The 133,653-nt window shown below is 41.1% G+C and overlaps 5 protein-coding genes across 5 annotated transcripts in view; 4 read left to right on the top strand and 1 right to left on the bottom strand.

Annotated features, from left to right (window-relative positions):
* nox4 (NADPH oxidase 4) overlaps window positions 1-3,674 on the top strand; it is a gene marked incomplete at its 5' end in the record, with an annotated part of 26,503 nt that extends 22,829 nt beyond the window's left edge. Inside the window, 6 exons of the mRNA XM_083985794.1 lie at window positions 465-552; window positions 1,777-1,896; window positions 2,009-2,117; window positions 2,682-2,750; window positions 3,198-3,298; window positions 3,386-3,674. Coding sequence (XP_083841920.1) covers window positions 465-552; window positions 1,777-1,896; window positions 2,009-2,117; window positions 2,682-2,750; window positions 3,198-3,298; window positions 3,386-3,506 — 608 coding nt within the window. The 3' untranslated portion in view covers window positions 3,507-3,674. The remainder of the gene's footprint in view (window positions 1-464; window positions 553-1,776; window positions 1,897-2,008; window positions 2,118-2,681; window positions 2,751-3,197; window positions 3,299-3,385) is intronic.
* A 1,672-nt stretch (window positions 3,675-5,346) lies between these two features.
* tyr (tyrosinase) lies at window positions 5,347-9,435 on the bottom strand (the record flags this gene model as incomplete). The annotated part of the gene is made up of 5 exons (XM_083984537.1): window positions 5,347-6,630; window positions 6,718-6,899; window positions 7,007-7,154; window positions 7,867-8,083; window positions 8,608-9,435. 5 exons carry the CDS (start codon window positions 9,433-9,435, stop codon window positions 6,383-6,385), a joined length of 1,623 nt encoding a protein of 540 aa, XP_083840663.1. The 3' UTR covers window positions 5,347-6,382.
* A 16,943-nt stretch (window positions 9,436-26,378) lies between these two features.
* Window positions 26,379-79,874, top strand: grm5b (glutamate receptor, metabotropic 5b; the record flags this gene model as incomplete). The annotated part of the gene is made up of 17 exons (XM_083984598.1): window positions 26,379-26,534; window positions 26,897-27,358; window positions 27,572-27,686; window positions 36,720-36,794; window positions 37,397-37,571; window positions 67,636-67,871; window positions 68,631-68,752; window positions 69,490-69,614; window positions 69,729-69,897; window positions 70,207-70,333; window positions 73,106-73,223; window positions 73,332-73,518; window positions 73,934-74,092; window positions 74,606-74,731; window positions 75,459-75,641; window positions 76,247-76,413; window positions 78,788-79,874. 17 exons carry the CDS (start codon window positions 26,379-26,381, stop codon window positions 79,872-79,874), a joined length of 3,789 nt encoding a protein of 1,262 aa, XP_083840724.1.
* A 17,640-nt stretch (window positions 79,875-97,514) lies between these two features.
* On the top strand, window positions 97,515-106,142 carry ctsc (cathepsin C). Its single transcript, XM_083984599.1, has 8 exons — window positions 97,515-97,843; window positions 98,313-98,458; window positions 99,683-99,837; window positions 102,122-102,277; window positions 102,752-102,870; window positions 104,012-104,143; window positions 104,569-104,801; window positions 104,886-106,142. Exons 1-8 carry the CDS (start codon window positions 97,684-97,686, stop codon window positions 105,150-105,152), a joined length of 1,368 nt encoding a protein of 455 aa, XP_083840725.1. The 5' UTR covers window positions 97,515-97,683; the 3' UTR covers window positions 105,153-106,142.
* Window positions 106,143-106,773: 631 nt separating this feature from the next.
* On the top strand, window positions 106,774-116,404 carry rab38a (RAB38a, member RAS oncogene family). The gene is made up of 3 exons (XM_083984600.1): window positions 106,774-106,995; window positions 111,363-111,643; window positions 115,438-116,404. The coding sequence occupies exons 1-3, from the start codon at window positions 106,794-106,796 to the stop codon at window positions 115,591-115,593; spliced, it is 639 nt and encodes a 212-aa protein (XP_083840726.1). The 5' UTR covers window positions 106,774-106,793; the 3' UTR covers window positions 115,594-116,404.
* The last annotated feature ends 17,249 nt before the right edge of the window (window positions 116,405-133,653 follow it).

Raw genomic sequence — 133,653 nt, forward strand, 5'->3', positions numbered from 1 at the left:
TGGTGTCAGTTTATCTGTGTGTTGTGTTTTGCCTGTGCAGCAGTCTTAATAGTGACTCACTTGTAGAGGAAGCTGTGGCCCTTTGGGGCATTGTGACAAAGGCAAGACCCTGTTCACTGATTTCCATTCACTACTGTACATATTCACACACACACACACATGTTTTCAGAGCACAGGAAGGGAAGTGGATTTGTTTATGTTGGCCCCTTAATCTGCCATGACGCATGTTGTAAAGACACACTAGAAAAAACTGAACTGGGATGTATAGAAAAGACCTGGAACTGTGTGTAGTGGTGATATTTGTGAAGACAAATTGTGAAGACAAATACTTTCATTATTTACAGTATGACACTCTCTGTTGTCCAAGGTTAGACCAGTAGATTTGTTCCTGTGTAATTACTCTCCTCCTCTCTCCTCCTCTCCTCTCCTCTCCTCTCCTCTCCTCTCCTCTCCTCTCCTCTCAGAGCGCTTCACGCAGCTGTTGCTCCCTCAACCAAAGATTGACGCGAAGATCGAGATCCTTCCCATGGTGCAACAGAGGAGATACCCCAAGTACATTTTCTGTCTGTGTCTGTGACTGTGTGAGTGATGTGGCTGAAGTGATTTCTCATGAAGGCTCAGAATCACAGAGGGGTCATAGGTCGTGACCTCCCGACCCCTGACCCTGTGCTCTTCCTGCTCTGTGATTGAGAGAGAGGGGGGAGAGAAAAGAGAGAGAGACAGGGAGAGATAGGGAGAGGGAGATGTGGCACCGGAGAAAACACAAGTTTGTTTTGTGACAGTAAACCAGAGCTAAACAAACCATCAAACCCCCAACCCCCTCTCGCTCTGTGAAGGGGGCTGAGGTTTACAAAAGTGTGCATTTACAGTCAGGCGAAGGTTGATTTCCCTTTACATGTATGCTGCAAATAGTCTACATGTATATTAATATGAGGATAAAACACCTCTAATTGAAATCATTGATTTCAGTTCTTTCAAAAAGAGGATTTTTACACAGGATAACTTGCAACACTATAAGTCCCTGCACTTCACATTTATAATCAGTATCACAGTATTTAAGTTTAATTAAAGGTTAATGTGGTTGTAACTGCAAATGAAGGTTCTTAGTAATCTATTTATCAATAATTATAATTCCTTATGTGGACATCCATAAGTAGAGGCTGCTGTATAAATGCATATTACATTAAAGATTGTATAACACATATGTCCTTATAGGAGAAATTAAAAATTCTGTAGAATACTGTATATTAACAAACATTTAAATGCCCCTGTGGCAGCTTGCAGTTACATTTTGATACGTCATAAAACATATATTACATTTTCTGTATCTTGTATAGGAGGACTTGACATGAGGTGTGGCTTTTTCTTTTTCTTTTTTAACACATTTTCAGCCATGAATAAAATGTTCTCAGAAGTGTTAGTGAGCACAGAGTTTGTGATTATGTGAGTGTGAGGCTGAGCCAAGCCTCACTTGGCCATGTGGTGGGTGTTGGGGTGTGAAAGGCTGCTGAAGCATTTCCAGCCATTTTCTGGGCCCAGTTTGGATTTTTCATGTTTAATATGGTCCGAACATATTTTGGTATATGTTGTTCATGCAGTAGTTTTGGTTTGACTGTGCTTGATGATCTTGTGTGTATTGCATACACACACACAGACACAGAGACTGTGGGATCCCAGATACAGGATGTATATCTGTTTTTTTGTTTTTCGACCTGGGTGCATATTTGTCCAGTTTCTTGGCTAATGTGTTTCTGTGTCTTTTGTCCATATTCTCAGGCTTTACGTGGACGGCCCATTTGGAAGTCCATCGCAGGACGTGTTTAACTACGATGTCAGTCTGTGTGTTGCCGGTGGAATCGGGGTCACGCCGTTTGCCTGCGTGCTGCATGCTCTGCTGTGAGTTGTGAAACTGTCACATACAGGAAAGTGATGAATGCTTTGAGAAAGTATTTGATGTTTACAATCTCTTCTCCCTCTCTCTCTCTCTGCTCTTTGCTCTCCACCCCAGTGATGGTTGGACAGGGTTCAGGTTGCAGAGGTTGTATTTTGTTTGGGTCTGCAGGGAGATTCAGTCCTTTTACTGGTTTGCTGAGCTGCTGTGTGCCCTTCATCACAAGGTCAGGACAAAGTCAGCACCCCGTAGCCTACTTGTTATATACATTTTATTAACATGGGAATCAAACAGTGGGTCATAAATGGAGTGTGAAATTGTTTAACCATTCAGCATTTTGTATTTTTTGTTTGCCTAAGACTTGGTAATTTTAAACTGAACCACTGCCCCACAAACAAGTTTACCAGCAAAGACAATTCACTCAGACAACTTTCCAACGCCGTGTGTGTTTTATGGGTTTGAAGTGACCGGAGGAGGTCAAAGGTTATGAACGTAAAAATTGGCTGATGAGCCGGGGGAGCGCTTACTGTGGCACCTGTGCATTTAAAGTCAAACTTTGCATAACACTTACTGTCCACATCATTGTAAGCATCGGGAAAAGTCAGCAGAGCAGGACCAAGCATGTACATATTTAAGTGTAAAGTGTTTTTATTTTGTTGAATTTGATGCCATCTTGTGGCTGTGACACATGAACTGATGTAGTGTTGCACTTTGTCTACTAAATAAGTCCAAACAAGTCTCTGCTGCACAACTTCATACTGAACTCTGCATGTTCATGTCTGTCATTCAGCTTTGGCAGGAAAACAGACCAGACTACCTGAACCTGAGACTGTACGTCAGCCGGGCAGACAGTCTTCAAGTAAGTGACACACACACACGCACACACGCACACACAATCATTTCAATTAATTCATGTATTCAACTCATTGTATCCACACATTTATCTCATCATAGAGCCACTGTTTGCCCATCTTTACATAAATGTTCCACTAGGGGACAGTATATAACAGAGAACACACTATTCTTTGAGTCTTCTAGTAAACTCTTATGGCCTGATCCTCATGTTGCCCCTGAGTCCTGAGCCCTGAACCCTCACAGACGTAACTGATCAGTGATAGACAGTGAGACTACACATAGCTCTGGCTCTCAATCAGCTCTGAGCTCTGTGTCATGACACGTGATGTCATTTGTCTTGTGATGTTAATGTTAGGCTTTGTCCATTTCATGCGTGTTTGTTAAGTATTATTCTTCAGTCTTTTTGTTTCTTTCTGTTTTATGGCTGTGTCATTTCCATTTTCATTTATAGAGCATGTCTGAGGAGAAGTACCTGCCACTCACCTCGAGGCTGCTGGTTGGTCGGCCCAGGTGGAAGTTACTGTTTGATGAGATTGGGAGGACCAATAAGGAGTGAGTGAAGTTAATATTTTTGTCCTGTGAAAGTTATAAAATGGGAATGTCTTACAATACTGTTACTGTGTTTCCCTGTGGTTTCAGTAAGAAAGTTGGGGTTTTCTGCTGTGGACCGAAGGGCATCTCCAGGACTCTCCACAGTCTGTGTAACTCAAGCCTATCCTCTGGGACGATCTTTGAATTCAACAAGGAATCCTTTAGCTAAGCGAACTTCAGCTCTTGTTCTGCACCAGAAACTTTGGGATCTACGAATTTTAATACATTTTGGGACAAATATTTTTTCAGAAAATTTCTGAATATTTTTGGCCAATCATGGTTACTTGAAAGTTTGTCCAAGAATTTGTAGAGTCAAAACATTGCATTATTTTTCATATGTCTCACTGCCCATAGTCACATATGGTCGAGCAGGACAAGACCTTAAACTTGCAGTCTCTACAGATCAACACGACCTCTTTACAAGCTTCAACTTCAGCATCTGATCTGATCAATGTCTGAGAGAAACCAAGAATAGCAGTTCTCTGCTTGATGCCCTGTTGTCCTGAAGTTGCTCCCTGATGCTGCCCACTGTTATGATATTACACTATAGGGAGTTTATCTGTCTGGGGACGAGGACTGAAATATGACACAAGACAGTGAAGCTGTTCTTTATATGCAAATGTTTTAAAAATGGTTGCCTTAGATAATGTGGAAGCACATGAACAAATCAAATGTGATCAACACCACGTGCCAGTTTTAGTATTAGCCAAGTGGCTTGTTTACGCTCAACTTCATTCAACATCCGCTTGACACCAAACTGCCAACCCACAAGCTCTGACCAAAAGGTTCTGATTATAGAAAGCCAAATCAGCACCAACCTGACCTCTAATACACTGACTGTTTTGTCTAAATCCAAAGTACCAGGCATTGTGAACTGAATGCCCTGTTTTGTTTTCTTGTCAGCATTCAAAAACTACATCTCCCATGAGTCTTAGCCTTTGGCATGCAATCACAACACCATGGGAGGTGTAGTTGAGATAGGTGATGTGTAAATGATTACATCTTACTAGCTCTTAACATTTTAGTGTCTGAGCTGGGAGACAGACCTAAGGATCTGATTGGAGAGTGTCGCTCATCAGGATCTCAGAGATATGCTCGAGCAATGGACGACTACACCTCATGCCAGTACTTTTAGTTAGTTGTTTTTGAATTTATTTATATATTTTTATAAAGTTATTTTATGTTATGTGAAAAACTTCTGCAGGGCTTTGGCAATTTCTCCACAAAATATTTTTTACATTTCTCTAAAGTGTAGTTATTGGTATTAAAACAAAAAATAGGAATGAAGTTTACAAATTCAAAATAATTATAGTAAACGGTAAGTTTGACACTTTTTTTTAGTAGTTAATTATATTTTAGTGTGAGATAGTATTTTGAAAATTGCCAAAACTGGAAACATCAGGTTTCTGCAAAAGATTTAACCTCTTTACACTTCTGATTTTTTGATGAAAAAACAAACAAACATATCCTCTCAAACTGTCATTAGCTACCATTTATTTAGCATTTTAAGTTTAAATATATTTGAATGAAAAATCTGAAAATAAAAGATTTTCTATTTATTGTATGTTGCTTATTTGCATATAACTTAAGGAATTATTAACTATTCATGTCTTTGCAATGTTGGTATGTTTTTTTTTTTTTTTTTTACAAACTAGTCAAAAAAAACATTACCTATTATCCTATAATGGCAGTAGCTTCAGCCCACCAGACAATGACCTTCGAACTGAGATGCTGCTAAACAATATGAAAGAAGTGCAGGTTGTTATACAAATTAAACACAAATTTGATGTATGACAAGTAACACCCAAGTCAAAATTCCTGTATTTTTCACAGATGGAAGAAAGGACAGCCAAAACTTGGATCAAGTGTGATTTTAATACAGCATGTACAAATGCATGAGTCATCCTTGTTATCATGATGCATCTTCTTGGCCTGAGAAACCTCACAGGCATCATAGCACGCTGTGGTCCTTTAGCACTAGTGCTGCTAACACACATGAGTACGTGAGAGTTTTGTGCTGAAAACACACAAACTCAATTGAGAAAGAGGTATTTTCTTGTTGTTGTGACAAGTTTAAGTACGAGGGAGCAAATAATGTGACTTCAACACCCTGAGCAGTCACTACAGCTACAGCAGACCTGGTCTGACTTTAAAGGATCAACATTACTCTATTCCTTCTCATTTTTCTTTTTGGCTATAGTCAGTGCTGTTGAGTTTTATTTTGAAAATGTACTGTATTCACATATGGCATATATCCTGTACATAGAGTAGCTCAAAGTGATGGTATTCAGGTCACTGAGTAAAATCAAAAACAAATTACTTATTAGGAAGGAATAAGACGCCATCATTAGTGATCCAAACAGAACTGCAGTCACTGTCTGCTGAGTATCTTTTGTAAAGAGACAGGAAATCTGCAAAGCCTGACACAACTCACAGTTTAAATACCCACAAGAGAAGAATCTGTGAAGTGTATAAATCTGTATATCATGTGGATACTGTTGCATTAGTATAATGAACATTTAATGGCCCTGAAAGTCTGCCAGTTTGTTAGTCAAACAGAAATATCACGTATCCTCCAAATGTGTAAAATATTAGGGACATCTTAATGATTTCCAGCTCATGCTCCGTTTTAAACCTCACATCCCCACATCCCCCCTCGCAGCCATTTAAATCAGATCTAATGCGGCCTCTTCTTTCACCTTTCCCCTAAACAGACAGGAAGGGAATGAAATTGTTGTTTTGTTTTTGTTGCATAAAAAAATGTGAGAACCTGTGAAAACTGCCAGTGCCTCTGTGAAGACATGTTCCTTTTTTCTATGTCCAAGTCGCCTGATAACAAGGTTTGACTTTTTAAAGATGCTTCATTAACTCATCTGTGCCTTCATATGTTATTTGAACATTTTCTATAGATTTATTACTCCAAATTAATTACAAAGTCTTGCACTCAGATTCATCTAATTCGTTTGCTTAATGAAATACTAAGTGTCCCCAGTTGTTTTGTTTTTTTACATTCATATAGATCTGTATGTGCAGTATCTGTGTGTGTTACATCGTAGTCTGATATGAAGATGAACCTTCCTCGGAGCTGCTCTGCAGGAGTGGCTGTGTCTCTCCGTAGCTTGATCTCCTCTTCCTCCTCTGGCTGCGCTTCCACTTCCTCCTTGCAACGATGATCACTGTGGCCAAGACTGCTGCGACCAGAGCCCCGAGGATCCCAGCTCCCAGGAGCCACTGCCAGATCTGCTGGGCCTGCTCGAGGTAGGGCGCCAGGAACTCCTGCACAAACCTCTGGCCTGTGATCACACAAGATAAGGCGGTGTTACATAGAGGAAAAGTTGTAGTAAGACTCTAGTCAGTGGACATTGTTTATCTGTACCCACCTGGGTCCAACAAGTAAGCATACTCATATCCTAGAGACTTGTCAGTCAGGAAATAGTCTCCGTTCCTATAGAGAGGCATGAAGGGCACCATGTAGTAACCATCATTGTGGCCAATGGGAGCATTGGCACGTGGGTAGTTGCTCCGGAGAGGCTGGTGAAGCCTGAGCCAGCGCTCAAAGATGCTGGAGAAGAAATATAAAGAACATAAAGCAGATATACCAGTATAACAGAAATAACCAAGAACAAGTGACTATCAGCATTTGATAAACAGTATATTTGCTCTTTTAACCTGTCAATAAAAGCGTGGTGCAGCAGGAATATGGGGTCGTTGGCTGAAGCCTGCACTGAGGACATGGAGCCGTTCATGAAGAGATGCAAGGCGTTGTGCATGGTGCTCTGGCCTGACACTGCCATACCTGTCTCTGGACTGGCAAAGCCTGCAGGAGAGAGGGAGAACAAAAACAGGAAGGCTCTATAAGAGAGTAACAATGAGAGTTATTGAGGGATAGAAAGAACGAGGGATAGTAAGGTAACAGACAGGAGAGGGAGAAAGTAGAAAAGGTTTGCAGTGTGGCGGTGTTGAGTGGAGTGTGTGGAGAGAAAGATAAGTGGGAAAATTGAGACAGTGGGAAATCACATTATCAATAGACTGAACATTTGAACTTTCAACAGAGCTGAATTGGTTTGGATGAACCCAGTTATAGTGTTTCAAGAGCTTTTTCACAAACTAGAGCTTTTCATATCCTGAGGACAAGGCGAGCTGAAGGCCGCTGACGATGGAAGCAGTGATATGTTGTAGAAATGTCTGCAAGTAATAGTCATGGAAATACTGTATGTAAACTGACATGTTTCAATTGAAATAAGTGTTTTGTGGGTTTATATATTTCTTCCTGCTGTTTTTTTTTATTTATGTGTGCATGTAGTGGGGCTTGAATAGTCTGTGTGCACACAGACAAACATGCATCTCTGCCAGTGTGTGAACCAAGACTCATTTACTAGATTAGATTAGACCAAGGATTATGTTAGAGTAATTTGATGGTTACAGATGAAAGAAGTAATACCAGTGTGTGTGTGTGTGTGTGTGTGTGTGTGTGTGTGTGTGTGTGTGTGTGTGTGTGTGTGTGTGTGTGTGTGTGAGAGAACTCCTACCCTCTATGACATTTCTAAAGCTCATGTTGGAGAGTCGGTCCATGTCTCCCGTCTCATACTCGGTGAGGCTCACGGTGAAGTCCACATCAGCTGTTGTGGGGATTCGAGGCACGCGGTTCGGATCATGGTTTCCAGGGTTACGCAACAGTGAGCCCTCCCCGGTAGCGTTGCACAATACTTCTCGCAAGTTGTACTCCTCTGGCTGGGTGCAGATCACCTACACACACACAAGAGCACACGCGCACACACATTAAATTGAGCCTGAAGACCAGCATAGATGAGTTCAGTTAAATGACTGTAACACATAATATCCCTTTGTTTGTGCGCTGTATTGCAGCAAATACTCTAAACAAACTGTTATTCATTCCTCGTCTATTGTGAATTGAGTGTGTCTGTGCATGGATGGATATTAGTGAAGATAAATGATTCCATTGTTGAATAACATAGCAGGTTGAAGTGAAAGGCACAAAATACAATCAATGACTAAATAACAGAATAAAATGCGTCTCCTGGATAGATTTTCTGGGACGTGGAGACAAAGCCTCTGAAATAGGATTTCTGCTCTGATCTTTCAAGTTGGCTGGATCACTTGATGAATTCTACTTTCCAACCAAATCCCTCTTTTTTTTGATCAATTAGATAAATGGGATTAAAGACAACAGAAGTGTGGCATGAGATGGAAACAAAACAGGGCTTCTGCACAAAAAAGATTTTTTTTCAGTCTCTAAATAATGGACTCACCTTCCATGAGGAGAAGACAGAGCCAGGGCTGATGAGGTTGGGATTGAGGGAGCTGCGTCCGCCCATAAGAGCATCGGTGCACACCTCACAGGACTGGGCATCCCTCCAGTCCCAGTATGGGATGGTGAAGTTGAAATCTCCTGTTATCTTCCTTATCTCATTCTCCCAGTGAAGCAGGAAGACTCTGTGCCATGGCAGAAAGGCTGCAGATTCATGAGCAAAATCAATGTCTTGCCATACATTCCCTGGCCCTCCCAGTAAGGCGTCCCGGGACACGTAGTAGTGCATCCAGACAAACAGGTCATAGGCGTTGATGTCGGAAAACATGGGGTTCTCCCCATTTTCACCCATCTCTGCTCTGGTCCCTGTGGCGATGACGTAGTCACGGCTGATGGTGTTTTTAGCCAGGTTCAGATAAGAGATGAACTTCTGTTGCTCAGCGCTGGACAGGGTCAGGATGTTCCTACGCACTGACTCCCTGTATTCAGCACAGTTTGAACCCCAGTAGCCGAACCTGCACTCCCCACAGTTAACACCCCCATAGTTTCCAGCACAACGACACGTCCGGTTAAAGAAAGCCAAAGGCCAGCGCTCTCTGTCATCGATCCCACTGTGTGGGTACTGGGGCCCATGGGGCTCATCTGAGACCAACACCTCAGTGCAGAAACCACGACCTGAAAGGGCACCACAGGCTGAACCATCGCCCTCCCACACCGGGCAGCACTCTTTGGTTCGTAGTCCCTCTGAGTTGGCACAGGGGCGAGGGAACTGACATAGTGAAGTCCCAAGAAGCTGCAGCAGAAGTGCAGATACACACAGGCTCCTCATGGTAAAAATATCAAAAAATAAGAGCAACTCCAGTCTTAACCACAGTGGGAATGTAAACTCCTGTTGAAAAGGTGGACACAGGAGACCCTGACGCCCTCACAGAGTTTTATGCAGCTGGCAAGGTTAGACTCAGTAAAAGAAGCACAGAGGAAAACATCCACTGCTGAAAAGTTTCCTCTAGTTTTTCTTAAGCCGAATTCAACAAAATATGATCCAGAGATGGTTTGTAATGAAAATCTTCAGGCAATTGTATTTATCCAATATCAACCAATTACTGTTTTTTCTTTTGAGTTGCTACCCCTCTGTGCTACCATCTTACTCTACCCCTCTAGCAGACCTTCCTTCCACCCTCTCTCTCTCACACCCAGCAGTCAACTCTCTCTTGTTCTCTCTCACTCATTGAGCTGTTTTGGGGGAAGTCCTCCGACAAAGTGTGTGATCTCATTGTGATCACACACACACACACACACACACACACACACACACACACACACACACACACACACACACACACACACACACACACACACACACACACACACACACACACACACACACACACACACACACACACACACACACACGCACAAGCATGTGCACTCATAGGGCATCACATGCTCAGGATAATATTCCTGATACTCTTTCTTTTGGTCTTGAGACCAGCTGACCTTTGCTTCACTATACCTCAGGCAGAAATGTGTGTGTGTGTGTGTGTGTGTGTGTGTGTGTGTGTGTGTGTGTGTGTGTGTGTGTGTGTGTGTGTGTGTGTGTGTGTGTGTGTGTGTGTGTGTGTGTGTGTGTGTGTGTGTGTGTGTGTGTGTGTGTGCGCGTGCGTGCTACACCCCCGCCCCTTGCCAAAGGCTGAACAGGAATTTATGCATGATCAAGTGTGTACGTGCTGTCTACATACAAAAAGTTAGAGTTGGAAGAGAAACAGAAGATATAGAGGTGAAAAACTTACATGGTATGTTAATCTGAGTTGTGGCCCTGTGACCTTCAGGTTCTCTGTACATCCAGACTCTGGATGGACTCTGGTTCGGCTGATGAAGAAACAGTGGTAGATGAGAGTGTATCTGAATCTTTGTTACGTGGTTCTATTGAGGATGAGTTACATTGAGCTGCAACAGAAAATAGCAAAATGTTAGTCTGGGCAACATGTCAGAAACATTAAATCACCCTTTAAAAAAAAAAATAAAATAGAAAACTTCAATTTTTTGCTCACTTCTGATTCCCATAACACTATGGAGAATGAGTTTCAGAGATGCAGTATGTTGGGATTACGTAAACAAATTCTTCCACAGATGTGGCAGGCAAAGCTACAGTGTGAATAATAATATCTTTTGTATTTCAATGATTTCACATTATAAACCCTTATACGGTGCTCTCTATGAAAAATAAAGCCATAAAAGACACAAAAGACACAAAATCTTTATGGCTCACAGGCAAGTATTGAGATTTGATAAAACTGGGTTGTCGCTTGTGTTTACAGCTGAGATTTACAGAATAGAGACACTTTGACAATAAACAGCCAAATTATTGTTTATTTTAGTGTCTAGCATTGTTTTTTCATCTCTTCAAAGAAAGAATTGGAAAAATTGCAGCAGCACTTACAGTGTCTGGATTTAAAGATCGAAAGTAACAATGTTCTGAAAAACATAAGGAAACATGTATCAAGTGTCAAAGTTTGAGGCAGTTTTTAGGGTTAACTCTCTAAAAAAGGATATGTGCAGGAACTTTTCTGGGACAGAAAGAACAGAGGGAATCATAGATCTGTTGTAAATTAGGCTTGATGTGTGACGTCATGTGTTGAGCATGCTGAGGTGAGTACAATCTGAATTCATGCCCCATAAAATAAAACTGTGACAGTTTCTATCATTACAGAAAAGTGAATGTGTGTTATTGAGATTAAAAACAATTTGTGCAGACGACTGCATGTTAAAAACGTTTCTTGTCTAATAGAAGGGAAAAAGAAAACCATTACATTGTAAAATTGTAACGGCAAATTTCATTTTCCAAGATGAAAGGTTTTTACTTGTGTTGCTGCCCCTCAGATTTGACCCTCAAGTAGTTTGCTGAAGTGAGAAAAGATTTCTCTGTGGAAATTAGGGGAGAGTGGGGCAATGTGAGACACCGGGTAATGTGAGACACCCCCTATATCTAGAAAACGGAACACATTTATGGTCATCTGACCATTATGTTTTCAAGCCCCTTCCATTTCCCCATGGCCATGAAGGAGAGGACCTCATGATGCTGTGGAAAGCATGTTTTTTTCACAAAAATATGATTTTTGCATGTAAAAGTAAATTTTCTTGCGGTCAACTTAATCAACTGTTGTGCCAAAGCAAATTGATTCAGGTAGAAAAACTTCTATGATACATGATGATGAACTACCAACACATAAAACCATGTGATGATGCTGGCTGATAATTAGCCTGAATTTCTAAGAGAGGTAGTTTTTTCTAAAATGGGGGTGTTGGGGTAAAGTGAGACAAATGCTGCGGGGTAAAGTGAGACCATGGATGTATTATAATAAATCCATGAGTGAGACACTGTGAGCACACCACACAAAGATTTACACTAGAATCTCATCCCCCAAGCCAGAAATCTTGCGTGATCAATGATCTGTAGCCACACTGCTTTGTTATGCTAGGTGCTCTCAGTCAGCTCACTTTTTTATTGGTTAATTAACTAAATTTGAGTCATATTCCACTTTGTCGGCTCCCCACACACACAAGAGGACTTTTGATCAAAATGGTCACCATTGTCGGGGCCTACAATCTGACCCCTAGACTGTTTTCTATTCCAGCTGGTTCTATCTGTCATTTGAATGTTAATTAAAACATTTTGTGTTGTATTTGATTTTGGTTTTGAGTCACTTTGCGTTGAGAAAACAAAAGTGCTTAATTGGCCAATCCCCATGATTCTGCTACTAGTCCGACATTAGTTCTGGAAAGCGTGGTTGTCAAGCTAGCTGTCAGAACTCTAACTGTTACAACATGTGTTGTTATGGTAGTTTCAGAGTGGAAAAAGTAAGTGTATCAGTTTACCCCATTGATTTTTCTAGTTTGTCTCAGTTTACCCCTGACCTGGGGTAAAGTGAGACACGAGACAACTTTTTTTAAAACAATCATATTTTCACTGTCCTTCGTCCTAAATACATTCTGATAATTTCCATTGCTAGGCAACATCCTGAATTAATGGGAAATGTGTAAATTTTACTGATAAATCATTTTAGCTCGCTTAGAGGGGAGCAAATGTAAAAAGTGTCTCACTTTACCCCACTCTCCCCTACATTGTCCTGCTTTTCATAGGACCTCAGTCAGACTTTATTGCATCGTGTTGGTGTTTCTTCTATCTATTTCTGTAAACACATGCAAACACAAAAGAGACAATCATAGACGCCATATCCAAAGTAATAAAAACACCTGTGTTTATTGTATTACTGTAATCAGTACATTAAATATTATGATCATCAAAGGTGTAAGAAGCATTAAAATTAAATACTTTTGGTAAAAGTGGAAAGACAATGTAAAAAATACTTAAATGTAAAAGTCATAGTCACATAGCCTACTTATTTATAGGCTAAAACATGTAGAAACATGCTGACAGCAAATACAAAAGAAAACTATACTAACATAACTGTGGAGCAGATGCCAGCCATAGCAGTGGAACAAAAATTGAAATACTAAAACTCAGTTCAAGTAAAATTGTTTTTAGTCTACATGATGTGTCTGATAATGCTTGTTTCAATTCACGATTAATTTCCATTTCAATTTCAATTTATGATTCTGTTACTATTTGTATTTTCCCACCACAATATTTCATAGTGTTGTCATCATCTGTACTACAGCGTGACCATCATCCACAGTGCAAGAATGTACTTGGAGACTACAAAGGGGCTAATTTTCCCTGCACTCTGCCTCCTCAGGTTCAGTATCTGCGCACTAGCCGACATCACAAGCCGGTCACATGCTGCCGTAGCCAGGCACGGGATGCAGCTTATCCCGGTGCAGGAACGCGGTGGAGCGCACAGGAATGACCATCACAGGATAAAGGCTGTCCGCAGGGCTTCTCTGACAGAGAGAGCCAGACAGACTGCCTGTGTGTGTAAATGTGTATGTTGTATTGTGTTGCGTGTCTCAGTGTGTGCGCGAGAAAGAATTTAGAGCTGTCTAAGAATTCCAACCTCTGTAAATTACTGAACTCACAGAAGTTCACGCGCCCAGAAACCACGTGACATGAAGTGCAGATCTGAATGGTCTCTGATCGAAACTTTTTTCATACAATCTCCTCTATCCGTCTGCCCCGACCTGACACAAGGGGGCAGCACCACACGGTTATTGCCCGAGACAAAAGGAGCACCACAGTGTTTCACAGCGAGTTTATTGAAGGCAGCTCCATCTTCTGCCTCATCAGCTGCATTGAGACAATATGTGAGGGAGGACACTGCTGATGTGACCAGCTGCTGGTGTTTCTTACTGTTATATTTGGCTTTCTTTTGATTCCATATAGCTATAGTTTATTCATATCAACATCCACCCTGCTGCTCGGCAAGATCTGAAGAAACATCCTCTGCTACAGGGGAGAGAGACATCGTGTACATCTTGTTGTCCAAGGAGATCATTTGTCTCTTAGCTACAAAATCTGAGATTCTGCTTGAAAATCAGTGTGTTGCTTTTCAAACTTATTTCGTACCTGTGAACAGGTGTCTAACAGGACCAGAGACAGTGTGTATGTATTTGTGTGTGTTTTCTGAGCTGACCTGTGACCTTGTGCCCCCTCATCTGCATCTAGGCATATCGATATATTAGAGCCATAGAGTTACTCAATTAATCGAGTGGTTAATCAGTTAACTATCTGTTAATAGTGAGTGGACAAATTGTGGTGTTTTTTTGTTTTTTTTGCTGTTAGTATTTGCTTATCGATTCATTCTGAAAATTATTGGTGGACTTAGTGATAATGAGAACAGCTGCACCCTTGAGATAGTCAGATATTATTTTCTATTTTTAATGTTGCTCCCTTTTCACAGGGACTTTGAAATGTTTGTTATTTCATATCTTCTGGGTATAAAATTCATACACTGCTGCAGATCCCTCCAGTTTGAGTGTCGTCCCTGTTATCAGGGCGTCCTGGCAGTCAGAGACACCATGACAGCTTGTCAACCTGTGCTGACAGTTAACATCGAGACTGGGGCTGCTTTTAGTTTGTCTCCGCACAGACTCTGGAGCAGCCTGTGCCTGTGGATCTGAGGACTAACTTTCTTTTTTTATGCACATTGAATTTGAGTTTTGCCTGAATAAAATAGAAACAAACACAGTAGTAGGCTATGTTATGTTACATACTAAACCCATTTTTGTTCCAGTTGGTTTGCGTTGTGCCTTTTGTGTCAAAATATCACGTAAAAACCATTGTTTCTATGGCAGCTAGCGACTTTATTTCAAACAGCATCTCAATATCATATCGAGGCGACGGGCTTATTAGCCTATAGAAAACCAGGCTGTGAATATTAACCAGACATCGTTACCTTGTTGTTTATTTCTTGGAACAAATGTGTGACATTAAAAGCCAATCTCCACTTGGTCAGTGAAGCAGAAACCACATTACATGAGAGTGAACGTTTCATAACTGACGTCCTTGTTTCTCTGTTACCGTTATGTGGTTGTAGTTTCTTTTTTTTTCTCTCTCTCTCTCTCTATTTGTCCTACTTAGAGGGAGGGAATATCACAGACAAGTGACAACCCTGTAAATCAGCTATGTGTCTATGGCAACCATGGGTATCCACTGTTATTTTGAAATGCCATTGAATAATTGATTCGCCGACTGTGACACTGACTCTGTTGTGCTTGTGATTTGCAGGGGTGTGTGGTTAAAAAGAGATTTTTTACCTTATAGATGTTACGTAATATGCATGTGATGCACACCTGCATATAGCGACGCACAAACGCCCACACATGGACTGCAGGTATATTTCATAAGGTTTCCTTGTTGTGTCACTGTAATCGTATTATCTTCCAACCAGGGGACCTGTAGCTATGTGATACACTCCGCTGTAGCCCACACACTCTGCTTAACAGTATCAGTGTCAGATTATGCATATACAGTGTGGTAACTGGATGATTTTCATTTATGATACCTTTAAATCCAATTCCTTGTGATCCGACACACGCAGTTTCATCAATATTAATTCATTTATTGATCCAAACTTGCATCAGTAATGTTTCAAGTGTCCCCCTTAGAGGATAATCAGGGATGTATTTGTGTGCATGAGTGAGCGACAAAGAGAGAGAGTCTGACCAGCATCGAACCTGACAAATTGAGCTGATCCATTGGCTGCTTGTTGATTTTCCTGTTTTATTAGAGAAGGGTTGCCATGGAAATGTGACCCTGGTTCATTCTGGCATTTCATCCATCCGAAACACCTCTATTGGAAAATCAAGGATAAGATGTAATATGACAGCAGAGGGGGAAAAAAAAAACTTTGCTGTGCTGTAGTTTCGAAGCATTAGATCACACACCCATGTAACTAGACAGAGCAATGTCTAGTGTTTCTAAGGATGCATTTATATGTAAAATGATGCATATTAAACATTTCTAATAAAGATAAGGTCAATCCAACCTCTAATATTATAACACCTGTTAATGGAGCATAAGAGCAGATGACGGATTATCCTACTGTACATCTGGATTTAGGGGCCGGATCCTCCAAAGTCTGCATTTTAATACCTAATCCGTCACAATTTGTGTTGCTCCTTCTGTTTGAATCTGCAGCATAGAGGCAGTCAATCATTTCAGCTATTAGTATCCCATAGTCCATTGCAGCCCAGGAAACTCTTTAATGGTATCTTTAGGTGATCTCCGACCATGTACCCTATTTATTCATTAAATGTGAATATTAGGGTGCTATGGTGGTGTGCAACCCTGCAAGGATAAGCGTCATAGACAAGGGAGGGATGGATGTATGGATGTTATTATTACTGTCATTTCACACAGATGGTACATTGCTTTTTGTGAGAAACTGAAACATGACAACTTGTATTGCAGGCTGTCTTGTACCTGTCATGATCTTGCATGTAACTGATATGTAGCTCTTTTATTGCTTGTTTAACACGTGCTGCACAGCACTCTCCTGGTTTCACTCCTACCTCACCAACCGACAACAGTTCATCAGCATCAACAACTGCACCTCCACCACCGCTCCTCTGTCACAAGGTGTCCCCCAGGGGTCGGTGCTTGGTCCCCTCCTCTTCATCCTCTACATCCTCCCCCTTGGCCAGATCATCCGTCAACATGGACTCCACTTTCACTGTTACGCCGACGATATCCAACTGTACATCTCCACCAAAGCCATCACCAACAACACCCACTCCACCCTCAGCAACTGTCTCACAGAAATTAAATCTTGGATGCAAACAAACTATCTTCAACTGAACAGTGACAAATCGGACATAATCATCATTGACCCCACATCCCGCACTAAAGCCAGCCACAACTTCTCCCTCACCTTTGATAACTGCACTTTGTCTCCCTCATCCCACACCCGCAACCTAGGAATCATCTTCGACAGTAAGCTAAGGTTTGACCTCCACATCAATCACATCACCAGGACCGCCTTCTTCCACCTCAAGAACATCGCCCGTCTCCGCCCCTCACTCACCTTCTCTGCTGCAGAAACCCTCATCCATGCATTCATCACATCCAGACTGGACTATTGCAACAGCATCCTCTATGGTTCACCATCCAAACTCCTCAATAAACTACAATACATCCAGAACTCAGCCGCACGCCTGCTCACCCACACCCGCTCCAGAGATCACATCACCCCCGTCCTCCGTGACCTGCACTGGCTGCCCATCACTCACCGCATACAGTTCAAAATCATCCTCCTCACACACAAAGCACTTAATAACCTGGCCCCCCCCTACCTCACAGACCTGCTCCATCACCACACCCCCTCCCGCGACCTCCGCTCATCCGAAGGAAACATCCTGTCACTACCCACACGGACCAAGCACCGAACCTGGGGGGACAGAGCCTTCTCCATCACTGCCCCCTCCCTCTGGAACTCACTCCCCAAACCCATCCGCACCTGCACTCACCTCCCAACTTTCAAGACAATGTTAAAAACACACCTTTTTAAATCTGCTTTTAATACATAATTTCTGTGTGTGTTTTATATTGTTCTCTATGTTTTATACTGTCTCTGCTGCTTTTAATTGAATGTCTTGTGTTCTTAACTGCATTTATTGTATGTAAAGTGTCTTTGAGCTTTTGGAAAAGCGCTTATAAATAAAATTTATTATTATTATTATTATTATTACATTATTAGGAGATTGCAGCCTAAAGAGCAGGTGCAGATAGAGTCTGGCTAAGAGGTTCCCCGAAGGCCCTACCATTGTAGACCTTGTCCCTCGGAGCATTCAGCTCTTGATGTGGATCAGCTTTTAATGTCCTTCATTCATTGAACAAAGAGTGATTTAACTTCAACTGATCTCTCTTGGTTGACCATTCCCTGTGCACTCTTCTACAAGCAAACCAGTTTGATTATCATCATGACAAAATCATGCCAGTATACAATGTATGGTACCTTTTGGCTTTTTCAGGACCCACTTATGGACCCTGTGCTAAAAAGTGACCATGAGTCCTGAGGATCGTTCATGTATTTATAATATACCCTTGGTCAAGCCTGGGTTCTCTTGGGTCCCCGGGGGTCAGGGGTCTTGGAGCAGTTGCAACTTCACTGGGTTGTTTATTCAGCTTTAAGGACATGTACTCTTTTAGTTTTGTCATGGCCCTTGAAAACCTACGGAGTGGGGCATGTAAACCTACAGCCCCAACGAGCAGCACTCTCTGTCAGAGAAACATACACAACACAATAGTGCGAGAACAAGAGTCTGTATACTGTATGTGCACTTGCACTTTCGTGCTTGGTAGTTAGCTCATTTGTTCCTGTCAAAACAAGCTCAGAAAGTGAGACAGAGAGTGAGAGACATTAGTCAGGGTCAGTAAGGCTATCACTGCATCATCTAAAGCCGCCGCCTCAAGCCTGCATGTGTGTGAATTTGTACTTTGTGTGTGTGTGTGTGTGTCAATGCTCTTTTAATGGTCTACTAATCCCAAATGCATTTGGCTGGCAAATTAATCCAAGCCTGGTCTAAGCCAAGCTTCTAAAACCCCCTCCATCCCACACCCCCTCTGCCTCTCTCTCTCTCTGCCTCTGCTGTTGCTCTAGGGTTACTCTCTATCAGCATCTATCTCCAGATGGTATCTTGGAGGTAGGTGTGATATCGAGAGAGAGAGAGAGAGAGGGAGGGAGAGAGGGAGAGATGGAGGGAGAGAGAGGATGACCTGTGACGCGAATGGAGCCTCCTCATTGGAGCGCGTGGCGTGGCTGAGAGAGAGAGAGAGAGAGAGAGAGAGAGAGAGAGAGAGAGAGAGAGAGAGAGAGAGAGAGAGAGAGAGAGAGAGAGAGAGAGAGGGGCGGTTCATTTGTTGCCATAGTGAAAAAGTAGATTAACCACCCTGAGCATGATGCCGTGATGGACGCGTGAGGGATGCTGTGTTTCTCCAGGAACCTTCACCTGTCCTGCAAGCAAAGGTATGCAACTGCTGCTTCTCCTCTTTTCCTATATGTAGTAGATGCAGTGGCATTAATGGTCCGGCAACAACGACGACCGATGCATTTAAGGTTAATGTATGAGAATGCATCTCAGGGGACGCTTTCTCAGGTATCCTCGGGTCACCTCTCCTGTGCGTATCTAGGAGGAAACTCAACACAAACCAACCACAATATGGGGGAAGAGAGGGAGAGAGTGTTTGTGGGCACATATGGTATTTTTTAATCCCTAACAATTCCAACTGCTTTAAGATTTAACGTAATATGAATGGCACGGTAGCCTATATTACTGATCTCGATGTGTCTATATATTTTTGCAAGGAAATGTTTGACCCAGTTGTGATCATACAGGAAGTCACATTTCCAAACAAATTCCCCAGGGTTGAGAAAAGCATGTTTAGATTTAATCATACAGCCATAATAACACACAATGCCTGTGCTGTGTAGCACTATATATCTTTTACAGTGATAAAATATTAGGCTATGTAAAAATGTTGACATACTATCTTATTGGGGTTTGCTCATTTATTTTGACTCAAAATAAAACAAAATTAATTATTTTAAAATACTGACTGAACACATATTCCTGGAAAACCTTAAATAACCAGTCGTTACTGGCTGTGACAGTCAGTGTCGGTGCTATAGTTGGAGACGTTTGCAAGGAGGCAGGATGTTTCCATTAGATTTGTATTGATTTTTTTTTTTTTTTTTTTTTTTTTATCTTTAATGATTTGATCTCTGTGGGTCTTTAAGGTAGACGCCAGGCGAAGCTGTATAGGTTAATGGCTCTTTACTCCTGTGACCGCTATGAAACTTAAATGAAATCGATCCTCATCCACTGCATCGTTATCCCAGCCCATGGTGTCACCTCTGATGTCTGTTTGATCAGAGAGGAGAGCAGCGATACACTCAGCGGTCCACCTCCAGCCTAACACATTATGGGCTCTAACTCGTCGCGAGGGACTACAGATGCGGTAGCCTATGTTTTGCCATTTATGGTCTCTGGGTCCATTGTTCTGATCAGTCTGTTTGAATGGTAAAATAGAGGCATCTGTAAGTGGAGGGATTTTATTAGGCTGAGGAGAGAGGGACCTAGAAAGAGAGAGAGAGGGGAGGGACAGAGGGAGAGAGAGGGGTTGGTGGAGGGCGTGTGTGCGCGCGCGTGAGTGTGAGGCACTGGTCGCTCGCAAACCCATAGCCTACTGTATTTTTCGCTTTACAACTCATATGTCTGTCTTTGTAATTTCCCAAATCAACCTAAACGCACCACCGTTCCTCAGCTCTGATTGGCTGGAGCACAGTCGAACCCCGAGCAGGTGTTACATCACAGCCTAATTGGTCTAACGGCTCCTGCCAGTGTATTTGAGTGCAATGCTGCCAGCACAAGCCACTGTCAACCAACCCCGTCAGTCATTGTATGAGTTTTGCTACGAAATATTGTATTGGCTTGAACATGAAAAGACTTGTTGAGGTTTAAGGTGGAAAAAAAGTTCGTTTGCGGGGTAAGAGGAAACACCTTGAGTGAGTCACCTGTCAACCTACTGCGTTGCTAAGATAATGGCTGAACTTCAATCAAGGGAATTGGCGTTGTTTGTTGTTGTTCTACTACAGATAGCGTTTGTAGTCCACGGAGAGCAGCACCAGGCAGGTACAGGTGGATGGACAAGAGGATAAGATAAGGCGAAGAAAGCTTACTGTAGGTGAGGCGAAAGAGCTGTTCCGAGAATAAACTGAATGACCCGCAGGAACACACTCTCCGAAGGATAACACAACAACAGCCAAGTAGGCTACTGTAGCTACAAGGGAAGGAAGCCAGAAGAGGTAAAATGAAAAGGTGGGTGTTTTGGGTAAAGGGGGGGAATCGGAGAAGAGAGGTGGGAGGCAGGAGGGTACACTGTGAGAGATTAAAAATGTGGAAGAAGGGCTGTAAAAAAGGGGGAGCGGGGTGATAGAGGCAGAGAGTAGGTGTGTGTGTGTGTGTGTGTGGAGGGAAAGCGGGGAGAGGAGGAGCAGAGAAGAGAAAAGGGGGAGGGATGAGGGCGCGAGGTGTTTGGAGAGAGGCTCAGGTGTGCGTGACTGGAAAACGGAGGAAGCTCGGGAGCTGCACAGCACTCAGTGGCAGCTCCGGCGTGTTTGACATTGGACTACACGTTATCAGCCGTATCGTTGCTCTGTGATAGTAGTAACTCTCAATCCCATTGTGCAGCGGGACCGTGCGGGTTGCGCCGGGGAGACGTGTAGGTTGCGTTAAGGTAAGGCTTGCTCGTAAGGTTACAGAAAGATCACCGAGATCCAGTCGGTATATAGGCTATCTCCAGGGACTTACCCTGTCTACCCTCCTCTGTAGCCTATAGTCCTCTGAGTGATTTTGTCGCACTTTGTCATTAGGCTACCTACTGTCCTTGCATATTCCTAAATGAACTTAGTTGCAGTTGCATCCGGACTAGTTATCCTTGAATTAAATGAGAAGGTTATGTCCTGTGACGGCGTAACGTGAAACAGCCAGTTGCACAGCTGTGTTGGAGATAACAGTCATAACAGCAAGACAGAGACGCGTCAGAAATCCGGCTTTCATCCGTGCATGCTGTAGCCGTGTTCATTTCAGACGGTGTCTCTGTCATGTTTTGCACCATTCTCTCATTATAATTTTTTTTTTGGTGTGTGTGTGTGTGTGCGCGTGTCGGTGCAAATGATGGACTCTGATCTCCCATTGCGGCTGATGGATGCAGCGCTGCGCCAGCCAGTCATTGTTGTTGTCTCTGGATTTTATTTCTCCTTGGAGATATGCAGTAACCAGACGCTGTGCGTGCATGCCAGCGACTAAGTAATTAAGCATACAAAATACCACAGCTACCAGCAAGTGAATTCCTCTGGAGGGACGCTACACTAAACACCAGATATAAGAAAATATTAAGTCTAAAATGAGGTCGCTGAAAAATCGACGATTGAGAGACTTATACCAGCAGACTGCCGGTGCCCGCTGGAACATTGCGGGATGAAGTGATTTGAGGTCAGAGCTTGTTTGGGGGGAGTTAATGCAGGCGCCGCTGTCACACCTTGTCAGATGTCGCTGCAGCAGGTAAAGTCGTGTTGGTGCTCCTTGACAACAGTGACCCTACATGTATCATCGAGAATTGTCAAATATCAACAGAGAGAGGCAGCTCATAGGAAACGGTAGTCTGCTCAACAGCACGTTTAGACATGGGCTACTTGTTGGCTATTTGCTGTTGGTATTGTCTTTGTCACTGCACATTGGACTCAGAGAGATTCATATGGTGTTTGGCATATCTGTGCCCTTTATTGTTTGATAAGGTCATTTACTATTATAGCCTGTTTGTTTAGAGAGTCTTCTTCAGAGAGAGAGAGACTGAGGAAAATCTAATCTGCTGTAGCAGACAGACAGTATGTAACACAAGAGGTGTTGCTTCCAGGAAAATTAAATAAATAACAAAACTGGAGTAGTACAATTGTGAATGGTGTGAGTGTTGGTGTCTCCTTTACCATGGTGTTTTTCTGAGGATCAGGACCAGCCCATAGTGGTACTGACATGTGCCTAATTTTTGAAACATGGCAGCACTTAGTGGTGTTTATCTTGTGATCATTCTCAAACTTGGTTCCTGGGGCTCAGGTGCAAAAAAACAACAACAAAAAAACAGTCCCAGTCCTCTGACCATTTGGGAACGAGACACACATGGAGACACTGTCACACGCCTACTCAGCAAAAATCTTCCCTGAATAACTGAGGCTTCCCAAAATATTGCTGCTCCCTTAAGTTATGTACACAACAGAAAAAAAGCAGCCTGACCTATTTTTGTATAATATTAGCTCTGACATCCATATCCCTGATTGACTGTAATGGAAAGGTGGAAGGTCTGTGTCTTCACATTTACAGAAAGACACCAACATCTAATTCTAATTCTAATTTTTATTCTATTCTATTCTATTCTATTCTATTCTATTCTATTCTATTCTATCCTTTGTCTGTTGATGGTACATGACTGAGAGAAGAGGACATGTCAAGAGGCTGATGCAAGATCCTCTTTACAATTATGTTGGTGAATGTACATCTATTTGTGTACGGCCTGTAAGGTGTTGTCTTTTTCCACTGGTATGTCTGTGTCTCTGTGTGTGAATGTGAGTGTGGTGTATAAAAATGTGGTCGATGTTGCGATGTATATTTGTCTTAAGATTATTTATTTTCTCTTAAATAAAACAGTCAAAAAAATGACGCTAGCGATATTAAGCTGCTCAGAGGATGAACAGAGCAACTAATATCTATTTTGAAAACTCCAGACGCTGCCCTCTGCCCCGTCATTAATTACACGCACAAATGTCTGTGCGTCATACTGAACAAGATAGAGAAAATAAATGTATTTGTGATCGGGGGATGCTATTGAATAAACTGCCATTGTTTTTTGCCCCTGTTTAACTTACAGTAAATTGAATGCTCTCTCAACGCATAAAACAGAGTGTCTGCACTAATGAAACACATTGAATTAAAGTGAAGCACAGGGAGGGAGAATGTTTCTCTATCTGGGTTGTGTGTTTATGTCGGTGTAAAAGTTGAATTGGAGGGCTGTACAATGCCCTTGTGCGTCATTTGTTTAGAACGAGCGATATAAGTGCCTAATGTCATGTGGAAGATGTTTGTTTAGGGATTAAGGGTTTGATTTTTTAAAAATATTTTCCAGCCACTGTTAGGCCCACACAAATGTCAGGGAGATGCAGAAATGTGTTGTGTTGAATTTTTTTTTTTTTGTGAGTGGGAATGTGTCTATGGATATAGTTAGAAGTGAAGTTCTAAGTGAGCTAATCAATAGATAAAGAGCGTGGGAGACAGAGACAGAATTACGTCAGTGATGGAGACAGAGTGTGCGATCGAGAGCTAAGTTGCGTTTGATTTGTTCATTACCGGAGCAGCAGGTGGCCCTGTCGCCATCCTGACACTGTCATGTTAATTACGTTTAGTGAGACACTATCCCTTGATGCCTCTTTTTTTGTTCTGTTCTCATTTTGCTTTCTTTTTTCTTATCTCCTTCTATGTCTCCATCTTTCTTCCTCTGTCTGTCTCCACACATTTACCTTTTCTCTGTCACTGTCCTCCTGTCCCCCTTTTCCATCTTCCTTCCCTGTGTTTTTTCATCTAATGTCTTCTGTTTATCCTTCTTTCTGCATTTCGACATTTCACTACATCCCACCACAATTTTTTTTCTCCTGCCTTCTCTGTGTCTCCTCTTCCTCCCCTACCAGCATCCCTGTCACGACCTTGATCCTGTTTTGCATATGCAGTGAATGCTATCCTCTGCTCTCTAAACTGTCCCAGCGCTCCTGCTGTTTACGGCCAATTAAATTGCTACATTGCAGAGAAGTAAATCATTTTTGTAGCTCTGAGGTTAAGCAAATTATAAGATTCACCCATTCTCAGAGAACGATGGCTACTTCAAAGTTTACTTGGGGGGCTATAGGAAACAATTTGGCTGACTATTAAACACAGTATGCTTTCTTGTAGCAGATGTGTCCTGTATGTCTGTTTTAGTCATCCACTTAGTGGCTGACTTGCCCACATTTTTGTTACCTTATCACTGTTAGACTTCATTAAAGGGATACTTCACCCAAAATCGATAATTCACCAATTTTCTACTCACTGCCATGTCACATGCAATTGTATATCCTCCTTCTTTAAACAAAGGGAATACAAAATCCCTGAATGCACACGTTTTGCCAAGGATGTGCAGTGTTCAGTCTTGAAAACAATGAAAACAATGAAAAGTACAATGACAGTGATGCGAGGCGTCTCCATTTGAAGAGAGTATTAAAGCTAATATTATAGTACTACTAATACTATCAAAGCAGTAAGAAAATAGCCAGTGACATAGCAAGTTTTATTTGGTTAGAGTTGAGGGGCAGACACTTGAGGAATGAACATGGCTTTTCAATGGTGGAATTAATCTTCAAGGACTGAAACAAAATGAAATTGAAGAGAAAAATGGGACCTGCCAGTGGTTTTATGTGACCTTGTTGGAGCGGTTTACGAATGAGTGTGGTATAAAACTTGTCGGACAACCAAATATTCTTCACTGCATCTCCAAGGTGTGATATGCTGTTGTGTTTATTGATATCATATTATGTTGACACAGTATGATATGTGATGACTCTGCTCAGTCACAGTGATTTAGAGCCCCAGGAAGAACAGGGCAAAGCTGGAAAGATAGGCCAGTATTTGTAAAACCTTCATATATAAATTAAGGGTACTAACTGAACCAGAGTCTATACTCTAGTCATCACATCAAGCTCCATTAATATTATAGGGCTTATATAGGGTTAAGAGTAATGAGTAGCTGCACATTATGTTTTAAACATCAAGTATGATGAGATTGAAATTTGCAGGGAAACTGTGCATGTTAACGTTGCTTTAAATGAGAGTGAATGATATGAGCTCAGGCTTTAATCACACAGTTTGCCCCACTTTCTATTGATAAGTGAAGAGACAGGGTTTGAGTGGCAGCTGGTTATAGATGACATTATGTCTTTAGACCTCATTTAAATGCATTTGTATTTAATCTTAAACTTGATTGAGGGTTTGATTTTTTTTCCAAACTACTTGTTTTTGCTGGTGGGTTTGCCTATTCATCGTAGACACACATCATGGTTTTTATTATACTCCATCATTTTCACATGCACTGGACAATGTCTTAAACTAATCTTAGACAGGTTTTACACCTCTGACAAACAAGTAGGAGGGTCCCTATCAAAGTGATCCTGACATACAGTAGAAGCATGATAAGATGTGTGTACAAATGCAAATTTGTGATAAGTGTTATGTTGAAGGTCTGTCAAGCTCAAGATAGGAGCTTGTGTCTGCAGATAGTAATTATATTAAACAGATTTATAGTCTGTTTAGAAGTATGTTTGCGAAAGCCGCCTACAACAAAGATGTTCAAATTCTAACAAAGTTTTTTCTGCTCACAGGTTTATGTGAACATGTCTGTCTTTCACCTGTTACTGTGGAGACCAACTCTGCCTTATAATATGGGGAGCCTGTGGTTATGTCAGCCAATGAGACTTAGCCCAGATTTTCTTTTGAATTTCCCAGGTTGCACTGCTGCACCTGCCCCAGCTGCTGCAGTGATGGTTCCACATTGAATTCCGAAGGACAGAAGGACAAGTCGGAAGAAAGGAATATATTAAAATCAACCATTGTCAAAAACTCCCGTGTGCCAGAAGGCCCTGCCATGGAGAGGAAAAGTATTTCTCGGACAAGTAGTTCCCTGTGATGGCTCTACACAACAAATTTGACACGTGTTCTCCTTTGATGCCTGAACGGACCAAGATGATGCTTTGGTTGCTGCTAGTTTTGTCCATTTGGGTTGGACTGGATCAAGCTGGCTCTGCCCAGTCCAACGAACGGCGGGTTGTAGCACACATACCTGGTGACATCATCATTGGAGCATTGTTCTCGGTCCACCATCAGCCCCCTGCTGACAAGGTACTTCTAGGTTTGAATGTCTGCACATGTCTATGAGATAATGTATGTGTTCAGTTTTGGCCCAGTTTCAAATTGCTCTGCTTGTAGTGGGTACCCCTGTGATTCCATGAGCATTAAACCTCTATTAGCTGACCCACTGGCTTTGGGTAAGCTTGGGTAATTGCAAATGTGAAAAAACAAACCTCTATGAACATAGGAGCCATGTGGTCATAAAACCAATATTAATCCAACAATGAAGCAGTTGAAAGTTTACGTATCTGAAAAGTCAGTGTCATCATCACTACTATGACCATTTAGATAACAGTGTTTTCTGAATGTGAGTGCAATTTGACTTGATTTTACCTTCCACCATGTCTGCACAGGTACATGAGCGCAAGTGTGGCGCGGTGCGAGAGCAGTATGGCATCCAGAGGGTGGAGGCCATGATGTACACACTGGACCGCATTAACAATGACCAAAACATCCTTCCTAACATCAGCCTGGGCTGCGAGATCAGGGACTCCTGTTGGCATTCAGCCGTGGCTCTGGAGCAGAGCATCGAGTTCATACGGGATTCCCTGGTCTCCTCTGACGAGGCAGAGGAGTGGGGTGGAGGAGGTTCTTGGGGAGGGGGAGGAGGAGGAGGGGGAGGAGGAGGGGGAGGGGGAGGAGCGACGATGAAATGTGCAGACCCCTCTGCCACCCCAATGCGAGGGAAGAAACCAATTGTTGGTTTAATTGGACCAGGGTCAAGCTCAGTGGCCATTCAGGTCCAGAACCTTCTGCAGTTGTTCAACATACCACAGATTGCCTACTCTGCCACCAGTATGGACCTCAGCGATAAGGTAAGCCCATGCACCTGTAGACAAATTTCTGCGTAACTGAAATTGTACAGATGCAGGTGTAATTATTGACGGAATCAATTATAAAGAGACTGCATTGCTGCTAATTTGATACATCTTTAATTAAATAATCTCAAATTACCCATTTCTTTGGCGAATGTTCTAGATGCTCCTGGATAACTCTGCTATTCATTGGCTTCATTCCCACTGTTTCAGAGCCTTTATAAGTACTTTATGCGGGTGGTGCCTTCAGATGCCCAGCAGGCAAGAGCTATGGTGGACATTGTCAAGAGATACAACTGGAGTTACGTGTCTGCTATACACACTGAAGGTACAACTACCCACACATTCTGTCTCTGCACTGTTTGTACCTGGCATTAACATGCATGTTTTCCCTTCTTTTTTGACTTAACATGCATCTCCACATGTGTCTCGAGTGAGCACTGGCGATAGGGTCTCATTTCCCGGGACTATATGCAAATAGACACATACACCATTTCTGTTTGAAAACCAAATGTATTGTACAGTAGTTGCTAGTTGTGTGTGTGATAGGGGAGAGTAAACAAGACAACAATCAATGCAATGTCCACAGCTCTACAATGAAATAAGCTTTTAGCCATTTGAAATAGTACAAAAATAGAAAATTAATATGTGGCAGTCAATGTTGATTTTGTGGTGAGTCAGTGTGTGGGATACACAATGAGAAGTGTAAAACTCTCTTTGGTGGCAAATTAAACTGCTGTAGCTAAATGATGTCATTTGAGTAGGGGGATCCTTCACTGTGACACAGGACACATACTCATCCTCAGTGAAGGATGTGACCACATCTGAGTGTGGGTCAAGAGACTGGACCTCAAATATGTCAGTGCATCTTGCGTGCATTCATACCTGTCCTTAGAGCTGTTTGCTTGTGATGAGATTAACAGAGACACATGTTAATGCCAGGCCTTTTAAACTTCTCTTCTAAGCTTGACATTCATGCACAATGCACGTTCATGAACTCTCTTCCATTCTCTGTCTCTGCCCAAATGCACTGTGTATCTGTATTTAACCTAATATCTTATCCATGAGACTTATTTTAATTGCAACTGTACTGTTATATGTCCACTTGTAAAAGAAAATTGTAATTCTTCATAAGAAGGAAATAGCTTAGAAATTAGAGTTTAAAAGTTTCCTTTAACAAGACAGGAGAATTATCAATGCAAGGACAAGAAGAAAGAGGGAGATAAGAGAGAGGGGAATGTAACTGACAAGATCAGGTCGTACTGTAGCAATACTGCAGCGGAGTGAGAAGCAGAAGTGGTTTTTAAAGAGATGAGTTTTTAGGTTTTGAAGGAGAAAGGGATAGATATTAAATCACTGTAGTTGGGTTGAAACTAGCCAGATGCCAAGTAGTTAACACACAGAGTCTAAAAACAGTAGAGATGGCTGGAGGATAGAGGACAATGTGCGAAAACAGGATTTGGGCAGTTACCCCTGTGATTCTCCTATTAGTAACTTCACAAAACTGTGAATGAAAATAAAATGAAAGAAGCAGGGAGTGTATATGCATGAAGGTTTACTGCACTCACTCACTCACTCACTCACTCACTCACTCACTCACTCACTCACTCACTCACTCACTCACTCACTCACTCACTCACTCACTCACTCACTCACTCACTCACTCACTCACTCAGAAATATTATTTGTATTCTCCCCTTTGACATTTTTTCCGCTTTCTCATGAGGCCCACCTCCATAGGACTATGTGTTTGAGACCATGCCTGTGGCTGTGTGTGCAAATATGTGCATTTGGGCAGGAAAGTATTCGTCTTTGTATTTCAGGCGTGTTTGACCTTGCAACTGGTATTCAAGGTCGTCATCTGCTTTCTCAAACATCATCTGCTCCAGACACCAAAAGCCAGAGAGAGGGAGGATGTCAGAGAGGAGACAGAAAGAATTAGGAAGGAATAGGATAGCGACAGGAGCCGAGAGAGAGTGATAAGGAGGAGAGGCGATGGATGCCAAAGGCATCAGAGGAAAGAAGGAGAGGAGACGTAGAGAGAGAGAGAGAGAGGAAAGCAGGGAGGAAAACAAAGGAGAAAGGAAAGAAATGAATGGTTTACTGGGGAAAATGGAGGAAGAAAATGGAGTATGAGGGAGAAGAGAGAATGGGCAAAGCAATGATGATAGTGCCAGGAAACCACAGAACACAGAAGTGTGTGCGCTTGTGTGGACTGTGGAGTGCTTGGGATAGATAAGAGCGTACAGGAGCTGCTGATTCAGAGAAAGATGGTAGGGGGCTTAAGTTTATGGAGACTCATTAATTCTCTACATTAACATTTTGCATCTGGAGGCAAGAGACGATGGAAGCTGTTGTGCAAGAAACTGAATAATACATGTAATATCACACACTAATTACAATGAAGTAATGAAATAATGTTATTGAAGGGGAGAATACTCTTGAGTATTACTTGCTCGTTGAGATTTCAGGCTCTGTGGGACAGACAGCATTTCAATCCATTTGTGGCTGCAATGCTACAATCAATACGAAGCCCAGTGATCTTTGCTGGGATTGTGGGATTGACGTGTATTTAGCCGTTACTACAAAGCAATAGTAACAGTTTTAATGGGAGCATCTAGTTTTGTGACTACATCAATATCCATGTTTTCTAACCTTACCTAATATAACCCAACCTAACCTGCAGTGGCTCTAAGTTTGAATTGTAGGACCTCAGTGGTAAGATAATTCTATGAAACTATCATCGGTTCATTTTACCATTTTGTATTATTATTATTATTATTATTATTATTATTATTATTATTATTATTATTATTATTATTATTATTATTATTATTATTATTATTATTATTATTATTATTATCTCAGGGTCATTCACCACTGAACGTGGCCAAATCAGACACACCAGACAGATGGGTGGACGAACAGATATTTTGCAGTGCATACCAAATGAGCAGTGTTACGTAAAATGTGATTAAAAACAGGATCAACGGAACTGAAAGGTCAGTTGCATAAAAAAATATGCTTATTTGCAAATGACATAATACTACATACTTAATACTAATGCTGTCATTGAGCTGATGTCTGTGGGACCTCTCACTCATAGGGCAAATAGCAAAGGAAACACTGTTTTTTCAACACAGTCATGTCTGTCCCTCAACACACAGAGAAGAAGTTGTGAAGTCTATCAGACAGTGGAAAGAAGGCTTTGTATAACACCTCAGGGAGACCATCCTGAATCTTATAGTGCTCCTTTGTTTCACAAGGCACAGGGAAGGGGAAGTCAGGTGTTGCTCCATTGTGGTAGCATTTCCCTTTGATTCACGGGTCATCCACTTGAAATATTGCCTAACCTGTATGTGTTGTCAGTCTGAACATGAAACAAACTGATATATAAATGGCTTCATTTTGAATTGTTCAGTATGTATTGTGCGGAAGATGATCATTGCGTTTAGAGTTCCTTTGTTTCCCTCTTTCTCTGTCTTATTTCTCTCTGTGTCGCTCTGTTCAGTTTAATTCAATACAGTTTAATTCAATACAGCAGGTTTATTGACATGAAATTTGACATGTCACCCAATCACACTCCAACAGAAATGGATCAATCTCTCAATAAATCAAGATGCCAGCCTTCTCTCCACCCAATCCCCTTTACTCTCACTCCCCTTTGGTCTTTCTCACTTTCTCTCATTTCTGTCTCCTATTTGTCTTTATTGGCTGTTGTGATCCTGACATCATTGATTCTCTCTTCCCTTCCATCATCTCTGTTTTCTCTCCCTTTCCTTTCCCATCATCCCTCTTTCTATTATCATCCTCTTCTCTCTGTTGCCTGACATGCCCTTTGCCAATTTAACTCTGATGGCCTTTGCAGGATTGAGGAAGATGAAAGCGGGGTCGGTTGGGGAGGGCAGTGTAGAGAAAGGCGTATTGAATGGGCAAGAGAAGAATGACAGAATTTGCTCACATTTTTGCCGTCGTTTCAGGCAGTGTTGCCTTAGGGTGAAGATTTAAAGTGGGTCACGGGCCAGTTTCTGGTGGGTCTATATAATAAGAGCTCTTCTGTGTTTTAATGACTTTAGGTCACAGGACTACATCCACTCCAGTTGGCTTGGGTTCAGGTTTCAGAACTCATGTCCGGAGATCTAACTTTTTTCTACTGACCACAGACTGTCCCCTCTCTGACTACTAGAAATTGATCTGTTTTGCTACATCCAATCCAATCAATTTTATTAATAGAGCACATTTAAAAACAACCAAGTTGACCAAAGTGCTTTACACAGATATAAAAATAAATAAAATCAACAATAATTAAAATAAAGGAGCCCACAAAATAAAAGCAGTTTGGGTTTCAAACTGTGTTAAAAGCCAGAGAATAAAAGTATGTTTTAAGACATGTTTTAAAAACAATGAGGCTGGGGGCTTGTTTCACATGAGTAGGCAGGGGGTTCCAGAGTTTGGGGCCAGCAACAGAAAACTCATGGTGCATGCATAGTGAGTTTAGCCAACTAGATGTTAGCAGTTATTTTTTTCCAATTAAATTTTTCTCAGGATGTGCCTCCCCTGAAGGTACACCTATAAATGCTATGATGGCAAATGGTTGCCTTACAGTTTATCATGTTGTCAGTAAATGTGGCAGAAGCTCACTCTTTCTCTTTCAGTTATGTATTTGGTGAATTTGTCAGATGACCTTGCTGTCAGGATTTGATCATGGGTGGTCCAGACACATACTAAGATTTGACCTAGTCTTGTTTTATACTTTTGGATTAATATTATCTGAAGTCGAGCATTGGTTTATGTAGACATGTAGAATTTCTATTTGCCTTTTTTAAGTCCATAAAGTAATATTTTGGGGGAACAGGCTTAGCTATATTTTTAGATTTGTCATTCAGACATTAGGTAGAAATAGAGCATGGTGCAAGTGCAGCACATGAAAAAACTATGGTTATGTCATGTATAAAACTGCTTATATGTATCCTGTCTATACCCTGGAATAAGAATCTGGTAACATAGACATGCACATATTATTTTAAATTCATGAAAATAAAACCCACAGCCGATTTTTAATAGGAGTCCAAAAGTCCTAATGGTTAGTGATCCCTTGAGGTCTTTGAGTTTTTCCCTAACATTCAATTAGTGGGTTGAACTGTGCTGCTAATGGACATTATCGCCCTGCAGTATGACTTGAGGTGCTAAAATTAAAAAATAATTATACAGGAATATGTATGTTAGAATAAACTAAATTAGTGATTGTGAATACAATATTATCAGGCTTGTATAAGATCCAGGGGGACAGCACCAGCCTTACCAGGCCAGAAAGAGGCTGGCTAAATGTTTGCTGTCTGATTTGTAAGTTATGAAATAGATTTGCGTCAGTCACTGGGTGAGTCACTGTCTTAACAGATATCATTGAACATAACATTAAGCCGTTATGTCCAAATTGCAGTTTGTATTCACATTGCAAATTAGTTTTAAATGACCAAATCGTAAAAAAGAAATATAATGTAGACCGATAAAGATATAAACACAGATGCGTTACGTAGATTTTACTACTCTATTCATATCTCTGTGATAATGCATGTTAGTATGCATTTGTTTTTAAGTCTGTGTTCTATTCAGAGAAGTCAAGCCATGTCTAATCCAATTTATGTAACCCAGTATCACAACATAATAGATTTACTCTTACAGCATAGACAATTAGGATGACAAAATTATAGACTGTAAACAAAATGAAATTATAATTTGTATGCGGAATACGATCTTTGGGGATACTGAGCGACTTCCAAATGCATATCCTTCAAACTATTGGGGGATGGAAACAGCATCTGGAATGAGCCATGGGAGAGGTCTCAGGATGAGGGCTAGTACAGCATGGAGAGCCTAGTCGCACAGTGTGGACACTCGTGTGCTCGAGTGAATGAATAAACCCTTCAAGTACATGAGTGAACTATCAAATAGGACCTCATGGATGTCACTGTACTTATTAGACTAAGACTGACCCACTGGTGGGAGAATGGCAACAAACACGATTCATGAAGTTATCAAAGAATAAACTGCTAACTGAGTTCAGGTGTTGAGAGTTGTAATTTTAGCTTTAAACGCTTCAGCAGCGAGGGTGTGTGATAAAACACCCTGCAGCCAGCAGACAGGAGCCCTGCATCCTGATAGTAAAGTACATGTGATGGCAGTTCAAGGCCATCAGACAGGTACTGTATGAAGGAGCATGCCCACTAAGATTTCTTTATACCATTACAAGTCTGATCTGGCATGGACAGGGAGCTAGTGAAGGGGAGATTTTCTTGTTGCAACATTTTGAATGATTCATCTGAAGACTTTTAGTGGCAGCACAAGGGGAACTGATATAATAACCTTATAAGGCGCAGAAGTATCACTGTTAGATATGTTGGCTGGAAGCTTTTGTATCAGCCATGTAATTTGTGTTTGGCAACTGTTGTGTCAGGGAGCCAACCTTACCTGAGGTTTTATTGTGGTTGACATTTAGCTGCAGATGTTTGTTACCCACCGGATTTGATTTGGGGCAGTGGTGGTGTCGATGAGGATTGAGAAAAACTGGAGAGAGGAGCAGGAAGAAGGGGTCACGATGAAGGATGCCTTATCATTTAATAATATTTGAATCTTTACTGAATTTTGCATTTTGCTTTTCCCTCGAGTAAAGCTATGACATAGGGGGCTGAGGCTTGAAAAAGGAAACACACAAGGATGAGGGAAAGGGGAATGGCAGGGAACATGTAATTGCATGTAATAGCGCTGATAAGAGTGACAAGAGGATGAGGATGGTAATTGAGAAGAAGTAATGGATGAGGGGTAAAAGGGAGAGGGGAGGAAAGGGAAGGGAATGAGGAGAGAAATAACACAACCACCTGTGTCTGTAGCTTACATTTTTACTGGTTGTCTTCCTGTTGCGGAGAAAGTGGGGGTAGAAGACGCAAGTAGCTAGGTGAAAGCGTGGGACCCTTCAGCTTAGCATTTGATAGCATGTTGTAATGTATTGTAATATATTAGATGAATAACAAGATGATGAAGAGAGATCAAAGAGGAAGGGGGCAGAGGAGCATAAGCAGCAGTGAGAGTGTTTTTTTTGTCCTTTTTTATATCTTTCATGTTTTCTTCAGTTTTTACTTGAAGCTGTTTTTGTTTTTTGTTTTTATTTATCATTAAATGGATTTAAATATAGAGAGGAAATGGAGATACAGACAGCAGAAAGAGGTGAAAGGGACAAAAGCACATGGGGGGAACAGGAGCAACTGTGAATGTGTGATCTTTACGCTGGAGCTCCCAGATGGTTTTTACAGTGGGAGGTGACGAAGCAAAGGACGGCTACCACATGCATGTGAAGAGAGTTTGAGGTAGATGTTAGCAGCTTTGGTCCAAACTGTGATATCACCATGGAGCAGCTAATGGCTGCTCGTTGTGTCTGTGTAAGTGTGTCTGGGCCTGTGTTTGTACATGGGAGAAACCAAGCCAAAAAAAAAATCATAGAGGCATGACCCCAAGTGAGAGGATGAAAGGCATGATTGAGGCAGTAGAAAGTAGGTGGGTGAGGTAGACTGATGCAAGCAGGGGGGAGAACTATCAAGTGGAGAATTGTAGAATTGTACTAACAGAAGGTTTTTAAGTTTTGAGCCTTTGAATATTTTTAACATTTGCTATTAATCCTGAGTCTAAGAAATTTCAGTTCATCTTCTGAGTGCTTGTCTTCTCAACACGCTGTATTTGATCACAACAATCCATGTCAAAGCTGATGGGGCCGGGGTCCTCAGTGGTCGAGCGGTTAAGAGCACGTCCCGTGTTGGCAGTGCCCAATGCAGTGATCGCTGGATTGATTTCCGACTGTGCCGGTCTGTACTGCGTGTCAGTCCCTCAGTCTCTCTTCCCACTTTCCTGTCTCTCTCCACTATCCTGTCAAAAGGCAAAAATGCCCACAAGAATTTCAAGAAAAAAAAGAAGTTGATGGGGCCATTCAGTGGTGTTTTGCATTTTTACTCCTTCTAATATGAAAACATTATGTTTCCAAATATTTCTCAAATTTGCCTAGGATGTCAGTTTTGCTTACAGCTTGTAAAATCAAGTCAATCTGACGTGTAGTTGAAAAGGAGAGAAAACAGACTGAATCCTACTGTTTTATTCTCTTTGTAGCCCCTCCATCTGAAACCAATGAATGTGTCTATGCCTGGGTTTTAACTTGGGAGGGATGGGAGAATAAGTGTATATGTGTGAAAATGTGCTGGTAATTTTAAGTAGCATGGAGAGACTGAAAAGGAGTGATAAAAGAGACGCATGACAAGCTTACTGAGTGAGTGAGGGAGGAGGCAGGGAGGGAGAGAGAGAGGAAGACGTCTCACACATAAATCCCTGTTGAGACCAGAGTGAAGTAGGTTACAAGCTTTATCGATTTTGATGATGGTAACAGTATGAATGTGTGTGTGTGCGTCTTTGAGTGTGTGTGTGTGTGTGTGTGTGTGTGTGTGTGTGTGTGTGTGTGTGTGTGTGCATGCGCGTGCGTGTGTGCATGGGAAGGACGGTCTGTACCATCTGTCTCCCACTGCTCTCACTGAGACACTAATTACAGGACTTTACACTTCGCTCCACCACACTCATCATTGGCCTGATGCAACGTGTGTGTACGCACGCACGCACGCACGCACACACGCACACACACTCCCTTAGATTCACCAGTGGTCAGGGATTGTGGGACCTCTTCTGCTTTCTACGCACTGTATATTCCTCATACTCTACTTTCCCCTTCTCTCCTCCTAGACTCTCTTTTCCCTTCTTCATTTTCCATCTCTTTCTTCAACTATATCTCTCCCTCACTCATTTTTTTGCCACTTGACCTCTTTTTCTTTCTCTTTATCAGCTTAAGTAGAGAACAGATCACTGATGTCTAATTAGGCTCCATTCTGTTGTTGAAAACACTCGCAGCAAAAAGGAGGAAACATTAGCGATAACAATATCAATGACTGAAGAAAGAATCCTGGAAAAAGGTGTGAGAAAGTGATGTTTTTTTAAATTGTTTCTTCAATTAACATGAAGAGAAACATATAAAAGGGAGAGGAAGAGAAATTAAAGAGGGAAATCCTATCATATTCGTTGCCAGTGTGTACAACCCCTCATTAGCATAAATTCCAGGTCACCCACTTTCTCTGGCAAAGAAATGGGTGCCACAGTGGGGAGACGCTTTCTCTGACATAAATGTGTGCTTTTATGATTAGTGCAGTAGGAGAGGGGTTACTGTAATGGGCATGGTTTTGATAACTAGATCTATCTGTCTGTCTTTCTCTATCATAAAATCATAATTGAACTGATTAAAAACCCTCACATCTTTACCCTTTCTTTGGATTTCCAGGCAACTATGGTGAAAGTGGGATGGAAGCTTTCAAGGACATGGCAGCCAAGGAGGGCATCTGTATTGCACACTCTGGTAAGAGAGTTGGGTCAAGACAACCTCAATAATTTAATTCAGTATCATAGAAACTTTTAGCTCGGTAAAAACTTGATTGAGTTGTGGGGTGCTTTCACACAGGCAGTGTTTAGGTCGGCCCAGTTGAACTTTAGGCCCCAGTGGGTTGGGGGTGGGTCAGTGTAAACACAACCGTTGCACTAAGATGTGCACCAAAACAGCTGCGCCACACGTTTTAGCTGAAATGGCTCCCGTAAGTGCCACTTAATGTTAGAAAGAGCACTGCTGTCAGGGATAGTTTTGGCCAATTTAGTACCTTTTACATCTAATTTTCTCAACACACACCATGGCGTTGAAGGTAATTTGCATTTAACTGCAGTCTCAGCTTTGCAGACCTGGGAGGACATGGTTCATGATAAATGTCAGGTTGTAAGACGGCATGTGTTTAGGATTTTATTTTAGTGGAAAACATTTTTCATTGTGATTGTCAGCTGGTTGATACTTGAGAAAAATGAGACTAAACACAAACACAAATAAAAGTTAACACCTCAAAAGATGAAGCAATAGAGATCCAAACCTATCAGATAGTCACAGACCCTGTTTGCATTCAACGTTTTCTCCAGGCAAAATCTGGAGCAATGCTGGAGAGCAGAGCTTCGACCGGCTGCTGGAGAGACTGAGGGCCCACCTGCCCAAAGCCAGAGTGGTGGCGTGTTTCTGTGAAGGCATGACTGTCCGTAACATCCTCATGGCCATGAGACGCCAGGGACTGGTCGGGGAGTTCCTCCTCATCGGCAGGTCAGTGGAGCTACACAGTTAATTTCTTTTGTTTTGTGGATGTGGCAATGCAGGGTTTCTCCAAATCTCTGCCCGTGTGTCCTGCACATTACACTGTAGTTATTAGATAGTAATTACATATGTTAGGAAAGATTTTCAAACGTTACGGTTCATCATTTTGACAAGGTGAGGGAAGACCTGTTTACCCCTATAAACTCTGCAGTCAGTTTGCCTCTCATTCATTGACATTGAACATGGCCTGTCACTTGACACATGTTTAATGTGAGACAGACTAGATAAACGTGCATTGAAAGGTTTATCGAAGTGTTTGTATGGATTGTGGGGAACCTAAATGAGCTAATTTGCTGTAAGTTTGTTCATTTGTGCCCAGTGTGCGTTTCTCTTTATATTGTGCTGGCGTGGCAAGTTCATAAATTGTGTGATGGTTTGAAATGCATCAACAAAATGTGCAGTCTCTTTGCTGATTGTTCCTGCACATTCAGAATGATTACTGCTTTTTGTGGTGTTTACAAGGAGGTGGCCCACCTTGTGTGTGTTTTCATAATTTAATTATATACTATTGGCTCATTATCACTTTGCATTTCTTTTTGATGCGGCACAGTGTTAATAGTGTTACTTTCAACATTGTTTCTCCACTAGTTGTCTAAATCTTTGGCTGGGGAATGCACAGCAACATTGTAGCTAATGTTAAGTGTTCCCTGATAGCTAGTCAAGCAGCAATATTCAACCTAGGTGATCCATGGGGATTTCACTGGATGTTTTAAAAGGGAAGATGGAGCATTTTGTGCTGTGGCTCTGTGCTCTTCTCCAAAATAACCCTTTTATGAGAGCCACAGATGAAACAGACAGCTATTAATATTAAAAGTAAGAGCCTAGCTGGCAAATATCTACTTCAAACTAATTGTATTTACATAAAATGTGTATCCAGCTGGTGATTATCAGGTTACTTCAACCTGGTGTTGACTAACTATGCTGCCTGGGTTCACCATTGTTATTTTGTGTACATATATCTGAGATAATTGTTACTGATTAAACTGAAAAAACTAACAAACTTGAAATGAATTATTTGTTCATTCATAATTTTGTGACACATTGTTTTTGTTTTTTTTGCTGAATTACAATTAAGGGAAAATTAATGATAGTACTAACAGGCCAGTCACTGTAATCTGCCTGTTTGATCTTTTGTCATCAATTTAATTACCGTCTATCTCGAATTGAGCATTTTTTCTATTGATGCTAGTGGGGAAATTAATACACCAATTAAGTCAAGGTGTGCTTCTTCTTCTATTTCTGCTATAAAGAACTACAGAAAACCTTTTCTGAACTGTTAAAAACTCCAGCATCAACTTCACAAATTAATTCTGAACCTTGAAGACCTGGTCTGTGCATTGTCAGTGGAAAAGTTGCAGATTGCTTGATTAAAATGGTTGAGCAGGAACCCGGGGATCACAACCATAGAGAGGCATACTGGTATTACTTTCAAAACTGAATATATATCTATTTTCCAGGCAGCAGGAGACTCTCTCGCCCTTTATGCATGCGTTCACAGAAACAAACATTTGAATTTTGGAAGTGGTTTTCACATTAAGCTCTTTTCTCACTTGAGAATGTGAATTCCTCCTACAATTCACTTGCAAAAATAACCTACCAAATGGATTTTTATTTACCTGTTTGTGTGTATGTGTATGTGTGTACATTTATGCATAGTGTGTATATGAAAGTTGCTTCTTGGTCCCTTGAGTTTAGTTGCCAGGCCAACTGAGTAATTAACATAAGATGAATAATGATTTTAGCACCTATGCCAGCCAATATTCAGAGAACAAAATAGACTGGAAGCATTATCATGTGATTACCATTAAAATGCCACAAATATAATTCTATTCAATTCTGTTCTGCTCTGCTCTACCCCCAGTGATCTGCACTGTGCAACCAAATCATTGCCAGCATCATTTTTGTTGTCATCACCACCATGATGCTCATTGTCATCATGCTCATCTTAATTCATCATCAGCATCATCCTCATCGTTGTCGTCTCCATCATCATCATTGTCGTCGTCCTGCAGAGACTGAGGTAACATTTTCAACCATAATAGAATAAAAAATGCCACAGTATGTGTCCCATCAACCTGACATTAGAGATAAAAGTAGAATCAGAAAGAGAAAGATAAAGAGTCAAAGGGATGGACCAGGTACATTCGTGACTTTGATGTCCTGTCAGTAATTCATGGATTAAGTTGTTTTTATTTGCTATTTGTAAGTTTTACTATAGTGTCACTACAAATAACTCTACATCGCGAGTCGCGACACATCTGTTTTGAGTGTTGAGTCTGCTGACCTAAAACTACAGAACCGATGAAAAGCAGCAGCTCAACAGCGCTCTGCCCTCTTCTAACAACTCTTGCTTCTAAGGACCTTTGAGCAATGCACTCAACCTCCAACTGGTCCATTGGAGCTGCTCAATGGTGAGCAGTAAGAGACCAGGGAAGCCTCCAAATTGAGTGGGTTGAAGTGGATGAAAGTTGGGCAGGAAATACAATTCTCAATTCAGAAGAGAGAGTTATAAGACCGCAAAAATCTTTTTCACTGCTTCAGAAACCTGTCGTTTGTTTCTTAGCACGGGTAACTCTAAGAGATAGTCCTTGCATGCATTCCAGTAAACCCAGGTTGTGGTTTTGGTTGAAATCTAGTGTGGGTTCTCCTTGCACCACTGGTTTGTCATGGTTTCTCTTAGTGGTTATACGGAGTGCCTGCATTTAAGTGAGTGGGATCGGGAGGATGATGGGAACCTCTCTCACAGTACACTCTTCTGGTGGAGCTCATTGCTGTCCGTGTAACAGGTTGTGTGCAGAGTTGTGTGCATTGCGTTTTGACGAAGAGGCCTAGTCAAACATGTCTTTGGAGACCATCTCCATTTATTCCGACAAAAGAGGTGAATACAAAATCCTTAGGCCAGTTGTGATTATGTAACATGAGCTCCTACACTGATTAAGTGACACAGGAATATGTTACTACAACACAATAAATATAAGCTAGCAAAGCAATTATGGACATAATTTAACAGAAAGGCTAAAGCATGCAAATCTACCTGACTGCAATGTTGCATACCTGTACATGTTGAGTCAAATATTAAAAGTGAACAGCTCAGTGGAGGAGACGATGGCATCCCACAGCGGATTTAGGTACTGCGTCTCAAATCTTCCACATATTGACTATCTTTTCCACATATTAATTAACAATTTACCCATATTCCATGTAATTCTCATAACATACTGTATATGACAGTATATTTGACAGCTGATGAATCTTCTCCCAAGGCAAGTAAAATTAGTGGGGTAGCAGGGAATTGTCATTTCCAAATTAAGATGGAAAATTAGAGAAAATACTTAAAGATTAAGAGAATTAAATCAATAAAAAAGACGACAAAAAAGACCAGTTATGGGACACATGCATGGTTCTGAAATGTAGCAACAGCCAGTTTGTTCCACTTCTTACAGCTGAAGTAGTTTCATTTTATCAATTTCAACAAACTAAAATGTTACATGGTGTTCAATTGAATCTGTGAAGCTGATAAAACTGCCAAATCAAATGAACTTGTTCCAACCGTTTCTGAAATGATCTCACCGTCAGCCTCTCTCATGTCTGCATGGTCACTTTTCAATCAACCATAGCTTTCACACATTTATATTTCCATTTCTTTCAGAGAAAACTGTTTTCTAAGGCTGGATCTAGAACTTAATAGCTTGTTAAAATGTGTTTTTGCTGCACATCCCGCAGTCCTCCAGTCTCTGGCCAGTCTGTTTCGATTAGGTTTGGTTAATTGAATATCAACCCTCGTGAGTGTCGGTATCATAAATGGACCGTAGTTTTAAATTGGAGATGGTCACGGGTGGGTGCCCTGCTCACTGGTGGTCTGTGAAAGAAACTTCTTATCAGTCCAATTGGGCCTCCAATCGTTTAACACCAGGTTAATTACATTACCACAAGAGCTCACAAATGATGATGAAGCACATTATTCAGTTACCTGGGGCAGATAACCATGGGCTTTGATAGATTTCAGATGGGCACATTTACTCTCTCTTGCAAGGAAGTTTCTAGCTTCTTTGAGTTGGTCAAACCTCCTTCTGCTATAAGTCTGAACTGGTGCTCTCTGATACAGTAGGCCTTTACCTCCCTGGCCCTGATAAACACACTGCTGTTAAAGCAGAAGTGAGTGATATATTTGTGTTAATATAAGTCTTAAATAGTTATATCTTCCGACAGCAATCACTTACATAGAGTGTTTGGACTGAAACACGGGTCTCTCAGTCCCTCTGCTCTGCTCTGAGCCGAAGAGAAAACATTTATCGTATCCTACAGTTTTTATCCAATGAGGAGAGAGAACGGCATGCAGGGCTGTGTGTGCAGCCAAGGAACGCCGTGAATGTGGTGACGTAGCGACGAGGACTGTTATGGTGCGTTCAAGGAAACTCGTATTTTTCCGACCGTGAAGTGGTACCAGTTCGATCTGGTACGAGTTCACCGGTCGGAAGTTACGAGTGGCCGTTATAGTGACTTTCACCGGTAAAACAGGCTGGAAAAACACGAGTGGGTTGCCTGGAACGCTACAAAGTCGTAAGTTGTGACTTGAAGCTGTAATTTACGATTTCAAAAGCCTGCCTGGAACGCAGCATTAGCGAAAACGACCGGATCACTCACTTCTGCTTTAACTGTTAATGCTTATGATGTAAAGAGTGAAGCAATTTTCAAATTCTAATGAACTGATTGACTCATCAAACTTTAATCTGTAGACATATTTGTCTAAGATTTACAATTGATGCATATTGACCCATGGTTGATAAGGCTGATAATAACATTCACATAATAGTCCGTCAACATTAATGTAACGCATAAAATATTAAGTAGTGAAGGCTTTAGAGGAGACTATTTTAAAACCATTTTAAAAGCAGCAGCAGTCACTTTGCTTCAGTGCTTTTCTGGTTTTAGATTTTTTTATGGTGTTCTTCTAGAAATAATCCTAAAAACCCACATTAGTTCCTCAGGCGAACTACCCCATCACAAGAAAACTATGTCACTCTCACACACACACACACACACACACACACACACACACACACACACACACACACACACACACACACACACACACACACACACACACACACACACACACACACACACACACACACACACACACACACACACACACACAGTCTGGATTTGGAGCCTGAATGTATCGATTGCTTCTGTTCTATAATTCCTCATGGTGCCAGCAGGCTACAGACCCATTAATGAATAGATGGGCCGAGATAAATATCTATAGCCTCATGGGACACACAAACACTCCCAGCACTTACACACACGCACCGACTCTCATGTCATTAGTTTTTCTCTTAATCTACCTCATTTGTCTCTCCATAAGCGAAACATCTCCTTACTCAGATCCAAACGAGACCGTGTTGAGGCACATATAAATATGTTTCAGCCACCACTTGTAAAATGTTACATTACCTTCTCCCATAAGAAGCCATACATAAGAACTACTGTTAGTTGTCTGAAAAAGCCTCACAAATCCTAACTCATCTAAATGACATATCATTGAATGACTCCAGATTCTGTGTTTGTGTTTATACACTGTACATAACAAATCTTCAATCTAATTTGCATAGATATGTTTCTGTATAAATTGGCTAGCTAGAATGAAATACACATACACACATGCTCACAAAATACACAGATGCATTGCACTGTACCTCCGTGCAATAAATTTTCGCCCAGACCATGCAGAGCCGCCAGTGATAATAGATATGACTTATCATCAGGTTGACTTCATGGAAACAGCATCGCTGTATTTTATGGTCAGTCATTACAGCTTGAGATATTTTACCCTCTCAACCACTCTACCTGTTACTGCACATTCGCTCCATTAGTGCTTTTATAAATGGCCACGTTTTGTCATTCTTAGCTGTTTCACAACAGATTATAGGAAAACACTCTCAGTACCTTAAATATCCAATATCCCTGTGAAATTAGTTAAAAGAACAAAACCAGCTAAACGATTGGCTAGAAATTACAAATACAAAATCTGTAACTAGATAAAAGTGGTGTTGTTGCATTGCCATGGCAGCCAATATGTAACCAAGGTTGAATTATCTGTGGGAGCTTTTATAGGAAGTAGATTTTTTTTTGTCTGCGTTGTCAGTATACTGTTGAATGAATTGAAAGAGAATAGTTTGAATCAAAAGTCAAAAATCAGCCTCTCTCTGGAGATCATCCCGCACAAGTCTGCACCCCTTCTTCCTGCTGTTGCCATGGAAATATCCCCTACCATATTTGGATGACTCCAGCATAGCAGCTGGGGTGATAAGTAGCGCATGCGCATGTGTGCATGCGTGGGTGCTTCTATATATGAGCGTGTGACTATCAGTGAATAAAACTGCATGTCGGGTTTTTCTGTAGCTAAACGGTTCCATTGAGAGTTCCATTAACTACATTCAGCACTGTTAGAAGAAAGGCTTGTTGTTGACACTAATGGCCATTTCAGTGAAATTTAGTATGAGAACCTGTAAATATCTGTGCTGCTTTTGTTTGACCCCTATGTCCTTTCATCTCTTGTAACTCCCCTTCCCTATCAGTCTATTCCTTTACCCTCTTTTCCACTTTCACTTGTGACCAAATCTCATTGTCTCTCACTCTCTGTGAATCCAGCTGCTTGCTTCCTGTCAGAGTGTAAGAGTGTGATGTATGAGAACAGAGACCCTGAACTGATCGTTTAACAGAGGTCAAACCCCTGCAGTGTCCCACTTTACACCACAGCTGTCTCTTAAGACTCCACTTCCTTGTGGTTTTACATCGAGACAAATTTGAAAGAGAGAGATTAAATGCTGTTGTCATGCTAAAATGTCTGAGTGGCCCAGGATTTCTCAGATCAGCCCATCTTTAAATTGATTTTAGTGGATTGTACACCTGCAGTGAGTGAGAGGAGATAAAAACCTGGTGGGAGTAGAAGAGGGAAACTGTGCGAAGGGAAGGACTTTGCAGAAAAGAAGGGAGAAGATGAGTGAATAGAGGAGAGATTAGGGGCAGAGAAGACATGTTTATTGTAAATGTGTGTGTGGCATTCATATACCATAGTAATAAAATATTTTTTTTTATCAGATATGAAAAGCAAATAGCTCACAGTTGGAGCATAATTTTCTCATGACTGCTGCATTTGTGATGTATCTGCACTTGCAAAAACAGTTATACAGACACACATTGACATACACAGAGGTGTTGAGACTCGTCTGTTCCAGTCATCGTGTGGATATGAAGCATCATGTTAATTTATTCTTCGATTAAGAGCCGTTTCATGTCATTTAATTGTTGAAATGATGGAAATTAATTTGTCTCTTTCTTTTCATAGCTTTGTAATAAAAGGCTGCCTGGTAATTAAGCACAGAAGTAATGACTGATGGATTGAAAACGAGGAAGGGTGGGAGAAAATTGTGTGTGTATTAGTACGTGTTTGTAAGCATGCGCATACCGTACATGCATGCACCCACATATTGCACATTTCTAGCACTGTTGCTAAAATATGAGTGGAAATGTGTTCAACCTGGGTTTAAAATGCAACATTGGATAGCTGTGCTATTGTCCAAATATCTCTCACTTGAACCTCTCTGTCCTGCTGTTGTAACAGACATTTCTATTCGATAGGGAAACCTACACAAAGAGTCTTAGGTGCTGCTAGAACAGCTTGACTTCTTATTGGTCACATGTGAAAGAGTTGCTTTTGTGTTTTTTCCTACGTATCACACTAATGCACGAACGTCACAGTCATCAACTGTCTGATCCTGTTTACTGATGTCTGTCCCATAGATCTTAATGCAGGTGTCACTTCAGTTACTCTTCCTACTGAAATGCCAGCCAGCACTCTCTGTGACTGAAGCTCCTGCCATTCACGCCCCAACAATGAACCATCTTCCAAAGTCACTCAGATCTTTTCCTCTTGTTTCAAAATCAGAATCACGCCGGCTTGCTCAGTATTTTTTATAGATGATGCCACAGAGCACGACTGAATGTTAACTGCTAAAATATAACATGCACGACACCTGGTGTGGAAGCATCGACATATTTACAGTATATGATATATTATATTTTGTTTATCCACTCTCTTACTCGGTTTTTTTCCTGATTTATCACCAATCTTCTAGTTGTGACACCTCGATGTTAATCTGACAGTGGTCTAGGACTGATGTCTATTTGGGTTTATAAAGGCAGTCAAAGTGAAATATTTGGCAAATATACAAATGTGAAGTAAAAAAGAACGAACACATGTCATTAGATTTTTTTTTTTAAAGAAAATATGATTTTTGTCATTGTTGACATTCTTTTGTTTGTACAACATCAAGCCCTTGTGTGCTTTTAACAAAGGAAGGAACACATGAAGCAAAGTGCCTTGGATCCTTGGTGTCAAAAGTATCACGCACATATCAAAGAACTGATAGCAGGTTTATGTCTTCACATTTCATTCCCCCAATGAAACTCTAGCTTGACTTTCATTTTGTCTTGTCAGTTTGGGTGAAGTCCTCCAAGACAGCCGATCAAAAGCCTGCTGAACTGAAACTACCCAATATCAAAGAATTCTTTATTCAATTCGTAGGTTTTTCACTCTCTTTCTGTCTCTCTGTCTTGGCCTCTCTCTTTCTTTTGCCCTGTATCCCTCTTTTTTGTCATGTAACTCCTTCTTTGTGCCTCTACTTTTTCATTGTTTTCTTTCTGGAGTCTGTGAAGATCTGCTCATGGGTCTTTTGTTTTGAAGAGTTCAGTAGAAAGACATCCAGAGATGAACAATTTTCCTGTTGTTGTGAGTCCTGTTAAAGAAATGTTTACAATCATATACAGTACGGATCGTCTAATACAGTGGGTACGGTCCGGGAAGTATTCAGACCCCCTTCAATTTTTCACCATTTATTATTTTGCAGCTTTATTTTAATATCAAAAAGACTCATTTTTGATCAATATACACTCACCACCCATAATGACAGCAAAAAAACTGAATTTTAGAAATGTTTGCAAATTAATCAAAAAGAAAAATTGAAATACCACCTGAACATAAGTATTCAGACCCTTTGCTGTGACACACAGTTTGGGTCAACCAGGGCTCTTCCTAGACACAGTTGTGGGAGAAGAGCCTTGGTTAGAGAGGTAGCTTTGGGTTCCAAAGCTCACTCTGGCTGAGCTCCAGAGATCCTGTGTGGAGATGGGGGAAAGTTTCAGAAAGACAACCATTGCTGCAGCCCTCCACCAATCTGGGCAAATATGGCAGAGTGGCCCGACAAAAGCTTGATAAAGCCTCTCCTCAGTGCTAGACACATGAAAGGCTACAAAGAGTTACTCGCAGCCTTTAGGTGGTATAGTTTGCAAAATCTTTGCAGCTTTTCATGTGTCTAGCATCTAGGAAGAGTCCTGGTTGACCCAAACGTCTGCTGAAAAATCGAAGGGGGTCCTAATACGTTCCGTACTCACTATACGTTACTATAAAACTACAAGAAAAACCTAATTCATTAATTCATAATGCTTTTTCTTAAAGAGAAACGGACTCAAGTAGACAACAGAACATCTAAATAGAGATCAAAAACTGCAATGAACACAGAGAGTTTGGATCCTCCTCACAGTAAAAAAAGGATAAGATGAGTTAATCACAGGATTTTTTTTTTAACTCAGAGGATTTATTTGTTTGTGTCTGAAGGTACAACAGCATCAGATCATTTCATTCTAAAGTTAGTTTGTGTTTGTGTGCTGTATCGGGGATTAAAACAATAACATGAGCACCTTTTGTAATACACAGCATTTTCCATCTCATAAGTAGCCTATGTAAAAACGATTTTTTGATTTCTGAGCTTAAAGGGACAGTATGTGAGATTTACCCCCATCTAGCGGTGCGGTTGCATGTCGGCACGTATTCTTGCTGTTGCGTTTACTTAAACTCGGGCAGAAGTCAGAAAAACAACATACGCTGCATGTATCAGGATAAACAAGCCTCTATGTAAACAAACGGTCCGCCAGCACGAGGCAAAACAATACAGGCGTGACAATATGTTGTCATGGTGATGTCGTATTGTTTACCTGACCCACGTTTTACCGGCTTTCTCTCGTCGAGTAAAATAACATCCAGTTGGTTTGCCGACGGCGTCACTCACGGCGTCATTCAGGTGTCTGACTGCACCTGAAGGCAACACCAGTGCCTCCGTCCTTCCTCACACTAGCTACACGGTGGTGACAGTTTTAACAGGCGCTGTCTGGAAAACTTTCTCCCCGAGCCGAGAAGCTCCGGCGGCCCGAGTTTGAGGTTACTTACAGCCACGGTGACACTGAACGTAAAACATGGCGATTCAACATGGCAGAGAAGGTTCGGTGAACCCCCCCCTGTATGTTTGTAACGACTTGTAACATCTCATTCTAAGGTACGAGAAAGCGCTCGTTTGTATGCGGGCGCGATTCCACTTCAGTGAAATACGTATTTATGAAAGCGATATTTGATTTTTGTCAATAAAAAGCCAATAAAGTCCCATACTGTCCCTTTAATAAGTGCCTGCAGTTGAATTTTAGCTGTGAATTATTTTAATGAGATCTTGAAATAGGAGTGTATCATCCAAACCATGAGGTAAATTTAAAGCTGCGTTGACCTTGTACCAATAGTACATGGCATAGTGGGAGTAGGTTATTTATAGCAACAGAATTACTTCACTAACACTGGGATACAGAGGACAAAATGACAAACGATGGACCACTGCACCCTCATATGTTCATCTGCTTATTTGTTTTGGAGCTATATTTGAAACAGATATTCATTAAGCAGGAGCTTTTTGGGCAACAGCTCAGTCCTAAATGATGTGTGTCTGAATGATCTAATCACACCACTGGACCAGATGTTAAGGTTACATCATTGATAGCTGGCCAAGAATTGGAGTTTCCTGTGGTGTGATGCTCTTTCAAAATGATTTGATGTTCAGATTTTATTTATTTATTTAAATAAGGACTGTGCACACATCACAAATCTGTGTATTAATCACTTGAGAACACAAGTGGTTGAGATGGTTTGGTGAAGCCATGGCTTTAACTGTTTGAAGTCTCAAGAAGGTGACATTTATGTGGTGTTGCTTACACACTTAAGTTATACAGTATTTCTTGTTTAAATTCAATATTTAAAGCAAATTCAAACTATTTTATTTGTTTTATCATATGACCTTCACAAGCCTAGTGAGAGCAATTCCTACTGGTCCCATAGTGGCCATCCCTTTTTATTACATCAGCATGAGTGGCTGCTTGAAAAAATAACGTCCAAAAATCAAATCATTAGGCAGTTCTGCTGCAGCATACCCCCTTCATCTTTCTTGTCTTTGTTCCCACTGAGAGAGAGGCTGATTAATGACTACTAGTGATCGCTGTGCAGTAAGAGGGGAGGAACACATAGAGATTCAAGAACAAAAGAAGAGCACATAGGAATTTTTAATGGTTTTCCAACTCTCAGAGTCTCTTGACAGGGAATTAAGAGGTTTTCCATATGTAGGGCGGACCTGTGGGCATGTACACACACACACGCACATGCACACGCACACGCACAGAAAATGTAAACATACCTGTGTTCAGTTGCTCATTTTCTGACCAACATGTGCAACATAAAAATGCATATATACTGTACACACACACTTGCATACACATGAACACACCTACACACATACACATTCATCCTCTTATTGCTCTCTCAGGGAATGACCTTATCCTCTTACAGCACTCCAATGGGAAAAGTGCTGGGAATTAGAGAGGATAGGAGGTGGAAACAGACAGACAGACAAGCAGAGGAAGAGACAGACGGACACCAACAGTAGGAAGCGCAGGAAGAAAGACTGTGTATTGGTCCTTCTGTGGTTTTGCACGTGCGTTTATGGATCTTTGAGTTGGAACAACAAACTCTGTTGTTTATGCGGTTAGTCGGCTGTGAGCTCTCAGTTCGGCATTTTGCTGCTCGTTTTCTGAGATTTACGCGGAGGGATTAAACCGACTGTTACGTCAGCCCAGGGGCTCAGCATGCTGAAATACATACTCGCGCACACGCCGAAGCACAAAAATAAATAAAAAAAGAAATCATTTTTTCCTATGTTATAATGTTATAGTAATCCACACAGGAATCTAAAGGGTTTCCCCAAGATATGCTAATGAACATTAATTTAACTTTTCTGACTCTGGTTTCAAGGTCCCACAGGACACATACTCTTTATTCTTTCTGACTGCATTTCTACACTTAACTTTCTGCACCTCTCTGCTTTATTTCCACAACTGTGAGCACCTCTTCAGCTTCTTTCTTTCTCCAAGTGAAACACTTGTATTTCATCCATCACACATTTGAAAGGGTATCTGTAAAGAATTGCCCTGCTGTCTCCCGAAGTGCCCGGACAGGAAATGAATTGGCCCTTAATTTAGCTCAGACTCTGAACCAGGCAAAGGTAATTAAGAGAAATATGAAGTGTGATGCCTCTGAGAAATAGCAGACCTCTAGTGAAACAAAGATGGGAAAAAGGAGCAAGTGAAGCTATGTAGTGTTTTGTCAGATAACAATATTTTTAAATTGTTTTTCTGCTCTTGTGTGAACAGCACAGAAAAATGGGAGCAGTTGAAGAAACAGGATTACATGACACAAGCTGAGAGACACAATGTGACTAATCCTCAGTATTTCAATAACTGTTCTCCTTTGTCGCATTTCTCAGTTTTTAGGAACTCAGCTCTTTCCGACATGTTAAATAAAACAGATGCTTGCATCGATATATCACCATAGGCAATTTGTTCAATTGCCTGATGTGTTAATAGGTATAAGCAAAAAATGGGCCATCAAATAAAGTTAAATATTAACTGAAATGGGTTACCTCGGCTCACGTTCTCGGAAATGAATTGAGGAAATGGGACGGCTTTTTCTGAAATGACATTCATTTAGTACAAAATGAATAATGATAAAATAAGTCTTTCATGAACCACATCATTCGTGCAGACAAAACCTGAAGAGGCGGATGTTTTAGGCAGAACAATATTTAGACATTCAGCAAACCCATAATAGCCTGCAAATTTTATACATAACATGCAAAACATAGAGGTTTGTGTACTACTAGCCTGTACCAAGTATGAAGATGAGTGTAAAATTGGCCATAATCATGTAAACCGAAACACACATTGTGGAATCACACACAAGGCAAATAAGCATGTAATGGCAGCAGATATGATTAAAGATATGATTGTTGTTTGTTTTTTGTTTGGGCTTGTAGATTGTCATGACATGTGGTTAGCTGGCTTCTCAAGCAGCTGCCTTTTCAATCGTACTTTGAGCTTGATGACAGGCTGTCCAGCCAAAAGCCTGTTGGCCTTTTGGGTCGTATCCTTTTTTTTTTTTTTTTTTGAGGAACAAGCAAGCAGCGCTACCATGTAATTTTTCTCATTATCTTTTCTCTAGTCTGCCAGTGTAGAGTGGTTTATCTGCGATTTACAGATGAGATGAATATGAGCAAAAGGAACGAAGAGGGGAAAGTGAGACGGAGAATCTTTTAGACAAAGTTGTTGGACACTGATGGATGAGCTGTAGGAGACTGTATCTGACATCGGATTGGTAGTTAGATTTTTCTCTCATCACTGCATGATGTTAAATTAAGGTCTACAGTACTTTGCTGTCCCTGTGTGACTCTGGTGTCTGCTGGGAGGCTGTTAACGGAGGAGACTGGGAGCTGTTTTGCTAAATGATATGCCACTTTTGCATTGTATTCCAATGAGCCACAGATTTTCCTCTAGTGGTCTTTACTGTCATTTGTAACCGGACTCCTTAGGGCCTGAATAAGATTTGTATTTAGAATTTCACAAGCACTCAGGGAAATCTACCTGCTGTTAGATTACATAATTGGCTTTAATATGTAATTATTTGTACTACAAGCACGCTTTTGTTCATCAGGTTCAACCTCTACCCAAGCAATAACAAAATTATGTTGCAACAAGGTGTTTAAACTATGTTTGGAGTCATTTCAAACTGATGATAAAGATACTGATGTTACAGCTTCAGGGGTACAGCACTCTTAATTCTCAATTATATGCAAGTTACTAAATCTAAATATATATTTTTAACGGCTATACAAATTACACACACACACACACAGACACACACACACACACACACGGGTGTGATGTGTGCCGCATCACAGCCCCCGCACACAGCTTGTTACCATAGCAACACAGGAGACAGAGCGGGAAAATTATAGAAAGACAGACAGAGTGAGAGAGCGTGTAAGAGAGAGAGAGAAAGTTTGATGAGGATTGTTCACTTGGGAATTTCATACATGCCTCCATCTGCATCCCTTTTACTATAATGAAGGCGGTTTAATTGCACTGAGTAGGTTCATTTTCGTATATTGGAAAATTTGGGATGGAACAGGGAGTGAAGAGATTACTCCAGGTGGTGCCATTCACATACAAGGCAGCATATCTACGTATGTATCTACCCATCACAACCCAACATCATGCCATGCCACCACAATGTCACTCAATGATATTGAACTGTGTGTATTTCAGAGTATGAATCTGCTCTGTAAACTCTGAACATGAATGATCTTCAGCTTCCTGACTGCCCCAGATTCAAGTAGCACACAGATGGTGTGAAGCTACTTCCACAATAAAATACTGTCAGGAGAAAGCCATATCAAAAGGTCATCAAAGAGAGAAAATAACAAGGAATACCGAGCTGACAGAAAGGTGTTTAGACCAGAAGTGTTTAAATAAAAGATGGCACCTGAGGGTACTGTTAACACTAAACTGAAAGTACAAAATCCTGGGCAACACTAGAGATAACAACAAGCTCCTCTTTTAATATGAAAAATATCAAGGCATCAAAAATATGTCTTTATCAAAAGCATAACTACATACACCCAAAACCGCTGACAAATGAAGAAACGGAAACTGAATATAAGGAGAGAAACCAGCATCAAGCGACTACAATTAGCCCGTCAGAGCGTATATAAAGCTTTTAAATCTCTGAAAAGAAGAAAACCCAGTGGACTAGATGTCATTAGAACAGAGATGCTAAAACACAGGAGCCCTAGACTGAGAGAAGACGTCCTCCAGCTGTTCAGTATGGTCCTCAGAGGCAGCTGCTCTCCTGAGATATGGAATAAAGGGACTAGAGAAAAACCTACAGTGAATGCTTAAATGGATCAGTGTAATAATGAATGGACATAAAACACATACATTCACCTCAGCCCCTTTTATAAAGACATGTACAGGTTACAGCCAAGACAAACTGGAATCCATTTGTTGCCATTAGAAATGCAAAAGAGTGCCATTAAATTCTTTAGCCACTCGCCCTGAATTGATCCTCTTATACGTAAAGCCTACGTAAACTTACAAAGGAAGAGCGTGACTCAAAAGCTAGCTCATGTAAACCAGCTACATCTATCTTGCTAGCCTCAGCCACAACGCCCAAATGGTGATACAGGTACATACTGGCAAAATAAAATGTAGGCTACAATACATTCGACAAATCCGACTTGCCTATCAATTTAGATTAGTTATCACTCTGTGGTTGGTAAAAGTTCCCTCCATTTACTAGCCAAATATTCACTTATTTCTCATATGTAGTCTCTCTTTTATTACATAAACTAATTTGGCAGTAAACAAGTGAGCGACAACACTTAAAGCTTCAGTATAGAAGATGTTGGTCTGAGTGCTAATTCATTAATTTTTTAATCTGTCCAAAAAGATGAAGCAATCAAGGTGAGGTTGGACAGGAAAAACAATGCTAGACAACATCTCTTGGTCTGGTGGTGATGGAATCACACCAGTCCTCTCCGGCACAATCTGACCACCACAGTAGGAGTAGGTTGAGCAGGCGCCCCATGTGTAGAGGATACAGTCCTCGCTGCAGTTGGCCCCGGTTCAAATCCCACATCGGACGGCCCTTTGCTGCATGTCTCTGCCTCCCCGTTTCCTGTCTCTCACAACTACACTGTCCAATAAAGGCATAAAAAAATCAATCTGACCACCACATCGCGCTCAGCTTCTTTCTCAGTCTGACCATCAATATCATTGTTTTTGCTGATGCCGAATATACTCACTATACTCATATTGTGTCACTTGTGCCTTGTGTAGAGAGTGTGAGCAACACGATGCTGATGACTGAATTACATTGAACAGCCGCTGTTTAAAAACAAAAACAAAGAAACAACCAGGTTCTTCTGATTGCGGAACATTTCAGCATGCACAGAAACCATGAACACAGTTTTGCCGTAGACTTTTGCTATCACAGCAAAAACATGCACAGAGAACAAAGTAAGCTAACGGCATTAATTGGGATACACAGAGGACATGCAGCATTTTGCTCTCCTGCTCAGAATAAAAAACAGATCAGAGAAATAGACTTCCTATGGTTGGCTGGAAAAATACCAAAATAATATGAGCTAAGCTGTGAGGAGCAGATCAGAGCTCTGTGGTTGGTAATGCAGACAAAACCACAAATATCTGCAGATTACGTCATCCCCCTATCAGTTCAGACAGAAACATCTGTCTAATGATATCCTTCTAAATCCATATTTCTAGTGAGTACACCGTGTACATGGATGCATTCATAGCATCTTCATGAGTTTGAATCAAAACATTTTGATTTAGATTTGATACATAAGTACTGTTTATGTACATTTTCCATTTGACTTTTTGCTGTTTGATTTATAACTACAGTAGGAACATCAGTACATCCTGTCCGCATTTGTTCATATATTGTGTCTTCTGCAACAATTACTACTAACAATTTGTGCAAATAAAGCACTTTTTAATTTGAGTTGGGGAAACACGCTGGGAGAATTAAAAGGCGAGAATAACAGGAGAGAACTGGTTGAGATATGTGGCACCAATGAGATGTGGGAGACTCATTAAAGTCCAGAATAACATGCAGTTAATTTACCGTAGATCCGTCTGGTACTCTCTCTCTTTCTCTGATGCGTACACGGACGCACACACACAGACACACACACACACGATTCTGTGGGCGATAAGCTGGATGTCTCGTTACTGGGCATTAGTTGCACCTCTCCTTGCTAATCCCTGCTGTCAAACAGACAGGGTGGTTGGTTGTGTGCGTGCGTGTGTGTGTGTGTGTGTAGGCCGAACCAGTATAATTATTACCATCGTGTAAAGCAGGGAATAGCTCCAACTGCTGCTTCTAAGCCACTGGCCCATCATTAGGTTACACAATATCGTCCATTAATGGCTGTGTGTGTTTGCATGTGTGCAGACAAGAGTGGCGAGTTGGATTTAGAGATTATACTGTGTCAAATGCTGCTGGTGTGTGACTTGGTTTAAATTGAACTTGATATTAAAAGCCAGATAGTTTTTCAATTAGTTTTTTTTTTTTTTTTTTACCATACAGAAGTAAGACAATCATTTTTAAAATGAAATAGTAGTACAGAATATATACCATACTCTATGTTATTATGTTCACTTTTTTCTATAGTCAGTGTTCTTTAGGTGCCATGGTGTGTGTAAAATAGTTTCATGTGTACATTTGTAGTCCCTGTAAATTCTTCTTGTGTCCTGTCCAATCACCAATAAGTCAGTGCACATATGGAATGAGGAGTAGGTATTGCCTTAAGATAGAGACTGAAAGTCTTACCAGCCCCGTTAGCTGTTGATTAATTTGGGTGGATGGAAATTGAAAGGCTTTGCCAGATATAACACAACTTAATTTCAAACTCACCTTACAGTCTGGTCCCAGACTGGGACGTTGCCTTTGAAAGTCTGTTAAATGACTTGGCACAGAGACCTTTGAATGTAGAAACTGAGAAAGTGAGGGAGCACTGAGAGAGAAAAAAAATGAGAGAGAGAAGGTTGGAAAAGCAAAGGCAGAGGCAGAGAGGATAAGGGAGGGAGAGACCAGAAAGCCACCATAGTGATGAAGATAAAGCAAAAATAAGAGAGACACGAGAGAAGAGTAATGTTACATTGGTGGTGTATTACCTCAGCAGGTGTCCGTTTATTACAATGTCCGCTGTGCTGAATATGGGAGATGACACTTTTATGTGTGAAGCAATAAAAAGTGATGAGGCCAGACCAGGAGGAATAGGCAGAATATACAACGTCTGTATCGCTCCCTAACTCTTTCTGCCTGACATTATTCCTCTGCTTCTCCCTCTCTCTGTTCTGTTTCTGTCTGTACTGCTCAACTCTCTGCTTCACCTCAAACGTTATTGCTCTTCTTTCTCAAAGACTCCAAGAACACACCCTTATCCAACCTTGAAGTCTGCTTTTTCAGCCTCCTTTCTCCCCTTATTTCATTCATTTCTATCTCTCCCCCAGGGATCACATCTTTGTCACTTTATCTCTCCTTTTCTCTCAGTCCTGCCTTATCTCTGTGGTCTTTGATGTCTTTAACCTCACACTCCTGCTCTTTCTCTCTTTGTCTGATGCTTGCACGGTCTTTTCTCAGGGTCTGTGATGAAGGCCACAAGCTGTTGGTCTGACAATAAAGTTGCTAATGCTTCAAGTCTTGCTTGAGTTTTTACCTCTACAGTTTCTAAACTTTCACTATCCACCTTGCAATACAGGTGTGCCCAAATTCCCACTGCTCAACATCCCTGTCTATGTTGACCTCTGTTTGATATCTATACTGTTGCCACTGAAGTCTTTCCAGTCAGAATCTCACAAGAGAGTAGTTAAGATCCCACACACCACAACAGAAAATTCTTGAAGCAAACGATGTATATGTATGTGTCTTCTGTTCTCTGTGTGTATTATCACAGCTGAGTGCCTCCAGACAAAGACCCCAGGTGGAGAGAAATAATGTCTGTTATCTGCACTCACCAATCTTTCTTCCCTTGTGCCCCCCTTCTGTTTTATTCTCTGCTCATGCCATCCCTCCATCTGAAGTCCTTTTCACTTCCATCTCCCTTTTCATCTCTTTAACTTATCTGCTTTCTTTCTTTTATTTATATTTTATTTTTATATTTATAAGATGGGTTCAAGTGCGAGTACAAATGGAAGTGTGTGCTATTGGTTTATTCATCTAACATGCACAAGAAGACATATATAATAAAATAATTAAATCACAAATTTAGATAGCAAGCTGTATTTTAAGCTCTTCGTAGAAATGTATAGAAAATTTGTCATATCCCCTGCAACACAACCATGTAATACTGTGACAAACAGTGAAAGAAAGTGCAAAGCAAAATGGAAATCGCTATTCAGCTTTTTACTGAAATACATTCTGTTTTGAGGTCAGAGCAGTGTTAGCGGTGGCATTGTGTCCTTGGGATTTGTGCTCATTCATTTAGAAGTAAAAAGTCAGAAAGAAACTAACTTTGAGTAGAAGTTTAATGCCACACTTTCTGTGCACGACATGACATGTGAAATGTTTCCACTTATGCCTTAGTAGGTAGGGCACAGGGAGTTTGTTTTTTATTTTCCACTGAAGACATGCTAATGAAAAACCTCAGTTCACAATATTGTGAGGTGTCTTCAGAAGAAAATGGTCATTTACTGGAACATTGTCATTTTCTTTCCATTAGTGAAATCATGGTGTTTATTTTCCCCTCTATCTTTTATGTTTTTCTTGCTCCGCTTCGTCTTTGTCTAAGCCTTGGCTGATTAGTACTACTTGTCTTCTGCCTCCCTAAAATCCATTTCTCTACTCCGATTTCCATAAATTAAAAGTGAATTTGTTAAATGATAAAAACAATTCAAATGGGACATTTTCCAGTGTGTTGGCTACATCTCTGCATTTGATCATAATGCGTTTGTTGTAGACTTAACTCTAAATGTATAAAATGTGTCACAGAAGTATTCAGTATATCTTAATTTAGTCCTTGTCTGCATTGTCAGGTCTTTCCACAGATGTTCTATCTGTAGGGCCTAAGTGTTTTGGTGGTTTTGGCTGAGCCACTAAAGGACAGTCAGAGACTTCTCCTAAAGCCCCCACCCGTCATGATGCTGCCGCCAGCAGGCATTACTAGAGTGACTGTGGCAGGAACAGTGCCTGGTGTCCGCCAGACACGTTTTGGACTTCTGCCCAAAGGGTTCAACATTTGTCTCATCAGACCAGAGAATCTTTTCCCCTCAAGCTCTCAGGGTCCTTTAAATGGCATTTAGCAAACATTGAGCTGGCTGTAATATGGCTTTCACTCAAAGAAGCTTCTGTCTCACCTCTACAACATGAAGGCCTTGTTGATGAAGTGCCATCGATTCAGTCCTTTTTTTTCCCGACAGATTCTTCTATCTCGGCAGACAACTTCTGAAACTCACCTGGAGTGTCTGTTAAGTTCTTGGACACCTCCCTGACCCAGGCACTTTTTGCATGGTTAGTCAGATTAGCCAGTCGACCAACTCTAGGAAGAAGTTCCAAATTTCTTACATTTTACAGTTATTTAGGCCACTGTGCTCCTGGGAACATGGTGCTTTAAAAAGTTTTATATTCTTGCCCTGATCTTGCCCTGGGTAAAAATGACAATTTTATCCACTTGAAATACAGTAAAGTGTACATACTCGGTAAAGAGTGCAAAAAGTCAAGGGGTCTGACTACTTTCTGGACCAACTATAAGTCCCTGATGGACTTGACTTAACATAAAAATCTTAAACCACAGCTGTTTCTCCTTGATGTTTTTTCAACAAGTCCACGTGGTGCATATTTTTCTTTGCTATAAAACAACAACAATTCTCGTTGACAAACTGTGATGGAGTGAGTTTGAATAAGCCCTGAAGGTCAATACGCATTGCTGAAGTTAGCATACTAAAAATGAAACTGTCATATGAAAAATAAATATTACAGTATTCATTATAACAGATTTGAACTGTCATTTTTCTCCATAAGGCCAGAGCTTTTTGTTCGTTTCGATGGTTTCCTCTGCTTTCTGCTCTGCTCTCTTTCTCACTGTGACCTTCCATGAGCTATGGTTTTCTTTAGTGAATCAGTCCTGAATGAATGAGAATGAATAGAATGGGATGTCTAAACATGACTTTTAGCTATATCTGTATAATAAAAAGTAATCTCTTCTCTTCCTACCTCCCCTCTTTTCCTTTTCTTTCCTCTCCTGCCTACTTGTCTCTTTAAAAGTTTTCCTCTTTGTATTGATGACTTTTTGGTCCGCATCACTCTCTCTCTTGTGCCTTGACAGATTTGTTTCTGTCCCCCCACACATATTAAATTGGGCATATGTTCTTTGAAGCCCAGGGGAAATCAACAACGTTGCTAAAATCTGAAACACACTTTGTATGTCTAAACCAGCCGAAACCAGCCTGACAAAGTGTGTGTGACCGAGTGTGACAAAGTGGGGGAATGTATACCGTGGGATTTAGCTTCACAGGCGTTCGAGGTAGTGAGGATATTTTTAAATGTTAGAGCACTTCTCCTGAACCTCAGTTGGGGCGCCAAGTGGCACAGTCCTTGCAGCAGGCGGCCCCGGTTTGAATCCCGCATTGGGTGGCCCTTTCCTGCATGTCATTCCCCTTCTCTCTGCCTCCCCATTTCCTGTCTCTCTCAACTGTACTATCTAATAAAGGCATAGAAAGTCTAAAATATACTAGAAGTATATTTTTTGGCTTTTTTGCCGAACCGAATCTACATGGGGGCTGCCGCTTTAACCACTGCGCCACGCACCGCCCCGTCTAAAATATACTAAACAAAAAATATGGTTCATATCAGAGTTTGAGTTTATGGAAAGTGTTGAAACTGGGATCAATAATAACATTCTGTCACTGGACGAAAATGTAATGTAATTGAAGATGAAGCATAAAGTGATCATTTTGTTGAAACCTTCCACATCCCTTTATTAATGTTGCTATTTTGTTTGAGTGTGAGTGTTTGCTTTTGTCAGAAATTACCAGTGGTATTTTCCCTTTTCCCATCACTGAATTTAAATGATGTATGGTTCTGTGAAATGATGAATAATAACATTGAGAATAAATTGCAAAAAGCAGAGAGAAAGAATCAAATGGAGGACAGAAAGGCAGGAAAGTTGATCTGTGATTAATTAAGAAAAAGATAGATACATGCAAAGATGAATGGATGGATGTGGTGAGAAAAGAGTAAACAGGAAAAAATCTGAGTGTCAGGAAAAATAGAGAAAGAATAACAAAGTGTGGCATCAATAGATGAGTAAAGGTGAACCTGCTGCCATGGTAAGCCGCCATGGGTTGTTTTGCTGTGTGTGTGTGTGTGTGTGCGTGTTATCGAATGATGGGCGTGTAATGTGCTCCGATCACTCACAAAATGACACAGTTGGCTACACACATGGCCTTACATCTCTCTCGCTTTATCTCTTGCTTTCTCTTTCTCAATGTCACACACATACAGGTGTATACACACACACACACTGAGAGTTAGCGCCACAAGGTCTGTCTGAGAGACAGTTCCGACATTTGGCTTAATGAATTTTGCTGTTGTCATGGTGAGCTCTGACCTCTTGTTTGGCTGAGGCTGGTGACAGATGAGGTGTGATGGCTCAAAAGTGGTCGATACTTTCCATTAAAATGACAAGTTTCTCTACATAACTAATATGACTTTTCTAAGCTTTGTCCAGGTTTGACCAGCTAACCCCAATGCAAACCTCTGCACCAAGCTCCTCGCAGTACCTCTATCAAACTCTCATTAAAGCAGTGAACAAGCGGACTCCAAAATGACAGACTACCACAGCACCACTGAGACAAGAAGCTGCAAGAAACATGAATGCCCAACATTGTGTTTTTTTCCCCAGCATAAGCAGACAAATCCAGACCAAATTTCAAATGCGTCAGATAATAAGTTCAAACATAAAATATGACACAGCTGTATTGTGTACTTATAACCTAAGTGATAAGTACATAATCAACAGGATTTATTCTATTTTCACAATCATATTTCTCTTGGAGGGGCAGAACAACAAATGTGCTGCCACTTAACAATGCTTTATGCACACTGGTGAATCACTTTCTGCCATACTGTATATCAATTTGTGATTTTTCTCTCATAAATCCTAACAATGCTGCACTTTCCATCCAAAACCATAAGTCTGCCACCACTGTCAAACTTTGAATTATAACTATCTGGCAGCTGCCTCACTCACTGTTCAAAAAATTGTGCACAAAGTGAGACATGGCTGCTGCAGTACTTTGTACTTATCCTATTTGGCTGAAAGAGTCTGCTGCACAGTCCTGACACAAATTGACACGTGTTGCTGTGTTGTGGTGCTTGGGGATCCCTATAGCTTAACTTTCTTAACCGTGGGCTCAGAAAAAACAGCTGTGTTTTAAATTGACAAAACCAAATTCTGTGGGTTTGAACTTTTGAAAGCAATAAAACAAACAGCTTTGGCTGCCAGCGCACAAGATTTGTATGTTCACAGACATGCAGTGCAGTTTATGTTATTTTTTGTTCAATTTTCTTTATTTTTCCACTGTAACTGTCTGTGTCTACATGTGCTACATGTTTACTCTCCATGCTTGTGGTGTCTGTCCAGCTAATTAATGCTGTCAGGTTTGGTTGGTGGACTGCTACTGTGTGTGTCTATGTATGCGTGTGTGTGTGTGCTGTATATAGTTGTAAGCAGCAGATGCTCATCGAGAATCTCTGCCAGGTTGCCATGGCAGCTAGGGAGTGGGTGGGTTGGGGTCGGATGGCATGTTATTGTTGAACCCCGACATCAATTACTAAAATGGCCTATTGCCTGTGCGACTTTTGATCAAAATCAAATATTTTTCCAGTACCAAATTTGTGACCTTATTTTCCCTGAGTTAAACCAATCTTTCCACAGTTATCACAGAACAATTTACACCCTCGTGTTACAGCGCTGACACAGAAATGCCTCCACTCTCTAGCTACCCTACACTCATCAAACACTGATTAGCATTTGTTTGCCAAAGGATCTACTACTGTATCGTGACCAAACACATCACGACTGAGACCAAAGGGAAACAATAACACAGATGAACATTCACTCTGTGGATCCCCAAACGCTGTGATTCATTCACTAATCAATATTTACCAGCTCACCTTCTCCCCTCTGGTACAGTAGCTACAGAAGACTGTACGCCAAAACAAGCAGACACAGGAACAGTTTTTTCCCACAGGCCGTCACCGTGATGAACACATCACACATCGTTATTCCACATCATTAATGCACTTTACTTACACATCTGTGGAACTGTATATTGTAATTATTGTAAATTCTCATTTGTAAATTCTTCCCAGCCCGTAATTTAACTTTATTTATTTTTTGTACTGTAGTAGTCAGAGACTAGCTAAGAACTGGAGAAAAATTCCTTGTACTGTATGTATGCTCACACATACCTGGCAATAAAACCTGATTCTGATTCACTATAATTCAGATATCAGGGGTGGCCTTGTTTACCTGTAGTGGTGTACTGACACAGCTCCAAAGTAGGTTTTAAAATACAGATCTCATGGTTTCATCTGGGAAATCATCATCATTTGGAAATAAGTCTGAGCTTCAGTACACCGAGTGGCTGCTTGTCATCACAGCAACAGTCAGTGGAGGGAACTCGTCCATTGACTGCTTGCGGAAAAAACCCACTTTAACAGTCAAACTGACTCACAACAAACTCTGCTTTTTTTCTAATCCAACTGTTTTGTGGGAAAGGGATTGAGAAGGAGAGAGTTTGGAAATCACACGGTCACAATAATAAAGCAGCCGCACAATCAGTTGCAGCTGTTCATGTCATGTATCATGCTGTATCAATCTGTTCAGTGTCTTTAGTATCCCTGTAACCAAGTCTACCTGGTGTAGCCTACTGTTGCTGGAATTCAAAGAGTCAAAAACTCATGGCTTGACATGGATTTCACAACCAAGAAAGACCAAGCAAAGATTAAAAATTAAATTAAATTCGCAAATGAGTCCCAGTTTCTATTTCTACTCTGAACGAACAGAAGGGGAAGGCAATTGCCCCAGGCCTCAGCGTGTAGAATTGGTTTGTAAAAGTTCTGCTTAAGGTAAAGCAGTGCCCTACAACACTGTACTATTATGCAAATAGTATTTCCAATTGGTAGACACAGGCAGTCTAATGTTAATTGAATAGTGAATAGAAAAGTAAGTATTTGTGTGTGAGTGAGTGAAGGTGTGTGTGTGGGGGTGTCTATGTGTGCATACACTTAACATCCAGTGTGCTTTAATGAGACACAAAGTACAGACAGCAGGTTGAGCGTGGGCAGGAAACCATGGCAACGGCCTTGGGCTCCTAGACATGTGGAGAGAGACACAGAGAGAGACCAAACCAGGATGTCATTAAGAACAGTTATTGTAATCAACAAAAGAGTGACTGATCGATCAGCCAAATTTATGACGACACAAACACAACAGTGTCCATATATTATATTTATACACACATAAATAGATTCACACACAAACACACACACATTCCTCTCTCATACAGGGCATGTATACATACACCCTGGAGGCTTCCTCTTGTGACAGCATTGCGCCTACACAGTTGCATGTATTTTTACATGTGCTTTTATTTTTTCAAAATCCATTTTGCGCACAAGACCCCGCAGGCTGTAGCCCTTTGGATTGTGGGGAAAAAAGTGTGCAAACATTAAATATATTAACAGGGGTCACCAGTGAATCTTTGCTATGTTTTTTTTGTTTTGTTTTGTTTTTTTCAGTCAGTGCGTTCGTCTGCTGTGCCCTCAAAAATGGGGTGGAACTGGGAGGAATCAATTATCATATTACCAGTGGGTTTGTAAGGGACTAGTGTCAATCATTGCCAATCACATCAGCCCCTGTCATCCCTGTTAATGCAGTGCCCTCCCCACAACAAATTTCCATCACTTAGTAATCAAACAGAATCCAGCATCGTGAAGACAAGCAAAGAGTTTGACATACACAAATGAATGTATTGAGTACTGTACATGGCCAGTTTATGATGCAGTTATTTCAAAAACATGCCTTTTTAAGAGTAATCTGCTGTCTTGACACACGATGAGTCACCAAAATACATCCAACAGGTGTAGGCGAGAACAAACTGTATCAGAAAAATAGCACTGCATATCTATACATGTCACATGGAAGACGTCTTTTACTTCTGTCTTTTGCAGTCTGATAGACAGTAGGTGTAAATCCTGTGTCAGTGATCCTTTCTTTTGTCCAGCTATTTGAGAAAATTTTCAGTGACAAGAATTCAACACAAGCAGACAACAACACATTACATATTGTTGGAATATGTAATTTTATGATTCATTGTCGAGTTGAGCAAAGGGAACAAAGGAGACCACAAGACTAATCATTGATTTCCATGTAAACAAATGTTTCAGTAATAAAATAGATAAGTGGGATTCAGATGAAAATATGTGGGAGTCATCTTGCTAACTAGGAAATTATTATTATATTATTCTGTTTGTGCAAGACAGAGAACAGAGTCAATTTAATGTGATTGTACTGGAGAGCTAGATAAACATATTACTTCCTGAAGGTGCAATTAGAAATTCGTTGATAAAACACTGCAATTTGTTTGTTTGTTTTTAAACCCTGCAGCCATGTGTGTCTATTTATTTTATTTCTGTGATATTTGACCAATCGTTTAATGCAGTTGGGGTAAAGTCATTTGGCCAGATAGTGAAAGTGGTGAAGGTCACAGACATCCTCAGCAGCAAAACCAGAGCTGCTTATTCCAATAAAGCAGAACTTTTTAGAAATATTTTTGCTTTGAAGTGATGATTCATGCAAGTGTGGCTGTGAGTGTGTTACTGTGTGTGTTTCCAGTGCGGTGTGTCATTTATGCCTCTGAGGAGCTGCAGGTGTGACCTGCTGGGATGCTTGCCAAAGAGGTGGAAAGCCATAGAAAGAAAATTATGAGGGGGAGAGAGAAAGCCGGAAATCAAGCACAAAGTGAAACAAAAAAGTACATCACAGAAGCAAAATAAACTGTGCATGTGTATATATGTGACAGTCGTGCAGATATAAGATATAATGTACAGAAATACAGCACGTTGTGTGCATGAAAAAGACAATGAGAAAAAACAGAAAAAAGGAAAAAGACAGAGAAGGACATAATGACAGATGGGAGCAGTGGAATGTGACAGAGTTGCAAGGTTGGGAGGAAGAGGAGTATGGAAAAACAGAGTGAAGGGGGCTCAAGGGGAAAGCTCAAGGTGTAAATGAGAGAGAGTGAGTGAGACAGATGGAGAGAGAGGGGAGGAAAAAGAAGAAATCTATTGACAGGCTCAGACAATGCTGAGTAATGATCAGGGATTGCACCGCTGTTTTCATCGACTCTGCCTGTCAATCTCGCAGATACTTTCTCTTTCTTTCCTTGAAATACATCTGGAGCCACTCTGGTACTTTGTTTTTAAGCCACAGTACATTTCAGGAAGAATTTTGAAGTGACATTGTTACACACAATTCAAGTTGTGGGCCATTTGTCATTTAAAAGAACAAAAAAAAATGTTATCTGTCCTTTTAACTGAAAGAAATCAGTAAAAAAGAAAAAAAATATTATTTTTCCGTCAAACATTATTTTATCAGCTGATGTCAACTGAAGTAGCATTTCTTGACTCATCTATGACAACAAGCCAAACAAGCATTGGTCACGGAGCCACTGCCAGCTCTACACACAACCCGCAGCTGTTTTCCTTCATTTAAACATATTACGTATTTATACACATTTAAACGTTTACATATCTGTAGGTATGGTCTGTCGTGAAATGGGTAGCGGTGATTTATGACCATAGCTCGGAGTGCAGAGGGTGACCAGGGGAACAACAGAAAAAAAGAGAAGAGGGACAATTAGAGTGACACAAATGGTGGCAGAAGGAAGAAGTTTATACACGCACACACACACGCACATGCACACAACACTTTAGCTCTCCAATCAGACTGAGCCTAGAAGGACTGTTGTAGGAGAAAATGAGTTTTGTTCTCTGGAGGCTCTGAGAGAGAAAAAGGAAGAAACAAAGGAACAAAGAGAGGGAAGGAAAATTTCCACTGGAAGAACTTTGGATTGTTGTCTTGCTGGAGGCCATGTTGGCAGTAGTTGTGAAAGGAGGAGAGAAGATTTGTCATTCACATCCACTTCTCTCTCTTTCCCTTCCTCCCTTTATCTGCACTCACTCACACACACACACACACACACACACACACACACACACACACACACACACACACACACACACACACACACACACACACACTGTGCCATCTGTGCTTCCTTGAGGAGCAGTAAACCCAAATCTCCCTCCAAAAAAATGCAAACTACAGTGATATGTCTCCACAGTTATATTCGTCTTGCTGGTGTCTGACGGGGGCATGGCTGCTGAGCTGCAGCCAAAATACTCCATTTGACCTAAATCATCTCAGCACACGGCCGGTGTATGTGCGTGTGCGTCCGTGCATAGTGTTTATGCCTGTTTGTCAGCAATATGATGAATTTTGGACATTGCACATAATGATGTAAGAGCTTCCTCCCACATGTCCTCTGTGTCTCTGCTTATCATTCTGTTTGTGCCTCCTTTCACTCTGCTTCTCCCCGATTTGCTATTTCTGCTCCTCTGTCTCTCGCTCTCCTTCCTTTTGATTCTCATTCTTTCTGTTTGTCCTTTCCTGCAGAGAAAGTAGAGCAATCTCCATGTAATTGTCTTCATCAGTGTGTCCGTGTGTGTGTGTATGTGCAGGCATTTGAGTGTCTGTCTGTTTGATACAGGTATGTGTGTGAAATGGGGTTTATTTGTTATAGTGACATTTTAGTGCCCCGGCGCTTCACCTCTCAACCCAAACATTTAATTTCACCCAATAACTACCATGTCAGCGGTTCACTGCACACATGCACACACATGCACACAAGGCACAGTTGTGTAATTGTAATTTCAGCTCTACGAAGAAAGCTCTAATGAGCTCTAAAGGCTGACTCTGTCGTGTTTGCATATGCTGCACATTATAATTTGCATGTTCTCCACATGCTCAGCTAATCAAGTTGATTATTTCAACTATCAGTATTAAATCCTATAGGGGCTGGCCCCATAAAAAGATCCATGGCCCCAGATGGCTAATTAAACTCTTTCCATAACCAGTCAGCACACCCTTGAGATGCTCCCTTTTTGTGAGATATTACACATTTTCTCACAGAGTCGCCTTAATGGAGACCTGATGAGATATAAGACTTGGCTGTTGGTGCAATGCCTGCAGTTCACATTCTCTTAGTGTCAGTACACAGATAGTACAGGGGAAGTGATTCATTGTTATGTATATGGGAATTTGTCAAACTCCTCACCTGTGGTGTCCTTCACTTGATGTGCCAGTGCCTTGTGTCTCAGTTTGTTAAGATCAATGCAGAACAAAATACCATTTTTATCGTCCATTGTCCGTCACAGTTCTGTCTGAGCAATTACACAACACCCCCAACTCACAACGTTGTTGTGTTTTGCTCCTGCTACCATCTTTTTCTTTGTGTGGTGTTCTGCAGGACAAACTGACCACCGTGTCCAACACTCAGTCCAACTGTCCTCATGGAAACAACATCCCATTTGAGCTCCACTTATAATAGTTCGACCAAAAATACACTGAACAAAAATATAAACGCAACTTGTTTTTGCTCCCATTTTTCATGAGCTGAACTCAAAGATCTAATATGTTTTCTGTGTACACAAATTAAATATTTCTCTCAAATATCGTTCACAAATCAATCTGTCTAAATCTGTGTTAGTGAGCACTTCTCCTTTGCCGAGATAATCCATCCACCTCACAGGTGTGGCATATCAAGATGCTGATTAGACAGCATGATTACTGCACAGGTGTGCCTTAGGCTAAATCTTTGAGTGCAATGAACAAAAAATGGGGGCAAAAGCGTTTATATTTTTGTTCAGTGTACATATAAAATTGTCCATCATACTGCTATCTCAGTCTTCCATCTTTGCTCTCAAATTATTAAAGTTTGATAAGAAAAAACTTCAAGTTATGTTTGTTTTCTGAACAGCATTTGCTGCAGATTGTCACAACTTTATCAGAAATTGACACAAATTTTGTTTTTGTATTGTGGTTGTGAAATTAATGCGTTGCTTGTCTTTCCTTGTGTTTTTCATTTGTTTTTGCAGTGATGGATGGGCAGACAGGTATGACGTGACAGATGGTTTTGTTAGAGAAGCATCCGGCGGTATCACCATCAAGCTCCAGTCGGCCGATGTGAAATGGTTTGATGAATACTACCTTAAACTTCGCCCTGAAAACAACCAGAGGAACCCGTGGTTCCCAGAGTTCTGGCAGCATCGCTTTCACTGTCGGCTTAAAGGCCATCCACAGGAGAGCAGCAAGTACAACCGTACCTGCAGCAGTGAGTACAGAGACATATAAACATACATGGGCAAACAAATGAAAATACTGTATTGTGTGCAATGACAGCGCTTAAATATATTTTTGTTGTTGTGTTTTCTATAGGCCTAGTTCTATAGCTTTTACATAGCTGTACTATATTTTCCACCCAGTCACAACCATCTGGAGAACACAGACACAGGGAGACTGAATTGTTTTGCACCAGGCTACAGTATCAATCTGCTTTTATTGACAGGCGTTCATATTGTCATTGAAAATAACATTCAACCATGACATAGAAGAAGACTAGCTGAACACACACCCACACACCTACACACATAGGATATGCACAGTTTTCCTGTTCATCTGAAGATATCCCTTGTGGCTGTGAGTGCACCCTCCCTTTCTTTCTTTGTATTCATCTCCCACAATTCTTTGCCCTCTGTTTCATTCCCTCCATTCATAGGCAAAACTGTATGTGAGAGCTGCATCAAAGGGAATCATGTCTCATGTATTCTAATGAAATGGGATGTGAAATACAAATGAACAGCACAGAGAAAAAGACGCAAAGAAATGAGATGTGGAGGTGGGAAGTGGCCGATGAGAAGAAATGAGAGGAAAGACGCTGGTCTTTGATGTTTGAAGGGAAAAAAAATGGAGCCACACATTGTTACATAAAATTAGAGGAGAAACGTGAAATTAAGAGTTGCTTTGATACACCTGACTTTGTCTTGTCTGTCCTTTCTCTCTTCCCTCCGACTGTACCCATCCTCCTCTGTAGAGCGGGAGTCGCTTCGGCAGCAGTATGCACAGGACACCAAGATGGGGTTTGTCATTAATGCCATCTACTCAATGGCATATGGACTGCATAATATGCAGCGGGCACTCTGCCCAGGCTATCAGGTAGGTTTTTCTCTGATGGGTGAATGGAGGGACACTACAGCGCAGATAAAGGGGTGGGATTGATGGGGAAAATACAAGGTCCCAGATGGGTGTTTTGTTGCTATTTTACAATAGACCTAGTTTCCATGGGTCCCATTTTTAAATGAATGCAAAATGTGGGGACAGCACGTACCAAAAAGTAATAAGCATGACACATGGTGTATTTATTGAGAAAATCAGATAAGGCAGTACAAAACTGTAGCATAAGTGTAAAACTGTATTTTATTCTATAAGTTCATACTCAGAAAACACAGAAATAAGTCAGCGCTGTTTCATTTTTACAGATTTTGGTTCAGTTTTACTGTGACTTGCTGCGAGAGTGACTTAGACCTTCATTGCTTCAGGCGTGTAAACTGAGATGCAATATTTCAGACTCAGTGGTTCAGTTCTGACTTAACAGTTCACTGTGGATGAAAATGCCACAGTGGTTGAATGGTACAGTCATAGGGTAGCAGAATAATACCTGCTACACTGCACTTTACAATTCCCATGTCATTTGGAGGGATGATACACAACGTTGGTATAGTATGTTAGTTCCATAGTACAGTAATGGTGTTTTGGGTGAACTTCTCTATCCTCACGCTGAGGTTTAACCCATTAATGAGCATTTCTTATGCACACACAAAAATATTGTGTTTTTTGAGCTTTCCGTCAGAACATCTTTGTTTTATATGACATGGATGTTGATGTACTTTAAGGGCCTGTGTGATGCCATGCGACCTATAGATGGTGCTACACTGCTGGACTTCCTGATGAAAACGAACTTCACAGGGGTGTCAGGGGAGGGAATTTTATTTGATGTGAATGGAGACTCACCTGGCAGGTAAGTTGTGTAACCGAACACAGATGTCAGTGATGTCTTTTGCAAATGTAATAGACAGAGGTGGTGTCCACATGTTTATTCATACACTTTCATGTATCTGTTCTTTATGCATAGATATGAAATAATGAACTTCAAAAAGATGGGGAAGGACTACTATGACTACATTAACGTTGGCAGTTGGGACAATAGCGGCTTGAAGATAGATGATGATGAAATCTGGCCCAACAAAGATGCAATGATCAAGTCTGTCTGCAGTGAACCCTGCGACAAAGGACAGATCAAGGTAAGTCAGACGAAGACAGATAAAATGTCTTGTTACATCAGTTATGTTATGTAGACTCTGTATGAAATATATCAAGGCTCTAACATGCCTTTCAGTAAGTAATGCAGTGTTGTGCATCCAGCATCCTAACATGGACAGAATAGCTGTAAATGTCTAATGTATGTGAGACATTTTCATCTTGGAAAAGACAGGATTTTTTCCTGCTTTTGAATTCAATAAACAGTCTTACAGGCCAGTTAAAGTCTGAAAGAATGAGGGCATTTTCAAGCATGTGCACAAAGGTGTGTTTTGTTCTTCTGCCCCTTCAAGGTGATCCGGAAAGGTGAGGTGAGCTGCTGCTGGACGTGCACTCCCTGCAAAGAAAATGAGATTGTGTTCGACGAGTACACCTGCAGAGCCTGTGAACTGGGCTCTTGGCCTACCGATGACCTCACAGGTCAGTCTCTGTTTGTTTGTGTTGGTGCATGTTTATTTTGAACCTTTATCAGTGATGTCAAGGACATTTCCACTTGAACAGAAACACTCCGCATTGAGCAGATACAGTGTTTGACCATGCTACAAAAAAATCCTGTTATATCGGTGTGGTAGTGCTGTTTGGGGAAAAGTGCACTGCGTGTGTGCACAACCTGTGTTCCCCCTCTCCCTTGCTTTTCCTCTCTCCCCATCCCTTTCTTCACCTCACTCTCTCGTCCCTTTAATTTGTTACCAATAGTGTAACCAGTGTTTTAATTATTCTGCATCAAGAGCAGCTTTCAATGCAAATACATTTCAGTTGCAATGATATTTCTCCTCCATTGCGTCCGAAGCGGTTGGATATTGCCTTATGCTTTCAGCTGCTCATTATAATGCTCGCTAGCTCCTCACCAAGCTCAATGATTAAAACATGAATCGGGCCCTGCTGAAAATTCAGAGGAAGCTTCTCTGCCAGAGACAGAAGCATCCATAACCCAAAACAGGGAGACTATGACAAAGAGAAAGTTTAGGGAGATAAAGGAAAGCATTGGGCTTACCCATGTGTGTGTGTGTGTGTAGGTGTTCATCTTTGCATGTTCACGTGTGTGAGTACGTGTGACTCATTTCATCACCAATAAGTGCTGTGTGTGTGTCTCCCAGTGGGGCTATATGGAAACACTATTAATGAGGTGTAAACAAACTGCTTGCCCTGTTCCTCCAGCAGACATTTTGATCTCTCTCCCTCAGGCCACACGAAAGGAGAGAAAGTGTGCGCGAGAGAGGGAGAGATATAGAGGCAGAGGGAGTAGAGGAGATAGGACAAGGTCTCAGCTGGCAGGGACGCAGAGGTAAAGTGGGTGTGAAAGTCATAGAAGGCAATGGGAGAGCTTAGGAGACAGCAACAGAGCTAAAACAAGAAAGAAAAAGACAGTGATGGAAAAGTGACATAAAAAGAGAGTTTGGAAGATAGAGGGAGAGAGATTGAGATGAACAGAGGCTCTGACAGAAGCAGCATCCAGGGAGAGTGAAAGGAGCAGAAAAAGGGAGAAGGGAGGATTAGCTTTGGGATTTGAGCCTCTCCACTGATGGGTAAAGTTCCACAGTTTGAGTCTAACAATGTTTAAAGAAGTTTGCCTCAAAACTTTACAGTGACTGAACCGATCGAACTGTCCCCATAATGCACCAGTTTGGCTCAGGGTCCAACATGGTACCATTTCCTGCAGGTTACTGTGAACTAATTACGTATTAATTTGCCAACATTGCAGATGCTTTTAGGCCGATCTGAGATCCCACCCATGAGAAAAACACTGATCTGGGATTTTCAGCCCCAACATCTTGATTTATGTAGGCAGGATTAATTGGAGCTAAACTCTCAGCAAGTTCCTCACTTTCCTATACCATCATGCATTTTCCTGGGTGGGAGATCCTCACCTTTAATGGCTAACAGATCATTTAATGTAGTCCTTATTAGTCCTATTATTCTGTTGCATGGTTTTCAATAACTCACCCTATTTTAGTTATGATTGAAATAGCTTTTTAACTGAAATGGGGATTGGAGTTTTCCAGTGATGTAAGCCTGGAAGTGAGCCACATGTGCTGCAGAATGACTCCAGCTTATTTTCTGTCTGTTTGTTACAGTCCCCTTGGCTCTCATTCTGCAGTTAGGTTGTTGCTGATGGCCCTAGACCTAACCACATCACTGATTTAATAAGCTTTATTGATTGTGTTAAAGACAAAGCCATTAAATTACTTAAGTCTTTTTTAATGAGTGTTCTCTCTCTCTCTCTCTCTCTCTCTCTCTCTCTCTCTCTCTCTCTCTCTCTCTCTCTCTCTCTCTCTCTCTCTCTCTCTCTCTCTCTCGATTTGTGGTACTGTAAACAGGTGTGTGTGTGTGTCTGAGCATGTGTGAGAGAGGGAGAGAGATAAGCATTAAGAGCGAAAGGAAGGAAAAGAAAGCAAAATGGAGAGAGGAGTGAGGGAGGGAGACAAACAAAGCAAGAAAGTGATAACATGCAGTGACAGAAATTTTTCAAGAGACCTGTGCACCTGCTGCTCTGGTATGTCTAGACCACCCAGCCGCATAATTTCAGCAAGCGTCACGATGGATCATAATTAGAACTGTCCCTTTAATTTATGGCACATGATTTCCTTGCCCAGAAGGAAGGCAGAGATGGAGGAAGAAGGGGAAGGAGAGAATTAGGTAGAAAGATGGGAGTGGTAAGGATGACAAGAGAAAGGGGAGATGTTAGGGGGAAGAGGGGGACAGAGTGATGGATGAGTAGAACAAAGAAAAAGAGAGTGACAGGAAACAGATCAAACAGAATATAGAGAGGAAGGGAGGGAACAGAGACGAGGCAAAATAGCAGAGAGAGAGGTGTATTAGAGAACAAGTCAAATCTTCACTAACAGCGGCAGAACACCGGATAACCAAGGAGCCATGTTGTGCAATTCACACATTATACATGTTTTATGAATGGATTGGAAACAGATTGATAGCAACTAAATACACACATTCAGTTGTCACATTTTCACACACGACTATTCCCCCTCACTCATGTTCCCTAAGCTTTTTTACATTTATCCTAAATCTATATCAAGATATAAACAGGATGCAGAGTTTGTCTGCAAGCAGTGCAGATTTAGACCCAAACAAGCCTGACCTGTCTACTCAGTTGTGGGTCAAATGAGTCAATTAAAGGTTGAAATAAGTATGGAAGTCTTGCCTACAGTTCACTGTGTTCAAATATATCCCCAGGCTGTGACCCAATCCCAGTTGAGTACCTGCGCTGGGGAGACCCTGAACCCATCGCTGCAGTGGTCTTTGCCTGCCTCGGTCTAATGGCCACTTTTTTTGTCACTGCTGTCTTCATCAGGTAACGAATCTGTATCCTCAGTGTGAGTTTACTGGTTTTCCTGCTTGAGTGTCATGTTTGTGTTGATGCAGACAACTGCTCATACGTATACTGTATATCTGTCTTCAGGTTCCGGGACACCCCAGTGGTGAAATCTTCCAGCAGGGAGCTGTGCTACATAATACTGGCAGGGATCTGCTTGGGTTACCTGTGCACCTTCAGCCTCATAGCCAAGCCCCATGTCATCCACTGCTACCTCCAGCGATTGGGAATAGGTCTGTCACCTGCCATGAGCTACTCTGCACTTGTCACCAAGGTAAAGATCGAATTAAGGATACATGAATAAAGTATGAGATATAGGCTGCAGCAAGTGTGTGCGAGGTGTAGGGCTAATGGATGGATGTGGGTGGGTGGAAACCAAGCCATGGACCACTGTGGAAGAGTGTCTCTCCCCTGTATATAATCCCTTTTAGCTCTTTTTTGACCTCAGCAGTGTCAGAGAGCTGCAGTAGCTTTCCCATAAGAAATTATTGAGTTTATAGCACTAGAGTTTAACTCCTGTGTGCAATTATTATGCCTGTATTTTTTTTCTCTATATACTCACTAATGTGCCTCAGTCAGTGACCGAGTGGAAATACAGAGAGCAGCTGGCCAGAATATACATTATATATGGTTGTGTTCGGTATATAGTCTATTAAAATGCCCTCATGGTGTTTGCAATCTCATCCCAGACGAACCGGATTGCTCGGATTCTGGCAGGAAGCAAGAAGAAAATCTGTACTAAGAAACCTCGCTTCATGTCTGCCTGCGCTCAGCTCATCATTGCCTTCCTCCTCATTTTGCTGCAGCTGGGCATCATCGTGGCTCTCTTCCTCATGGAGCCACCTGACGTAAGCTGTGTCTGTTTTGTGTTGTGAGTGGGAGGGTAGCTCATTGAGAGAGCCTTAGGAGCAGACAAAATAGAAGACATTAAGAAAAATGACTTGACTGAGGGAAAAAAAAGGGAAGTTTTTGTTACATCAGATATTTTTTGAAAGCATTTAACAGATTGAGTGGATTGACAGGGACTACTTTACACAGTGCTTCTCTCAGCCACAGGCGCAGGAGTATTTACCACATGTGATCATTTAAGGTAATCATGACTAGAAGCAATAATTCTGATCAACCAGTTACTTGTTTTTAATTAAAATTTACGATAATGATCAGGGTATTTTCATTGGACATTTGAATTTTTCAGCCTAATGAATTCAGTGTCAGTTTGTTGATTTGGTCTCATCTTAAATGCCTCTGTTGCCAGCATGCCTACCTCTATTGAGAAAAAAATAATGCAGTGATTCTTGTAGAAAGAGCCTTGTCAGATTTTTTATTGTTGTTATGTCCCATTCTCTCCTCCGTGTCTACAGGTGATCCATGACTACCCTAGCATTCGCCAGGTCAACCTCATTTGCAGCACCACCAATCTGGGTGTGGTTGCCCCACTGGGGTACAATGGCCTTCTCATCCTCAGCTGCACCTTTTATGCCTTCAAGGTATTTGCTGAAGTGTTTGTAATTATTATAGTATTGAATATGCTGAAAATAATTAGGTCACAATTAATATTTCTTATCCAGACTTGATAAGTAGTGGGTGCTTTAAAGCTCTGAGGATGCATTTATTTAGAATTGTGTTTTCATACTAAACATCCTAAATATCCAATTTGTAATATGTGCAAAACACATCTTACGACAGTGTCATAATGTGAAATGCCATGATGAAACCATTGTTTTTGTGTTGCTGCTCTGCAACCTTTCAACAGCAGTAAATTAATTTTTATAACAACAAACACATTAGAAAGTCAATGTTTGATGATTGGTGGCCTGTAGCTATCCATTTTCTGTAGTGTGAAAGCAGAATGGTATAAAGAGGAAAAAACCTGAAATGCACTGCACTTCAAGCTAATAAACTGTGTTTATGAAGTACTGCACCAGAGCAAAGCACTAGAGCTCTGTTAGTGTAAGGTTATGGCCAAATGTTTCACCTAATCTTCTTGCACATAATGTTGAGTATAATATCATCATCATCATGTAAATATAGGTTCACTACTAGCATTTATTCTATTTCTGCAAAGACTATTTATCAAAAATGGTGCCTCGCTATGCTTTTGTTTAATAATCTAGGGCAAATTACAAAGAACAATTCAACAACAGTCCAAAACTGCTTGAATATTTGCTTACACTGTTTTCTTTCTTTTTCTCTCACTTTCTCTCCCTCTCTAAGACCCGCAACGTTCCTGCTAATTTCAATGAGGCGAAGTACATTGCCTTTACCATGTACACCACCTGTATTATCTGGCTGGCCTTTGTGCCCATCTACTTTGGTTCCAACTACAAAATTATCACCATGTGCTTCAGTGTCAGCCTCAGTGCCACTGTGGCTCTGTGTTGCATGTTTGTACCAAAGGTAAGGCTCAACCTGAAACTAAAAAAATTACCCATTTGATCATATATACGTCCTTACATCTTCTTCCTTCATAAACATTGAGTGTCTGCTTTGAGCCCCCACAATTTTATTTTGGTTAAGCAAGGTACAGTGATTTTTAAAATATGACGATAAAGCACATCAACATATTTTTTGAATCAGTTATTACAAACTTGAAAATAAATCTTCACTACATGCCTCCATTGAAGTGAAAAATTATTTTGAAAATTATCACGTATCATAGTTTCTCTATTCATACACTAAAAGCTAGAGATTCACATGGCTTCAAGGAGCAGGTTTGTGTTTAAACAAGAGCAGGAAATCAATAAAAAACCATTAGCAGCTGCCTCTTTTGAGAATTGTCTTTTTATTAGGGTTCTACATTTATGCCATGAAAGCCTTTAGCACACCTCAGAAAAGGAGTGTATCAAAGCTCTTGTTGCTGGCAGCATCAATTTGTCTGTAGTTATTGGCAAAGTGCTGTTGATCTTTTCTCTTTGCAAACATGTTGCAATCAAGCTTTTTTTTTTTTTGAAAGTTGTTTGGCCGTGGTTAAATAAGATATTCTGTGTTTTGTTTCATACCAGGTGTACATCATTTTAGCCAAACCAGAGCGTAACGTGCGCAGTGCCTTTACCACTAGCACAGTGGTCCGCATGCACGTGGGTGACGGCAAATCGTCCTCAGCTGCCAGCCGTTCTTCTAGTCTGGTTAACCTGTGGAAACGCAGAGGCTCTACTGGAGAGACACTCAGGTATATCTGTGCGTGTGTGTGTGTGTGTACCCGGTAGAGAATTCTTGGCCAGGTTAATGCCAGGTTACTCTTCAGTTACAGTCCAAGGCATCATTTCTATAATGGCCCCACTCTGAGACTATTTATGGTCCGTGTGTTTGCGTGTCTGTGTGTGTGTGTTTGAGCGCTCTGAGAGATTGATTCTCTGAACTCCCCCGAGTCTGCCTAACTGTTCTTATGACCCTAACATGAACTGCAGACAATTGCCTAATGGAGACATGGCAAAGGAGAGAGACGGGAATGAACTGAGGAAGGCAGGGTAAGGAGAAAACTGAGAGAGGGAAAAAAACTGATGGAGGGAATGGACAGAGAGAAAGATGATGAGCAGAGAAATGATGGAAAAGAAAGAGAGGAAAATACTAAAGGAATAGTGTGAAAATGAGAGACATAATAGCTTTTGTGACCAGCTTAAGGCCATCCCCAAGTCATCTACTGTGACAAGAAACCGATCAAAGGACACAAAGGGAGTGACGCACAGCCACTTGCCCAGACAAAAAAAGGGGGAAAAAAGACTAGTACACGTTTTCGTTTGTCAGCAGGTTACTTCAGCTCACCCTTTTCGGCAAGCAAGATTTCAATCTCTTATGAGAAATGTCAGGAGTGTTTCCATCTTCGTTCCTTTTATTCCTCTCTTCCCCTCTCCATCTCTTTTTGGTCCTGTCTCCCTCTGTGGGTGGTGGTAATTGGCAGGGCTGTCTATCTCCTGAGTGCAGCGCTGGGAGCTGTTGCCTTTGAGATGCTGTCATTGTGTAGTCTGAGCAGATGCAGACAGACATGAAACCAGCAGACCACAGGGAAAAAGAAGAAATATTGAAAAGAAAGTAATATTTGACTGATGTCTGAACTACTGAAAAGTGCTTGATTTACCCTCACCAGTCATTAAACTCATCCTCAGAGCTGGATGCATAGAAGATGCAGGTCTGGCTTGGTCCCTCCTCACTACAAAGCCTTCTGTAAGAGACTCCTCCCATGGGATCAGACAACATCATATTGCATGTGTAGGTCCAGGTCGTCATATGCAGTGTATTTATATGTGTGTATGTGTGGACATGTGTGTGTGAGTGTGAGTTTCACGGAGTCAATGTGTATGTGTGTGTGTGTGTGTGTGTGTGTGTGTGTGTGTGTGTGTGTGTGTGTGTGTGTGTGTGTGTGTCTCCAGGGTGAATTGAGTTCCTTTCACCTCTGGCCATGGTGGTGTGAGGTTTAATCAGAAGTTCTACTATAGATTAATCACACTAATTAACCTGACAAAGGGATGAGAGGAAGAAAAGCAGGGAGGAGGCAGGGGACGGAGCACTGTGACAAATGTGAGGTAGAGAAAAGTGGAAGAAATGGTACAAATGGAGGGAGGAATAGAATAGAGAGGAAGAGAGAGAGAACCTGACAAAGAAAAATGAAGAACATACTGGTGTGAAAAAATAGAACAGAAAATGAATTTAATGAAATCACTTTGCATATGAAGTCCAACTGTTTTTATCCATTTTCTCCATTTGAATATGTTTGTATGTATAAACCAAATAAATCATCTAAGATAAGAAATTAGGATTAACTAACTAAATGGTTTTGCCATATGTGGTTTCTCGTAGTGCAGTTATCCCTCATATTGATAAGTGACCAACGAATGCTTTTGGATTTGTTTTACAAAAGATGATTAATTGATTTGTGACATTATTTTTTTATTAGTAAAATAAATCTTATTCAGTAAGTAAATGAGGAATTAGATTCTGCTATCAAGATAGACTTGTAATTAACAGGGTAATAAATTTACATCAGTAATTGAAACAAGGAAGTTCAAATGACGAGTCCTTAACATCATTGGTGTAACAAGGAATGTCTAATCTAAATTTTGCAATATAAAATTAAAAACTACAAACAAATCAGTTAAGTGTTAACAAATGTAGTGTATTTGTTACCTAAACGGAGGAGTAAATAATGTTCTGCATGTACAAAACGCCTATATTCAGTTGCCAGCCATATAGAGTACTACAGAGAGTACCAGAGTATTTTGTGTATAATGTTCATGGTAGACCCCTTAATGTCAAAGTAAAGTTTGAAAGTGAAGACAATTTGAAACACAAATGGACAAATCCAAAATTGATGCGTCTAAATTAAAGATAAAGAATTAAACATGCTTGTACCATCTTATCATTGCAATCACTCATGGGAAATGTAGTTTAATTTGTAGATTAATCAACAGTTAAATTTGTTTTCCACATCAAGGCAAGAAAACAATGGATAAACTGTAAATCAAATGAAGGTGATGAATCAACCTTCAAACATTAAAAAACAACCCTTCTGTCTCTCTTTTACCTGCCACGTCTTCTCTGTCCTCTAGCTCCAACGGGAAATCAGTGTCATGGGCACAGACGGAGCGCAGCAGTTCACGTGGCAACCATCTGTGGCAGCGGCTCTCCTTCCACATCAAGAAAAAGGAGAACAATCAGACCGCCGTCATCAAGCCCTTCTCCAAAACCTCTGAGGAGCGTTACTGTGGAGGGAGTGACCTGCCCCCACATGTCCCACTGCCCTCCCTCCCGTCCATGTCCTCCCTGCCCAGTCACCAGGACACTGGCACAGACAAGACCCTCTACGAGCTCTCGGAGGCAGAGGAGCGCTACTCCATCACATACAGGCCGCAGACACCTTCGCCAATCAGCACGGTCAGCCAGAGACTCGGTGCGGGTCTGGGGGAGGAGCCTCTGATGGTCGGTATACCAAAGTACCCGAGCAGCATCTGCAGCGGCGGCAGCGGCAGCGGCAGCAGCTGCGGCCCCCCCAGCAGTGGCTCCGTCGTGACCGGGAGCGACGGCCGCTTGTTCATCGTGGACGACCAGCCGGGACGGCCCCAGAGTTCACTGATGGATCAGATCAGCTGCGTGGTGAACCGCTTCACCGCCAACATCTCCGAGCTCAACAGCATGATGCTCTCGACCTCCCCGACTCACTCGCACACAAACAAACACACGCCTCCCTCCCCGCACCCCGCCGACCCCTACCTGTTGCCCCGCGACCTGCAGATGCCCCCGACCCTCACCACCTACGCCGACGTCCAGCCCCTCCCGCCCGTCGAGTCCAACTTGGGGGGTCGTGGCGGCTGCCTCGTTCACCCCATCCCTCATTCACCTTACCCGCTGCCGCCTCCTCACCCCCAGGCCTCCCCGTCTCTCTCCCCGATGAGAGGAGGCCTGATGACCTGCCTCGCCGACTCCCCCATGAGGAGGGCGGAGTTGGAGGAGGAGCTTATTGCTTTGACTCCTCCGTCACCCTTCCGCGACTCTCTGGCGTCCAGCAGCGGCTCACCTGTGTCAGAGACAGAACTGTGTCTCCCCCCGGTCCCCTCCCACCCTCCCCCCTCTCCCCCTTCGCCCAGGTATAGCAGACTCACGCTCAGAAACTACAGCCAGAGTTCATCCTCACTGTGAGGCAGAGATGACAGGTTAAGAAAACACAGATTTGAAGAGGAGCACTCAAAAACAACAGGTCATAACGAGAAAAGAGAACGGATGGACTGAAATCCATTTGTCCCTGTGTGGAGTGAAAACATGAAGCGAAGGAGCAATGGAGGGCTGGTTGGTGAATGCACCGAGCTGTGTTTGTGTTTACATGTTCGCAGTGAGATGCAAGCGTAAGAAGCTTGCCCACGTCGTATTTTCTTAGTGCTGTCTCTCACAAGTCAAGATGTGAAGAACTGCAACAGTGGCCACTATAACTTTGCAGTGTTTTGGGGTCTGTAAAGCCAGAAATCAATCTGGAAGGTTGAGAGCGACACGTTTAGGTTTGGGTAGTGGCCTTATGGTAACATGGCTATCAACTAATTACAGATTATGAGTGTGTGTGTGCGTGTGTACGTGCGTGCATAGTTGTGAGCGTTAATGACAACATGAGAGTATTGATGAGATAAGACTCCTAAATTCTGTGCGGTTGAACAGAGGCTTTCAAGGGCACATATTTACAGTATCTGCTCATACATACACTCACTCACACACAAATACATAAGTGGGAGCACACACAAACAATGTAAGGGAATAACACTGTAAATATATGAGAGGTTATGGATTTCTTCGTGATGATAAAATCCAACATGCTTCTGACAAAAGTGCATTGCGTTAACATACCAGGCTGTATGTTACTCTGAAGAACTTTCTCACAAAAGCATCTTTTGATTTCATTCAGCTCTCCGATCTGTTCCCTCTACATAGCTTTCTTTTCCTCAGTCCCTCTTTCTCTTTCTGCTTTCTTTTATCCTGCCAGTATTTCAGTATTTTCTACTCTTCCAGTTTGTTTTCTTCAGAAGTTTGAATGTATATTTTCTACATGATTCCTGAAGCAGTTGGGACCAAACCTTTTGTACCTCTCTGTCTGTGACTTGAGAAAGAGGGAGAGGAGGGATTGAGAAGACCGGGCCATGTTTTACCATAAACAGCTTAGTCATTAAATTCTGTCCCGGTGAATGATTGGGAAAAAAATCTGACCTCAAAGCTTATTGTTAGTGTGTGACATTTAGCAGAGCATTATGTAAGGCTTAGCTGGATCCCAGTCATGACATTTTCCCTATACACTTTGTCAGCAGGACGCTCTGTCACTCTGTTTCATCAAAGACGGTGCTTTGAATGGGATTAATTGGAATCAGAGTCATCTTTAATGTTAGCGGGCACAGTTTGACGGATTCGCTCTCAACCAGGGTCATCTGTTGCACAGGTGCTGCAGAGACCCTTTGAAAGTTCCCCACTCTTTTCAACCCAAGAGGGACAGAACCACAAAAAAGGTTCATAAATTAAAACCAAGGGGCTTTTCATATATTTTCAGAAGTTTAAACCTTGGATGAGACTGACATGACTGTCAGTGTCACAATATCAACCTAGTAGGAGATGACCGACATCCAGTTTATCCAGACAAAAATATTAGCATAGAAGAAATGGAGAGAATTACTAATATTAGCATACAGGTCAAATTCAGGCTGTGACACCTCCTGATATCCCACTCATTATGTCTATGTAGATGGTGAACAGAACTGAACTTGCACAAGACTGAAAAACCTAAAATGTCTAATTTGACTATTAAATATCTGGGTTAAAACGTATGCCTTTTTAAATGGAGTATTGTACTTATATGTGCCAACACAACAGAATTGGAGAGGATTCAGAGTTGTACTGGGATATAGTGTAAAATGTGCCGATGAATGCATTCACTAAGATGCTTTTGAGAAATGGGGCCTTGGCACCAAGTCAGCTCCCTCCAACGTGAAAAACACTAAGCAAAGTAAAGACAAAAAAACTAGAAATCTAAAGTTACAAGGTTGAGATACACACCACAAACATTTTTATACATTTTATATGAGGAATGTTATCTGGAGCAAAGTTGTGGATTTGGTGAATTCAAGTTAATCAAAGATAAATTAAACTGTTGGTATCACAAAAACAATCAGTGCTTCAAAATGTTGCCTGTGTAATATTGTCCGTCATGGGCTCCATACTCTCTGCAGCGTATGCGCGTGACAGTCGACTGACGCAGATGCAATCCATCGGTCGGATTATTTGGGAGTGTAGTATTTTTGCTCTACAGTAGCCAGCAAGAACAAACTCAGACAAGTGTGATCCTGTAAATAATAAGGGCATGCAAAGACAGTTCTGTTTCGTTTCAGATGAAAGTACATTTATTTACATATCAACAAAGCTGAAAAAAGAAAAAAAATATGTTTTTAATATATGTTAAAACATACAGTACCAATATGTGTTACGACTACAGAAACTGTGTTACTACTCTGAATGTGTGAGTGACCATTCCTATTCAAATGTCTTGTAATTTAACAATATAATAATAATTAATATGAATATGATTATTGTGCCAAAGGGGTAAGGGAGGGTCTAGCTTACTAGCTTGTGGGTAAATACATGGTTTCATAAAAAAAAGAAAAAAAATGTCAATGTAAAATGGTTTCTATTGTTTTGGATATTTTCTATATAAATATTCCACATTTTCAAGTGTAAAAGCAATATTATCCATACGTATACAAGGTGCACATCTGAGGGGTTTCTTATATCATTAACAATGTTTTAGATTGTTGTTCTTTTCCATTGCTCTGTAATCTTTGGTGGGCAACAAAAAGGAAGATAGTGGGTAGATAAATAACATTTTTCTTTTGCATTTTTGTAATTCTATATTTAATGAAAGGGAGATATTTAGTAATTTCTAGTTACAAAGGTGCAATTTTCCTATTTTTGCAATGTTCTTCTCACTTAGGCCCTTTAGTTTCACTTTTTCCACCTTTTATTCCTGGTTCCGTGTGATTTACTGAAGGCCTAGGGACAGTGTGAGATGGTAAAGGAGGTGTTTTGTGTGTGCCATTAATTGTTGTTTCTTTTTTTTTCTTTTTTTTAAAGAAGTGTGCTGTGAACTTGGTCTTATGTCCTCAAACAAGCTGCAGTATGTTTCTGCAGTTCAAAGCAAGATATTAAACTTCTTGATTTCCAAATGTACATATAGCCTACGTACATTTAAAAAAAACTAAATGGATACGCACAATCAACATCTTAGATAGGTGTACAGAGATGTTTGCTAATGATAGGATGAAACCGTACAAGAGGAAAGCATGACACGAGAGCTGCCGGAATTGGTCCCTTAAAGTGCTGTCTGTGCATTAATACCTCCACATCTGCTTGTGTAATTGTGCAAATCTGGGCGCTGACCTGTTGTCAAATTTTTTTTACCAGTGCTATTGTTGAGATGTGATTGGGGAAGTGACGGTTTATGTGTTGCTGCCTGTCACTGACAATGTTTATAGCATGCTGGGAGCTTGCTTCAGCACTTCAGCTGCGTGTTATCCCCCCCTGGGTGAGGCTCGACAGTTGTTTGCTGCCTCTGCAGAAAAAGACAGGATCAGCATTTACTTCTACTGCTATCTTATCCTCTTTAAGGGCTCAGTTCATCCTACTTTAGAATCACACATGATGAGCAACAAATAGTCATTAAGAAGGGCAGAGGTCACACGAACTGTGTATTTGGTATTAAGAACTAATGCAGGTATTAACCTGTAAACTCAATGAACCAAAGGGAGATGAAAACTAATCTGTGAAGTCATCTCAGTGCGCTGTCAAGTCTGATTTTTCAATTTAGTTGTTCCTCCAACCAACCGGCACCTGATCGAGTTTTGCTCTTTCTAATCTGTCATATCGTACCATTTTAAAGAAATAGGTTTTCTATAGCATTTAAATCCAACTCGTTGAAATGTGTTGTAATCCTCTCCGTGTGGAAATGAAACACAGTAGTAATACAGATGGGACAGCGTGCTGACAAACTGTGAGACATCTGCACTAATACCACGGCTCCACATTTTAGCCCTACCTCAAGGATCACAGAAAGCTACCACTCATATTAATCTGGTCTAATCTCTGTCCCTTCCTATTCTAGACAAAACATGATGATGATGAGCAAAATCTTATGCTGGCCAGGAAGACGATCTCCTGATGATGTCTACCCAAAATGCCGTTGGCTCACTTATTTTCATAAATGCACTCTACAGAATTGGATTGATAATCCCTGCGTTCAAAAATACTTTTAATCCAGACATGTTTATCTGCTGATAGGAGGAGAGCAGACCCAAGGTCATTTATTTTATACCTTTCAAATGAAAACATGAACAGTTGAGGCTTTTACCAGCCACTCTCGTCCCTCATTTATGTTATCAGATAAAAATAATGGGGTTGTTTCAGGTTTTCTAGTTTTTGATGATGTAGTGATGATGGATCATCCGTAATAGTGACGCTCTTAAACTGACACTGGCTTCTCTGTAGGAGCAGGCGACTCAGACACAGGGATTCACAGAGATAAATTATAAACACTGTTAATTTAGAATAGATTATTGTCAGTGTGGCATGAGGTCTCTGGTGAGACAGAGCAGCCTCTTCAACTGCTCTGCCTGATTATTTGTTTGATTTGATACAGAACACAGAACTATGTTTACCGTGTAAACACCACCACAGACATATGGTTGCATACGCTGTGAAGGCAGAGTGGGAGAAGTTTGTTTTGTCAGGATGCTCCACCGGTCAAATTATTATAATGTGTCATGGCAAACTCTTTGGAGCACATCAAATTATTTGCCACCTTTTACAGTTATAATAAAATAAGTAAACATTGAAACTATTAGGTAAGATATAGACAAAACCATAAACTGCGCATAGAGAGTTGGTAAGTCTTTGCATCCCTCTTCAATCAATGAATTATTTTCCGTTTATTAGTGCTACAGTGCTAATGCTCTACTGTTATCCTGTGGATTTCTTATTATTATTACTCATGTTCAGTACTAAATTTCCTCTTCCACACACACATTTGCATGCGCACTAATGCATACACATACACGTAATTTAATGTGATTGCAGGTCGACAGCTCCTCAGTGTCAGTGCTCAGAGAAAGATGTGTCTGTCTGATTAGCTTTTTCTTGACCATAAGGTTGTGGGTTTGATTCCCGTGTTGACAGAGATGGCATCCCCGGCTGCAGTCCCTGTCACACTCTCAAAAATTCTGCATGGAAATTTTCTGTTTCAACTGTTTATTTTGTTTGTTTGTTTTTGCACTGTAATTTAAAAGACCCCAATGTGCAGTGTTGATAAAATCTTAAAACTATCCATCGCTAAGAGTAAAACTTATTTTTATATTTCTTATTATTATGTAAGTATAAAACAGTAGTGTGACAACCCATATTGAAAAGAAGTTTCAGTATGAAATGATAATGATAATTTGGGGACAATATCCAGCATTTGGGTTGAGAATGGTATCTTCTTAAGGGCTGAACCAAGAATTTCTGAATCAGCTAATACATTAACTAACTTTAAAGGTCATTTTATAAAATAACGTGACAGCCTGCATTTTCAGGATAAACTAATGGCAACTAGACTTAAAACTGCGCTGTACAAAATGTTACCAGATACATATCATTCTCCTGAATATTAAATTCCTGTAGGGATTAGATGAATCCACTTTTGCTGCAGCAGGTTGATCGAAACCCAAGTCCCAGACACCCCAGTGGGTGATGACTAGATGTCTTAAAAATGTTCCAACAGTATTTTTGTAAGTTTGTCTGAAGCTGCTAATTTGAATGTTGCTTTTTATTACCGAGTATAGAGCATGTGTGTGTTTTCATATGTGGTTGTTTCTGCGGCCAGTGGAGTAAAATGACAGATTTTAGGTCATCATTGTAGATTATATAGTGAAGAGAAGATAAGAAGTTAGGTTCTGTATTATACAGTACTGATTTGAAATACTCCTTTATTCAGAATTTATGAGAAAGCAAAATATCTTATGAAACAGGTCTGTGTGTGTCTGTAGGGCGTTATTGTTTTACATACAGTACAGAGCAGGCAACTTACAGAGTTTACAGTATTGTGTACTGATGGTTTGTTAAATATACTTAGTTAAACAAACTCATTCTGTGTTTCTATTGGTGATACAATTAAACCAAACTAAACTGTGATATTTAAACTATATGACACAGAGGCATCCTTGCAGGGCATGATGGGTATCTGGGAAGTATATTTCCTTGGTTTTATGCTGTGTGTGTTTTTAAAATCTTCCTATAGATCAGCATGTGTGGATTACTGCTGTGGACACAAGCATAATTAATACCCCTGCTTTAAATTCTGGTGAGACTGTGTTTTCAGTAGAGTGTTTTGACAGTAGAGTATTAGCGATATCGATAAGGAGATGAATGTTGCCGATAGAAGTGATGTTTACATTCTCACTGCTCACTTGAGATAATCAAGATCATCATGTTAATTAGGAAATTCAGTTGTAGTGACATTTTACAAGCTTGTGAAACGTACACGTTTTTATGTTTTTTTTTCCTGCAACACTGAGGAGGGTGATCTGAGCGGAAAAACAAATTTAACTTATTTGTGACAAAGGCAGCTCATCTGCATATAAATGAAGGCCCTGTGCTGTGCTCCAGTCTCGTTACAACCTGCAGACAGACGGCCCAGAAGTTTAATTCAGCGCAGCTCATTGAAGCAGCCACTTTGGGCTTCGTTCTGATAAAACAGAAAATGATTATGGGTTACCATAAACACAATTAAAGGGAAGAGGAACGAGCTGAATCCTCTATACTGAGGGTGTGGAATGTAAAATATGTATTTCTGTACTATGTGATTAGAAATATATATTCACTCCAGGCAGAAAATGAGTATTCCTGAAATTAAAATGTATATGATAAATGTATATTAATTATTTATTTTAAATGTTAGCAGTAAAGTCTGGCCGAAATTACCAGTGCATTCCCAGACCAAGGGTGTTTTTTTTTTTATCACAGTGTTGTTAACATAACCTCCTCCACTCAGTGCCAATTTTCTCTCATCTTTTTTTGTTTTTAATTTTAGGTGCTTCTGCATTTTTTTTTTAGCTGAAATGGATAAACACTGCAAAATTTGATTAAACTGAAGTTTCTGTGATGAGAGATTCTAATTACATATATTTATAAGCTGTTTAACAGTGCCAACATCTTGTTAATGTGAAAAAAATGGCTTAAATTACATTTTCCAAAGGAGTCCTTGTAGTGTTTATCCAGCCTTGGGAACTGTGGACAGTAAGTGAATTGGTTAAATTAAATTCACTTTTTTTGTTATTTTGTTTTGTTTATTTGTTTTTTTCCCTTTATGTTCAGAACTGTAGAATGTAATTTGATGCTATTTATTGATGTGACAATGGAAGATGGTTTTATATTTGGATATTTGATTATCTACTGAATATTTTCACTCAGCTTTGTAAAGTGTAAAATGTGAGAATATATGGCTCTAGCTGTTTGGAAAATGTAGTATGTTTCTATGTGGCTTTTTTTTAGTGGGGGGGTTAGTGACGGGTGTCTCATGAGACAGAGTTTATGTTCAGTCACTGTTGCAGCTCACAGAGAAGCTTCAGAGCAGCCTCTGTGATTATAGTCCAACAGGTTTGATGTTACTCTGTTGCTTTCAGATTGTGCTGGGATCCAAATTGTTTGTCACTGACACTGGGACCTTGTTCACAGGCTTTTTGGAGGCTCCCAACAGACCTGGTAGTAAGAACCAGAGCAGTTTCAGCCAAACACAGCTCTTCTCATGTCCTAATTAATGAGTCGTTATCTAGTCCAAATTGGCCTGGGGTGATGCCCATGAAGGTACTTCTGTGGGCTGATCTGTAGCCACTGGGAACTGTGAACTGAAAGGACAGTGTTAACAGGATGTTCCCTGTACTCTCAGTACAACCCCTGGTTGAGTTTTTGTTTTTTGGGGGATTTTTTTTTTTTTTAGCAAAGGACACAACAAATTAGATGCAACAACACTTTTCCAGCTTCTAGTCCAGGAGTTATAACAAACACATTTAACATACAGTGCAGTGAAAGTATTCAGACCCCCTTCAAATTCTTTTCCTCATCAATCTACACTCAGCAACCCATAATAACGGCACAAACCCAGAATTTTAGATTTTTTTTTTTTTTGCAAATTAATTAAAAAAAGAAAAACTGAAATATCACTTGAACATAAGTATTCAGACCCTTTGCTGTGACACTCATGTAGGTCATTCAGATGTGATCCGTTTCTTTTGATCATTTTTTAGATGGTTCTTCACCTTCATTGAAGTCCAGCTGTGTTGAATTAAATAGTTTGGACATGATTTGGAAAGGCATGCACCTGTCTAAATAAGGCCTTAGAGCTAATTTGCATATCAGAGAAAAATGAAATCCATGAGGTCAAAGGAACTGCCTGAAGAGCTCAGAGACAAGACACAGATCTGGGCAAGGCTACAAAAAAAATCTGCTGCACTTATTGTTTCTAAGAGCACAGTGGGCTCCATCATTCAAACATGGAAGAAGTTTGGGTCAATCAGGACTCTTCTCCAACTGTTCAGTTTGGCCAGATGGCCAGCAGTAGGAAAAGAGCCTTGGGTAGAGAGGTAACTCTGGCTGAGCTCCAGAGATCCTGTGTGGAGATGGGGGAAAGTTTCAGACAGACAACCAGTGCTGCAGCCCTCCACCAATCTGGGCAATATGGCAGAGTGGCCTCTTCTCAGTGCAAGACAGATGAAAGGCTGCATAGAGTTTGCAAACAAACACTAAAAGGACTCCCAGACTGTGAGTAACTCTGTCTTGCACAGGGTAGAGGCTTTCATCAGGTTGCTCAGATGGACGACCAGCTCTAGGAAGAGTCCTGATAACATCAACAAAACGAGTGATGAGTTTTACTAGCTGGTCCTGAAACAACCCCAAATAAGAGGGGATTATGGTGTTTCATACCAACACGTTCTCACTCCCAGTTGTATCACAACCGCATTTTTGTTGTGTTTGCTGATTTTCTGTATGGTACACAAAACCTAAACTGAGGGGCCAAAAAATAAACCAAGCAGGCAGTACCTCCTTAGTTCCACAGGGATTTTCTGTCTCTTTTTAGGGAGTACCTTTGCGTTGCACAATGCAATATGCTCCTATTGTAGGTGATCAAGGTTTGGAAATTGGAAAATGTGCTTGTACTTGTTAGTTGGCCCACGCATCCATGCATTATAGCATGAGCTGTCAAATAGAAAATGCAAAAAGTAAGATTCCAAAACAATTATGCTTAATATTTCATATCTTTTGCCCTGTGTCTCATTTTTGGAAATGACAGGTTGCTCTGATTCCTCTGTCACTGCATGCCATCCTTGTTTTTCTCCCCTGTGTCATGAGTGACAGGTACAAAGACGAGATGCAAGGCAGAGAGTGCAGATACACTAATGGGGTCTGCAAAGAACCACAAGCCTCCAGAAGCCTGTGCAGAAGGGGAAGTAGTGACTATACTTGGAATTAGACCGGCATTAGGCAGCAGCCACAACCACAGAAATGTAAGTGTGCTGGGTAAGAGAACACATGAGTTAAAATCTTTTGTTGAGCACTTCTCCTCTTTGCTGAAACACTGTGCTACCAAAGCACTTTAGCATTAACAGGTGGATTTTCTAAAAGTCACCATAATGTGACTCACTGCAGTTGAACACCCACCCTCTGAGCACCAAGACAGAGCTGGCTTTGCCTACTAGAAATGGAGGAATAAAAAGTCACAGGGCATTCATTAACTCTAACTTACAGCTCTTCATGAATCCTGAATCATGAATCATGTTTTTTCTAACTGGGATGTAGCCTAATTCAGTGTATCTGGGAGCCTCCAGTCAGTGTGACCACCACACAGCAGTGCTGTGGAGTCAGGCAGGAGATGGGATATGTTGAGGGTACAAAACTATCAAACTAACAAAAAAGGGTTTTGCTTTTAATTTTGTTTTTCCATTGATAAATCATTGTGTAAGTGTACTACAGAGTATCTTTGAATCATTATTGAAATCATTATTAAAAAACTATGATTGATCATCCTGTCTTTTCTGTCTCTATACTCAAACATGACAAGAAATAGGGTTGAACTACCACAAAGTTCCTGTTAAGAGCTCTGTTGATAAGATGCAGTTACAGAATGGGCCGTCACAGAAGAGGCTTAAAAACATTTGGTCAGATGATGTATAAATTATGTTGAATTTAAATTGATTAAATCGGGTCACATGTAACATTAATAATGGACATTAAACATTTATTTTCTTCATTTAGTTGTATTCTATTTGTCTAATCTATTTGTTGAATCTGCTTTCATCTCATTGAAGTATTAGTGTTAGAATTAACAAGAAGGATCCCATTAGAACAGCAATTGTTACTCTATTGTTTAAGAAATAAAGGAATTTGTGTAAAGGAACAAAATAATGTCGACTGCTGTGGTTAGTGCAGATTTAATTTTAAATGGATTCATGACAAAGTAAGAAATTTGTTCTTAGATATCTTGTAAAATGAATACAAATGAAAAACGGAAATCTTTCACTTACAATCACTTACAAACATATTAAGACCCTAAATTCAGTGATTTGGGTGAGTCTCTACTTTGCACAAATGGAGTTGGGCAGTTCATTTCTCAGATTGGATGTGAAGCATCTGTGAGCCGCCACATTCAGCTCTCTCCACAGATGCTCAATGGCTGAATGTTGCAGAAACAAACCATCGCCCCAGTCCCAGTCAGGTCTTGTGCAGTGTGGAGCAGGTTCTCTGTCTGTATTAAACTGTATTATTCACCAGTCTTCCTGTCCCAATAGATACAGGCTGTTCCCTGGCCTAATGTTGTCTTACGTAACAGTCTCCAAAGAATTCCTTTCAGTGAGATTTTGAGTTTTTTTTCAGTCTAGGAAGAATAGAGCACTGTTATGGACTTTTTTCTCTGAATCAGCAGATACGTATACTGTAGGCATCATGGGAGAAGAAATTGGACAAGTATATCCCTACTTGTACTTGAATACCAGCTGCTGCTTCATAAATTGTACATAGCACTGCATTCACTGACAGCATCATTTACTTACATTTTTTAAAATGTCTCAGGAAAGAAATAGATTATTAAATAGGGTGCAGGATTGGAGACTCCATTCTGGTCTATATTGAACACAGCAGCCTGTGAGTGTCTGACCCACAGCACATTGCTGCTTAGACAACACCTTGACAGCACCGGTTATATTTGCTTCCCCCCTCCATCTCCTTCAGTGTCGCAGTGACATGGCAGCCAGAATGACAGAATGACATCAGTCGATGAATCAGCGCCCAAAAATGTTTCATTCATTTAACTGAAGGCAAACGGGTCAAGAAAATGAAATTACCCTGCCATCTTCCATTCTCTTTTGTCTGCCCAATTCGCACTCTTTCATTTCCCTCTGTCACTCTGCTCCGCCATTGTTTCTCTCTGCTCCTCGCAGCACAGATATCTCCAAATTGTTGCCCATTTTCGCATAAATGGAAATGATGATAAGGTAATAATAGGAAAATGGCAGGAATACAAAGAAGGGAAAGGGGGGTGCTAGACAAGCACATAGGTTTGTCATTACACTCGAGACAATTTAGGCTGGAAAATGTACATGCAATACACAGACAAGCACATTCATCAGGCACTGATAAATTTATTCAAGTATCATGACTGCATCAATATGTGCTTGTTTCCTATAGGATTTTCAGGTGTGTGGTTATCTCTGGGGAATCTGTATTGATTCAGTGCTCAAAGACAACCTCATTGATCCTCTGCCTCTTGGTTTATTGATGTGGGAGAACAACATGAATGTCTTGATGACTTGTGTCACTGTCTGAGCAAGCCCATGACAAAAGAAGCCCGGGTTTCCTTCTGATCCAGGCTATAAAGCCTATGCTATGCAGAAGAACAGAAGTGGTGGAAATACAAGCAAAACAAAATGTTGCTTTTCATCACTGGAAACAGCCATTAGGGAGGAGGTGAATTAAATCTGATCATGAAATGGCAATATTGCTTTTGAGTAAACGCACTGGTTATGTAGTAGCCTAATATCAACTATAAATAGCTAGCCTATATGTAGGCTATGCATGTAAAATGTGTGCCAGGATATTGTAGGCCTATCATCTTACAGTGCCTATCACATCTTTATTGCAATATATAAATAAATCCATCAGTGAGTGTAACGTTGACTTTTAATACCAAATGAATAAACCTGATTTGTTGATGAAGGAGACTTTTACATTCTATTAAAAAACAAGAAAAGAATAAAACCAGGAAATACACCGTGTAATCTTCATTCACCCTCCCACACCATACATTTAGTGCAATCAGTGCTGAGTTGTTTGCTCCTATGTAAACGGCATGCTGGGGGTTCATTGAACTCAGACGGGCCCTACTGTATATATAAAGTCTGTGTGGGCAAGGGGTGTCATGGCAGCATGTGGTTAACAGTCAGTGTCGTGCTGTGTGTGTGCATGTGCATGTGCATGGAAACATGCACACTTGCTGTGTGTGTATGCATGTGTGGGCATGAGCATATGTATATGGAAGGTGAAACCATTTGATTGCACAGCTCTCGGTTCTCCATCAGTGTATGTAGGTGTATGCATATGGCTGAGGTAACTGACCATGAAGCCACTCCAGAGGACTTAATTTAAATGTGAAGGATGTAACATTAACACCACAAGGCTCGAGTGGCCAACCCCACTCTGTGATGGAGTGGCTCCACCCACACCTCTAACTTAATGAAATGCTGCTCCTGCATCTTTTTTCTGGCTGATCAATGGTGGTAAAAGAGTAACAGAAAAAGCAGAGAGAGGCAGTGATGTTAGTGCAGCTGGCCGGGGCATGTTGTTAAACCCTCTATGGCCAACATAGTGGAAGTAGAACACAATGAACACACAAAAAAATATTCTAATCAACACCAACTTACAGTAGGCATATTGTGTCAGCTAAATTTGCCCATTAACAGCTAAAATCGTTTCAAGGTGACAAGAGCAACAAACGCAACCACATGGCTTTCAAAAAAATGAACATCACTCTTGTCACACATGTTCAGCAGGTATTTAATAGCTTCCGCTGTGACTCAACCGGACTGAACTGAGGACAGCAGCAAATAGATTCATAAATTACTGTTGTTATTACGCTGATATCAATTTCAGTCAGTCATTCAGAGTTTAAATTGACATTAATGTGGCACAATTCCTCAAAATGCAAAGGTGATCAGGCTCAAACGGCTGCTGCAGCTTCAAGGAAAGGAGTTTCTTTTATGTGTCAGAGAGGAGCTGCTCAGTGAATACAAAGAAGGGAAACAGATGAAAGCGTGCCCTGCTCACACACGTACAGTGCTGTACACCTGTCGAACAGTGATGTATTCCAGGGTATATTGAATGCCACGCATAAATGGGACACAGATCTAGGCTGGGGCCACGGCCTAACAAACCTTAAGTGGTAGGTGGGTTAGGGTTAGGGTTATATTTGTCTAATAAAAAGGTGAACCTTGACGCTACACTATTTATCTCCCCAAGAAAATGTATTTAAAAATCAACAGACAAGCAACCACACATGTTACAGTATTGTGTTGCTACTTGGATATTGTTGTTGAAGTAGCCTATTACTGTATACTTCAACAACAATATCCAAGTAGCAACACAATCCATAATGGATATGCTGGAGGTAGTTTTGGAGGTAGCTACTTCTAATAGTAGCTACCATTAGTGACTTATCCCTGATTATCCCTCCACATAATGCTGGTTAACTGCCTGTACAGCTCTGGGGCTCAAGTCATTTCAGCAGTTGGAAATGGCAAACTGGCCTTTATCATTGAATTAGCTGTAATAATTGATCGTCATTGATTGACCAGTGTCGGTTGCACTTTATTCAGTTGATGAACAGATCTGTGATGGCGAATGAGATTGCTTCAGTAGCTGGGTAAGTAATCTGGTTTCTCACTTCTCAAATAAGATTAATTGTTGCATTTCTCATCTTCATTGCAAATGTAAGACATTTGGAATTTGAACTGTACTAGGAAACTGTGGTTGGCCTTTTTGTACAGTATAACATTTTATAGACCAAATGAGAGTGAATAAAAAAAAAAGGACAAAAAGTGAGGAGGGTGTAGATTCTGTGGTGCATTTTGTGTGTTAGGAGGCAGATCTCAAACTTGTGTGTGAGTTGGGGAAACACGAGTAGACATGTTATAAGTTTGAGGAGCAACATTGAACGGCTCAAGTAAGGGCTGAGGGAAAGGCGTGACAAGAGAAGAGGAATTTGTGGTACGGAGGGAGTAAACCCAGCATGCAGGGAACAAATCTGTGGGTGCCAATATAACAGAACCGAAAGTCACTTCAGTTTTAATTTCCTGCCAGTGGAAGCGAGAACAAAATCAAGATTGAAACATTAGTTTCAATGAGTCACTCTTAGAGGGAGCTCAGTGGGTTCAGGCTGTTAACATTCATAACATCATCCCTCCATCTCTGTCTCTCCGCTCCCTGCTCTTCCAGTTTGTGTTATTGCATGGACACACACACACAGACACACAAACACGCTTATAGACGCAGAAGATTGTACACATGGGCCCACACTATATGCACGCATGCACTCACTTCCACACAAACACAGTGTAATGGCACTAATGAGACTGCATGACTAATATCTTCAGTCCCTTCTTCAGATGAGTGCTTATTATGGTCTGTCAAGGAGATGAGTCAGTCTATGTCACAGTTACTATGGTGATCAAAGCCTCCAGCACTTCCCTTAAGTGCCCGTTGGCTAAAATAAGCTCTTTAACCCCTTTAACAACAGAGCTATCAGGATGCAATGACACCCATACAGACAAATGGCAACAGCCAAGTTGACGCCTCGACCTCACCATAGGAGAGAAGTGAAAGTGAAATTCCCCACAAGGACTATTGGAAAACCACATTATAAACAAGATTACAAGGTGACAAACAAGAACTTAACAATGCTGCATTTACACAAACTAATGGAAAAGGTCAAGTTTAGGCCTCTGCATTTAAACACTCACCCCTGTGATATGTGCTCTGTATACGTGCAGGGAAATTAGCTGCTCTTGATGTGATGTTATTTGGTCTCTCTCTCTGCCACACAGTGCACAGAGATATTGATATTTAAATGTCACTACATGACCAAAATACTTGTACTTTTTTCTTACAATCAAACTGTGTTTTGAAAACAACCATTTCATTTGCAAATGCTACCAAAGTTGAGTGCACAGAAAACACAGTTTGTTGATTGAAGTGATGTGATTAGATAAGATACCATGATGAATACGCAGATTTATTTATACTTTTTTGTTTGTTTGTTAGAGCACAAATGCAACAATTTACACATGTGGGCACTGAAATAAATAGAAACTGTAAGTAAGTAAGTGCACTATGGGTACACTGTTAGACCGAGCTGTAAAATAAACAGTATCCTACCACATAATCAGCCAGTACAATACTGTAAATGCCCTTTCTAGTAAAGTACTGTAATTTGCACTGCATCATGGGAAGTTTTTTCATATTTTACAGTACAATACCATACTCTTTTGAAATGATGTATGATACTGTATTTTATTTGTGATGGCTTAGTGCCCTACACACACACAAATACATCAGAACTGTCAATTTAAAAAAGTACAGTACTGCACCGTACCCCTCCCCCTAAAAAAACAGTACTGCACTGTACAGTACAGCATTTAAAAAAGAAAAAAGTATGATACTGTGTTTTTGTAACTGTTGCCAACCGGTCGGATCCAGAAAAAACTGGTTGAGGCTCAGGCTTGAGTCAGGCAGACAGTTGGTCGTGGGACTCGTGTCTGAGGAACCAACATCAGAAGACCAGAAGTGTCAAGACCTCTACAGAAGAATAAGGTAACTAGCTAGCTAGATATCCAGAAGGTGTTAATGATGATTTTTAATTAACGTTATCTGTAAGAAGTGTTGAATATACAGACCGATAACATAAGTAACTTTGCAAGCACTAACGTAGTAGTACTACGTTACCAGCACTATAGGCTGGAGAACTTACCACTACATTAGCTGGCGTTAACTGCTGCCTGTGCAACACTTGAACTTATACAATGGTAAAGTACTTGTTGTTTGCTGTAGATTAAAAGTTGATATTTTTCACCTTCTCGGCGCTCTATCAATGCATGTAGATGCATTTTAAATTGAAGCCCCTGTGCCCCCCTCCCATCCATCTTGCTGTCTAGATATTTCATGAGGATCAACCCAGAAGAAGGCAAAAAAACTGAAGCGAGTAGGAAGACGGCCTCCTTCCTAAGGGAGCTGACTGACTTCAAATGGAGGAACTTAGACTAGTAGGTGAGTTGTTTCATACCTGTCACCAGACAGCTAATGCCAAATATTATATGTCAAGTTTCTGTTGAAATCATTTTAGAGGGCAGTTGATGCAATAGTATGCATGTCTGTGTTACAGAGTGAGAGGCACCAAGCAGACTGCTATCCGCTGTCCTGACCCACTCGACTGAAGTACTGAAGTAAAACAAAGTTTGATGAATCGAATGTTGTTATTTTAATAAAAAAGAGTGACATATCTGAATAATTGTCCATTTTAATTTTATTATTATTATTTATTTATTTTTATTTTTAATTTAAAAATATGGATTACAGTAGTGTAGCCTACTGTTTAATTTGGTGGTCTGTTAAATACAGTAAACAACTGTATTCACATTACAGTAACAGTGAAAGTACTGTAAAAATGGAATACAGTAACACTTAAGTTACTGTAAAAGGAAATACGGTATCAGTACTGTAAATGTAGAATTACAGTATCTAACTGGTCATAGTGTTGCCAGTAGGATAGGCCTACTGTAAAAATACCCATGTATAGGCTAACAGTGTAGGCTATATTACTGTAACAGTTGGTTAAGATGATTCTTTACCAGATAGGTAGCTAAATCATAGGAAAATATGAAAATTATATTAGGAAAATGAAATAGACGAGAATGAAGGGAACACTGAGACTCACAGGGAGTGATGACATAGGTAGGCTATATTGTATTCTGCACAGCAATCATGGCCGAGTTTTCTCCTTGTAGTCTGTGGGCTTTGTAACTGTAATGTAAACATGAAAACAAAGTGCAATCATTGTTAATATATTGAATTACCAGATTTATTCAAGTAAAACTTTTTAAAATGGAGGAAGCTGTCAGTCAAGTTAACATGATACTGAATGGATTTCTTGTCTAATCAAAACAACATTTTTTGACAAGAAGTTAATTGGTGTGGCAGATCTATTTGAGAGGAAAAAAAACACATCAACTAATCAATTACAGACTATTGAACTCAGGTTACACCATGGATGTATTATATTAACAACCTGTTCCTTAAATGCTCAATTTCTTTACATCTACTGCGCATGCACCAACCTATCAGTCATATGACAAGGTAAACGAAACCAAAAAGCGAAGGAGATGTCTTCACTTAAATTTCACTGTGTTGTACTTCCGTGTTTGCTCGGTTTTGCTCGGTCGGTCCACAGAAACAACAAGCGAAGTGACATGCCATTAAAGTTTTAAATGACTCGAGCTGATTGTTGTGACAATAATCTCATGTTATTTCAGTAAAACATATCACTGAGGTCTGGTCATGAGTCTGGTTTAACCACAGAAAGCGTTAGCAGTCCGTTCAGCCAACAGTGCGCAGGCGCGTTGTGCTCTGCGGGGACTCATCTCGACGCGCTGCTGCTTTGGTAAAAGTTTCAGTTTGCATAAATAGCGGGCAGAGGACAGGGGTCAGGTCGACTCAGGAGTGTTGTTTAACTTTTGGGCTTCCAGCTGAAGACACCGACCTCCCTACGTAGCTGTCGAGGTGTGCGTGTGTCCTCTGTGTTTGTGTGTGTGAGCGCGCGTACAGGTAAGCTAAGCTAGCTGTGTGTGTGTGTTTAGAGATGAGGCTCAGCGGTGTGCTCGTGTGCGTGCTCCTGCTCTGGGTTGAAGGGTCCCGGGGTGACACACCGGCCAACTGCACCTATGAAGAGCTGGTGGGGACATGGGTGTTTCAGGTTTCCAAGGGAGGACACGACAAGACCGTCAACTGCTCCGCTGAAGGTAATAATAATAATCACAATGATGATGAGGAGGATAATAATAACACTAATACGACCCTTCATCACAGACATGACAAACTTCCCCCACATTGGACTGACTGGAAGCAGTTTCGCAATTTGGAGATCATGAGACATGTTGGGGCCTGTGGTGTGTGTGTGGTTTTCAGCTAAGATGGAAACTGCAGCAGCTGATTTCACAAATTACTTCCTCCTTTGTTTGAATGAAAAAAAAAAACCCTACACAAAGTATTTAGCTGTTTAATATGTCTTAACACGCACCTGTCCTGTGTTATGTTGCCTATTTCAATGTTTTTGTGCTACAGTTGTGGCCCTTGAAGATAAAAACAAGCTTTAAGCTCATCTTGGCTTTAGTAGGCCTACTGTATAACACTAATTTTAGAAATGAATGGTGTTGAACTATGCAGTGTGCAGTCTAACTAACACCTGTTTGTTTTGTTGTTTCCCTCCAGCCATAGGGGAGAACTCTGTTATTGTGACCCTGGAGAAACTGTCTGTAGCCACAGACGAGCTGGGCAACACTGGCTTCTTCACCATCATCTACAACCAGGGCTTCGAAGTGGTCCTCAATGGGTACAAGTGGTTTGGCTTCTTCAAGGTAAAAGATGAGCCCACATGACATTTTTTTTTATTAAAATCCTGTCATCTCCCAGATGCACAACTCAGAAAATCCTAAATTAGGTTAGTTTTTTTGCATCAGGTGCTGTTCATTGTCCTTGAGTCATAGCCTTACTCATCACAAACAAAATTAGATAAATAAAATGTCAAGTTAACCTTCTTACTTGTCAAGGAAGTTGCTTTTGTGTGTTATGCAGGTTATATTTTTAAACCTTCACTGACACTAAGGGGGGTTTAGTTTCCGTATTGCTCAGCATCCTGTTGTTTCATGCGATATGAATCTGTCTGTAAAACTTCATACAGGCTGAATCAAGTTGGAACTAACACTATACTCAAGATTAATGTCTTAGTCATGTGTTACATCTCATCACTCACATGACACTGTGTCATGGTCCCTTGGTCTGCAAAGCCACATTATACTTGTTCAACTTCCCCATTCTTTGGACTTGATTTAGCTTAGTGAGCCATAATGAGAACAGGGAGATTTTTCCTTTAAACTTGTGCAGGATCTTCTTTTTTTTTTAATTTCCATTTTCTGTTTTTAATTTAAAGCAGAAGTAAGCGATATTTTTGTGTTAATATAAGTCTTAAATAGTTACTTCCAACAGCAATCACAGTGTTTGGACTGAAACACGGGTCTCTCAGTCACTCTGCTCTGAGCCGAGGAGAAAACTTTTCTCGTATCCTACAAGTTTTATCCAATGAGGAGAGAGTACGGCATGAAGGGCTGTGTGTGCAGCCAAGGGATGCGCCTGAATGTGGCGACGTAGGGACGAGGACCAATAGATCCATGACGAGGGCGGGGGCTGCTAACTCCATCGGCTGACAAGACGTTATGGTGCGTTCAAGGCAGCCCGTAACTCGTGTATTTCCGACCTGTGAAGTCGTACCAGTTCGATCTGGTACGAGTTCACGGGTCGGAAGTTACGAGTGGCCGTTATAGTGACTTTCACAGGTAAAACAGGTCGGAAAAACACGAGTGGGTTGCCTGGAACGCTACAAAGTCGTGACTTGAAGCTGTAATTTACGGTTTCAAAAGCCTGCCTGGAACGCAGCATTAGCCAAAACGACCGGATCGCTTACTTCTGCTTTAATAATTCATAGTATGAGAATTGCACAGTTGCTGAGAATTTGCATGAAATGACAAGACTGGGTTGTATATTGGACCACAAGCCCTGATCCACTTGTCTCCCTACACTTTCAGTACACACAGGAGGGCACTAAGGTGACCAGCTATTGTGACCAGACCCTGCCAGGGTGGGTCCACGATGTCCTTGGAAACAACTGGGCCTGTTTTGTAGGGAAGAAGGTGAAATCAGTGACTCCGCGTACAGATTACCAACCACTTTTCAGCAGTGGGTATGTAAATTTGTGATGGCATGGCACATAACCAAAATGCAAAGTGGAGAAATGGGGCATGATCCAGATGTTAGTCGACTTGGGTACAGGGGAAAACCCGTATTTATTAAAAACATTTTTTTAAAAGAACCTTACACAATCTCTAATTTGTTTTTGCACCATTGTTTGTCTTATGATGTGAACTGGCAATTATGATATTTAAAAGTCTGATATTGCTGAAAGTGGTGTGTGTGAAATTGAATGTTCACTTTCTTGTCTTTGTTTCTGACAAAGTTGCTTCCTGCACTTTTGGCATGAATTTAAGTTTATTTGTAATTTCTACGATAAGAATATATTTGAAAAAAATATTTATCCGGCGCCACAGTGACTTGATCTACTGGTGAAGTGATTTAATCACTTGGTTTCCATTGTATTGAGAAATGTGTGTGAGACCACCATAAACCAACATGCTCAGTCATCACGTTTTTGCATAATGATAAGAATCCACATTATTTAAGCTTTAAACTCAAGTCTTATCTCCTTACAAACATTTAGCAGCTCTTTTAACTGCTCAGCATCCACTTTGAAAAACAACACACGGGGGCGGGGGGGTCAATTTGTGGCACTTTGTCTTGATTCTGTGGCACTGCGCCTCATATTGGTCTACGTATGGGAAACATTGTCATGGAAATGTTCATATACTCAATAGTTCAATTCAAAAAGTGAAACTAATACCTGATATAGATCCATGACACAGACTGAAATATTCCATGTCTTTATTTTGTTTAATTGTAATGATTATGGCTTATATTTAATGAAAACCTCAAAAAAATGTGAATATTACATCATCAGACCAATAAAAAATAAAAATAAAACGATTGTTTAATACAGGATTGTTGGTCTTCTAGAAAGTAAGTCCATTTTATATGCACTCAATACTTGGTTGGGGCTCCTTTTGCTTGAATTACTGCATCATTTCGGCGTGGCATGGAGACAAACAGCCTGTGGCGCTGCTGAGGTGTTATAGAAGCCCAGGTTGCTTTGATAGTGGCCCTCAGCTCATCTGCATTTTTGGGTCTAGTGTGTCTCATACCCCATAGATTCTCTATGGGCTTGAGGTCTGGCGAATTTGCTGGTCAGTCGAGCACAGTAACATCATGGTCATTTAACCAGCTTTTGGTGCTTTCGGCAGTGTGGGCTGGTGCCAAATCCAGCATGTCCATAAAGCTTGTCAGCAGAAGAAAGCATGCATGCTTTGAGACAAACTGTTTGTAAATATGAGCTGTACAAATACAATTGGGGAAAAAGAGGACTTTGGACCTCTGGGCAATAGTCCAGTTCTTTTCCTTAGCCCAGGTAAGACACCTCTGACGTTATCTCTGGTTCAGGAATGGCTTGACGCACTAGACCCAAAAATGCAGATGCTATCAAAACAACCTGGGCTTCCATAACACCACAGGCTCTTTGCCTCCATGCCACGCCGAAATGATGCAGTAATTCAAGCAAAAGGAGCCCCAACCAAGTATTGGGTGCATATAAATGTACATACTTTCCAGAAGTCTGATGTAATATTCAAATTTTTTGAGATACTGAATTTGGGGTTTTCATTAAATATAAGCCATAATCATTACAATTAAACAAAATAAAGACATGGAATATTTCAGTGTGTCATGGCTCTGCAGGTATTAGTTTCACTTTTTGAAATGAACTATTCAATTAACTTTTCCACGATATTCTAATTTATTGATGTGGACCTGTACTTGGTCGTATTGATCTGTAGGTAACACGTCCTTCACTTTAATTAATACCGAGTCCCACTAAAAGATGTAGGAGCCTTCCTGCATGATACTGGGTATGGCTGATAATGACTTGCATTGTACGAGCAGTGTACTACAGTACCCTCCCTGGGAAGCTTCAGTTAGGGGCAGATTTGTACTGGAATAATTGCAACACTCAAAGGAACAATTTATCCAAGTTTAAACTCTCAAATAATGTGTAATGCACTGAGGACCATACTGACTCAGCGATTCACACCAAAACATTTTTGCACCACGTCTTAGTGGACAATAACAAGGGTGCATATTCATATTTCACAAACTAACAAAAATAAAAACACTGGCATAACACCGTTCCATACAACACCACTGCACTGAATATCACTTGTTGTACTGGCAATTTAACTGTGTAACTTTATTAAACTGTCAGCTTTGACAAAATACACCTGTGATTCAGCTTTCAACACTTTTTTCCCCCCATCTGTTACTTTTTGAAATAACCTTGTGTTGTGACATAATTCACCCTGCAGGCTGCTGCAGAGACCATACAAACACAACCTGGACTTTATTGATTCCATCAACTCAGTTCAGCGTTCCTGGAAAGCTGTTGCCTACCCAGAGCATGAGCAGTACACTCTACGGGAGCTGCACTACAGAGCAGGAGGGCCGGCCTCCCGCATCCCAAGGTGAGTGTTTACCTGCATCCTGTTCTTCAGTACTGCCACACAGTAGTGGGGCAGATAACAGGGCATTTTATGACTAAAGCATGAATGAAACTTTTGTGCATTTTTCCACTAATCGTCCCATAATATATTACTGCAATGGAGAATAAAGGGACGATAAGTGGAAAAATGCACTAAAGTTTAATTCATGCTTTAGTTAGCTGAGGTCAATGACACCTAAAAGTCACCAGAGGTCAGACAGAAAGTGGTTCCACATCTGAAATCAAACCTTATGTAGATGAAATGCTGCAAGTTTCATGCTTTAGTCATAAAATGCACAATTAGTTTGCTTATCTTCCCCACTACAGACATGATGCTACTGCACATAAATTACTGCTTTGTGCTAATAACATTGTTTGTCTTTCTCTTGACTATTAGAGTATCAGTGTGATTTCTTTCTTGTGATTAAATATGAATGATCTTTCATTTTTACTACAGGCGTGTTCACCCTATGCCCGTGAAAGCTAATGATGCCAAGATGGCGGCAGGTCTGCCTCAGCACTGGGATTGGAGAAACGTTGACGGTGTCAACTTTGTCAGCCCCGTGAGAAACCAAGGTGTCATTTAAATGTCCTACAGAAGCCTGGAAACTTAATTCAACGTCCCAAAAGTCCACCTTAAACCAGTTGCTTTATTTTAACCTGTGAACACATGATATTAAAGATGTAGGTGCAGACATTATGAATCAGAAGCCTTGTGGGATCACCTTTTCACTGGAGCAGCTGTCGGTAAGAGCAGAGGCTGAACCGCAGCCCCTGCAGCTACTTTGCTTCCCTCTTGGCAGGTCTGCGTCAGCTCTCTGCTCTCTCCTTCTGTGTTTCTGCACAGCCTAGTGTGTGAGTGGAGAGATTATGTGTGCTGAGTGTCTGAGAGGGCCTCTGTAGGGCTGGGTTTAAGGATCTGGAGAGGGCTGAAGTGTTTCAATAGGAGACCTCTAAGCCACCGTACAGTGCCGTGGAGCTTATTTTCCTCTGTTATGAGCCAGGTGGATTTTGTAGGTTCCATTTCAGTTCACAAAAATTGGTTGGATTGAGGGGGGAAAATTGGTTGTTGCAGTGCTGACATGTGGGGACGTACAGATGTAATGGCACCAGCACAAATGAGGCCTTCATCATACCCTAGGGGAAAGCTCTTAACTCCTGTGCCATTGTTTTCTCCAGGAGATCTTTTATGTGATTGAAACATTAGGGCAGTGAAATGGCCACGCTAGCAGATCTCTAAATGACTGTAACACCTTATTAGTCTTGAGACCTAAGGTCTGGGACCTAAATGTAAACTGTTCCCATTGTCAGCCTGACTTGAGTCATTACTACTATTAAACCACGCTGCAGGGCCCCAAAGCCTCTGTGCTGTGACTTAATTTGTTTCTGCTGAGCATATTATTAAACTGGTCTCTCACGATGGATGTCAACCAATGGCTTTAATCAGTGCATCACTCTGACTCACTCCATTATTGTCCATTACAACAAATTCAGACAAGTGTACACAGGGAGGAACCGTTCAGTCGTCAGAATACATCACAGTAATGGTAATAATAACATGCAGAGTTACCAATGAGTTACCTGGATCTTATTTCAGGGTTGTTTGATTAGATTGCATTGGGTTGTGCAGGTTTTTCAAAATTGGGATTCACTGTATGCCAGCTCTGTGTTGTACAGCACTGTGATTTAACTCTACTGTCAATCTATTGTTTTTCAGCATCATGTGGTAGCTGCTACTCCTTTGCCACCATGGGAATGCTGGAGTCTCGCGTCCGAATTGTCACCAACAACAGTGAGACCCCCATCCTCAGCCCACAACAGGTGGTGTCCTGCTCTGAATATTCTCAAGGTAAACTTTTAATGGGAAGTTTGTCTCATCTTCTGATCACTAAACAGTTCATTTAATTTAAGTATTCCCCTGTGAGCTGCGCCGGAGTTAGACATTTCAAAGTACTTCTGTGTAGAGAAATTAGGGTTGCTTTCCTCCCTAATCAGTGCAAGTAGTTTTTTTTTTTCTTTATTTCTTTCAAAAAATGTGTCTTAATTGCCTTTAGAAACTCAACTGGTTTCATAATAACCCTGATTAGGCCATTTCTTGCCAATTATTCTGAAGAGTCCTGATGGTATTGACTTCATTAAATTTTTCCCTCTTGGACTACATTTTAACTTGTAAAAGTCACACTAATCTCCAGAAACACATTTTAACTTGTAAAAGTCACACTAATCTCCAGAAACATGACAAACGACATCAAACATCCATCTCCTCTATTACAGGTTGTGACGGTGGCTTCCCATACTTGATTGGGAAATATGCGCAGGATTTCGGCATCGTGGACGAGTCATGCTTTCCGTACATTGCAAGGAACAGCCCGTGTGGCGTCCCTCAGAATTGCGGCCGCATCTACACGGCAGAATACAACTACGTTGGTGGGTTTTACGGCGGCTGCAGCGAAGCAGCCATGATGTTGGAACTGGTGAAGAATGGGCCCATGGGAGTGGCTTTTGAGGTACAACAACTGCTCCTCAACTGATAATCCTTAACATATAGTATATGCATTCAGTGGAAGTAAATTGTCCCTCTCCTCTCCCAGGTCTACCCTGACTTCATGCATTATAAGGAGGGCATCTACCACCACACGGGCCTCGCAGACCCCTTCAATCCTTTCGAGCTGACCAACCACGCTGTGCTGCTGGTGGGCTACGGCCACTGCCACATGACTGGGCAGAAGTACTGGATTGTTAAGAACAGCTGGGGAACCACCTGGGGCGAGGACGGCTACTTCCGAATCCGCAGGGGAAGCGATGAGTGTGCCATTGAGAGCATCGCAGTCGCAGCCAAGCCTATCCCAAAATTGTAAACTCAGGATGAAATTGACTGAGTCTGAGTAGTTCAACTTCATTTTTTTCCTGTCAGTGTAGGCTAGGTGTTTTCAGTGTGTGCTAAAATCTAATGAGAAAAAAACACTCCCAGCAGGTGATTTCAAACAGGTGTCATATACTGCAGTGCATGAAAACTGACGCCATGCAAATGAAAAGCTATATACTAAAGTGAAGCCCACCTAAAACCAAAAGTAGCAAAGCACAGTAAAGTGTCACTCAAATGTGATGTGAGGTATTTGGTTGAAGTTTATTATATTATTGGTGGTATTTTGTTTCAACACATGGTGATCTGAGATGTAGGCAGTGATGTGACTCTGATGGAGCAGCTCAGCTTGCTCAGGAAAGCCATTGGTGCAACAACTAATGAGCGATGTCATCTAATAGCTACTATGTGGATACAATTCCACATTAGTTTAGAGTTTAAGTGACGCAAGAAAAGTGTTGACACAGACTATATGTATGTTTTTGTTTGTTTCCCCCCTTCTCTCTTCCTCTGATTTCAGCAATCACTGATCAGCTGCCTGTGAATCATTTGAGCTGTAACTGCCAACACACACAGACTTGGAATCAAAATGGATTGATTGGCACACACTGTGACAAATCATGATGGGTAGTAAATTGTAGCCTTAGTACTAAAAGGGAATTCATAACTGAGGAGTCAACATTTGTTTGTCTGTCAGATGCAGGACCTTGATTCTTTTTCTCAGGGAAGCTCAGTGGAGAATTGAAGTTTCTTCTGTCCTTGCATCAAATTGAAACCGGGACTGCCATGTTCCTCTGCGGGGTAGATTTGTAGCGTTCCCCACAGAGCTCTGGATAGGGATTTCTTGATTAATGAAGGGATGATGCTGACTGTAGTGTCTCTATTAAGACTCCATTTATGCACATGTTCTGATGCAAGCATTTGTTTTACATTGTATTGAAATTTGCACTTTTTTTAATCTGATGGAATAAAAACATAATTGGGATTTGGACTTTTTTCTTTTTTTAATTTTTGATTAATTGATATTTTCTTGGGTGTTAGATTTTTACATTTTTGTATCTCAGCAACCAGTTCTCACTCACACAAAGAGTAGTTGCAGCTAATGGCACCATCTCCTTCATTTGGCCAAATTCTCTAGTTTAATATCCATACATAATTTGATCAGGACAGTAAAGTGAACCAATGACTCACAGTGGAGAAAGGTATGTGTATTTATTCAAATGTTAATCAAGTCATTATGCATTTTCTTTCTTTTCCTTGTTACTCTTCATATATCTGACACATTCAGAATTTAGCTAGTTTAAAACCCATTCTATTGAATAAGACTGTATAAAAGATTTTCTACAGCCACTACTTGTATTACTTGGTGCAGACTGTAGACCTCGGTACAGTCTCAGGCTGCTCCCCTGCGTGAGTCACAAGGTCCAGACGTCTCTGCTCCACTTCCCTGTGTGGGCCGGGGCGTACCTCGCCTCCCCTTCCCTCAGCAGCAGCAGCAGCAGCAGCAGCTCCTCTCCTCTCTTCTCCTCTCCAGTCCCCTCCGCGCTCGTCCTGCCGCCCTGCCCCTGCTTCCTCTCCCCCGGGCCCTCTTCCTCTCCGGTGGATTCATGCTCAGCTCTCGCCCTCCTCGGTCGCCATGCAGAACAACCACCACAAGGAGCACCTCTATAAGATTCTTGTGATAGGAGACCTCGGAGTCGGAAAGACCAGCATCATCAAGCGGTATGTCCATCACAACTTCAGCCCCAACTACCGAGCCACCATCGGGGTGGACTTCGCTCTTAAGGTCCTCAACTGGGACCAGGAGACGGTGCGTCTGCAGCTGTGGGACATCGCAGGTACGGTCCCACTCTCAACACACGGATCACACCAAAAAACAAACAAAAACCTGTAAAAGACAAATAAGTACATATGATATTATATATCATATAGATATAAGAGTTTCAACGCAAGATAGTTTCACACTTAACTTTTCTCTAACTCCAACTTTACTCGTGACAGTTTTTCAGTTAGCCTGTTGAACATCTGCTATCTGTAAAAGAAGAATACACTAGAAGTTTGAATAGGATTTTTTTTTTTAATAAAAAAAGTAGCTCATGTGATAGGACAGCCTGCTCAAAATAGATTCGTTTATTTAGGGAAAAGTCTCTTTTTTGCTTGTTTAGTTTTGATTTTCAGAGGAGGCCGAAATGGGATTAATTTAGTAGAAAATTTAATAGTCTGAGTCTTTTGAACTTTCCTTTTTTGTCAAATTAATTTAAGGCTACATTTAAATAATCCATTAATGTTTGGGAGGAGTTGTAGTCCTGATGGAAATTATGTTCACATCTTTTTTTTTTCTTTCAAATGTTGCTCAATGAATCACTTCATAATCAAACAAGGGAGAGGTTGGTCAGTTTTCACATAGTTAATGTTTCCCATATCAGCTATCTCAGTAATGAATGAAATGAAAACCATGGACTGGAGTGTTAAATGAACAGAAGTCAAAGAATGTGAAACCTGAGGGATAAGACTGACATGTGGATTTGTGGCTTCCACAGGGTTTGGAGTGCTGTGATCCAGAAAATGAGCGTTTGATCATTTTGTCACAGTTGTTATTTAATCATTTCCATAGAGGAATTATGCTTATGGGTCATCCAAGCCTAATGTCCCTCATGTGCACCAGCTGACCTGCTGGCATTACTCACTTCACATCATTTAACTACGCATTTTTGCTATTACATGCCTCCTCCCATTTACATTACACACACATACAGAGAAGCCATGAAAGAGAGAACATTTCCTCTGAGTTATAACTATTATTTTATACATTTCATATTAAATAAAACCCCAACCTTTTATTAAGAAAAAGCTGCTTATTTCTATAGGGCACCACACTAGCTACATGTTAAATTACATTTATCATTTATCATCATTCAGACATAAAACAAGCCAGACTTTCCTCTCTGTGTGTCACATGACCTGAGGACAGAGCATCATGACACCACATGATATAACAGAGCTGTCATGGCAACATTCTGCCACATTATGACTTTTAATTTTTTTTATTTAATATTATGACCGGTGTATCAGCTGGTTACTTGGGCCTAAAAATGACATCACACAGAGGTGCAAATACAAGCATGTTTATTATGTCATATTTGAAGCTCTAAAACTAGTTTGAGGACAAATATACACATCGCCTTTATGTAAATTTACACAACCACATATCCACACATTCATTTGTCACATAACCTCACATACATTCAGTCAGTGGCAGTGGTTTCTCTTCTGTAATAGGCTTAACTCTGTGGCCTCCTGCCTCTGTGGTACTCTTAGTGGAAGGGTCTGTTTGATAATAAGATGGAAGTGTACATGGAAGAGAATGGAAATGATCTTCTCTCTTGTGAGCCTCGACTGCTTTGACTGCCCTGAGCGAAGGCAGAAATCAGAAATAATGCCGGCTTTTGACTGCGACGCTGTTGGGTAAGATAACAAACCTAAAGCCTTCAGCGGTCTCATCTCACATGAGTGTCGGCTGAGGTTTAGACGAATCCTCTGACCTGCTGCTCTCTCCCCTCCTGTGCGCCCTCTCCAGTAAGCGCAAGCAGTCATGTGTCTAAAACTCATGTGAGGGAGATTTGAGGCCCAAGTGCTTGTATACAGAAAGCTTTTATTGTGAGGGAGTGTCTCCCTCAGAGAAAACTGCTATATGTCTCATACTGTATGTGCTCCTGACAAAGGTCCTCAGGTTATACAAGTCCTGAGGGGAGAAACATAAATTACCTAATTCAGATGAGCTCTGTCTATTACAGTAAAATCGGCTCCATCGTTAGTGAAAATTATACTAAATAAACGAACCTGCAGAAAATTATATCTTTTTGTTTTTGCATTTTACTGTGGACTCAAGTTTTCTCACGCCACAGATGTCATAACTCACTTGTTCCTGAGCATTTTCCCAAGACAAATAGCAACTTCAGCTCTTCTATTTCTGTCTGTGACTGGTGCCGCCATGGCGACGGGGTATAATCTGCACGGCCTATACATGAGATGTGAGTTAAGTGGGTTTTTTGGCTATTATGGGCTGTTGTTATACAACAAAATCACTTAGATATACATGATGAGCTGTAGAAGTCTGTGGCTTCAGACTGTACGATTGAGGAAATCCAGATGTTTTGGGCATTGACTCATCTCAAATGAATTACAGCCACATTTCATCACTATTAATGAATCCATTCATCTTCCTACCATGAGGACTGTGGTCTTACATAAACTCATTGTCAGCCAATGTTAAACAGATTTTGTTATTTCACATAACAGCTTTGTGAACTTGTGTTTATGTCTGTGTCTTGTCACTGGTGTGAAGTTGGCAAGGCTCAGGTTCAAACAGATCGCCACATTTTGCTGGGCAACGATCATGATTTATGACAATACAAATCAAAATCTGATAACGACCATGAAGTTGTTTTCTTATGTAGCCAGTCCGCTGTCAATCAAGTCCACTGATTCCATCAGTTTTTTTAAAACTAAGAATTAGATTAGAGTAAGTGACTTTTTTCTGAACTCTAACTTAAATCTTTGCCCCTTAAAGTAATGTATAATGTTAAGGTCATATCTTGTGGAAATATAAAGTGGTCCTGAGAGTTCAACACACCGCAACTTTAGAAAAACATAAATTCAGAAAACACCTTCATTAGCTTGACAGCGCATGTGCTGCAAAAACTCACAGAAGTGTTTCTGAGGACACAAAATAGTGACGGACCGGGCTGTTATGCTATTAAAAACAAGCAATAATATATGAATCATGCAATATTGACGCTATAATAAATAAACCAAACAAACTTACCTTTTTTTCCAAACATCAGTAACAGGAAGTCATTTTCATAACCTCTCAAGTCGAGAAGCATTAAACAAAAGTGACCCATTGTCTGTTGCTTTATTGTGCCCCTGGAAACTCTTGTTTTTTGAAGCAGATGTGTTTCAAAATTGTGTTTCTGAATTTGTAGTGCATTTGTGTCTTTGCATGTGTTTTCTTAAGTTTCACTATGTCCTCTATAAAATTATTACCTGATATGTTTGAGGTAGCTCATACAGAAAACTGAAAACAGTTTTTCACTTGGCATGTAATAATATATTACAATTCATCATATTGTAACACAAGCCTCTACTCTGTGAAAATCTTCGTCCTTGAACCAGACACACACGCTGCCAGCTGTTCCACACTGGAGCCTGAGCTGTGATCCACCTGTGCAGCAGAGCGAGTGAATAGATAATGTAAATGAACACAAACTCCTCTCCTCCTCACCGCATCGCAACCTGCTGCTTTGGTTGTGGGTGAGTCCGTCCGCAGGGTGAGAGTGTCTGTCAGGCTCCAAGTGAGACTGCAACGGTGCAGATGGTGCTGATGGTGCTGCGGCAGAACCCATGGATGGGAAAATCAGAGTGGATACAACATTCCTGCAGAGCTTATCGAATTAATTTTACCCTCAGGAATTTTTACAGAGAAGTTCAGAGGCAGTCGTACACAGACACACACTCACATACACACTAAAGACACCTCTCTCCGTCTCCCCTCCTGGCTCTACTGTATCTGTGTCTGCATCTAATCCCTCTCTTTCTGCTGCTCTTCTGACTGTAAAAACATGCATGTGAATGAGTGTGTGGAGGTACGGAGGAGGTGAGGTATGTAGAGAATGTGTGCGTGGTGACATATCGGATTGGAGTGTGAAAAAATGAGGGAATCAGATAACTTGTTAAAAGATTGTGTCTGCTCGGTGCCAAAGTGACTCTGCCTCGCATCTGTCTCACTGTCTGTGTGGCATCATGCAGGTGATCTCCAGTGAAGGGGACCAAATGAAAAGAGGAATTTGTCTATATGATCAATATAAGTCTGAAAATTTTACCATACCAAATGATAATGCTTTTTTAGGAGTCAGAGTCAGTTTATTTGCCATTTGCAGAAGGAGACCGCATTGGAAAAGGATTTGCAAGAGTACAAGCAGGAACACTTAAGACAATAAGACAATAGACAACATTGTTAATAAAACAATCAAGTAAACAGATACAATAAATAGAAACAGTAAAATAAAAAATGGACAATTTGCCCCCATGGATAGGCTTATGATGGTCTGACTGTAAATCTGTATCTCTGCTTGTGTGTGTCAATCGTTAGGCTATTACATTATTAGCCATTATTACATTATGAGTTGCTACATGTGTCTTCCAGGTCAGGAGAGGTTTGGCAACATGACTCGCGTCTACTACCGTGAGGCCATGGGAGCCTTCATCGTGTTTGACGTCACAAGGCCTGCTTCCTTTGAGGCCGTCACGAAATGGAAGGAGGACTTGGATTCCAAACTGACACTTGCCAATGGGAAACATGTGGCCACTGTGCTTTTGGCTAATAAATGTGACCAGGGTCGGGACGTACTGACTAATAACGGAATAAAGATGGAGCAGTTCTGCCAGGAGAATGGATTTGTGGGATGGTACGAGACGTCTGCCAAGGTGAGAAAGATGGGACACGTCTACTCACATGCACTCAACACGCACACACACACACACACACAAATACAAATCAGTAAAATAGTAAGCAAGAGGGTGTTGGGAATACGAAGACAGGCCTTCAACAGGAGCTCTGAGGTTCAAACCTCTGCAGCAGGCGTGTCCTTTCTGCTGAAATGTCCTTGAGATGCAACTGACTCCCTGCTAGCTCGGCTGTATCAGACCCACCACGTGATCATCCTGTGGAGATGCCACCGCAGAGGCACATTCAGGATGTGGAGAAATCCTTTAAAAGTGCTGAGTTTAACAGGCTCTCAGTCTGTTGAGTATTTGCATCAGAATAAAGCCTCCGTCTCCAAGCTCCACTGCGTTTTCACAGAGCTGTCTCACAACCCACATTCCTCCCGTGGTTATCCCAGATCAGCTGCTCTGGCATCAAGTGCTCATCGTACAGACGGGATGTGCATGTAAATGTATTGGTCCAGTGTTTTCCATTGACTGGCACAGATTTCATATTTTCCCTTGTAAAAGGGATTACTTGTCTCCATGTCAAGAGTTAGATCAGAAGGGTCCATTAAACATAAATTAGGAGCCAGTGGCAGGTTAGCTTAGCATCATACAAAGGTTGGAACTTTGTGATTACATGAGTTAACCTTCAGTAGGTGTTTGATACTGGTGTTTCAAACCCATTAAATGTTCACAGTCTGAACTGGACAAGAGCAAGAAGATAAACAGATGGACTGAAACAAAAGTTTGAAGCTTATAAAAAAGTTTAAATAAATAACAGTAAAGGTACAGTATGATTCAGAGCTCATCGACGCAGACAGAAGTGTAGTGGTTCTCAGCTGATCTGAGGATTCGCCCACCTACACACTAACACACTGACACACCAGCACAAGCCCCGATTATAGCAGCTAATGTGGAGCAGGAATCTCACAGCTGGACAGCAAGAAAGGGAAAACAGACTAAGACGTGCACATAAACACACACACAAACACACGTGCATTCAATCCTTTAATTGATCTATGTAGGGGAGAGTGGGGTAATGTGAGACACCGGGTAATGTGAGACACCCCCTATATCTAGAAAACGGAACACATTTATGGTCATGTGACCATTATGTTTTCAAGCCCCTTCCATTTCCCCATGGCCATGAAGAAGAGGACCTCATGATGCTGTGGAAAGCATGTTTTTTTTCACAAAAATATGATTTTTGCATGTAAAAGTAAATTTTCTTGCTGTCAACTTAATCAACTGTTGTGCCAAAGCAAATTAATTCAGGTAGAAAAACTTATATGATACATGATGATGAACTACCAACACATAAAACCATGTGATGATGCTGGCTGAAAATTAGCCTGAATTTCTAAGAGAGGTAGTTTTTTCTAAAATGGGGGTGTTGGGGTAAAGTGAGACAAATGCTGCGGGGTAAAGTGAGACCATGGATGTATTATAATAAATCCAAGAGTGAGACTGTGAGCACACCACACAAAGATTTACACTAGAATTTCGTCCCCCAAGCCAAAAATCTCGCGTGATCAAACATGATCTGTAGCCACACTGCTTTGTTATGATGTGCTCTTCAGTCAGCTCGCTTAATATTGGTTACATTCAATTTTAGTCACATTCCACTTTGTCGGCTCCCCACACATACAAGAGGACTTTTGATCGAAATGGTCACAATTGTCGGGTCCTACAATCTGACCTCCAGACTATCTAACTGGTTCTATCTGTCATTTGAATGTTAATTAAAACATTCTGTGTTGTATTTGATTTTGTTCTTGAGTTACTTTGTGATTAGAAAAAAAAGTGCTCAATTGACCAATCCCCATGATTCTGTTACTAGTCCGACATTAGTTTTGGGAAGTGTCGTCAAGCTAGCTGACAGGACTCTAACTGTTACAACATGTGTTGTTATGGTAGTTTCAGAGTGGAAAAAGTAAGTAAGTGGATCAGTTTACCCCCTTAATCTCTCTGGTTTGTCTCAGTTTACCCCTGCGCTGGGGTAAAGTGAGACACAAGACCACTTTTTCTTTAAAACAATCATATTTTCACTGTCCTTCGTCCTGAATACATTCTGATAATTTCCATTGCTAGGAAACATCCTGAATTAATGGGAAATGTGTAAATTTTACTGATAAATCATTTTAGCTTGCTTAGAGGGGAGCAAATGTAAAAAGTGTCTCACTTTACCCCACTCTCCCCTACAATACAAAAGTTTATAAATGTGGCCATTTGGGATTTTCTCCTGAGAACCAACCGGAGAAACTGAGCAAGCAACAGGTGATGGATGCAGCTAGAAATAGAGGTGACCAACTGCAGTGAGACAATGATAAGGGCAGCTGAGAGAAATTGAGAATTTAAGCTGTTGAAATTGAGGCAGAAAATCAGTGAAGGAAGTGAGGGCCTTTACTTCAAAGCAGCAGAAACCAAAGTCATGTGACTTTCATTGGAAATTATACTGTAGCTGGTCACACAGTTGGAGCAAGTATGTGATAAAAGTAGTAATGTCATACAGGATTTGCAAGTAAGTGTAATGATAAATATCAGCAGAAAATAGTACACAGCATTTCTTTTTCAGCCAAACAACACAACAACTGTGATGGATATGCTGTCTATGCATGAGGATGCACAGAAAATAAGTGAAGCTGGCTGTTGTTGTTAGTGGTGTTTCTGTGTGTGTGTGGTTTAGAAGATGTTTTTCTCCAGATCTAAAGATAAGGATGACATATGACGACGTGACACGCACACAAGGATTTGTGTGAGAGTTTCAGGGTGCTGCAGACGGCACAGTGTCACATTCTACTGAGCACGCTCTTAGATCTCCTCTGCTCCTGCAGCAAAGAGTGTGTGAGTACGTGCAAGTGTGTGTGTGTGCGTGTGTGTGTGTGTTTTTCAACAGTAATTGTTGCTCGTTCTCTCCTTGTGTGAACCCCACCCAGGGTCATTTCTGTAGTTTTCTCAGCTGTCAGCGCTGGTCCAAGTCGCTCTAAATCCTTGGAACGGGTGCTGTCTAATCTCTGGGTGTTGTCAATACTGGACATTTCAGCTCAGACAGTTTCACGCCGATTGTCATGTAGCTCTCCAAAGTTGGCTGTAATAAATGGGCATCCGGCCTGGTGGCTGTGTTACACACCATATAACCACAATCTTACTTTCTCCAGACCTTCACTTATGTATGTCTCCCATCTTTCTACACCCTGCTCCCTGTATGTATCCAATCAAGGCAAAATCCTCTAAATAACCTTTGGTAATGACACAATGAAAAATATAATTGCAGAAAAATAACACTCTCAGTAAAAATCAAGTGCAGTGGTGCGAAAGCTATGTATACTTGTTGCTAATTTGCAGTGTAAAGGGAACAGAGGAGAATGAGAAGCACTTCAAAGCATTTATTTCTAATAATTCTAGATAATTATGTTGTTAGCACACTTTATTTAAAACATTATAATACCCAGGCTACAGTTTGTTGAAATAACTTTAACTCCAGCTACTCAGCTGTCACAGAAAGCATTCCTTTGGGTATTATTTGCAAGAGGCAGAATATTTGAATGAGTATAATGCTGAGAATCATTGGATATGATTTGGGTTTCAATCTGCATTTTCATGCTGGATGTGACTGTTCAATTGGTCTAAAGTGAGGAGGCCGTCTTTGTGTGCAAGAGCATGTAAGACAATATGATTTAATGACTGATGCACTAGATAATTCGCTGATTTATTTCTCTTTTTGGTTTTTCCCCCTTTTCATACTCCCACCCCTCTTTCCGTGTCTTCCTCTACCGTTTCCTACTCTTCAGGAAAACATCAACATCGATGAAGCGGCCAACTGCTTGGTGAAGCACATCATCTCCAGTGAGAAAGACATGCTCCAATCAGAGGTCCCCGACACCGTCACCCCCCAGTTAGACAAGGACAAAGGTGGGACATGCTCCTCCTGCTTCAGATCCCAGTAACAGCTCCTGACAGCTGGACGTCCTTTTTGTATCTCATTACACACAAAGGCGGGGTTGTCTGTGAGGAGGAGAAGGAGAACTACTTTGGCTGTTCCTGAGGAAGAGTGTATGAGTGTCAACAGAGAGAGAGAGAGAGAAAGAGGGAGGGAGGTGGTTGCAGCTGTGTGTAAGAGCTGAGGTCATCTTCTAGGAGGTGACTTCAAGCCTTGACACTGCCACTTTGGTTACCATGGAGACACAGGTAACGAATACATGCACAGAAAGTTTACAGCAAATTTCAGCATATCTGTGGCGAAGGTTTATCACTGTTTAGATGGTAGCTAGCTGCCTCTCTTTCTCCCTCTTTCTCTCCTTTCTTCTCTTTAATTCTCTTGGCCACTCTTTTTCTCTGCCAGAGTTTCTTTCTCCTCAACTCACCTCATACCCAAAGCTATTAACTGTCGGCCCTGATAACACTACAATTACATTATATTGTTTCCTTAGAACTGCGTTCATTGTATTTGACATGCTTCTTTTTGTGGCACTGTCCTGTGGGGCCAGTCCTTTGTTGTCCTCTGTTATGTACAACTGGCTCCAGTAATGTGATGTACAGCAGATTTTACTCATGTAATTAAAGTGCCTTTTCTAATACAACCCATTTTATTTAATGTCTTAAATAGATATATCACTATATATTTAATTTATAAGTGCACTTAAAAGGTATATGTATAACAACTTTCATCTCTGACCTATAGGAATCAACTCATTTCCATGACAACATATTGAAACCTTTATGACAAGCATTGTGTATGTTGAAGAAAGCATTGTTAAAGCAACGTCAATGTTTATTTTTTCCATTTAAATGAAATGGTTTTATATAAATGTTCAATATTTGTAATATTTGTAATTATGGCATAAATGCTGATACATATAGAAACTTGTATATAGGATGACACATGTTATAGAACCAAAGTCGTATCCAGTTCTCAACATCTTCATATGAATAAAGCATAGCTTTACTGATCTGCTGTGTGTCTGCATGTGGATTTCTCTTGTCATGTTTTCAGAAGTACACTTTCAGGTGTTTCCAAGCTGACTGGCCTCATGTTTGAAAGTGGGTGGAGCTACAGGTTGTCTACACTACATTAGAGTGTAGACAATCCACCCCATAGTAGTCTGGGGCCGTTGACTCGCTGTTTTGGTAGGAAACGGATCCAGGGCGAGAGAGACAGACCTTTCCTTCAAAATAAAAGCACCAAGCTAATAAAATGCGGTAAAACTCTTTAATTTAAGGAATATAATTTACAAGAAAGTCCCCGAGCCATTAAGTTAACATTTTGCTTTTATTGTATTACAAGTTAATGTTTATTTTATAAGTTTTATGTTGGTGAATACTTTTATTTTGGTGAATTTGGTGATTTTGGTATCCGCTACAGACGGGAACCAGAATGCAGACTAATTGGGAGGTAACTGACACCAGGCTCTTCGCTTGTCTGAAGAGCCTGGTGATGTGAGGCTACCCCATATATATATAAGAAGACTCGATGACTCACCTGACGCTGTCGCCCAATGACACAGTGTCACCACATGGCCGCCACCTTGGTTCAGTGAACTCGCTTCCTTAGACCGATTTTCAAATGCTGTCACGTTTCAATGTGACATAATGTTCTATAATGTTACTTTCATAGAAAAGTACACAATTTAAATTATTTGTAATTTTAAATTTAAATCTATTGGAAACTGCACCATAGGCTTAATGCTCTGTGGGAGTGAGTTCACTGAACCAAGATGGCGACCATGTGGTGACACCGTGTCATTGGGCAGCAGCGTCAGGTGAGTCATTTCAATTCAGTTCAGTTCAGTCATCTAGTCTTAATCCACCTCCTTGGTCCACACCGTCCTGAGAGGAGGTCTAATCAGTGAAAGTGAAAACATCTGTGTGAATGCACAATCCTCTCCTTCACAATTCAACCTTCCTCTACAGTTTGTGTTTCACCTTCACATGATAAAAAAAAACAACACAAAGAAAAAGGATGTGATCAACCAGAACCTTCACAACCAGTCAGGTCAGTGCCTATATCAAACTGTTCTCTAACAAAGTGCAAGACGAGTTAAAGGTTTTTCTCTAGGTTCCCAACATAAAAATAAACATTGTCAGAATCATCAGAAACATTTACTTCAAAATTCTGTCAAATATAAGATGAAGAATGAAAAAACACTTCTTGACCAACAGCAAAAAGCTGTTAGTGTCTCAATTTTGCAGAATAACATCAGTGAGTTAAACTGTAAGGACTTAAAGCAGCAGATGTAGGATCAATCTATCTATCCCAACTCTACACATGTGATTAAATGTTCACATTGCTCCCTCTCTTTACTCTTGCCCTGCTGCTGGTATTCTGTTTTCTATAACCACTATATATGTTTTACTGATCACTTGCTGATACACTGAATATCTGATTTAGTATAGAAGAAAGGTCAGTTGTTGTTTTTTCAGCTCGGTAACCTGCCCCAGACCTACCATGTGACTCAGCCAGGCAGCACAACATACCGCTGGAGAGCTCTGGCACAGGCCTACACATTAAAGGTCACCACATAGCCTACTTGGTTTCATATGTCAGCCTGAACAACTTCGTACAAACAAAAAGCCAGCAACACTCAGTGTCCTTCATGTATCTTTAATTACACACAGGTACAGGCAACTAAACACACAGACCGGTTTCGACGGCTGTCTTCTTTTTTTGAGTGTTGCGTGTTCTTCCTTCTTTTTGAATTGAGCCTGAACAACTTCACCAGCAACTTTTCCATGAGCTGATTTGTCATCACTCTGTCAAAAATAAATAGCACGTCAAATCCCTGTGGTAAAATAAAGGTAATCCCGAAGAAAGACTCAGATCAGGGTTTGTTTATGCTCCTAAAATCCTGTCTGCAAATTTGATTAAGGTTTTGCTCAATATAAAATTTCACCGTAGCTACTTTCTACGCTGAAACATTACTGTCCCATCAGCCAACCTGTTATCAGAGTTGGCTGATAACAGCAGGCCTCTTCCTCAGACAGGAACTCAGATTAATTATTGCCCTTTAAAGATAACAATTTGTGCCTCGTTTCACACCGCAGTTTCTTTTTTTTTGCCCTGAGGGACGAAGACACAATCCATTATTTAGTAGACTCTCTGACGGATATCGGTTTAGAGGTTAGGTCGTGCACTGGAGAGAGTCGGTGTCGCTCTCACTAATTTGTCATAATTGGATCTGATTTTCAGCATTGATGCAACAGTTTCTGAGAGAAAACACAACAGGGTGGAGGCAGCGGGTACAGAGGTTATACACACACAGTTGTGTGGGAATCTCTGTGCGACAGAAGCCAACCTGTTTTCTCTGCACACCCACACACACATACACAGAGATGATCAGAAGATTTCACAGATTTATCTTTCGTTCACTGCTGGTCTCTAAGGCAACAAGCTGCCAAGAGAGTCGTCGTTTTGTTTCTCTTTACTTACGGGCCCTGTCCTTGTAGTTCTTGATATCCTTTCCCATGTAACAGGGAGAAGGAAAAAAGAGGGAGACAGAGAAAGAGTGAGAGAGGAGCCGTAACAAGGGACTATAATCACAAGACTTCTCAGTCATACAGGATAAAGAGGAAATAAGCTGCACGTGATTTCAGGATGACTTAAAGTATTTCTCCCCCCCTCTTACACACACACACACACACACACATGCACGCACACACACAGAGATGAATGTGTAGACACACAGCTTGCCTGTCAGTACCATCACCGTTATTGTGCTGTAAACTGTATTACTGTAAATATTTGCAATAGCCTTTTATAACTTTGTATGAGGAAATGCGTTATAATCATGTGGTAAGTCCGTAAATGCATGGAAATTCAGCTGCTTGTTCTCAAGTGAGAAATCACCTGTAATAGATTAAGTTTATTCATCTTGCTGCGGTGATACATAAGTATAAACAATAAAAATCTTATGAGAATGGCAATAAAACAGCCAGAGTGAAAATACAGGGCCTGAGCTCAGATGTAGTGCTACTATATGGTCAATAAACATTGAGGGAGGTGTTGGAAGTGAAGGCTGTGGCAGGCGTACTCTGGCTGTGAATTAAACACACACAGTAAAAGGGAATCAATAGCGGCAGCCAGGGGAGACTCTGGATGAATGAAAATGGAGGCTGTATCTCCAACTTTGATCGATAAATGTGTTTGTTTGTCTGTACGTGCACTAATCTCGTTGTGTTTGTGTGTGCGTGCGTGTGTGTGTTTGTGTGGATGAGTGTGAGTGTTAGGCCTCACAGCAGCAGAAGTCTTAGTGAGTTTTAAATGTGGTGGAGTGCTATGAGGAATATCAAAAGCGTACACTGAATGACTCACTGAATGATCATTCACAATCAGCTTGGCGCTTGGCTGGAGAGAGAATCTGTTTTAACACCAGACACACACACACACACACACACACACACACACACACACACACACACACACACACACACACACACACACACACACACACACACACACACACACACACACACACACACACACACACACACTACATCAACACAACTACTAATATCCAACTAACTAACCAACTAATAACACTTGAATTTGTTTACAATTCCATGAGCTATTGTGTAGGCTTCATATTGTTTTTGCCATCAGTATCAATACTTTTTAGATGTGAAGGCACTTGCAGGCTTGTTGTTTAAAAGCAGTGTTTTGTTTGCTTTGTATGGGGCTCTTCAAATGTCATTGCAAATTAGTGCATATTCACTGCGATTGAAAGTGGTGATTCATGTTTCAGTGTAGGCCAACTATTTGATTCATCTAAAGTGGTAATGCTAAAATTAGGCTGAACCGATGAAATGAATCAAGCGTTCGAGGAGGATGTAGAAGGATACAGGATGAAACGGTTATCTGGAGGAATCCCAGTGATGTGTCATCATTGTTCTGCTTCAGCACCCTGAGAATTTGCTGCACTCCCCATCCAATCAAGGGCCAGCATGTTCAATAAAACGAAGCACTATGCACATGATCACGGCTGGAGGTCATGCTCTGGAAAACATTATTGCCAGGTGCAGCTCTCTTGCCCTCAGATGAACTTCACTGCTGGTGAAATGCAGAAGCAAACACTGTTCAAAAATTGATTGCACTGCCAGCTGAGCAAAAAAAAAAACCCCAAAACAATAATACACCCCGAGCAGCCCCTCACTGATTGGAAAGGTTGTTCAGAGAGCAAAGAACTGCCCCTGTGGGTTTTTTGTCTAAATCACAAAAATACATTGAACAAAAATATAAACGCCATACTTTTGTTTTTGTTCCCATTTTTCATTCATATTGTGCTGTGTGATAAAACTGCACATTTTTAGAGTGGCCAGCCGAAGGCACACCTGTACAATAATCATGCTGTCTAATCAGCATCTTGATATGTCACACCTGGTGTATGGCCTGTATATTTTTGTTCAGTGTATATGAGAGCTATGTCTCTGTCGGCTCCCACACTGTGCCTGCACCGAGCACCACATGGGCCAAAAAACAGGGCATAATTAATATTAGGAGTTACTGCGTGAAGGTCGTTGAAGGACAGACATGGTATGACCTGTTTTTGTTTCTCTGCTTCCTGTTTGATTGACAAGACGTGTGGGTCTGTGGGCTGAGCCTGTATAAAAAAGGTCCTTGGTTCTCCACCTCACCGCTGCTGCAACAGGGTGGAGGAAGGTGAATTGCATTCTGTGTTTGTGTTCAACTTATATATATGTGATGACATCTGGCTGAGTGGCTTCAGGATTTTGCTATAATTATGTAATATTATCTATGGATCGGCACATAGCTCATTAAAAAGGACAGGCAGTGTTGTATTAGTTTCACCTGGTTAACTTTCACTAGAAAAACACATTTTTGAACCTTTTGAAAGAGAACATAATGATATGACAACAAGATCTGCTTATGGGTTTAACAAAAGAAAATGAGAAGGGAGATCATCTGTTTAAAAAAAAAAAAAAAGACCTGAAGATATCAGCACATTGAAGGTGTGTAGTTTAATTTGAAGTCATGTTAGGATTTGACTGTATACACAATTAAAAATGTTCAGTGTTCTCTCTGCACTAAACCAGCTATTATTAATCCACATTGGAAGCACAGGACAGGGGGCAGATGTACTGTACACAACACTGCACACTTAAAATACATCAGCAGGTTTTTAATTCTGTGGCTTGAAACAGCAAACACAAACTCCACCACCTCAGCTTAATTGGATAACTAACTGGTTTGAAAACTTGGCAACATCCCTGTCCCACAACATCAGAGACTGATATAGCCTGTTTTGTATTTGAACAGACTGTGTTTCGATAAGATGACACAGTGACTCAGCGATTAATGCAGTCAGTCATACAGCAAGAAAAAAAAATAGAAACGCACTGATTAATGTGGTAGACTGAGGGCTCGATCGATGTTACCCTTGCAGACAGTTGACCTTTTTAGGATGTTTCACTGCTTTCCACCAGTGCAAGCTCAGAGTGGCTCAGCCCTCCGTCACAAACAAAACAAGAGGTGTGTGAGAAAATAAATTTGCAACATCTAAGGTTGTTTCTCTCCCACCAAAAGTTTTTCAAGATGAGTGATGACGTGAATGATGTGGGCTTATCTTATCTGATCTTGTGCATTCATCTCAGAAATGCAAAACACTTCAGTGTTCACACCCCGGTTGATTACTAAGATTAAATATAGCACACATGCTGGGAGCATTTTAAGAGGTTGTACTTACACGTAAGAGCTAAAATGTGCAAAATTGAGTATATCATGTCTGCATATCCACCCTGGGGGATGTTTTTCTTCTGTTACAAAGCTTGTTTCGGTTTGGTTCAATAGAACTGACTTCCCAGACCACTGTTGGTTTATCAGTGATAATGTGGACAGCTCTGCTCTCCTGGCAATCCCAGTTCAGCACCTTGGACAGCAATTGTGACACACTTCAGAGCAGAATGACAGGAATGGGGCTGTGGGTTTCCAGCAGGACATGTATTAAACCATATCCTGCTGTTAATTGCTGCTGTTGGGTACCAATTGGATGCCCCAGCTGGATGATGCCACATTGTCCTCTGCAGAAACAATAGGACTCTTTCTTGTCACCGTATTGTTCAACATGTCCAGCTATTGTCACAAAGGGAGAAAGGCTTGCAGATGCCAGAATAATTTATCACATTTATAATACAGATTTAATGGTTTCCACTTGAGAACACTCTGCTCAGGAAGTCGATCGCTGCTGCTGTGTTTGCCCCTTGAATGGGTGATTTTGGCCGACCGTGTGTGTGTGTGTCTATGTGTGTGTGTGTCTAGCGGGAAAATGTTTGCTGGCTTTCTTTGCCTTGGCAGGGAGATGGTTATGTGGGATATTGGTCAGCAATGTCCTTCCCCTCTGTGCCAATTATCTCTCCTCTCGTGGATGTGCATAGAGCATCCATGATAATGTGACCTTGTGCTGAGTGTGTTGCAAGTTTGTTATGCAAGATGTTGTGTAGACCACAGCAATAAGTGACGGTATATTCAGTTCAACAGCTGCGCTCCTCTCTGTGGTCCTTTATAGCGGTATCTAGCAGTGCATGTGTGACAATACACACCAACAAACACAACCCCACCACTCACTGCACTCTTTCAACACACATCATGTAGCTACACAAACACAATGACATCCATGGGAAACCAGGTTAGACTAAACCAGACTACTTTTTAGGCCTTTTCTCGAAAATTGCATATCCATAATAAAATGAGTATATCTCTGCAACCACAAGGTCTATTTGAATACTTTTGGTGTCATAGTAAAGGGAAGAAAATGAGGAATTGCTGAGATGTGTAAATTTCAGTATATCTGTCACTGGTGAAGAGTAAATGAAGATGACACAAAGAAAAAAATTAATAAAATTAATATTTGCCTTAAAAAAAAATCATATTTTTGATGAGTGCCCTTTAGAATAATGCTGATGAAGCTCAAACTCTCTATAAACCATTGTACAACATGTGAACGTTGTCTCTGCAGTGGTTGATTCTGATTAGCTAATTGAAGCAGGACAAAATTATTGAGATTTTACTACAAAATATCCAGGCGAACTTTCCAAAATGTCCATTTTTGGCACAGCTTGGAAGGAACCACCTGCTACTATAAACTATTGTTTAATCTTTATTTTCACATTCACATTTGCATAAACTAACTGAATAATAATCTACCAGGACTAAATAAAAAGTCCTCTCATTGCCCTCTGTTTCTCTCTGCGCCCTGCTGCACTGAGAGCAGCTTATTTGGGTGGGTTTGGCTTTCAGCCTCTATCTCTGCAGCGGAGTGGTCGATTCGAGTGATTGACGGCTCATTCTAACCATTAGAGAGCATAGAATGACGCTAGACCCACGTCGATGTGATTGGCCGCACTGGCAGCCATGAGCCAGCCATGAACCAATCAGAATCAGCAGATCCACGTGCAGGCCAACGTGGGGTTGTGTGCGCTCCGTGCAGGCCTAGCCGTCGGATTGCGGCCAGACTGATTCAGATGTAAACACTAGGCAGAGTTCAACTGGAAATATTGTGGATTTACTCATAACACAACCTTTTCACGGCAAAACAGCAAAGGTAAGAGCAAATGTACGACCATGTTTTGGCCACGCAGCGTCTGGTTTTGCTCGACTTTGCTCGTTGTTGGTTTCTCCCTCTGCCATGTTGCTGCTAGCTGCTATGTTAGCCGCGGTTGTTAGGGAACGCCCCAATCCGGCTCGTTCAGAGAGAGGTGGGTTCAGATGAGCGGTGGATGATGTGTTTTATACAGTAGTATACGAGCCAGAAATGTGGCGACTGGGTCCACAAAGAGGTGCTTCATGAAGTTTGATGTCTAGTTGTTTGTTTGAGTAGTGTTTGGGCTGTGTTTGGGTCATATAAACATGGTTTTTACACGTTATAGCCCAGCTTCTGCTGTTTAATTTGACATGACCATATTCTTTCATAATCAGTGCAGTGGGGGCTCTGTTATTGTTATGCATGTCTTCAAGTCCCCCAATTGGGGGACTCTGGATGATTTTTTTTAACACATTTCAGCACGTCGAATGTAGCCTACCAAGACAAAAGTGAATACATAATAATAACTATAATAAGAAGACTTGCACCTAAACTTTCAGAACTTTGAATACGCAAGATAAATTCTATACATACACAACATACACATAATAAAGGTGGCAGTCAGCACACAAGGAACCATGTTGATGAGAGAGACTGCATGGATGGATGGACGGGAGGGTGGGTGGGTGGGTGGTTAAAGAGTGGGAGGAAGGTGGGTGGATCAGAGGTTTAAGTTGCCAGGCAGTGTGGGAGTTTGAGGGCACGTTCAAGAGTTGTGTCTGTGAGCCTGTGTGTGTGTGTGTGTGTGTGTGCACAAGCGCGCCTCCTCTCTGTGTGGGCGAGCAAGCATGGGACCGAGTGATGGCTCACGTGGAGCCGGTTGTCATGGCAACAGAGGATGTCGTCTCGTTCCGCAAGATCTCGGTCGTCCCAGAATCCTACAGACCTCTCTCTGCTTCATGTCTGTCTCAGTCCCCTTCAGTCTGTTTCTTATCTTCTTAAATTATTTTTTCTTTGCACCAAAATGCCTGCTCACTCCTCCCTCTCCCTCTCCCTCCCCCCTTCACTCCTTTCTACCTCTCTCTCTCCCCCTGCCATTCTCTATATCTCTCTCTCTACCCCTTGCCCTATTTCCCTGCATTCTCCAATCCCCAGTCCTCCTCCTCCTCCTCCTCCTCCTCCTCCTCCTCCTCCCACACCCTCTCACTCCTCTCCTCCACAGCTGTAACAGATATAAATAGAGGTAATAAATTGCAGCGAGGCTGCCAGGGTGTATATCTATATGTGCATGTGTGTTTGGATTTTCACTCCAGTGACCTGTGTAGACTCCCCCGTACATGGGGGAGCTGTAACTCATCTAACCCCCCCACCACCAACAACACCACCACCGCCCCCATAGCTTTGTTATGAAGTACTCACACATGGCTCATTAATTCGCAGCTTTACTGCTTTAGCATCAAAACACCAAGGCCGCTTAACTCTGTCAAGCTTGTGACCCTCAGGCATTTCTAGAATCCCACCAGTGCAAGAGCTTGTTTTAAAGCTACATACATGATCATCTCAGATAAAGAAATTGAAAACTAAACTGTTCTTCTAATTTTGTAAAATGTAACAAAAAAAAAAAAAAATGTATTCACGATATGTGAGCGCCAAGGATAATTAACAAATGATGCGAAGCCTGCAGTTCAGTCAGACAACTGAAGCTGCCAATCCTGATCAGCTGATCGGTCACATGCTCTCCTCATCTGATTAGGGTGGGTTATTTAACCCTCTGCTTTCATCATTCCTGCTCTGCTGATGATGACCTGCTGCTGTTGCTGTTGCTGCTGTCACTGCTGCGCTGGCTGCCTATGAAGTTTCTCAATCCCAGCATCCACCTGTGGGCTCTGTTTCTATGATCCCCTGCAGGGGTTCTTCTATTCATTCCCTGTAATGTCTGTCAAGCAGATCATTTCTCAGAGAATGAATACAATGAGACAGAGCCTGATGCTTCAGACATGCTAAAATCATTTGTGCTCTGCTTCAGCTTCAACTGTTTATGCTCTTAATTATGATTTAAGTCCAAAGTTGTCTGAATTAAATACTATTTTTTAAAGCATGCCTCATATGGATTGAATGAATTTAAAGCTGTGTTAATCACTTTTTTGTATTACTGTAGGGTCAAACAGGCTCAAGTCAAGTATCACACATTTGTCTCAGGGAGCGTACACAGCACTGATGAATCCGCTGAGATTTGGCCCCTTGACTCTGCAGTTCCCCTCAGAACGGTACGGCAGCATGTTAGTATCCTTCAGCCCAATCTTCATTCATTTTCAGTCTGCAAACTTGAAAAAGCCTGGATTTCTTGAGATGAAAACGGACCTTGGGATGACACAAACTTGGCTCCTAATCAAATGCCATTGTTAAAACGACACAGTGGTGCTGCGGCCACATCACAACGGTTCTGGTTTCTATCTCCAGACATGGGACCTTTCCAGCTTCCTCCCACAGTCCAAAGAGCAGGTTCATTGGCAGCTGGCCTTAGATGTGAATGTGAGCATGTGTGTTGTTGGTCCCTGTGATAGACTGGCGACCTGCCCAGGTTGTAATCCCCCACCCCCCACCCCCCACCCCCCCAAGACCCTGGACAGAAGAGAAGAACAGCCAATGTATGGATGTTTGCTCACCCATTATGAACTTTTATTAAAGGGATAGTTCAACATTTTTGAAAATTGGCCCATCGCCATGATCCCCCTAGTAATAGCAGTAGGTTCGTTACCTTTAATTGTTGGTCCAAGCTGCTTTTAGATCGGGGGAGAAGAATACCGAGCGGCGCAGCTACACTACGGAGGCTAATGGAATTTCTTGGTTTTGCTCATCAAACTCAGCAAATACACAACCAAAAAACTCAAAAACGCTGTGGTGGACAAGTTGTGACCTGCACATTTACCACGCTATGAGATAATAGCGGAAAGTTAAGAGAAGTGAAGCAAATACTCGGAACTACTTTCTTCAGTGAACCACTGGTCGGAGGGACACAGTGTGCGCACCTCAGCCAGTGCCGTAGTATACGGACGTATCTGCAGTAAACAGGCGCTTTTGAAATCACTCCGCCGAGCAGCCGTCTAGAGTGTAAAGTCCGACTTTGCCTCTAAAACAACTCCATCTCGCAACTTTCCGCTATTATCTCATAGCGTGGTGAATGTGCAGGTCACAACTTGTCCACCACAGCGTTTTTGAGTTTTTTGGTTGTGTATTTGCGGAGTTTGATGAGCAAAACCAAGAAATTCCATTAGCCTCCGTAGTGTAGCTGCGCCGCTCGGTATTCTTCTCCCCCGATCTAAAAGCAGCTTGGACCAACAATTAAAGGTAACGAACCTACTGCTATTACTAGGGGGATCATGGCGATGGGCCAATTTTCAAAAATGTTGAACTATCCCTTTAAGCGAGTTCATATCATTGTTTTCGCATCTTGTTCTGCTCCCCAGTCATTTCATTTTGCTTTTATATAAAACACACCTGTTGATAGTAAATATATTTGCTCACACACATGTCCAGTGTTTGCGGTCAGGTCATTGTAAATGCATGTGATGTGTTTTTCTGTCCAAAACTAAAACCAGTGTGTAACCCTGACCTACTGCTCCTGGTTATAGTAACACCAGCAGCACTGAGAGCAGATTATTATTAATACTCCACAACACATACAAGGTCAAGGAATGTGACCTGCATCCGTCATGACATACTATAATCTGTCAGGTGGCATGTTTTTATTTACATCCAGTCAGCTGACACTCAGGAAAACATTCCAGTAAAAAATAAGTTACCCTCTGAAGAGGTAATATATCAATAAAAATGATGGCACTATGTGCTTTTTATTACAGGGTCCAGATGACTGCAGGGTCAAATCAACAGACAGACAGACAGACAGACAGACAGACAGACAGGTTTGTTGAAATCTTTAATTATATTGATTGATTGTTGCAAAAACAACAGTAAAACATGTTTCAATGTCTCAAAACAAAAGTTATCATTGCCAACTGATGTTTTGAGACATGAATAAGCTTGATTATCATGAATTAGCAGATGAATGATGACTGATTAATATTAGATGGTATTCTTTAAAAATGCATCTTAAGGGACATAATTACAATTATTTTATCTATCACAACATCCACATTGTAATTACATAATCACTGCATTCATTTACCAGACACTTTTGCTAAAATTTGCTTTTTTAAAAAAAAATTTTGTCCACACACATTTGTTCAAACTCACACTAATAAGCAGCCTGCTCCACCACATGAACTACAGCCACTCCTCAAGGTGGCTAATGTAATTCAGCTTATCTGTGTTAATTGAATTGGAAAAAGAAGCAAGATAAAGACCACCTTTATATGTCTAAGAATATGCAAGTGATGCCAGGTTTCCAGTGTTTTCAGGATTTACAAAAAGCATCACTTTGTAGAACTTGATAAAATAATCACGTTGAGTGTAAATTTGACATCACAGATGCAATTTAATCATAAGCAAGAAAGAAACAAAAACAAAACTATAAATTGTCATGTTGGTGACACAGTTGCCAATTTCGTCCTTCTGAGGTGTTATCTCACCTTTCACCTTTACTTTACCATCCCTCTGTATCTCCACTGTTGCTTTATTCTCTGCACCTATAAATCAAGTCTCTTGGTCTCTCTAACACACACACACACACACACACACACACACACACACACACACACACACGCACACACACACACACACACACACACACACACACACACACACACACACACACACACACACACACACACACACACACACACACACACACACACACACACAAACACACACACACTTGCAATTTGATTTATAGCTATATTAGCAACAGTCTCTATCCCTGGGAAAGGGAATAAGGGAAAAAACAGAACAAACACATGACACCACCTGAGACCTGACACTGTACTCATCTGTCCACATTCTACAGAAAGTAGAGGGAGAAAAGGCGAACAATGGAAAGTCATGAAAAAAAAGATAAACCCTCAGAGGAGATACACATCTTCTGTCTTCTTCTGTACACAAAGTCCTGTACAACTATGAAATATAGGAAGCTCTTGTGTCTATGTATACATACAGTATAATATAGGCTATATTATATGTATACATAGACACAAGAGCTTCCTATATTTATATATATTTATATAAAGAGGGCTATATTATATAGCCCTCTTTAACCAGTGTGAGAAATTTAAAGTAATAGCAGTCGGTGCTCTTGGGGGGTGTTAAATACTGTTGTATACTTAAGATCTGTGCTCAGTGACCAGAGAAAACCATCACTGGCTCTGCCACTGCTCATTTAAAGTCTAAGCTTGGCAAAGCTTTTTAACAAGACTGTCTTTTTTCTAAACTGTATCAAATAGAAAAAAAAAAACTATAATCGCATAAAAAATCAAGCAGTCATTGAAAAGCATTCATCTGTTATATTAAATCACATTGTCAGTATCATTGTGTATCTCTTATTTGATTAGTTCTGCAGAACGATGAAAAATCATACGTTGTGCAGGGACTCGCATGTTGTTAAAACTGTTAAATAGTAATTCAGTCAAAAATCATGGAGATAAGTTTTTGTTTGTAGTATTTACAGACAGAAACAAATGAAGAGATATACAAAACAGTCAATATAACATGTACAAACATTAGTAATGGACAAAAGAAAGGGGGGAGTCTGAGAGGTGAGATGGCAGTGTGTGAACAACTGTGAAAGTTAAGCTTAATGAGGAGATGAAGAGAAGATGATGCTGGTAATAGGTGAATAGCAGAAAAGAGAATATCATTAGAGAGGGGTTGGATGAGCTTTGAGAGTCCCAGCATGCCTGTGCGCCCTGAGCCCTCTCCACACATCTGTCTGTTCATCCCATGAGGCCACTGCAATAGCATACGCAACAGGACGTGTGTGCGCTCACCTCTCCGCTCCATACAGAAACATCTGTCTCCTCACACAGGCCATATGCCTTGTAACACAAGTCCTCTCTGGTCTCCATCCCCCCACCTCGCTTTCATGTCTTTTTCTCTTTCTGTCCTCTTCTTGCTGTCTTTGATGGAGTGCCAGGGGCTGGCATATGCTCCTGCTGCACAGCTTCATGGGCACACTGTCTCCTTCTGCAACTGTCCTTTACAGACTCACTCCCATTTATACACTCACTAAGATGTACACTATGGTGAGATAGATTTGCTGTCATGAAATAGCAAAAGCTGAATGCCTTTGGCTGACATTAAAATATAATGATTCCTCTATATCTGCAAGCGTTACTTGGCATTGTGATACAGGGAATCACCTCTGTTCAGTTACCAAAAGCATTAAGACCATCAGTGTTAAAGGAAAAGTCTATTGTATGCCAGTCACTTCTTTTATTTTAGATTACTGGAACCCCTTTTTATCATTGGCTGTTGCTGTCATTCATGTGGTTAACTAACTAAATGCAGATGACATCAAATCAATATGGTCAGGAAAATGTGATTGCTGTGCCTGTTTGATCGATCTTATACATCAGTATCAAGTTTCAGGGAGCTTTACAATTAAATCCTCATTCACTTCTCTTTTTAACACAACGTAGAGAAAGTAACACCACAGCCTTCAAATGCTGAGCTCAACAGAGTAAAGAAAATGTATGTGCTCCTGTTTTAATATCCTGACTTTGGTGTCTATGACGATGCTTAATGGCCTACTTTGCATCAAAATAGATAGGATCTTCACGCCCGTGAGTAAAGTGCTGATAACTGACACCGAATTACAGTAAATCTATGACACATACGTGTCAATTATGTTTCCCGACTTTCTCCCTGAGGTCTTTCTTTAATTGCTTTGTTTTGGTTTTAAATTTCTGCTGTGAATTTCAGAGCCAGTGAGACTTTTACACACTGTCAACAATGAAGATACTAAACTAAACAAAAAATAGGCTGCAGAGGCAGGTGGAGGGAAGATTGAAAACTTAATAACAGTTTATGGTTTTGTTGTGGCAGTTTGCAGATTGAACAGATGAACCTCTGACTTACTTCACTGTCACATTTGGTTTCTTATAATTTTGTTCTGGCTCAGAAGCAGTGGCAGAGTGTGAGGGGTGCAGTGGCCTGTGACCTATGAAGCCGAGGCAGGTCTAAATGTAATGTACAGCAATGTGATTTAATTGTGGATGTTATGGGTCAAGGTTAAAGCTGACATTATTAAACCTCTGTATAGTTGAAATGGGTGCATCAACCATTAACTAATCACCTGTTTAATGCACCATTAAGCATGTTCAGTGACCGAACTCAAACACCTCTGTGTAGTCAACTATAGGCAAGATTTCTTCACTTTCAAGTTTGTCCTGTTAGAAGTCATCTTCAAGTACACAAATATTGAATTTCTAACAATATAATTATAACAAAACACCATACATAAATGTTTCACTACATCTCATGCACTGAAACTGAATATTTCTTGACTTAACAATGTCAAATGTGTCCATGCAAAATGTCTGAATGTCATTTATTCAGATCCCTTGCCCAGTTCCTTGTTTATCTTTGCTTGATTATTTATTTCATCTATTTGTATTTTTCTTTCATATCACCTTATTGCGACATTTCAATACTGTTTGCACTGTTTTGTGGTAAGGACAGGAGCATCGATGGCCCAAGTGTTATATATATAATTAGTTACAGGAAAAATAAACTTATAAGTGCAGTCAGATTTTCTCCACACTGAGATTGTCCTCCCTCACACCTTTCCTTGATCTCCTATGTTTTCCATCAAGGTCAGAGAAAAATGGAAATCATTGTTTCATTGATGGTTGCAATTTTCCAAAATGTATTGTTGGTCATTGTTGTATAATTGGGTCTTTGGGGGTTAATTTTAACACTGGCATATTTATAATTAGTAGGCTAGTCTGTATGTTTATAAGCTGCAGTTCCCAAAAGGAATTCAACTTTGGCTTGGACATAAGAGTTTTAAAGTTTGTGGTGGTGCACAAATTTGTTTAATATGCTTAGAAGAGCTTAGTGCACTTCTAGAGTTTGAGTGTAAGAGTCTCGCAGGGCTTAAATTAGCTCTCCTGCTGCAAAGGTTGTGTGAATAAATTGCACCACAAACATCCCAGGCTTGGAGGAACAAACACACAGACACACATTTATCAGCCAGACACAGATTTATTATGTGCAGATGGACATGAAGAGTGAACCACAGATGTGCTTGAGCACACACATCTCTTATATATCTTGGGATTCCATCTAAGCCATGTACCTGTCTAAATGGGGATTTAGCCTGGGAGTCTACAAGCAATCGGTCACACCGCACTGCCCAGCACACAGTCACACAGTCACACACCTAACCGTTCTATTCCTTCCCCTCATCCACACTTATACATAATGCATGCAACCAGTGCACAGTGTCTGGAAGGAGAGAAGTGTGTGTGTGTGTGTGTGTGTGTGTGTGTGGTGGGTGAGTTTGTTTGACAGAAACATGCAGCAACAAGAAGTGAAAGTTTCACTTGTGTCAATTGAGGGCCACTGACCTCCCTATGTTCACATACACCCTCCTTCTCATGGTCTTACCTTGCTCTCTCTCACACTCACACTCACACAAACACAACACACACACACACACACACACACACACACACACAATCTTTCAGTCACAGCTGCCCCTTTGCCATGTCGCTTCACCTGTCTCCTGCTGCCATTTCCCTGTGGATCCAATCAGCACTGAGCAAGGGAAGACAGATTATGGCCTCAGGCAGAACCCACAAGGAAGAAGAGGGGAGGAGGGGGATAGAAGGGATGGGAAAGGGTGACTGGGAACAAGGCTGAGGTGGACGGAGGGGATGAGCACAATTGGAGGTGATGGTAAAGGAGAGGAGAGTGGGACAAGATAAGAATTAATTTATTACGTAATTGTGGCAGACAAATTACTTTATACAGACAAATGACTTTATTCACAAATAAAGTCATTTATCTGTCAGCTTATCTACCGAAGAATTAAAAAGCCTGATGGCTGTATAGGTACAAAGGATCTTCTATATCTTTCCGTCTCTGCGTCAAAGAGAGAGGATCTATTCACCACTGCCCTTTTTCCCGGTTCATCAAGGTGTTATAAAGTGGATGATCTGAGTTGTTCAGAATGGCCTCTACCATCTTCAGTGTACATCTCTCCACCACCTCCCCCAGTGTATCATACCTGACTCCAATCACAGAGCCTGCTTTTTTAATTAAATTGTCTAGTCGCCTTGCGTCCTTGTGTCTGATAGGCTACTGCCTCCCAGCAGACTGCAGCATGAAACAACACACTTGCCACCACAGACTGATAAAACATCTGCAGCATCTTACCGCAGCGCAGATGTCAAGAGATCTAGGTATACACCTAGATATTTGTAGTTTTACACTACCTCGACATCCACCCCACAAGTATTCACAGGCTGAAGAGGGGGCTTGGAAAGCTATAACTATTTCCTTTGTCTTTAAGGTGTTCAG

The sequence above is a fragment of the Trachurus trachurus genome (assembly GCF_905171665.1).
Source record: "Trachurus trachurus genome assembly, chromosome: 13".
NCBI classification, from domain to species: domain Eukaryota; kingdom Metazoa; phylum Chordata; class Actinopteri; order Carangiformes; family Carangidae; genus Trachurus; species Trachurus trachurus.

Bases quoted from the DNA above. Each gene is read 5' to 3' on its own strand.
- ctsc (XM_083984599.1), top strand. From the start codon at position 97,684: ATGAGGCTCAGCGGTGTGCTCGTGTGCGTGCTCCTGCTCTGGGTTGAA. The intron at 98,459-99,682 runs GTAAAAGATGAG...CTACACTTTCAG, and splicing joins AGTGGTTTGGCTTCTTCAAG to TACACACAGGAGGGCACTAA. The intron at 99,838-102,121 runs GTATGTAAATTT...TTCACCCTGCAG, and splicing joins CAACCACTTTTCAGCAGTGG to GCTGCTGCAGAGACCATACA.
- rab38a (XM_083984600.1), top strand. From the start codon at position 106,794: ATGCAGAACAACCACCACAAGGAGCACCTCTATAAGATTCTTGTGATA. The intron at 106,996-111,362 runs GTACGGTCCCAC...TGTGTCTTCCAG, and splicing joins GCAGCTGTGGGACATCGCAG to GTCAGGAGAGGTTTGGCAAC. The intron at 111,644-115,437 runs GTGAGAAAGATG...CCTACTCTTCAG, and splicing joins GGTACGAGACGTCTGCCAAG to GAAAACATCAACATCGATGA.